This window comes from Lissotriton vulgaris, chromosome 11, assembly GCF_964263255.1.
Source record: "Lissotriton vulgaris chromosome 11, aLisVul1.2, whole genome shotgun sequence".
NCBI lineage: Eukaryota > Metazoa > Chordata > Amphibia > Caudata > Salamandridae > Lissotriton > Lissotriton vulgaris.
Window position 1 is genome coordinate 1,056,564,425 of NC_141699.1, and position 144,179 is coordinate 1,056,708,603.

Sequence of the window (144,179 nt, forward strand, 5' to 3'; positions counted from 1 at the left end):
CTAGCCAATCTGTGCGCAAAACTCACCAACAAGCTAATCAGGTTAAGCCACGTCATTACCTTGCTCAACCAATGAGAATCCTGTTTTCAGAAAGGACTAATCGGCTAACAGCTCATTTTGGTCATGTGGACCAATCAGCGCACTTGCTGTGACGTATATTAACCAATCACAGCGCGAACCCTGTGACGTATACTGCCGCTGCAGCAAAGCTGTACGTGTCAGTGTCACCCCTCCTTTACAAAATTTTTTCACAGCGCCATTTTAAAACAATCCTTTTTAATGATTTTCAGTTAATAACTACAGAAAAACAAACCATTTGTCCGATTCGCTAAGCAAAGTGATAGTTTTACCAGACATTCGAGATTTCACTCTCGTGAAATAGACGACGCTATTTTCAAAAAAAGACTTTTACGCATTCATACGGGAAAACCTATTCATGTATACATGAAATCTTTGGCAGGACTCTAACCAACCAATAGAAATCCACAAACGCCAGTAAGAATAGACGACGCTACCTCACCCTTCACACAAGCTCGGAAAAATCCTACTACTCTTTTCGCAACGAGTTTTAAAACCGGGCCCTTAGTCCCTATACTCAGAGCTACGATTTCATAGACAAACCTCACTATACATACGACCTGGCATACCTAAAAATCCCTAAACTTGTGTTGTACGTCCACAACACTTAGTGATATTTCAGTACCACTAATTTGAAACAGAACAAATGAACTGTGTAACTTCACCTGTCACACTACTCTGCCGGCACATAGGATTTTTCTCACTGCTGGAAAAACCCTTTCAACAACAAATAACAACTCGACAAAACTTAACATGTGTTAAACATGTATCCTATGTAATTACCATGTAACATGTCAGTTACCATAGTAACCGAACTCTGCTACCAGAGATTTGATCCAGCGGGCCAAAGGAAATTCAGTCCCATATGTACAACTCTACACCACAATACTCACCATTATTAATACATTTTACACTAGGCCCATAAATGACTGAGACATGAATTGACCAACTGAATCATATGACCTAATTAATCAAAACACTTTTGGAACATTTAATTAAGTCAATATCATAGGCAATGGATTAACTAATGGTAACATCGAACGAAACAAACAAGACCAGCTTGTCATTTCAAAATCTTTTTTATTAACTTTATTTGTCGAGCAAAGTGCATTTAAGAAATTAATTCTTTTATTTGCATTTTAATAAGCAGCATTATTTTATTAGAAAGGCACATTAGACTGTCAGCATGAGAATTGCTATAACATTTAAGAACTCATTCCCTAGTCCCTATTTCCCTAACTTAACTAAAGAAAACTCTAAGGGAAAATCATAAGTTCAGAAGGATCTTACGTGAGTCAAAAGTCCGACAGCATCTCCCGAGCACAGGAACAAGCCAACAGTGCTCTTTTCAAGGGGGCAATTTTTATACCTTTTCTCTATCTAGAACTAACTAAAAGAATACAAATAACCAGCCAACACGAAGCATGATTGGTCGAGAAATGTCACTCCACAATGTCATTCGCCTTTCACATTGTAAGAATCACGCTGTTTAAAAGCGGCATTGTCCTTTGACTACGTGTGTCACAGGCTCTTCCGAAGCTTGCAACATTTAATAAAAAACATTTGTTGCTTCCTCCGTCCAAGCTTTTCCGCCGCAACACATCCTGTCCTTGGCAATGAAAGTTTATATAATGATTATTTCAATGCTCTGCACAGCCTTGTTTCCACGTGTGTTTTTCAAAGAATTATGAAGAAAATATTTTCTTTTCATTCACTGCTGTGCAAGGCCCAACGCGACAGGACTTCGGACATCTATTTCAGAAATAGGCCACAGGCCTCTTTTAGCATGACTCTAGTATGCAAGGAAACACAAGACATCAATTAATTCAAGAAATTATAATTATTCTGTTACCCACTCCCTTGACTAATGTTAACCCATTAGTCTATGTTACCTAGCATAATGCACAAAAGACAAACAGAACACAGTCACATAAAATGACACAACATAAACAAAAGCACATTTAAAAGAATGCACATGATCATTTTAAACAGTCGCAGCTAATGTTTGACAAAACAAGAGACAAAGTAAATATATTATTTAAAACATAGTGACAAACATGACAAGAGCACATATAATCAGTTCCATATGTTTGTGTAGGTGCACATTATTCTAGGTTGAATCAGTACAAAAACATGCAACACTCGGTAATGAATTAAAAATTATGGGAGTTTAAATCAGCGTACTGAATCTAAACTTATCTCTAAAGTCCGCTTCATCAGCACTTTGAAAAAAAGGGTCAGTATTCACTGTAAAAATGTGGCGTGTCCATGTTGCGTTTTGGGCCGTCCTACCCATACAAGTGAGGTACCACGCAGATGCCGTCTCCACGCCCCTACACGCACTGATCGTGTGCGCTCCCTTATTCACGCTCAGCCATTTTCCAGGACGCCACTGGCCCTGCTACCCTTGCCTGACCCAGCAACTACTACTTGACGTTTTATCGCCTTATTGCACATGCGGACGGGGTCGTTTCTCCGCCGCTCCTTATCTACACGATTCCACCCACCTTGTAGCCTTACAGCCCTGATGAGTTACACCTCCTTCACGGTGTGATGAAACACGTGTCGGCTGGCTACTTCCTTACTGTACTGTCCACTGTTTGACTTATAAAAACTTTATTCACACGAATCTTGACATTTCACGCTTCTTTTTTCAAGCATTCACTCTTATTGAGTAGAAAACCTAGGACCCGATGTAGGTAATCTCGATTTACCTACTCTTAAATACCGAATCATACCGATTCGGTATTTAAGAGTAGGTAAATGTGATGTAGATAATTCCACTTATGAAATTACCCAATTGGAATGATTCGGTAATTACCCTATCGGTATTTACCGATTGGGTAATTGCCATTGATTCCTGTGGGCCTCAATGCCCATAGGACTCAATGCCAATTACCGAATCAGTAAATACCGATTCGGCAAAATTACCGAATTTGCAAGGGGGACAGGGTGTCACTTTGACACCCTGTTGCACCCTGCAATTGTGCATGGGTGCACATGTTGCTGACATACATGCCCTTAGGGCATGTATGTCTGCAACATGACACATTTTTTAAAGCAAAAAAATGCTTTTTGAAGGGTTTTCATTATTTACCACCAACTTCAGGGTGGTAAATAACAAATTCTTAAACCCTTGTAGCACTGTTTACAGTGCTACCTACATGTTAAATTACAGAATCTGTAATTTTACCGATTCAGTATTTTACCGAATCGGAAAAATTACAGATTCGGTAAAATTACCGATTCTGTAATTTAACATGCCCCTACATCTCATTTTCCAAATACCGGTCGGTAACGGCCGAAATTACCGAATTGTCGCCGTTTCTGACTGGTATTTGCCTACCTACACCGGACTCCTAGTCCCTATACTCGGACTATCAACCATACATGCGTGTGCACAGGATCTGCTCGCAAGTGAGGTACCATGCAGATTCCAGAACTTTCCATAACAGAAATTTGATGAAAATTTGTTTTTTTACCAAGTTTGAGGTTTGCAAGGGATTCTGGATAACATAACTTGGTGATAGCCACCCACGTCACCCCATCCTGGATTCCTCTGGGTGTCTAATTTTCAAATATGTATATGTTTGCTAAGTTTCCCTAGGTGCCAGCAAAGCTAGGGTTCAAAATTCACAACTAGGTACTTTGCAAAAAAAAAGGGACTGTGTTCACTATAAAAGTGAGGTATGTCCACGTACCCTTTTGGGGCGTTTCCTGTTGCGGGCACTAGGCCTACCCACACAAGTGAGGTACTATTTTTATCAGAAGACTTAAGGGAACACAGAATCTTAGAGCAACTGTTATCACCTATTGACTTTTGGTGCATTTCTGCCTTCCAACTGTAAGACAATGTGTAAAAAAGAGGTCACTTTGAAAAATGTCCTATACTTTTCATGCTAGTATGGGTACCCGCAATGTCAGAGATGTGCAAATAGCTACTGTTTCTAAACTCTATACTTTGGTCCCCTTTCAGAAATACCTAGGTGTCTTTTATACCTATTTTTCACTCTTTATATTTTACCAAATAAATTGCTATATACCTGGTACTGAATGATAAACCATTGCAAGACGCTGCATAGTTTTTGCCTCTGGCTTTCTCGGGTTCTTAATGAACCTACAAGTCCTATACATCTCCACAACCAGAAGGGTCCTGCAGATGTAAAAGTATATTGCTTTCAAACATCTGTCATACTGAGAAGAAGTTACAGATGAAAAAGTTTGCACAAATGGCTGTTTTTTTTAGACTCATTTTCAATTTTTCTTAAATTGAACTGTTAGTTTCTATTAGAAAAACCTTGAAGGGTATACACAAATGACCCCTTGCTGAATTTAGAATTGTGTCTACTTTTCAGAAACCTATAGTTTTCTGAGATCCAATGTTGCCTTCACACCCCTTTCTAACACTAACTGGAAGGAGGTTGAAAGCACAAAATGTAGCAAGCATAGGTCCCAGTAAAATACCAAAAGGTTGTTCAAAATGTTGGTTCTCTGACAAAAGTCTGCCTGTCTCTTAAAGCTGGGGTTATTGTGGTTTCAGCACTACAAATCCTTTCTTGATACCATGTGCAGGGAAAAAACAGATGCTTTCTTCTGCAGCACTTTTTCCCCCCAAAACTAAATTTTGCTGTATTTTGGCTAAATTCTGGGTCCCCTCCAGGGGAATCCACAAACCCTGGGTACCTTGGCGTGGATTCCTTATGTGGACGAAAAGCTACAGGGGCCTAACCGTGAACTACCTCAAATAGCCCCAAACAATTCTTAGCATGGGGGAAAAGGCCTAGCAGTGAAGTGGTTAATGAGATGGTTAATGAGATGACTTATTGTATATTTTAAATTATTTGAGATGAAAAAAACACATAATTCTTTGAGCAAGTAAGACAGTTCAGTCAGGACAGAAATAATAAAATAGTCATACCACTTGCCTGCTGCAATGTTTAATAACATGATTTTTCACAACATAAAGTTCCAAGGGCACTGTAGAAAGCCAAAACAATTACACTGGTACTGGCTGTAAGCATGAAGTAATTTTTTTTGTGTGAAAAACTATTTGTCAAGGGATGTATCTGAAAAACATGAGTAATTGCTGTGTCTTGAGGACGTGTTTTAACATGCTTTGCTGTTTTAGAAGACTCTATTGTTGCTTTTTTTTCTCAGGAGAAGGTAATAGAGCACTGGAGGTGTACATTGAAGAAATCGCCAATCTGCATAGGTAAAATGTGCCAAGATCATCAGCTTTGCTGCTGGGACTAGCCCTAGTGAGGTGGTTTGCAGGAAAGAAGTTTGCATTTCTACCTTCCATCAATGTATTGTTTCATTGTGATTGGATGGTTTGTATATGCATGTATTTAAAGCTGCACATGCTTGTGAGTGGAGGGGCTGCACTTGTGAGACACATGCCTAATTTAATTGTATTTAGCCAGTAGTGGGCATTATGGTGGCAGCGTTTCTAGTTCAGGAAGTACTTAGAGCCATATTTACTAAGATTTCACGCAACGCAGCGTAGCACAGTAAATCTCAGCAAGGCAAGCTGGTATTCTGTGCTGAGTAAAAGGGAGGGATCAGACCTGCATTATATTTACCAGATATGGTGCAGTCCGGCTCTCTCTGGCTCACTTGTGGCTCCCTATCGCCAAAACAGGCACCTTTCTAACATGTTGCATGTATATTTACAGTGTGATCAGGATAGTTCAATGCAAGAAGGGATACCTTCATGCACAAAAACCTTCCTTTGAGACTCTTTTCTATTTGTATATGTGTTGATGAATGCAGCACACATGCTAAGAGGAAAAAACTAGAATTGTAGTTATTTCCACTTTGTTACATCAGCCAAAAGTATGTGCAACCATTTTTTCTCGAACCCATGGGCCTCATTTATGAAAAGTGACGCATCGCTGCATGAAAACAGCGATGCATCACTTTTCACTGCGCACTCCTTGCGACACCAATGATGCGTCATATTTAATGTATGACGCATCAAGTCGCAAGGACTTACAGATACGTCAGTATTTCTGACGCATCTGTAAGCGCAAAAGTGACGCATTGCTGGAGTGTGTCACAAAAGTGACGCAACTCCAGCAATGCGTCCTTTCACATGGGGAAAGCCACATGTGAAAGGGCTTGCGTCAGTCTTACGCCTGCTGTGAGGCAGGCGCAAGATTTTGACGCAACAGCATCCTAAAAGTGACGCAGTGAAATCTCATAGATTTCACTGCGTCACTATTACGAGGCTTTTTGCGGGGGAACGCCCCCTTCTGCATACATTATACCTGACGCAGGTATAATCTGGCGCAGGGGTTTAAAAAGTGACACATCTACCTAGATGCGTCACTTTTTAAATATGCCGCAACAAGGCGCATTTTGTACGCCGCTGGTGCGTCACAAAAAGTGACGCACCGGCGTCGCAAAACTGACGCAAGGCCTCATAAATAAGGGCCCATGTTCTATGACTTTAGTAAATATGATTTTGTGTCAAAATACATGGGTGAATTCACGGGAAAGTCCATCCTCCAGCCATGTAACACCTCCCGGCAGCAAGGTAACGCAAGGCAGTGCAGCACTATGCCCCGCATTGTTTTTGCATTTTTGTTTTTTACCAAGCCAAGCTAATCAGGGTTTGCGTGGCTTAGTAAATAAGGAAATGCGTCGGCTGACCTTAAAAATGTGACGCAACCCTGGCACAAAATCTTAGTAAACTTGGGCCTGCATTTTTAGGGGTTGTATTTTGAGGTTGGTTAGGAAGTTGCAGAGAACATATTTAAATGTGACTGTAGCAGAGTTGTGTTAAGTCAGGATTTTGGTTTGGATTCTGCCTGGAGCCAGTTGTAACTCATAAAACAGCGCAATGTGATGACTGATGGGTGCACCGCTTTCCGCATATTCTCTATACGGCATGTCATTGTGCATGTTTATCACTTTTCTGTTTCTTATTGTGAGATTATGAGAGTATTTTGGGAGATTCTGCAGGTTTTGCACTGTTGTTTGTATGCCAAGGGGGTAGTCGCATACTGCATTTACACTCTGTGATTGTCAAATTCGTTAAGTCACACAACACTACCCGTTCACGCCCCACATTCCACCTAGGGTACCTATGTTTGCTCGATTTACTTTTTTTGCCACTCACACAGTGGCGGTGGGCATGACCACATTGCTACACCTGTTTGGCCTACTACATACATTTTTATGCCACTCTCTGTGGTCACCTGCTGCTTTTCATTCTGGGTGGCTACATGTTGATTGTGTTCATTGCATGCATGCTCAAGGTTGTTGCATGACCACACCTACACATGTAGGTTCTTAAATGTGTTACTCTTGCAACTGGCTTGCACCACATGATTAACACGTGCCTCATGAAATTTATGACATCTATGTGTTAATGATAATTGTTAAATTGTGTAGGACACCTACAGTCAGTGGTGGGCAGCGACAAGATGCAGTCCGAGCAGTTCTCTGCCACACATAGTTCAAGCATGCACCAGAAAAAGGTGGTGTTATGCTTGTGGTGGAGCCCTAAATATGTTGGGTGATCCATACTTCCGTTGGGTGGTGGTATTCATGTTGATTTGGTTGTTATGTTGGAGAACAGTAGGTTTTGCTTTTCTATTATTTTGATAATGCATCTTTATTTTGATGTATTTCCTCTAAACATGTTTATTTCTGTTTCCTATCTGTGTCATTGTTAGGCAGACTTGTGATATCCTTTCATTTGGGTCGTTTTGATGTTCATGTTATTTCCTTGCTCCTGCATGCAGTTTCCATCAAGTGTATCTAACTAGCATGCTGGTGGCTAACGATGTCCTTGTATGTTCAATAATGTACTTCCATTTGTGATTGTTATGGCGCAAATATTTTGTTTGCTTCTACAAATCATACATTATAAAAGATCAATAAACAAATGTATACATTTTGAACATTGCCCGTCAAATAACATTTAATGTATAAATAACACCAGTTTAAGACTGTAACTAATAGAAATAAAATTGTTATTCTAGTGTATATCCATGGTGGTCTTCCAGGCTGCCCAAAGATATGATACAGTGGTAGGAAATATTGTTGGTGAGTCTTTTCCATGGAAAAAGGCCATTCCATCTTTGCAGTTAAAACTGGAGTTCACTGTGAACAGGGAAAAGAGCCTCCTCTTCCTTATGTCTAGTGATCTTGCACAGAACAACATAAAATGACAAAACAGTCTCTGTTTCACCAGAAGCACAATCTCAAAACAATATTTCCTAGATTGATGGTGCCACTGTGTGATGTAGACTTTAGGTGAGAATGTACCAAGTCAGAACCTAATATACCACGCACGGATGGCCATGTCATCAAGGTAAAGATCGAATCCAAGCAGCAAGTTGTTGATTAGGTACACTGGGCCCGATTCACAAAAGTAATCTGAGACAAAAATCCTAACTTTACGACTTTCGGTACTCACAAAAGACATTTAGTAGTAGTAAAGTTAGAAATCCTGACTTTACTACTACTAAATGCCTTTTGTGAATACCGAAAGTCGTAAAGGTAGGATTTTGTCTCAGATTACTTTTATGAATCTGGCCCCCGATGTTAAGTTCCTTTTACTGGCACTGTTTAGGGCATGGTCCTGTTTATGTTACCCGTAACTTTCTATGATGGGACTACTTGCTGTATCGTTCAATTGTTGAAGATTAGTCCAAAATTCACTACATCCAGTCTTACGCAAAGTGACCTCCCCATGCCCAGGTCACTGCTATTATTTAACCTCTTGCATGCTCATGACGAGCTGAGCTCGTCATGAGCCACGGTGCTCCGGTGCTCATGACGAGCTCAGATCGTCATGGCCCATGGAACGCTCAGGTGCGAGGAGAATTCCCCCGCTGTGATGAACGTTCCACGGAGCCAACGCACCTGTGACGAGCTGAGCTCGTCATGAGCACAGGAGCGCCGTAGCTCATGACGAGCTCAGCTCGTCATGAGCATGCGGGCGCTGTGCGCACCCCCTCCCCCTCAGCACAGCGGGGGAATAACCCCTGCAGCGAAGGGGTTAAACTTGTCCACGGTATTGTTGTGTATTCTAGTCCAGTAGAAGAGTGGTGCAGTAATATTGTTTCCTAGATGCAGTTTACTCTCATTCCCATCCTTAATGGCAATTCCTAAAATATTTTTTGCAATTTTATGCAATTATTAACACCCCAAAACCCAGCTCCAGTGCAGTTTCGAAAGGATAATGAAGTTCGTATTGTAGGAACGTCTTCTATGATTGTCATTTAAGGTTATATTTCAAGTGTTTGTGTATCTAGTGTTTAATTTGTAAAAGATTCAATGTTGGGGCCCAAAGTTTTTCTTAGAAGTCCACAAATTAAATAATGGTCAGCCCCACCTGCAAATTCAACAATGTGGCCCTCCCGGATTCACAAACCTTTCATTAAACCCAGAGCAGAAAGTGAAATAGCTGCGCTGAGTGTGTGACCCGGAGAAAGCAAATCTATTGCGTATCTTCAAAAAAATGGTGCAGGTCTGCTCTCTCCATGCACTAGTGCACTTGTGGCTGCCTAACGCCTACGGAGGAAGCCTTGAGCCATAGTGCCAGGGTGTCTTCATTAACCACTTCGATGCTGATGATGGCCCCCGGCCGTCATGAGTTACGGTGGGCGTGTGCTGATGACGGCCGTGAGCCGCCATGATCACGCCCGCGATTGGAATGTGCCGCTCAGGTGCAGAATTCCGGCCGCAGTCAGGGGGTTAAGGCCAGAGCTTTGTGCGGGAAGGCTTTTCTATCCATTCAGAATACAGCACACAAGCAAAGAGGAAATAACAACGTAGGATGTTTATTTTTGTTACATCAGGCATGACACAAACTAGACCCATAGATATCTGGTATCAGAGCGCTTTACATTAGCATCAGTTTCGTTACACAAGGACACGTTAATTTTGCTTAGGTACAGGGAGATTAAGTGAGTTGCCCAGAATCACAGGATTTTGAGCGTCATTGCCGAGACTCGACCCACGTCCCCAGCTTCGATGTCGACCTCTCTAGCCGTAAGGCTACATCCTCTCCCCTGAGAGCATACAACTCTGAGTGAGAACAAACTAAACACAACTCCGAATCAATTTGCAAACTTAACATAAATCTCTATCACTTGGTTTTTCACTAACACTAGGTTTGAAATTAGACCCGACAGGTTCATATACTAAAGACAGAAATAGAAAACAATAAATGTCTTGTTTGTAAGCCCAAGGCAAATTTGACTGGAACAACTAGATCTACATATGATATGAGTCTCATGTATGTCTTCATGGGTAGAATTCCTCACTTCCTACAGATGAAGAGAACCTTCCAGAGAGCTTGCTTCAGTTTGGTGTTTCCCAAAATCAAGGTAAGAGATTGAGCAGGGAGGCAGAAGCCAGTGATTATGTCGAATATATAACAAAACCAACGACCATGGAAATAAAATCTGACAAGAACTGTGGGTATAAAGAAAAAATAGATCAGAAGAAGAAACCCCAAAGTTCTTGCTGCACCTAAATGAGCTTCCATTCGTGGTTGACTGAACCCTGATACATTCTCTTTAATTCTCCGGGTGTGTCTGCGGAGTGATATGAGAATGAGTGTGATGGAAGTAATGTCAAGTAGGACAGGCAAACAGTAGCCAAAAGCAATAGGAATCATTTCATACAGGTTTGGTGATTTTGTTTCACCATCTGAAAGAGCAGAAGCTGTGGTGAAATTAGTCATTGAATTGTGAGCTGGTTCTTCATATGAATCCCAGTATCCTGGGATACTGAGGGCCAAGGACCCCACCACAGACCCAGCGAGGAACCAGGGAACCACCTTAGATATCCTCAGTTTTATCCAGAAGATGAAGTGATGGTTACAATCCACAATCTTCACACAGTAAAAGAGACAAAGGCAAGAGGTGAACCAGTAACTGCAGCTTCCAGACCATAGCATAAGTTGAACCATGACAAAATGACCGTAATCCATATGTTGAGTCTCCTGTGCTTTTGGGGAGACGAAAGTATATCCGAGCACAGCAAGTTCTGAACAAATGCTAGAGATCCCCAAAACCATAAAGATGAGATCACATGTATTCAGGCCTTTCCTTTTAGCCCACTGGAGGACAATAGTAACCACAACAAATGCACTAATGAGTATTCCAATCACCTTTGAGATCACCATGAAATATACAATTATTAATGCATAATTCATTTTCTTTCTTTTGATTGTTCGTGTCCCTTAGATCACAAAGAGCTGCACTAGTCTCCAATAAACCACCTTTGGGAACCCTTTTCGCAGACTCTTGAAACCTGCAGCTGTCCCTGGTTTAAGTTACTGCTGACATCATGCTCACCATGGCAATTGCTTTGAATGGACGTAAATCCTACTGGTTTTATGTTCACCTCTCATCAATCCCAAAGCAAAGCAGTCAGTACCCAGTGGCACACATTTCCATTATAATATGAATTTTAAAAATGTTTCTCTGTGTTTATTAGAAGTATGTTATGGGGCGTTTACTCCTGCTCTGTAAGTTTTTAGTTAAGAATGTCCATAGAACGGACACTTTGTTTCCACTGGCCCTTATCATCTGCCTCTTTCCCACATTAAATGCCAATAATGCCAGAAAAGCAAACATAAATGTGCAGTAAATGGATTAGTAGACAGTTTTCCAACTTTGTAGCAATCACAAATTTGTCCTAATTACTAAGAAGTGTAACCTTTCCCCATTTGGTAATTACTGAAAAGGCCTCCTCCAGCTGAAGATTTGAGGGCATGAAGTAAGGACTGAGATTAGCAATGTTGTTGCAGGTAAATCCAGAGGTTTTTTTGTCCCCTATACACTGTTGCAATGGAAGCTGCTCTTGTTAGTAATATCACAACCATTATCACAGTATGTTCCTGCAGAATCCCTATTGGAAAAATGGAGATAAATGAAGTAAACAAATGAAGTTCTATAACTAAAGGGACCCAATAAACCCTTATTGATCACATAGGCACAGGACTAAGTTTAATTTTTCACACCTTCCTCATGTAGAAAAAATTAATTGGGCTTCCCAGAATGACAAACATTTCATCTTAATTATTCTTTAACAGCAGCAGCTCTGAACATAATAATTCAAATATGTCAGATATTACTCCTTTTAAAGATGCAATCAAATACATGATCATCAACATTCTACTCGCAGATTAGACTCCCTACAAGGGTAAGAGTATCCATATCCTGATCCTTTATCAGAAATGTGAAGAGGGACATTGAGGGATAGTTGGAGCCTTCCACAGTCCCACACACACTTTGCTACCTACTTCCACCTGCATACAAGTGCAAAAAGGACATGACTCCAGGTCCATTACAGATTGGTTCACTGCGACTCTGTTCTCTTTCACTAAACACGCAGAACTGTTTTAAGGACATTGGGGCACATGCATCATTGTAGGAATTTGCATTTCCTAAATTGCGAAAATTAAGGAATCGCAATTTAGGAATTGCAAAACCCTATGCATCAAGAAATCCTAATTTTTTTTAGGATTTCTTAATTTTCGGAATTTGCGATTCCTTAATTGCGAATGGCAATTAAGGAATGGCATTACATTGATTCCTATGGGCCTAGAGGCCCATAGGAATCAATGCCGTTTTGCATTTCTATTTTTTGGAATTCGCAATTTGTTGATGCATTGCAAGGGTGCAGAGGGGAGTCCAAAGGACCCCCCCTGCACCCCTGAAATGTATTTTAAAGTGTATGTTTCACACACACATGTCCTAAGGACATGTGTGTTTGTAACATGACACTTTCCAAAATGCATTTTTGTGCTTTTTTAAAGAATTTCGCAAATTAACACGAGGGTCAACCTCATGTTAATTTGCACTTCCTATTTCAAAATTCGCATTTTTAAAAAGATTGATGCATTGCATTTAAGGAATCGCACAAATGCGATTGCTTAAATGCATTCGCATTTTTAGGAAATGCAAAAAAAAGCGAATTTTGAAAAATTGTTTCATGCATCCCAAAAACGTATTTAGGAAGCGCAAACGGCCGAATTTACCGATTTGCACCGTTTGCACTTCCTAAATAGGTTGATGCATGTGCCCCTTTGTTTGTCTCTGTTCTCCAGGGGCATAAATGCTTCTCGAGGCACAGCCTGCCCCACGCTTGAGATTAGTTCAGACCCCTGGCAGTTCTCTCCCAGCTTAAAGATGTGTGTGCAAAACCCTTGCTAAATGAGGTGGATCTTGATGACTTCTCAAATAAATTGATCTTGATAATTTCTCAAATTATCAAGTTATTCTTCTCATGAATTTCCACCAGTCTGTTGTTAATGATATGGAAGACTAAGTTTGTTTCAATTAAATGGTGAGAAAACTCACATGGTAAAACATATATGAAAATATGTTGCCACTATGAATAAAACCTCAGCAGCAGCAACACCTGAAGATGGGCAAGAACCTCATATAAATTGTAGTGAGAATCCATGTGAGGCTCACCTAAGAGCTGAAGGCCAGACAGCACAGACAGCTAAATAAAAACATTACCAACACAATATGTATGAAATCGATAATATAGTAAACATTCTTGGACATCTCGAAAAATGTCCCTATGATTGAGAGATTTTTTTGTGCCGATTTTGTTTTATGCAGCAGACCCTTTTTTGATGCCAAGGGGTCATTGGGGCACATGCATCAACCTATTTAGGAAGTGCAAACGGTGCGAATCGGTAAATTCGGCCGTTTGCACTTCCTAAATATGTGTTTGGGATGCATCAAGCATTTTTGAGTAATTCGGTATTTTTACCGAATTCCAAAAATGCGATTGCTTTTAAGGAATTGCAAATTTGCGATTCCTTAAAAGCTATGCATCATTTAAAAAAAATTTGCGATTATTCAAATTGGAAGTGCAAATTACCACGAGGTTCAACCTCGTGGTAATTTGCGAAATTGTTTAAAAATGCTTAAAAATGCATTTTTTAAACTGTCCAGTTACAGACACACATGTCCTTAGGACATGTGTGTGTGAAACATGCACTTTCAAATGCATTTCAGGGGTGCAGGGGGGGGTCCTTTGGACCCCCCCCTGCACCCATGAAATTTTCTAAGTGCCACTCGCAATTTGCTACTGCCTTCCAATTGACTACATTGATTCCTATGGGCCTCTAGGCCCATAGGAATCAATGTAATGCCATTCCTTAATTGCACTTCGCAATTAAGGAATCGCAATTTCTGAAAATTAAGAAATCCTAAAAACTTTTAGGATTTCTTGATGCATAGCATTTTGCATTTCCTAAATAGTGATTCCTTAATTTTCGCTATTTAAGAAATGCAAAATCCTAGATTGATGCATGTGGGGGATTGTGCTGTTTAAGCCCAGCCACAGGCAGTAAGATCTTAATGCAATGCAATCATCCTAAAAATTAACTGCTCTATATAAAAATTCCTGGGATTTAGGTGCCAGCTAAAAAGCAGTAAACTCAGGGAGTCCTACTTAGGCAAAGGCAATCTGCAATAGCTGGCTAGCCTCCAAAAGAGGAATTCTCTACCTGTTCAATAATAATGTACATTATGTCACAATTATGCAAACCTCTGAATTTCTGGCCAACTGACAAAGACACACCAGTGTAGAAATATCAAATCATATCAAAGTTATTTTATTATTTTCAATTCATAAATAAGTGGAACATTTCAATAAGTGAAAATATGATAAAAATAAGGCACATACCGCACCGCACACACTCAATCATCCAAACATACAGTTGCATACCCACACATACTCATAGGTCCTGGAGCTCAAGGGTCCAGTAATGCATAATTAACAATTGGAAAAAGCAGGTGGACCAATTCACCTCATAGGCATAAATAACATCAATGTTTGTTACATATAAGGGTATTGAATATTTTCTGTGAAAAAGCAACATGAGCAGAATAAGCAGTAAATAGAATGTCCGCAATATGTCGTCAAATCACACATATACTTAAAATCAATGTGACAGAGATAAATCTCGAAAGAGATAGGGGGAAGAAAAAATAATGGGTAGAAGGGGTCCACAGATATCTTTAAACGCCGACACGCGTTTCGGTGTTCAAGCTAGGTTTGGGTCTCACCTTCCTCAAGGCGTAAATGTCTAAAGAACAATGGCCAAGGGACGTGCTTGAAATACACAAAAAACATAATGGTCAAAGGGAATTTTTAATTATAAAATCTGGAATAGACGTACAAAAGATCAATGTATCAGTCAGGGTGGTCCAAATGAATACCAGGTAAGGTAGAAAGTCTAAGGAACGAACTGTTTGACAAGAGAATGACATTGTAAAAGACAGACTTAAGACAGACTTAAGTTAGGATTTTGTCTTAAGTCCCTCTTAAGTCTGTTTTAAGACAAACTTAAGACAAAATCCTAACTTCTGTGGATACCAAAAGTAGTAAGTTTAGGATTTTGTCTTAAGTTAGCTCTGTGAATCGGGCCCCATGTCTTTAGGAGCTTTCTAAATGTCAAATGGTGAGGTATGGCTCTAAGATAAGAGGGTAGGCCTGAGTACCAGTTCATACTGTCATGTTACCAATCCGCACCTCACAGAACTGACTATACATCCATCCATCTGTCAGTCCTTCCATCTGTCTGTATGCTACCGCCAAGAAGGAAACATCCTTTACAGCACAGTCCCAGTAAGTGAATGCTCTCTACTGCCAACTCCACCATCTCTTGCTCCTTGGCCATGTTTGCAGATCCATGTCCATCCATCCAACCATTCATTTTTCAGTCCAGTCATTCAAGCACCCACACGCGCTGGTATACACCTGTTACAACGCAACTTTTACAACTACCTACTGTTACAACGCAACTATTACAACGCATACCATTACAACGCATTGCGCTGGGGGGCGCTCTAGGATAGGGAATAAGTATAATTTACTATCCAACACCTTCCCTAGTGTCCACGGGGACTGGAGTTAGAATAGTGAATTATACTTACCACTATCCAGCACCTCAAAGCGCTATGCGTTGTAATGGTATGCGTTGTAATGGTAGCGTTGTAACAGTAGGTAGTCGTAATGGTATGCGTTGTAACATGGTACATCCCACACCCATCCACCTTTCTTCACAATGTACACCTACCCCTCTTTCCATACACTCACCATCCAGCCATCGAACTGTTTATTCACAAATTCACTTTTCATTCATATATCCATTCATCAATTTGGTCAGATGCCACTCCATCTATTTGTCTATGCACACAACACCATCCATACGTCCATATATCTGTCCCTTCCCAAATCTACCTTCCAGACATTTTTCCATTTGTTCTTTCAACGTAGGACACTTAGCGGCATGAAGTAACGTACAGTATATTTAAGTACCTTACCTCTGTTGCTAAACATCACACTCAAAATCTTCAACGCTGTTTCTGATTGAGTTTAGGGTGAGTGATGCCTGTGTGCACTCAGGGTGAGTCTTGTGCCTTTTTACATGTGTGGTGAGTGTTATGCCTGTGTTTATGGAGTGTGGGTCCTTTGCCTGTGTGTGTGCAGAGTGTCATGTGCCTGACTTTAGAGTGAGCTGTGTTTGTGTGAGTGTATGCACCCTTGTTACTGCGAGGTAAGTATTTGTGAGTGGGGTGCCTGTGTGAGTGCAGGCTGAGAGGATTGCCTGCAGAGTGAGCAGTGTGCTTGTGTGGCTGCAGAGTGCAGCAAGCCATAAAAAACAGACCTGTTGGCATTGCCAATGGCTTTCTGAAAGAAGGGGTCAGCAGATAATCAGGTCCATGTTTTTCGTACAGGAAGCTGGGCCGGGCTACATACAGATCCTATTCTCCAAAAGTAGAGAAGGTGCTTCCTCTCTTGGAGGGTAGCATGGCTTTTACCACATATGTGTTATTTTTCTGAGTCTTATTTGTTGGCCCTCTCACCAGTCACTTTAGGGATTCCACACTCTGATGACCTTAGGCAGTGATATAATGATTCCCAGTTTGAGCCTGGGCGCCTGGACTTTACTCGAGAATTGAGGGAATGCAACCAGACTAACTTTCTTTCAAACATGTGTAAAGGAGATCCCTAAAACAACTATAATTTGATCATATTTATGCATATTTCACCATAGTCCAATGAAATCAGTGGTGCTACAACAATTTTCTGAATTTGGAGTGCTGCCATAAGTGTTGTCACTGAAGTCATAGTGAGTGTGAAAAATTCAAGCATCACCCAAAGAATAAGTGCAGGAAAGGAGTCACACCAATTGAGCAAGCGAGTGGTGTAGGTGTGTCATGTTGCTGGGGTGGGGGGGCACTATAGAGCATACTGTCGCAAAACATTACTACAGCATGGTGCGGTAGTACACCGTCATTTACAGACAGCGCCTTTTCCACTGCTATGACCCCTCAATTCTCACAAACTATGGGGTATATTTACAAGTAGTTAATGCCGCCAAAATGTCACTTTTTGTGACGTTCTAGTGGTATGAAGTCGTTCGCCTTATTTGCAAGGTGTCGTTAAGCCACTTAACATGACTTAATGCCGCCTTGTAAATAATGCCCCAATTCCTGCAGCACTTAGCGTGAAAGGGGCGTGCAATGTGTGTTGTAGTGGGTGTTCCGCCAGAACACCCATTGCTTTTTGAGGCTGCCCCATATTTACAAGGTATGGGGCAGTGCGAAAAATATATTCAGGGAATACCTGGTCTTAACCAGGCGATACGAAGAGAAATGTTTTATTTCTCCTTGGAGCACACATAGAAACAGCAAATCGCTTTTAAAGATTGTTTATGAGCAGGGAGGTATCCCTTCCTGTACATAAACAATCACCCCTGCAGCACAGGCACCCTTGCAACATGGCGTTCGGAGTGCCTGAGCTGCACTAGGCAGCTTCTTTAGTGCCAGCACTAAGGGAAACGCAGGGATGGGCCGTATTTTTGGGAAATATAGAGCATCCTTCAGTTTTGAAACTGAAGAAGAGCTGCGTTACCAATTTTGATGTATCACCATGCTCCGCTAGTTTCTTGTACATTTGCTTCTTAGTTTTACTGATAAAACTATACAGCACACAAACAATAATGCATTGAAATGAGATTTCAGCAAATATTTACCAGTTAAGTTTTGTTGTGTGTTTGAAAAAGATTAGCATCCTAAACCCTTTCCTTTCACACTAGCAAGATTGTTACATAGTTCACATGACAAAATCCTCTCACTCTGCAGTTAGAGAATAAAAAGTAAACACCTATTTTCCTGTAAAAAAATAATCAGCCATTGTCAGAAGACAGAAGCACACATTTGACATCAGAAACATAATAAAAAAAACAAAATGTAAAGGCATTATTCTTGCTCATTAACCTGAACCCCAGGATTGTTTTGTGGGGGGTGTTGCAGCACCCCCTGCTCCGGTACATTCAGCGCCCAAGAAAGAGTACATTAAAAGCCACAAGGAATACACAGGTGAGCACAGAAATCACAATCACTATTAAAGTCACACACATATGCACATTTATAAATTCAAGCTCCATTTTCTGTCAATAGATTTACTTGTGATTTGTACAGTTCACAATAAGTCAGGAGTCTCCCCGAAAGGTATTTTCTGAGTGTAAAAAGCAGGGCCACGTTCCACAGACACACGACCTCTGCAGCTAGGGCTGACATCAGCCTCACCATAGTAATCACTTTGAACTGATGCAAAGCAGGTCTTATGTTCCTCTGACATAAACAATCACAAAGCTAAGCTATCAATTTATCACCCAGTGGTACACATTTCCTTTCTGACACATGCTTTGATGCTCTGGGAACATTTATACCCCTTCTCTAAATTGTTGGTTAGAACCTCCACGTCACCTGTCAAATTACACCCTCAATAGAAGCTAGCATAATGCCACCAAAGGCACCATGCATGATAATAACATCACCACACATTTTTCCACTTTGCAATGTTTGTTTATTGCAGTCTCTGGGGATTGAACCTCCTCAGTGTTGTTAGACCCTGGAAGGGACCACCAGCTCCAGACACCTTTGCACCTGGTGTCAGGACTCACAATGGGCCCTGTCCTGTTTCTAGTGGGTCAGCACTGGTGGGTGAAGGTCTACATATCCCATGAACACCAGGGGTGGCAAGTCGCGCACGCAGGGCAAGGGAAGGTATTTGTGCACACTTCTGCCGCCGTGGCGCTGCTGAGTATGCTATGTTTGGAGTGAGTGGAGATTTGCTTGGCGTCTACTCACTACTATTGGTTTTGGTGCCCCAGCGCGGAGCTCAGCTATTGGCGCCCTGGTGTGGGGACACATTCTTGGAGTTCCGGTGAGGAGTTCAATTGTCGGAACCCCAGTGTTGGGCTCAGTCTGGGAACCCTTGTGCAGGAACAAGTCCGGTTCCGGTAAGGGTGCGGCTGCACCACCTCTGTTAATCATTTGAGTATTATAGTTCTATTTTGAAAGCGAGTACGTATTTAATTACATTGGTACTACTCTCGGGAAAAGCATCACATACGTACCTGTGTTAGATGTGAGTCTCTATTGACTTCGCCTACTGAACCCATTGTGCTAGGTGTTCCTCCTCATTGGTGAGACACATGTATGTAGTCTCTTGCGAATTGTAGGGATACCAGTTTTCGGTCTCTTACGTCCTCTGTGAAGCAAGGTTCGAAGGGAAAACCGTTATGTGCACATACCTTTATTGCTTCAAAGAGGGAGATGATGTTGCAATACTAATAGAGAGGTACACACATGCGTTATGTATGACATGTGCAATCTTCTTTTCTGTAGTGCCAAATATAGTACCTTTTTAACACTGGGTCTTACGCTTACCCGTCTTCTGTTCTTGGGAGGTACACGTTGAGCTGGATCAACTAGACGGAACACGTCATTATTTCCCTTTACAGGTAGTTCATTTGTTTGTGTTCCTGATTATTATACATTAGGGAGGAGAGTGGTCTGTTAGAAGATGTTTATTGATTTCTTTGTTTTCATGTCATTTCAGGTCTCCCTCCCGCTGTCCCCTCCCTTTACTTCCCTCGCTTGATTGCTTCACTGTTCTGCGCAATAAAAGCACTCAGACTTGGAGCTATCGAGAGGTGGACCATTTAAGAGCAATGTTCTGATCCTGAGGAGTTGAGGAGCCCGACACCTTGAGGCACTGCCAGCTCTGGAAGGGGGGGGGGGGGGGGTAGGGCGGGCACCCAGCCTGAAATGGGCTGAAAGGGCCTACTGGTACTCCCGCTACCCGGGTCTCTGTCTTTAGCCGCTGACACAGGAGATTGGACCTTCTGAGTGCTGCTTGTCCCTGGAAGGGACCACCAGCTCTATACACCTGTGTGCCTGGAGGCACTGCCAGCTCCAGAATGGGGCGGGCCTACCAACCCAAAACTCAATGAAAGTGCCCACTGTTACTCCCACAGTGCAGGATGCCCGCAGCCAGAGGAGGCTTGGCTGGGCCACACCCTTAGCATCATGTACACCCTCCTTTTTGCTAGCCCTCTCCTAACAATTGGGTCATGCTGCAGGGTTAGGCTCCCCACTGCTTGAAGGCTGGGACTTTGTTTTACTATAAGGAAGGGCCCATTGGCAAACTTTTACCCCTCCTATGACTGTTGGTGGCTGGTCTGGTCTCATCACTTCTAGGAGGCCTTTAGTCCACACAAGGTTTTGGAATTCTGTCCACTGTTGGCGGAAGAGAGTTAAAATTTATGGACAAGAAAAAAGTAACTGGTTGCCCTGCTCGCTCTCTGACCCTTTATACACAAGTGGCATGTGAACACGCATAGCAGCCCCGCCCGTTCGGCCCCGCACCACACACTAGCGGTATGAAACGTCTTCCCACCCTTTCCCCACTATGATGGACAGCTTCGTCCATCATAGTGGCATCTTCGTGGATAACTATGCAGGGCAGGATTCATTCTGGCACGAGGCTCCTGTCACAAAAATTAAACCTCAACAGGAACTACTTAGAGATATAGCAGGTGCCCTAGTTGAAGTTCAAATTCAGTAATGTTTTTAATCAGCCTAAAATATTAGTGAGCACGATCGAGGCTGGTCAAGTGTGCTTTAACCCCATATCTGCAGTCGAAAATTAGCTGTAATACTCGAGGGAGGCCTTTGAATCCATGAGTTTCTCGAGCGCAATCCCTGTGTAGTTCATGTGACCAGGAGGCTACTTTCTCCTCACCTGCTCCCTGCTCGCTCTCTGATCCTTTATACACAAGAGGCAAGTAGACACGCATAGAAGCCCCGCACCACACACTAGCAGTATCAAACGTCTTCCCGCCCTTTCCCGTGTTTGAAAGCTTTATTAAGAGCATAAAATGGCAAACAACAATAGACATTAGCATGAAGTAAATAATGCAAGATCAAAATTTGAAGCAATGGCATTGCAAATGTCATAACAGAAAACCAAAAGCATTTTATGGGATTTTAAGATTATAAGGGAGAAGGAGGGGACGAAAAAGGAGGGATTGTTACGGCAGAGTAGTAATATTATAAAGAATAGTGGCAATTCCAATTATGAGAGAAAACATTTGACCAGTTCACATATGCAAAAGGTGGTATAAAATGGAAATATTTCGATAAAACATCGATAAAACATCAATCAAACAAAGAAGGAGAGAGTATAAATCCTTCAAGGAGGTTTAAAATTCTCCCAGATGGTAGGGTTGGATAATGTATGAGCTAATTGATCTAAGTATGTAGTAAGGGGCAACCAATAAAGGTCCACATTACGTCATGGTGTACAAGAAGAAGCAAAGGCAACATCAAGTCTGTGAAAATTACATAAAGAGTTCCACCAGTGTTTTGAGAGGGATTTCCAGTTGGAAGAAATATGTTGGAATGCGATTGCCAGCATGAGATCATAAAGTCCATGTGAAGGTGGAGGAAGTTCTAAAGATTCTGATAAACTACCCAGAAAGAGATGAATGTTTGAACAAGGAAGAGAAAGTGAAAAGATGTGAGAAAGATAAGACCATATTTTATTCCAAAAGGAAGTAACAGGAGGACAGAGAAAAAATAGATGGAAGAGATCAGCATTTAAAGAACCACAGGTCCAGCATTTAGAGTCAGAAGAGGAGGCGAATCAAGATAAAGAGAGAGGAGAGAGATAAAGTCTGTGGTATAGAAAAAATAAAGATTGAGGGAGAGAAGGAGAACGAGAACTCTTCAAAGACCTAGACCAAAATTTGTCCCAAAGTGTGACAGACCAAGTACAATCCAAATCATGTTCCCAAGAGAGTTCCACTTTGGTTTTAGTACGTTCAGGGTTAGGAGAGAGAAAAAAGATATAGATTAAAGATGATTTGGGAAGGGTAGAAAGAATAACAACAAGAGGAGATTGAGGAGATAATGAAGCTATAGAAGGAAGGGAGTAATAACGATCAAGAATTATCTCCATAAGAATAGTACATTTATGTAAGAAAGAATTAGGACAATGAAATAAACGTTGAAATTGAGAGAAAGAACGGGGTGAGACACCATCAAAAAGATGGTTGACCCACATGATACCTTTCAATCTCCAAAATGTCCAACAAATGGGTCTATTGTGAAAGAGAATGAATGAATTATACCAAATTGGAGTATGTAGAAAGGATTCCCGTGAAATCTCATGCGAAAAAAGCAAAGGCTTTAAAAGAGAAGAAGTATGTTTAAACAGAGGGAGGGAGGTATAAGGCATTTTAGTAGAGAATCCCAATAGTTCATTAAAAGAAAAGGGTAGCAACAAAGTCTGTTCAATATCAAGCCAAAGAGGAGAAAAGGGGGAAATATCAGGAGAAAGCCAACGGGCAGCTTGTCGCATAGAAAAAGATTTGTGATAAAGACAAAAATCAGGAAAATTAACACCACCATTCAATTTGGATCTACGAAGTGACCAAAGAAATTCTAGATTTTTTACCTTTCCAGAGAAATTTGGACAGAGAAGAATCAATGCATTTAAAATAAAGAGCAGGAATATGAACAAGTAACATAGAAAAAATATAAATAAGAATAGGGGCAATCATCATTTTTATAGAGTCAAGTCGACCCCACCAGGAAAGGAAGAGGGGATTCCATGAGGAAAATAACTTCTCAATACGGGATAAAACTGCAGACATATTTAATGAGACAGAGGAAGAAATAGATTTGGAAAACAAAATTCCAAGATATTTGATCTTTGTACTATTCCAAGCAAAGGCAGTTAAGGAAAACATATGTGGAAGACAGGTATTGGTCAAGGGAAGGATTTCAGTTTTGTCGGAATTAATCTTATAACCTGAGACGGAGGAAAAGTCATCAAATTCGGATAGTAAGGGGGGAAGAGACGATTCTGGGTTGGAGATAAACAAAAGAATATCATCTGCGTATGCAGAAAGCTTTAGGTGATTATCATCATAGGAGAAACCAGTAATAGAGTTATTATTACGAATAGAAGTAAGAAACGGTTCAAGAGCTAGAATGAAAAGAAGCGGAGAGAGAGGACAACCCTGACGAACACCTCTCTGGAGAGTGAGGGAGGAGGAAAGCTGACCATTCACCAGGACCAAAGCTTTGGGAGCAGAATATAACAAAGAAATAAGAGAGATAAAATTGGGACCAAAACCATGCCAGCATAACAAAGCAAACAAAAAAGACCAATCTACTCTATCAAAAGCTTTCTCCGCATCAACAGAAATAACTGCTAATGGAGTGGAAAGGGAAGAGGCTTTATTCAAAACATGGAGAAAGAGCCGAGAATTGTTAGAGGTAAGTCTGCCCTTAACAAAACCACACTGTTCCTTACCAATAAGATGAGGCATGAGAGGATCTAAACGCAAGGCAAGTAATTTAGCAAAAAGTTTATAATCAACGTTAACTAATGAAATCGAACGATAATTCTTACAATATTTAGGAGACTCGGTTATCTTTAGGAATCAAGCAAATGGTGGCATCTTGAAAATAACCTTCAGCCTTGCCAGAAGAGTAAAAAGATTGAAAAAGCGACAATAGTTTGTGTAATAAAAGATCAGTAAAGTGTAAATAAAATTCAACAGGACAACCATCAGGTCATGGTGTTTTACCTTTAGTAAGAGAAGATAAAGCAGTAGAAAGTTCTTGTAGTGAGAGATCACGCTCAAGAGCAGGAAAATTAAGATGGGAGGTAATAGGTCTGGGGAGTTTCTCAAAGTAAGATTGAATAAGAAAGGAGGAAGGAGGAGATTCTGGAGTATAGAGCTGTTGATAAAACGATTGAAATTGGTCAAGTATGTCTTTATCTTTATGAAGAAGAATATTATCAGAAGAGTAAATGGAATCTATGAGAGTACGTTCTTTACGGGATTTAAGATAATTAGCCAAGAATTTACCAGATTTATTACGACCACCATAATAACGGGCGCTACTGCGAAGAAGAATAGAAGAAGCATTTTCAGTCGTGAGTTTATTAAAATCAATTTTAGCACGAAGAAGATCTGAAGACATACATGTCTCTGAAGAGGTGTAAAATTGATTCTCAAGTTGCTTAATATGTTATAAGGAAAGTTTACGTTTCTGAAGAAATGTTTTGTTTTCTTGGAAACAAAATCAATAATAAAACCCCTGCAGTAGCTTTATAGGAATCCCAAAGGATGTAGGTCGGTGTAGTAGGGCCAGAATTCAGATGAAAGAAATCAGTAGTAAAGGAACGAAATAAGGAGGAGAAGTTAGGTTCGGAGAGAAGAGCACAATTAAAACGCCAACGAGAGGATTTGGGATGAGGTGAGAGTAAATCCAGGTCTGTCACAATGGGAGCATGGTCAGAAGTAGCACTAGGTTCAATTGAAGAGGAAAGTAAATTCTGAGATAAGGGTTGAGAAAGAAAAATGTAGTCTAATCGAGAAAAGGATGTGTGAGTAGGAGAAAAGAAAGAATAGTCCAAAGTATCTGTATGCAAAAGTCTCCAAGATTTAATGAGATGTGTTTGCGAAATAGTGTCAAGAAATTGTTTATGAGACTTGTGAGGAGTAAATCGTACTGTGGACTTGCGGTAAAGAAATGGCTCCATAATTTCATTACAATCTTCACCTAACAGGAATAAATCATTTTTATGTTGAATACATTTACTGGGAACAGAAGGCCAAAAACTACAATCAGGTTGGGTAGGACCATAGACATTAAAAACAGTTAACGGAATTGAATTAATTAGGAGATTAGCAAGGATCCTTCTGCAATCACTGTCTTTTTCTTCTGACAAAACCTTACAGTTCAACTTATTATGTAAAAGAATTGCAACTCCATTCTTTTTGTTATTAGAGGGAGAGAAAAGAACTGAACCAACCCAACTGTGTTTTAATTTAAGGGATTCAATTTCATTAGGTGAGTCTCCTGTAGAAGGACAATATCAGGGGTATAGGAAGCTAAGTCAGAGAGGACTCTCTGCTGTTTAATGGGATTAACAAAACCTTTTACATTCCAAGAAATACCTCTAAATGATAAAAAAGAGGAAGACAATTATAACAAAGATGTCAAGCATAATTAACATAAAAGGGATATCAATAATAAATACATGAACATACTTATGTAAAGAACAGCCGAGAAACGAAAAAAGAAGAAGATAAAAATGAGTAAAATAAATACCTGCAATGAGAAGGACAAAGAGAAGGAAAGGAAGGTGAAAAAGATCTGCATAAATATAAGAGTAGAGAAAAAAAGATAAAGAAGACCAAAGACAGAAGATAACTGATGGAAGCAAAACAGTGAAAGGGAAGGACAGGGAGAGAAAGGGAAGGAAGAGAGAAAGCAGAAGTAAGAAGAGACATACAAATCCAAGGGGATGACTGAAGGTAACATACCTGAGGGGAATAAACAACAGGAAACTGGGGCAAGGACAACACTCAACAAGAAGGACTGCCTGAGAAGTGAAAGTCCAAACCACACCAGGATGGGAATGAGGAAAGGAAATCATGTAAGATGACGGGAAATACATCTATGAATCTACAAAGGAAGACAAAATAGGGTCATTAACCATAGGTAAGTACATTAGGATGCAAATAACAAAATAGCAGATTTGTGTAAAAACCAAGAACTAAAACACCAGACAATGATAAAACAGTGTAAAAGAGTACGTTAAAGCTTAATAAACATGAGAACCATGAATTAAAGAGAAAACAGAACATAGAACATTCACAGAAAGGCCTGAAGAATAAGAACACATTAGACATTCAATCAGCCACTAGAGGAAGAAGTGGAGGTATCCATGTCGCCGTTAGAGTGCATATGAATGAAGTTATTAGGTTCTCCAGGATCCTGAAACATCCGTGTACGGTTTTGGTGAGTAACTTTAAAAATATATGGATGGAATAAACTATAACGAGCTCTCAAAGCTCGTAAAGGGGCTCGGAGATTCAGACACTCCTTTCTTCTTGCTGCTGTTAAATTGGAGACATCCTGAGAGAGAAATTCTCTTTGACCCAACCAAGAGATCTGACGTTTGGCTCTGGCTGCAGAAAGGACTGATAAGAGATCTGTGAACCTCAAAAAAAGGATAATAACACCTCTTGACTTGGTTGAAGTGGTTGAACGGGGACCAATGCGGTGGGCTCTTTGAATACTGAGAGAAGTGGTAGGCGACGTGTCCAGAAGTTTTGGAAGAAAAGACGTAAAGAAGGTCACAGGATTGTCACCTTCCAGATTTTCCGGCAGGCCATAAATACGCAGGTTATTTCTTCTATTCCTGTTTTCTAAGTCCTCTGTATGCTGCTGGAGGGCGAGAACTGATTTCTCCAGAACGGTAATGTGTTGTGGATGATCTTGAAATGTTGAAACTTGTTGTTCTACAGAAGCAACTCTGTTCTCCATAGATAACCATTTCTCTTCGAGAATGTGCATTTTGTTATTAGTTGCCTCTACAAAAGGTTGCAAGGTGCGAATCTCTTCCAGAAGTAGTTCCATAGTTATGGAAGGCGATGCCTTTTCGGGAGAGGGAGGATCATGCTTCAAGCGCTTAGTAGAAGTTGTAGAAGGAGAAGACTTGCTTGGAGCAGGCTGCGTGGAGGAGGAGCGATTAGGGGGAGTACCAGCCATTTGAGACATAGTGGAAGAAGAGCCTGGAGGCGAGGAAGAAGAAGCCGCAGTATTGCTCTTGTTTGGAACAAAAACAAATTTAGGCTTACGCAAATTGCCCATGAAAACCAAGTGTCATGAAATGGAGATCTATGGCAGAACTCCTAGTACAGTACAGTCAGGCAGAAATCTGGGCTCCGTAATAAGGTACAGTTACAAAAATATGCAAGGTGCTCCTCATAGAAGTGTAGGAAACATGCAGCAATAGTAACGACCAAATAAATAAATAATAAGTCTGTAGGAGAAAAAGAGAATTGCCAACACGTTTAGTATCTTGATATAAATAAACACTAGGTTCTCTCAGCAAAATAGGAAGAAAAGAATATCATAAAAGCCTGGAAATCCTCCATGCACTGTCTTGTGATGAAATAATGCAGTCAATAGGAGTTCCTTCCTCATATATTCCAACAAAAAGGATATTCCAGGATGCTCATTTACATCCAAGTTAGGGGAAAGACTGCTGAAAAGGAAGGCAGGTGGGGGAAAATGCAGCAGAACTGAAGTAACATATTGCAAAAGTCACCTGAAGAGCAGCAGATGCTGTGAGGAAGACGCGCGCATTTAAGGTGATGGGCGTAATGAAGACAAATTCGGCGGCATCAATGCTTCTAGAAGACGTGGTGCTCCAGAGACAAAAAGCGTTTGCTCAAATAAGGGAACACTTCGGTGCATGTAGAAAGTATTCTGGCAAAAGTCACCTGAGGAGCAGTAGACGCAGTGAGGTAGGACATGCACATTTAAAATGGCGGGTGCGACGAAGACAAAGTCGGCGTCGCCATTACCTCCAGAAAGCGCTGTACTCCAGAGTCAGAAGGCGTTCGGTTAAATCAGGGGACACTCCGGTTCATGTAGCAGGCATTATGGCATTTCGTTAGAGCAGGAAACCGCAGATAATAGCTAACAGGAATCCCGATGTGGTGGAGCCGGCACACTAGGCGTCCATCTTGCACGGCGCCGTAGCTATGCCCCCATTCCCGCCCTTTCCCAACTATGATGGACAGCTCACTCAAGGGACCTCGCCGGCTTTTGGCACGGTGGCAAAGTTACAGACACACATGCTCAGTGGAGACAAATCTTCTGGCCCTTTACGCAGCTGCAGTGTAGGAAAAGCACTTTACATTTACCCAACGAGGTAGCACTTAATGGATTAGCCAGTAGAAAGTACTCCAGTTGAGAAGAGGTATTTCACAAAACGGTGGCTTCTTCGTGGATAACTATGAAGGGCAGGATTCATTCTGGCACAAGGCTCCCGACACAAAAATTAAACCTCAACAGGAAGCACTTACAGATATAGCAGGTGCCCGAGTTGAAGCTCAAATTCAGTAACGTTTTAATCAGCCCAAAACATTAGTGAGCATGGTCGAGGCTGGGCAAGTGTGCTTTAACCCCATATCTGCCGTCGAAAATTAGCTGTAATACTTGAAGGAGGCCTTTGAATCCATGAGTTCCTTGAGCGCAATCCCTGTGTAGTTCGTGTGACCAGGACGCTGCTTTCGCCTCACCTGCTGTCTCTGACCCTTTATACACAAGAGGCATGTTGACACGCATAGAAGCCCCGCACCACACACTAGCGGTATCAAACGTCTTCTCGCCCTTTCCCAACTATGATGGACAGCTCACTCAAGGGACCTCAGCGCCTTTTGTCGCGGTGGCAAAGTTACAGGCACACATGGTTAGTGGAGACAAATCTTCTGGCCCTTTACGCAGCTGCAGTGTAGAAAAAGCACTATACATTTACCCAATGAGGTAGCACTTACTGGATTAGCCAAAAGAAAGTACTCCAGTGCAAATCTCAAAAAAATCTGCGATTTTTGGAAAATCCGCAAATTTGCTGATTTTTTTGCAATTTCGCGCAAATTCGTGGACCGCAGATCCGCAAAATTCCCCCATACTTATTTGACACCCCGAGTACTATTAGTGCCCGGTCAGCCTCTGAACCAATTGCTAAGTGCTAGAGGACAAGCACACGAGCTCCCTGAGCTCTGAGTTCAACACCACTAACAAATAAACAGAAAGCAGGCAAGGGTCCAACCTCGACGTTAATGGTCTTACCAAACTTGGAGATTATGTGCAAATAATTATCCTCAGTCCTAAGGGAGTATTTAGATCCAATCATAGATCCAGGTTGTCAAGAAAGTTCATCTGGCAATTTTGATTAAGCCCCCTGTAACTGCTGCAGCCAGTTTATTCCGGGTGCCGGCGATGCAGTAAAGGCCTGTTGTTATGGTCCATATAAGGGTTTACCAAGGGATCCTTCACCTGCAGTAACATCCTATCAGAATGGGATTACACATGTACCCCTCTCATCCTCCCCTTCATTACAAAAGGATTTGAGCAGTTAGTCAGTCAATGTTTGTGCTAGGGTTTCAGAGGACCCTCGCCATCTTGGCAGCAGGGTTAGTGGAACTTCTCTTGAACTGACTGCGGGGACCATTAATAGGCTAGGGACACAAAAAAGAGGAGAGCAGTGTAGCAAGGGGGTGGCTAATTTCCCAGAATTCTTGTATAACAGAAACGTTTTATGCCCCTTCCTATTCCACTGTTTGGGAGTATAATTGGGGTATGGAGGATGGAAGCCCCTTGGGGTATCCCCCTGTTCATTCTTCTCCCCCTGTAGTGCTTCCCACCAATGGGAGACCTGCAGCAAAGATGGCCCCACAGTTTCAGCTACACAATATGCTTGCGTTTTAGTGAATTTTCCCTGTTTGAATAATGGTGATGAGGAGAACTTTAGTTGGTTGAAAAACACGTTTGTTCAATAACTTTCATGTCGCACGGGCTTCCCATATTCTCTGTTGTATAACAAGATTATTATGGTTCGAAGAGTGAATTGGGTTTGAGGACTAGAGAAAATGGAAATGGGTGATTGTATTGTCGTCAATTTTAAGGAACCTGAGGATGATATATGCGCTTAAAAATACATTTTTTTTTTTTATTTTTTATTTTTTTTATTTTACAAAGTTTTTTATTTGCATCAAAGGATCACAAAGGCAATAAACAATTTCGTTTTTACATAAAAAGAAAAAAATATAACAATACTCCACGGCTGCATTAGATAATTATTTGACATTACTTAAATCATGCCACACATATAGATAAGAACAGATAGACATATATTTTAAGAAAAGATTACTAAGACATAAATAAACCCCAAATTCTGTCAATTTTTCGTCTGGCCTGCAATCCCCTTGAGTCTGCAATAGCGGTTTCCATACTATAAATCTCCTTAACTAAACTCCACCATTCTAAAACTGTTGGTGGGTTCTTTTGGATCCATGCTCTAGCAATAATTAACCTTGCGCAAGTAATTAGGATATTCAAAAGATCTCTAAACCTTTCACCCCCATTGATGCCCACACAAACATCGGTATGTGAGAATGAGAAGGATTGCTCAAGCCTCTCAGAGATAACCTTCATTATTCCTTCCCAGTATTCATTAAGCTTAAAAATACAAATACAAATACAAACTCATGTCTTTGACTAAATAGGTTAGCATTTCTCATCCATTAAAAAGTGTTGTAAATCATTTTTTCAGGTAGGAACTTGTAAAGATAGATGCCAAATACCATCTACACTCCATCAGTGGTCACCCCTGGAATCCAGCTAAGTAATAGGTCTGTAGCCCTCTCCGCCATCATTGAGCAGGATTGACCTCTGGAGATATGAGGGTAGGGAGAGCCGAAAAATGTGAAATCCCATACCGACATGATCAGAGGCCAGTAGATTAGTAGGACGGATGCCTTATGCTATTTAGCTAGCCAGATAGATGCACAATTTACATAGGACACATGAATTCGGGCTCAGGCACAGTCTTTTAACAGAGTGACACATGGCATTGACGCTTTTGCAAGAAGGCTGGGATGTCCACATATCAAATCTATACTGGTTCTATGTAGAGCCAATTGATTTCCCACAGATCTTTTTGCCATGGAGATTTGGGGCTTTAAGACTTGCCACCCTGTGCAGGTGGCAGACAGCCAATGTCTCAGGAGGTTATTGAGGTTACAGCTGTCAGTACCCCCAGAAATCATCCATGAAGAACTTGGTGTAAGCTTTATTTCAGATTTTATTCACATCCGCCCAGTTCTTTTATGTTTTTCTGTCTGGTTAAAAAAGATCTGGAATTTAATAGAACTATCCTGAAAGACTGTTTGGAGTTGGAATATAGCCATTTAATTCCATGGATTCAGTACGTTAAAGATACGTTAAGGGCCCTAGCAAGCCAGAGCTGTGCTCTTGCCTGGAAACAATTCTGAAATTCGATGTGAGCTGGGTTAAAGAGACATATCAGCAGTATTGGCTTGAAAGAAGGGTATAAAGTTCTTTGTCTGAGCCAGTCTACCGGCATTATGCTACAGTCAAACTTTCAAGAGAGTGTGAATGGTATTGTACACTTGATATGGCGGTTTTCCAAATGCGCCTTTTATCGTATTTTTGCCTAAATTTGTTTCTCCAGCTACTGGTTGGATGGCAGAGAGCCTCAGAATCTGTTACTTGCATTTGTGATAATGTTTCTGTAATTCACACTCTAAACATTGTTTTTATTTGACCCATTTTTAAAAATCTCAGATCTAAATATATTCAACCTTTATTACCTTTACATTGGGTTTCACACAAGTAAGGCCAGTCCTACTGTATCTGCAAATTTTAGAGAGTCACACAGTTTGTTTTTATACCTCATGGTCTTTAGCTGGAGTCTTCCACTCCTCCCATTGATTGGAATGCAATTGATCTGTGTGGTTTTTAATGATTTATTGCGGATGTACGACGGTACAACGTGTGCCGTTACTACGCAACTTTTACAACGCAAGTCGTTACAACAACTTGCGTTGGGGGGTGCTGGATAGTAAATATTTTAATTTGCTATTCCAACTCCAGTCCCCGTGGATAGTAGGGAAGGAGTTGGATAGTAAATTAAACTATTTACTATCCTGGAGCGCCCCCCAGCGCAAGTCGTTGTAACGACTTGCGTTGTAAACGTTGCGTGGAAACAGTACCACGTTGTAAAACCTTCGTTGTAAAGGTTGTTCCCCGTTTATTGCATGTGTTTTTATGATTTATTATGATGAATCGAAGAAAGCAATATGAACTATTGCAGTCATTGCCAAAAGTTGCGAGTCCTCCCCTACTGGTAATCACAACATATAGCTGCGATACCTAAAGACTGCCGGAGTGAGGAATGAGGAGGATGCAGAAATGAATGGAAGTAACAATATTTCAGCCAATACTGCTGCAGTTAACAATGGGTTTCCTAGGAATAACATGCGGTAAAACATTATAATAATGTTTTGCAGTTTTCTATAGCCCTATATATATATCAAAAGACCACTAAAGCTGATCATGGAGTACAGGATGCAGTTAAATTATAGCTTTAAGTTTTCACTCACATACTTTATTTCGGTCAGAGGCCTTAAAAGCATAAAAAAAATATTAAAAAAAGATTACATCACCCATTTATCGACGTACAGTAGCAATTATGAGGACAATATTTGGATTTGTTAGATCTTAATCTAGTTTTAGAATTTCACATACAAACGTAAGTAAAATATGAAATAATATACATTCATAATTAAAAACATTACATTCATATAAGAAAGTGTGTCATATTTTATATTGAAATTGAATGTGGACAAAACGGCAGGACGCTTTAAAGATTATAACAATAATAATTCTCCCAGAGTAATGTCAGTGGAAGTGCAAATATGTGTGGCTAGCAGGTACTATTGCACTACCAAGATCACCAAACTATCGTTATTTTTGTCCAGCGAATTAATTCGATTTTAAGGGGCCGATTACGAAGGCGGTAAATCTGCGACCGCTGGGCTGGCGGTGAGAACCACCAGTCCGGCGGTCGTGGATTTACCGCCATCACCCTTAAAATTCCCACCGACAAATTAGGATGACGGTATGAAGGGAAAAGGCACCTCGGCGAACGGAAAGACCGTCTGCTGTGGTCCTGCAAGGCGGGCCTTTTCGGCCCACCTCGCGGGACCAGGTTCAATGGGGCAATGGAGGCGGTGAAGTGCAGGCACCGCTGTGGGTATTAGGATGCCTGTCTTTTGCGGCGGAGTTTCCGCCACAAAAAGTCAGGTGGAAAATGCCTTTGGGGTCCCGTTGTGGGCCCCCAGGGGAGTGGGGGGGGTGGGGTGCTGCACGTGGGGGGTACCTATAGTACCCCCCTACATTTACATGTACAAGGTGGCAGGCACTGCACGGTGCCTGCCATGTTGTACATTCAAATGTAAAACATGTATTTTTACATTATAGCGGGTGCTGCCACCCGCCACAATGCAAACATACAGGATGTGCCCACCAGTGTGGCGGGCGCATCCTAATTCGCTTTGCAGGACCGCCGCACCTATATCGGGCGGTCCCTTTTGCACCAACGATGGCCATCGTAATCGACCCTTAAGTGCGGTAAAACATTTCAATAATGTTTTGCAGTTTTCTGTAGCACTATATATATCAAAAGACCTCTAAAGCTGATCATGGAGTACAGGATGCAGTTAAATTATAACTTTAAGTTTTGATTTAAATACTTTATTTCGGTCAGAGACCTTAAAAGCATCAGATAAAATATTTAAAAAACTTCCCATTTATCAATTAACAGTAACAATTATGAGGACAAAATTTGGAAATATGCGTGGCTAGCAGGTACTATTGTACTACCAGATGATCAAACTATCATTATTTTTGTCCAGGGAGTTAATTAGATTTTAAGTGCAGTGTGAGTTGATGCTACTTGGACAACAACCTCAATGTGAATGGACCATATGAACTCAAGGAATGTCTGTTTTTATTACTAGGCAAGTTTTTAGTTTGCATACATTAACACTTGCAATGTAAGGGTATGCAAACTAAAAACGTGCGCAGTAATGGTATTTGCTAAGTAAGAACCTTCGTAGTAAAATGCTGCGAATTAATGGTATACGAAATAACGAGTCATATTCTTACCAGATATCGACAAAGGGACACAACCCAGTGTCTAAGCATGGGCGAATTTTGCGAATTCGCAATTCGCGAATTTTGCGAATTTGTGATCCGCAAAATCCGCGAATTTGCGGATTCCAAGATTTTGCGGATTGTGTGGGTAATGGCCGGGCGGGAAAACGGTGCACATCGCTAGTGTGTGTGTGGAGGGGCCAAACAGACGGGGCTTATATGCGAGTTCACATGCCTCTTGTGTGTATAAAAGGACAGGCACGGATCAGAGAAGCTCGTGGTCACAGGAACTGCACAGGGATTGAGCTCGTGAAAGTCAATTATGCAAAGGCCTCCATCAAGTATCATAGCTAATTTTCGACGATAGATATGGGGAGAGCGCACACCTACCCAGCCTCGACAAAACACACATTTTTAGGGGGGCTGATTAACTTTGCCATCACACCAAAGAGCGCCGGGGTCCCTCGAGTGAGCTGTCCATCAAGTGGGTAAAGGGCGCGAAGATGGTGCACACACCACTAGTGTGTGGGGAGGGGCCAAACGGACGGGGCTTATATGTGAGTTCACATGCCTCTTGTGTGTATAAAAGGACAGGCACGGATCAGAGAAGCTCGTGGTCACAGGAACTGCACAGGGATTGAGCTCGTGAAAGTCAATTATGCAAAGGCCTCCATCAAGCATCATAGCTAATTTTCGACGATAGATATGGGGAGAACTCACACCTACCCAGCCTCGACAACACACACATCATCCTGTAACTATTTTAGGATGGCGCCGGCAAGCTGCCAGCGCCATCCTAAAATAGTTACTAAATTAGCTTCATCAGGGCACTAATAGATAAAATAAAGCAGGTGCTCGAGCACCTGCTTTATTTTATCTATTAGTGCTTCCTGTTGAAGCTAACTTAGTAACTATTTTAGGATGGCGCTGGCAGCTTGCCGACGCCATCCTAAAATAGTTAAAAGTTCAACAGGCTTGAACTTTTGCCCGCCAAATCCGCCGCTCGCGGATCTCGCGGATTTTCAGTAAATTTGCGGGAGTTCGCGGATCGCGGATTTACCGAAAATGCACGAAATCCGCGAGCGGAACGGATTTCCCGCTCATACTTACCAGTGTCTCCATTGCTTCACATATACTGGGCAGAAAAAGAAAAGATGCTCATCTGTTTTTATCAGTTTCCCTGCAAGCTGGGCAGAGTGCACTGTCCTTAACCCAATTTGCGCTGATGTCAGCCGCTGAACGTTCAGAGCACTACCTGGCTGGTGCTGCAAACGTTCAACGGCCGACGCAGCCCCGCCCACTCTTTGGAACGCCCAGCACCGTGCCGAAATCAAGATTATAGGCCGATAATTAGCTGGATCAGATTTCAAGCCCTTCTTATGAATGGGGGCTAGCTCTGCTCCCCTCCAGGTATAGGGAATCAGTGTGCAAGCCAAAATGGTGTTGGTAATTCAATTTAGATATGGCACCCAGACATCTGGCTCCGATTAAATAGATCCCCAGGGATCTTGTCCGAGCCTGGGCCTTACCAGCTTTCAATTCACAAATAGCTCGGCATACCTCAAAAAGAAAGATGTTGTTACATCAACCATCCCTCTAGAGGACCCAGAGGGGTGATCTAGTGAGATAGTCAAATGGGTAAACAACATCTCCCCCTCAATTATTTAAGGATCAGCGTTAGTGGTGCTACCTGCACCATAGAGAGAAATGGACTGTGTGCCAGAACATTGCCTGGTTCCTATTCTAGATGGCATCCAAAATATCCCCTTATATGGAAGTGTCCCAAGGTATCTTGGACTGCTTAACCCCTTGCGTGCGGGGCGTATTCCCCGCCTGTGCTGACTCCGCCTTGCGCGGGCGGAGTCATGACGGAACGGTTCCGTCATCAGCACAGCTCAACCGATGCTGATGACGGAACCGTTCTGTCATCAGCACGCAAGGGGTTAAGGGGCTCCTTGTAGCTAGCCCTGGCAGCCTGAAGTTGGGATTGAGGGTTACATTTAATATTTTTTATCACATGGAGTTTTGCGTCTCTGCATTCCCTGTTGTACCAGGAAAGATTATCTTTTATGGGAGGCTGTATCAAGGTGTAGGTTTAATAAAACAAGAATTCTTCAGGACCTCAAAGCATATGTCCTAGATATTCATGACAGCAAATGGAGGGAAATCAAAATCACCTAATGCAGATAATATGGGGTTTAAACAATATGATCATTGCTCAAGAGTGGCGTCGTTGTTAAGAATACTGTACCATGTAATGTTCCTCCTGTTATTAATAATAGTCAGGTCCCCGCTGGACAGGCCGGAGCCGAAAACAACAGGATCCATCCTACCCTGAAGGATTAAAAACAGTGGGAAAGGGTCCCTTTCATATTTTAACTCGACCTCTATATCGATGAGGGCTGGCCACGAGTAGAGATCAAAGAGAACATATTATTACTCAAATACACTCCCCTTCTGAATGTTGGTCTCCTGGTTAGATTGGAAGGAGTATGGCCATTTCAAGCTCTCATATGACAAGACGGTGAAAAATCTATCATTTTGAGGTGGCCTTAGACGTATATGATATACAGGGGTCTAACTGTTGGGGAATACCCCACTGCTGATCTTCATCACATGATATGTCCCTCCTAAGGGCTGTAGGCTCAAAGCATGTGCTAAAGTCACCTCCAAACCCATAGCTGAGGTCCAGCTAGCCATTGGTATACTTTCCATCAGCTGTGATATGACCATAGATATCACAACCCTTTGGAGTTTTCCTATTATAAACATTATACAGGAAAAAAAAATCCATTCCAGGACAGGAATTCTAGCCCTAAAATTGTCATGGGAATTAATGTTTAATTGTTTCACCTGGCTCCCTATTGAGGAGCTAACCTATGTAAACCTAGTCAATCAATAGGAAACGTATATGAGGTAGCTCGCAATCTCTCTGCATTTTTTGGTGACGGGGTTTGGATTTTAAATCGAATTCAGGAATTTGCTGGGAGAAACATACAGACATCAAGAGATAAAAGGCCATCTATAAGGTGCGTGGACCTAAGTTTCAATCTAGCATGATCAAAATCAGCAGCTTCAGAGAATTGTCAAAATGCCCCAAGGGTATCTGAATGGATTAGGCTGTAACATTCTTGGACACCCCTGATCCAATGTGTAACCTGGTTAGTTAAAGATGCCTCATTCTCAACCAAATGTGAGTGTATTTTCAAAACACCTATCGTATACACAGTGCTATTTAAAGATGGACTTGAGTTATGCGATGCCCCATCATGGTGCTTTTTAGATTAGGGAGATACATGGGTAGGTTGAATTGGACACTTAGGTAGTTGTGAAAGTCTACGAGGTCTAGAAATAGTGGAATTGTAGGCCATGTGTGGTCTATAGGCAGTGGGAGTATTGGCCATAAGAGATCTAGGAAAATTAGATGTCATTTCTCAGCAATAAAGTCTCCTAATATCTCTATTATGTACTTCCTGAGGAAGGTCTGAAGAAGCATAGTGAGTGCCACAGTCTTAGGTGAGAAAATGTGGTCCAAGCTGGGCTTTGGGGTGTAAAAGGAGGCATACAATTGACTCCCTTAACTAAAGCAATATACGAAAATTGGTTCCCAAAGGCCTGTTGGAATGATGACTGTGATGATGTGATGATTCATGAGTTGTTAATGAGGAAAACCATTTGAGCAAGGAATCGTTGGTTCTAACAGAACATGAGGTTCTACATGAGTAGGAACCTCAGAAGCCTCGCCACCTCTAGGAATGGGTATCTACAATTTCAGAAGCAGGATTTTTATCATTATCCACAGATGGTTTAATTTTGGGGCCCTTTTTCACATATTTTGAGGGTACCTTTCGTTTGGTGTTGTATGATGAATCTTTGTCATTTTCCATAAAAAGTGTGCCCGTGATTTTTGTTGCACATGAAAAGTTTTGGGGTGATCTGTCAAGCAGGGGTAGACAAAAATGCGGAGACAAGTGCATTTCCTAAAATAATTACCACAGGAGATTTAAACAGGTCTACAGCCCAAACCGCTGGACGAAATTATACCAAATTTGTCAGAAAAGTAGATTTGGTTATGCAGATCACACTTTCAGTTCTTTGGTTTAAATATGTTCAGTAGTTGTTGGGAAATTAAAGGAAATCCAAATTTGTACATCTGTGGATGTGACAACATCGTGAATAATGACAAGCTTGTGCAGAGATCTGCAGAGCTATGATTGGCTGCCAACAGTTCACCCAGGAAGTGTTGGCAGCCATCTTGGGATTTAGCTTCAGCTTAGTCCCCAGAAAAGCACCAAAAAAAAGAAAAATGGGCAGGATAGGAATATATTAACTCCCTAACCTTGGTCCAGTTGTCCTACCAGGGCAAAAAAGCATTTAAGCATTTAAATTATAAATCATGAAAATCCACGAATTTGTGACGAGAATTGAAAAAAAAAAACAAGCGCTTGCTTTGAAACAAAAAAAAACTGGGTGCCATATTCACAGGGAGAGATATGTTTCCTGTTATTTCCGTTGCACTAAGTGTCTTTTGCTTTTTTTGTTGGTTCAGCCATTCATCTGCTGCTATTCCAGCTGGTGGTGTCAAATATCACAAGAAAAATACAGTGGGCCTCATTTATGAGGCTGTGCGTCACTTTTACGCCGCTGGTGCGTCACTTTTTGTGACGCACCAGTGGAGTAAAAAATGGGCCTTGTTGCACAATATTTACAAAGTGACGTATCTAGGTAGATGCGTCACTTTGTAAACCCTGTGCCACATTATACCTGCTCCAGGTATAATATATGCAAGGGGGGCGTATTGACGCAAGGAAGGGTCGTAGAAGTGACGCAGTGAAATCTATGAGATTTCACTGCGTCACTTTTAGGACGCCGTTGCGTCAAAATCTTGCGCCTGCCTCATAGCAGGCGTAAGACTGACGCAGGCCCAAGGTGAAAGGACGCATTGCTGGAGTTGCGTCACTTTTGTGACACACTCCAGCAATGTGTCACTTTTGCGCTTACAGATGCGTCAGAAATACTGATGTATCTGTAACTCCTTGCGACATGATGCGTCATATATTAAATATGACGCATCCGGAATGTCGCAAGGAGTGTGCACTGAGAAGTGACGCATCGCTGCTTTCACACAGCGATGCGTCATTTCTCATAAATGCGGCCCAGTGAGAGCTTCCACACACAGCCTGGCCGTGCGTGTGTATATTTAGTCACCCAAGATGTCATGTGGTTGATCAGACACTGTGCCGGTGGCTAGTGTAGAGCGGCTTGTGGCCTACATTCCCAAGGAGACTTGACACACATTATTTATCTATCGAAAGGCCTTGTTTCATATGCCACTGAGAGGGAAGAAAGCCTGTTTGACAGAAGGACAAAGGAAATCCACTTTGGGCTAGGGTTTTGTGCGTGTGTTTGTGTAAAACGGTGCATGCTTGCCTGTTTGCGTCTGTGCGGGTGTATGTTTGTGTGTGCGGCTGTGTAAGTGCCTCTGTGTTTGTGGGCTGAGTGATTGTAGTGTGTGTGGATGTACGTGTGACTCTGTGCTTGTGTGCTGAGCATGTTTGTGGCTATGCATGTGCCTGTGTCTTTGTGTGTTTTGGCAGCAGTTTCTTTTCATGCACCATTTTGTATAACCCTTTTACCGAATCACTGCTGGAGACAGTAAGTTATCTAATAACCCAATACAAAGAAATAGAACTAAGAAGATAACCGGGGGTGTGGCTAAGATGTCATGGGGTTCTGACCACCAGATTGGATACAGGACCTTGGCCACCTGCGGCGTCACTCTTTGATGCAGTGTGAGATTTTATCAGCTTTCAGAATTGGTGCGCTTTAAGAGGCTGTTCGACGGTGATGTACAAGGACTAGCATCCTTTGCCAAGCAACAAGCAAAGAAGGGATCCTGGCCCTGGAACAAAGGCTCGGTGCATCACGGTGAAGCTGCCTTGTCAGGGGTAGTAAGTGCTATATACACACAATTACAATTTCTTGCAAGTGTCTACTTGGATAAGAAGTTCTCTTGCAGGGCTCTGGAGCAATATTCAAATGGCAGGGGGGTGCTGGCATTATTAACCTTAAATGAGAAATGTAAACTAATATGTCAGTCCACAAGTATATCGGTGCTTGAGGGCTTTGCCCCCCCCCCCAAATCTAAGTTCTACCCCCTTCCTCCTGTTCATTTGCTTCACTTTTGCTTTGTGGAAAACCATACCTCTAATGACTCATTATGCTTTGTTCTAATGACTTAGTGGATGTAGAAGAAGAGGAGAGGTGTGTTAGTGCAGCAGCAGCACTGCCAGCTTCATGGCATTTGAGGGCTATGATGGTTGGTTCACATTTCTTGATTTAAAATTAATGATTTCAGCACCCCCTTATGGATATTGTTTCAGCCCCACAACTTACACTACATCAGACAGAATGTAAAACACTGCAGTCTAATGTTAACACCAATACCTTTCCTACATGCACTGATGCACTGCACCATGCTCCAAAATGTTTTAGAATGAATATTGCTAATATAATGCTGTGCAGCACAGAAGAAATAGCCATCTCCATGCATCTGATTCACTTGAGTCTTCCAAATGACACACATTTATGCAGCCTTACATGGCCTGCTGCAAGTGAAGCACTTTTGTGTGCCTGTCCCTCTTCCCCTCTCCTTCATCTTACCTCACACTTCATCTTACCTCACACTCCTTTACCTCCCTCCCACCTCATCCCTCTGTCTCTTACAAGCCAGTGCAGCTCTAACAAGAGGTTGCTTCTCTAATATAAAGCTGGCCTCCAGTTGTCCTATTACAAGGGAGCGATGGAGAAATAGGACTCAAATCACAGCTATTTTAGCACAGCAGGGGCTGCCGGGCTCATCACACATTGCTTTAAAATCAAGAAGCATCACTCGCACTTTCCTTGCGCCCCCAGCCCAGGCGCACACACCTTCCACTGGAAGGCAGCCCCACAGAAGGACTTTACAGATTAGTTACTAAAACTTCAAAAAAATGTAAAAAGATCAAATGTTGCAGGGATTTTCTATTTTAGAAGCAAAATTTAAAAAGCATTAGAAATTCATTGAAAAAAGCAAAGGTTAGAGGGATGTTATAGTTAGGAAATAAAATGTAAAAAACCTTAGAAATTCACTGACAAAAACAAAGGTTACAGGGACATTATAGTTAAATAGAATTTTAAAAAAAACCTTAGAAATTCTCTGAAAAAACCCCAAAGGTTACAGGGACATTATAATTAGGTTCAGATTTCGCTCATACAAAACCATGGAAATTCAGCAGTTATACGTATTTGAGCTAACTATAACTTACGCCCTACAATGCACTGCTTATGACTTCACATATTACATCACTCATGACATGGTCAGTGACATTACAGATGACATCAATTATGGCATCATCCACACACACACTCACACCCCCAAACAACCTCTCATATACCCACTCCCACACCCACAAAACCACTCACATTCCAATTCACAGACCTATACAAGTACTCACACACCCACTCACTGACCAATAGAGGCACTCATATATCCATTCGCTCATACAGCCCCTCACACAACCACTAACACACCTATACAGCCACTCATGCACCCGCTCATTCACCAATACATCTAGTCATACAGACAAACAGACACTAATACACCCACTCATAAACCCATACAGCCACTCATAGAGTCAGTGACCCATACAGTTACTCACACACCCACTCACTTATTCATTTAGATACTAACACATGTACTCACTCACCTATACAATCACTGACACAAGCACACACTCACCCATACAGCCATTCTCAAACTCACTCACCTATACAATCGCTTCACACACCCACTCACTCACACATACACCACTTATGCACCCACTCACTCACCCTAACATACACTCACACATCCATTAACTCACCTATGCAGACTCTCACATACCCACTCACTCACCCATATAACACTGACACACCCACTCACTCAACCACACACAGTCACCTACACATCCACACAGCCACTCACACAGCTACTCACACACCCATACCATCGCTCATACACCCATAGAGCCCCTCAGACACCTACTCACACATGGATGCACAAAGTCACACAGCCACTCACATAATATGAGTTACAAATAATATCACTCATGGTTGTACACAAACTATACACATTTAACGTTTGCAGTATCTTTGTATATATCCTTTACACTCAGAAACTTTTAGAAAACATTCAAAATCACTGGATAATGTCATCAGTGAAGTCATTGGTGTTGTCATTTGAGATGTCATTAGTGGTGTCACTGGCCATGGTTTGAGCGATGAAATATGTAAGGCCATTAGTAGCAGTGCATTGCAAGGGCATAAGTTGTTAGCTCAGGTAACTATAACTGATGAGTTTCTATGGTTTTTTGCAAGTGAAATCTGAGCCTAACTATAAATTCCCTGTTCGTTTTTTTCAATATTTATCCTCTGACCAAGGTTTGAGTAGAGAACTGAAACGTGTTGGGGCATGACTATGGCTGCAAACATGCAATAAAGCAATTTGAAAATCAAAAGATTTCGAGAGAGTGGATTTTTCATCAAACCTCTGATTTCAGGGTTACCTGCTGTGATAAATACCGGCTGCCCTGCCGGAGAAAAAAAAACACACCACACCAGAGGAGGAGCGCTGGCGTTCTAACCAAGGGCGTTGGAGTTGGATATATATAGGATATATATATATATATATATATATTATTTTTTTTTTTAAATTACCAGATTGTTAGTTAGGATTTCGTCATATGTTGTTCCTTTCTTCTCGCTCTGGTTTGAACATCTGTTGTACTTGGTTTTGGTGTCAGCAGGTTTGGTGGTCTGGTACGATTGTCTTGAACATTTCCTAGGCGTTGTCGTTGAACTTCCTCCCGAAAACTTACTTGTGGGCGAGTGTTACTAGTTGCAGGTAATTCCTCTATTGAGTCAGCTTCTGATGAGGTGGGAGTTTTATTCATGGTGCTAGCGTTGCTATTTGTTGTTGAGGTGTTGATGTTATCATATTTTTGTGCGAAGGTATAAACCCTTCCCTGTTGGTAATCATTCAGATCTCGTCTGAATTTATGGTTTTTCCTCTACAGGATTCAACCTTAAAATAATACTCATATAATAATGGAAAACATACTCTCTTCTTCCTAAAAACTGTATACTTTTAAAGCTCTAAGGGTCCAGAGTTTTGAGTATGTTTCCTTTGTCTTCATAAAATCCTGTGAAAACGGATATAGCACTGGAATCCTTGGACCTTTCTCTTACATTTGTTATGAACATATATATACATATACACACACACATATGTAGATACATATAGAAGCTTCTCTGTAATTATAGTTAGGGTTACTAGAGATAGGAATTTCTTGTTTTTTTTGTCCCTTAATATCTTTTCACCTGTTTCACAAATCTCTGCAAAACTTTGCAGATCTGTTGAACTCATTACATTTACAAAGGATTGATAGTTTCGCGGTGTTTAGTCAAGGGCGTGCAAGGAAAGTAGGGCTGTCCCAAAACACTCTTGAAATTAAAAGCATTGTACATAGACTTTTGTATTTAATGTAGCAGCAAACTGGCTGAATGGATTTTAATAAATGGACTACGTAGATGACTCTTTTTCCTTTGGCAAGTAATGTTATGGCTTATGAAGTTATATAGGGGCCAACAACTTAGGGGCCGATTCCGATTCGTGTCAGAAGGGGTCCGAACCATGTTCGGAGCCCTTCCGACCGAATCGGTACGTGTGGGACGGATTCCTTTCCGACGAGCCATTCCGATGGAATTCACTTCACCGTATAGTATTCCACTGAATGCTATTTCATGGTATGCTACTCCATTTTATGGTAACCCACTGTTTGTCCTCTATGCTGCTCCATTGTAAGGCACTCTCTTCCACTCTATATAACTCCACTTTATAAATTTCTACCACACTTCATGGCACTCTACAACATTCTACTCCACTCTATCCCTGTACACTCCACTGCCCAACTCAATACTCCACTCTATGCCTATGCAACACTCTATCCCACTATACAACACGTACTATATGACATAGCACTCCAATGTACTGTACAAGACCCCACTCATGTATAACAATTTACTACCTCTGTTACACCAGTACACTCCACTCCATGCAACTCTACTCTACAACACACCAATACACTCTATTGTACTTTACTCCACACTGTTATACCGCTCCACTAGGCTCTGCTTCATTGTACGAGACGTTACCTCACTCTAAGCTACTATATAACAACGCACTCTCTCAGCTCCACTGTTTAACACACTTTTGTACTCTATGCAACTCCACTCTACAACAATGTACTATACTGTATGCCACCCTCCAACACTTTACTCCTGTCTATACCTCTTCACTCCACTGTACAACACTGTACTATACTGTTTGCCTTAGTACTACGCTTTACTCCACTCTACTCTATGATACTCTAGTCCACTATACAACACTGTACACATCTCTTTGTATGCCACTGCATCCCACTTTACTCCACTCAACTCTGACACACTACTCTACTCTATCCACTACTCCACTGTATGCCACTCCACTCAATGTCATTGTATTCAATATACTGTATGCCAATCCACTCTACCACACTTCTCAACACTGTACTGCACTGTACACCACACCGTTCTACATAAAGTAGACTGTATGTCACTCTACCCTTCAGTAGTCACCATCACTTCCCATTCCAATACTGCACAACACTGAATTACACTCTACTGTATAACATGGCACTCCAATTTATAACAGGTCAGTCAACTGCATGCTAAGCGACTCCACTCTACTGCACTCCATGCCAGTATGGTCCACGACACGCCACTCCACTCTATGACACACTACTCTACTCTACACTACACCATGTCAGCCTACTACTCTCCACTATACTTCTCTCTACTACACTTTATCTCAGCCTACGCCACAGTACCATACTCTGCTCTGCCCCACTTCACTGTCCAACACTCTACTACACTGCATGCAGTTTCAGTCTACAACTTTGTACTGAACTCTATGCCACTCTATGACACACTACTTCACTCTATACCCATCCACTCTACACTGCTGTACTACACTGTATGACACTCAATAACAAGCTACACAACCTCTATCTATGATAGGCCAATACACTATATGACACAGGACTCTACCCTACAACACTCCACAAAACTCCAAAATGAGAATTCTCCACTCTATGGCAGTCTATTTCAACGTACTCCACTCTAAAACACTCTTCACCACTCTATGACAGTCTACAACACCTTACTCTACTCTTTGACTCACCATTTCACTGTACAACTCACTTCTCAAATCCATGATACTTCAACTCCACTATATGAGGTACCTTGCCAGTATACTGTATAACACTTTACTACTCTGTACGATACTCTACTACACTCTACTTTACTCCACTCTATTCTAATCTACAATAGTCCACTCTATAACAATAGACTGTAGAACACTCTCCTCCACTGCACTGTATGAAACTCCATATAACAACTCTCCACTTGTGAGACTGGAGTCTATGATTTGAAAGACATTTTTATTATTAAAGTTTTTAAAAACACATTGAAATTGAATTTAAAAAAATCAAATTTAAAGCTTAGTTATAGTTAGGAAAACATATTTTACCTTTACAAACCAAGTTTAAACTACACAAACTTTAAAAACTCAAAAAGGATAGTTATAACTTTCATTTACAATTAATTTGTTCAAATTCTTATAAATAGTGCACCTTGTTATACACTCCTTTCCACTCGCTAACTAGACAACATTAACTATAACTCGCCACTCTACCATGCATTTGTAGTATAGTTTAAACTAAGTTTGTAAAGGGATACTACATTTTTCCAACTACAACTAATCCTTAACATTTTGCTTTTTCATTAAATATATATGTATATGTGTATATATACCACCATATTGTTTCATTAACTTAAATAACAAAACACAGTGCATACCCAAAATGCAGTACGTAGGGGTAACAACGTTCTACAGTTCCATTCAATTTTAATGGGCGCCATCTTGTAAGGTGCAACTTGCGATGTTTCAATTATTATTCACAATGTTGACCATGCATAAATAATAACATTATCGCCCTGCTGGACCAAAAATGTAATTTTAGTTAATATCTAATGAATTTCATCTCGCACTGTACAGGCTATTTATATTAAAACCACTCATTAATTTGCTGAAATTCTCATAAGTGTTTAGCCAAAACAAATAATTCATTGATGCTGCATACATATAACACTGACTCGAACATAGTGGTGAACCTCACACATATGTACCTCATGGATCAAGACACAATCAACTTATCCCTATGACAGTCTTATTGCCAAGAAGAACATTTTAATTATTCACAAAAACAAATTGATCTATACACATTTTAGCATGCAATCCATAATGTCAATTTTTGACATGTAGACACATTTTGTGGTTAAAAAAATAGTGCAAAAAAACACAAATGGCCAAGAACCAGCCACTCACATTCTTCCCATTTGCGTTATTCCTGAGCATTCTCATGAAAACGTTGGTGCTGACAGCGCATAATTAAGCATCATGGAGTGATGTAGTATTTTCTGGAGTTTCGCTCATCAAGCCTCACATGAAGTTCTCTAAATTATGCTGTTGGTGTTTGATTTCATATAATGCAGTGGTTTAGAGACACATATTTCACAGGGAACTGGTCACTGTGAAATACAAGGTTTATCGTCCTAACACTAGCCAACATACCACTCTGTAGACCTTTACCAGCCTCAGGGCTATTAGAATGTAAGAATATGCAACATGCACCAAGTTATGTGGGAAGGTTGTCCTAATGTTGCATCAAGCTATGCAGCATGTTCTCTGGCAGTATTGCTTTCATGCAATTGAGATATAAATAACATTTTATTGTGAAGTCTCTAAATTATGCAAATGATTTAGAAAGTGTGGAAATCAATATTTATTCATCAAATGCTGCAGCCACAGAATTGCTTAAATCCACTGGCATTCACCATTGCCCATGGACTTATCAAAAATGTGTTAATGAAAGGTAAAAACAACCTTATTACAATTAGAACTCACTGTTAGCTGTACTTTGAAATTTTCAAATGATTTATTCAAAATAACCATTCTAAAATGAACATACAACTTAATAAATACATCAGGGGTTGTGTGTAATATGTTACTATATTGTCCTTTAAACATTATGGCTTATGTAGTCACAAGAGACACTCAACGGCAATGTTGGTACATATTACATGGTTACCCATTATATAAAAACAACAACAACAACAAAAATAAGTATAATAATATTAATAATAATAATAACTTATATGTAGTGCCTAATGACACAGACCTGTAACCTGAAAACACACTCAATAGGTAGTTGTTACACCAGTACACTATGATATAATAAACATCTAGGGTGGCAGGCATATGCGATAGCTGACTTTTTGACCTGTGACATACATGCTACATCTGGAGCTCACTTGCAGTTGAATGACCAAATCCACTATTGAATAATATCTGAGGGCAAAAGGGAATTTATAAAATGCTGAAATTTGAAACTTAATAGAACATTACCTAATTTAAAATGCTAAGTGTTTTTCCTATCCAAAGCTCTAAAAGCGTCTAAATTCCAAATTGTCATCATGCATCTTTATTCATGGGCTTAATCATTTTTCTGGCACTCCTTCATTTAATTGAAAACAACATACATTTTGTTTATGAATCATGAGAATGAAGTATTTTATTGTAGTTCATGGAAATGGTGGTAGGATAAAAAATACCCAGGACCTCATGGTTTCCTGGACTCAAGCATGTCCTCAGTGGGTCAGCGCTTTACTTCCTCCAAACTGAGATCATCTTCCACAATGCTTGCCTCATTTTGGTATTTCCTACAATCATGATGATGTATAATGCGGGCATAGTGGAGGCAAGTGTGACCTCGAAAATTGCCTTCAACAAAGAGTCCGTTGAGTGTAGTGAGACAGCCTCTGACAGTACATATAATATATTAGCCAGAAGGAGAGAAACCACCATTTTGATTGCTCCAACATGAACATCTATGCGGGGTTGACAGAATTCTAATGTGTTCTCTTTCATCCGTCGGGTATGCCTGCAAAGTGACATAATGATGAGTGTGATGGACAACATGTCAAGCAGAGCAGGCAAGTAGAAACCAAGACTACTGGATACCACATTGTAGCTGTGTGAGACTTTCAATGTTTCTTTATAACATCTGAGAGAGCAATTAGCTGTTAGATTAGTTGATGGATTCTGAAGGATTTCTCTATATACACTCCAGTAAGAGGGGATACTGAGGAGCAAAGACCCCACAACAGACAAGAGGAGCATTGGAGGCACCAATTTAGAGATCCTTCGCTTTAGCCAGAAGAGTAAAAGGTTGTTCAGTTCCACGATCTTCACACAGTAATAGGCACACAGGCAGGCTTTGAGCCAAAAATTAGAGCTACCAGTCCACAGATGAAGCTGAACAATTACTGAAGTATTAAAATATTCCTCCATCAATAATAAACTCTCTGCCATCCTGACTGATTGAAATACAACACCGGATATCCCAACAGTCAGCAAGATGTAATCGCAGGTTTTCAGATTTCCGCCATTTGCCCAGGTCAACACATGGAAAGATGCAATGAATGCACTGGGAAATATTCCAATTACATCTACTGTGCATCTAATAATCAATAGTGTTGGAGTAAAAAAATGCTCCATTTTGTATCCTTCCCCTTGCAGATCACTTGATGAATTCACAAACAGATGGTTTTGTGTGAGCTGTGAGCAGGGATACCTTCCAGACTCATGAAACCCGCGACTGTGTAGGGATTAAATGAGTACTGCAGAGTTCCTTCCCTTCAGTGTGGATTTGGCTCTGAATGGATGCAAATAGAGTATTGATGCTCCTCTTTATTGAAATGCTCATGACACCTGGCCAAGGCAACCCTGTCTGCTTCTGACAGAAGGATCTCTGAAACCAGGAAACAGAACTACATTTCACAAGTACTAATCTAACTGAAATGGCTGCCTTTGGAGGCACGCCCAAGCTTCAAATTAGCATGCAAAGCATGAATACACCATCAAGGAACTCCTGTTACATTAAATCCTGCAATTTGTTTCAATCAGTCTCAGGATCTGCACTAGAACATGAAACAACATTCTCAGTGGACTCTGATAAGACCCTGCTTCCTAATCCAATTATAACAGGTTAATAAAACAAGTGCCTTTCTCCACCCTTTGCCAGTGAAGCCCATGAAGTAGAGGTGTAACCTATGCATGTTTAGGCAGTTTATGAATCCGCCTGGTGGCTGCATTCTGCATACCATTCATGGATGCTTTATCAACCCCCAGGTAAAAAATGTTGCCATAATCCATTTGGGACAAAGTAAGTGCCTTGGTGACAGTTCTTTGGTCAGATATGGGAAGAATACAGATACATTTTCAGATACCTCTGCCACCTGAGGCTTCAGGGAGAGCTGAGTGTCCATTAAAAAGTCAAGATTCTTTACTTTGGGGGCTGGGATAGGAGTTTCACCCAGAGCTTTCCACCAGGTTTGTAGTTCCACGGGGAGGGGTTTTACCAATCACCAGCACCTCTGTTTTCCCTCTATTCAGTTTTGAGTTATTGTTCATCCATGAGGTTACATGAGCCAGACAGGAGTTAAGCGATCCAGAGTTGTGGTCCTTAGCAGACAATAGAGAAAAGATGATTTGAATATCATCCGCATTGGAGAATAGTGTGCAGCCACATTGTTCCACCAGACCGGTCAGGGGGCGAATATAGATGTTGAAGGGCTTATAGCAGATATTTACAGGACCCAAGGTCAAAGCATGACACATGAAGGAGGTGCTGCCCGAGGATAACTGGAATGTTCAGTCAATAAGAAGGAAGACAGCCAGGCAAGTGCCGTTCCCTGGAGCCCAAGTTGTGCCAGACTCAAAATGATCATATCATGGGACACAGTGTAGAAGGCAGTGCTCAGAGAGCAAGTAAGATCAGTGCTGCTGTCTCGCCCTCATCTGAGATGTTCTGAGACCCGAGGAGGGCAGACTTGGTGCTGTGCCCTGCTCTAAACCCTGACTGGGAATCATGTAGATAGCTTTGTGATGTGACTACACAAAAAGGAAGAGTTGTTTGCAAACATGTTTTTATATGATTTTAGACAGGATAATGAGCAAAGAAATGAGTCTGTAATTGGACCAAATGGAGGGATACAAATTGAGTTTCTTCAATTGTGGAAGGACTGTGACATGCTTCTAAGCCTGAGGGATGACCTCCTCCTGTAACAAACAGTTGAGGAGTCTTACTAAAGGAAGCATGATGGCACAATTCAAGAGGCAGAGCTTGGCTGAGGGGCAGAGGGTCGTGGGGAGAGCCTGATCTTATGGCTTGAGCCAGGGACAAAAAAGGAGGCAGGTCCATGGTATCCCATGTGTCCAGTACCTGGTGGACAGGAGGGGTGTATTTAGTAGTAGAGACCTCAGTAGCCAATGGCTCTAAAAGGAGAGCGCCAATTTCTCACATTGAACTTGTGTTAATGTAGTTGCTGGGACAATCCTGCTAGGGTCAAATAGCTCACTAACTATTTTGAAGAGCATCCTGGTGCAGGTTTGGGAAGCCATGATCTGATTTGAGTACAAGACGACTCGAGCTATTCTACATAGGCTATGATAATGTTTCAGGGTTGTTTCAAGTTTAAGTTTGGAGAAGTCGGCCTTGTCATGCCTCTAGGCCCTTTCCAGTTGCTTATTGCCAGAAATTGGGTTGCTGGTTGACTGGGGTAGGAACCACAATCCTAGTCAAAGTAAGTGTTGCTTCGAGTCAAATCCACGCAGCAGTGGCAATATGTTGATTCAGCAAAGGATGCATCAGTTCTGCTGGAGCAAACACTTTCAGCTCTCTTCCTAGTGTCCAGGACTGGGGTGGCGCCACTTGGCAGAACAAACTCACAGATTGCAGATTCCAGGTGCAGACACAGATATGTTGGATGTCTTTTGTGTCCCTGAGACTTCAGATCAGGAGGCCTGCCAGCTAGCCCTTGAAGTCACTAGGTTCAAGTGATACATGTTGAGTCTCATCAACCAGGCAAGAGAAAAGCACAACAGGCAGCAGGGCAACAAAGTAAAGCAGGAGTTCACCAAAACAGCAGCCCAGCAGGGTGGCAGTTGTTTTAGCAGTGCAGCAGTTCTTCTTCTTGGCACTTTTCACAGGTACTAAAGTGGTGGTGTCAGAGGTCCTGTTTTTCTACGAAATGTGGCCTCCAAGTGGAGGAGACTTCAAAGACATGCAGTTGAAGTAAACAGTGTTCCTGCCTTTCCTGCCCTCGCTCCAGACTCACTACAGGGGGTATGAAGCCCTTTTTGTGTGGACAAGACAGAGCCTATTCTGGTGTAAGTGAGGCTGGGTCCAGCTCCTCCCTCCTATCCTGCAAGGATGGTCCATCAAGTCACACCTATGCTCTCATTGTGTATGGCTGCCTAAGAGGGAGTAAAACACAAAGCCCAGCTGTCACCCACCCCAGACATGTGATCTGAGACATGCAGCAGGGACACAATGGCTTAAGTAAGCAAATGCCAACTTTCTAAAAGTGGCATCTTCAGAATTGTAATTTAAAATCTGACTTCATCATAAGTTAGGATCTTAAATTAGAATGCCAGAGACACCAGACTTGGAGGTTTTAGCTCTTTCCAATTGAAAATTACATGTATAAAAGGTAATAAAGTAATCCTAATGTTATTGTATGGGAGGGATAGGCTTTGCTGTTATGAAAAATGACTTGGGAAGTTTTTCACTACCACAACAGGTAAAACTTAAAAGTACATGTTCTGCCTTTTGATTTCATGGCACCCTGCCCTCTGGGCATACCTTAGTGGTGACATTTGTATAAAAAGGGAAAGTATAAGCCTGACATAAGGTTTATTTTGCCAGGTCAACATGGTAATGTAAACTGCACACACAGGCTCTGCAAAGGCAAGCCTTAGACATGGTTTAGGGCTATGTAAGTGGGTGGCCACAATTAGCATTTAATGTACAGACCCTGGGTACAAGGAGTACCACTTTACTAGGGACTTATAAGTAATTTAAATATGCCAATTGAGGACAAACCAATATTACCATGTTTAGGGGAGAGAGCAAATGCACTTTAGCACCGGATAACAGTGGTAAAGAATCCTAATAATAGCAAAATGGATGTCAGAAAAATGGAAAGAGTTAGGCAAAGAGGTTGTGGGAAGAACACCCTAAGACTGTCAGGTCTAACAATTATTACCAATATCCTGTCTCCGATTATTTAACTTTCAGTACAAAGATGGAGAGAACATCTGCTCCAGTGTTTTGGTGCGTAAATCATTCTATGCACTGGTAACTAAACGATGAACATCAAAAACTGACTGCACTTTAACATTTGAGAGAGGTGAGTAAAAGTGTAATTCAGTACCCATCAATAGATACTTGTTCATGGACAACCTTTGTCAGATGTCAGTGAAGAGATGCAGGACCTGATTTACTAACAGAAAACAACAGGAGCGGGCGGTGCAGGTAAAAGCAGTGGGGCGTGGTGGGGGTGAGTGTGAGTGACTCAACGCAGACGGAAAATTAATTATTTATTTAATTTTTCCTCGTCTTCTGTTGAGTTCCCCCTCCTTTAGCCACCTCACCGCTCTTACCTGCACGAGCCACTCCTGGAAAGCCACAGTAAAGTTTTGTTCTAGGATTTAATTTCCCACAGAACTCATGATGATTGCCTTGGAATCTTCACTAAAATAACATAAAGTAGCTCTATTCAGTACTGTGTTCTACTTTGCGTTAAGGGGGTGTATCATGGGCGCTACTTGGGTGTTCCCATGAAACCACCCAGGGTTTTCGTCGCAAATCCTTATGTACCAACAATGGTTGACAGGGATTTGTGCTAAATTATTACACATACAAAGCCCATGCTTGACAGAACGCACACATCCTTACACTGTTGTGTCAGTTTGTGTGTGTCGACGTGTAGCAGCATAGAGAACGCCAACACTGGGGCAGAGAAAAATAGCGCCATTTCGTAGTATATAAGGCTCTGTTTTTCTCGCACCATTTGAAGCAAAGTAGAGCAAAAATGTTTGTTGCTGCACTGCACTGCATTGTGCCCACATTTAGTAAATGTGATAAGGCTTGTTTTTTTACAACCTTCATTATCCCATCAGTAAATGTAAACATCACCGAGATGTTCTGGCATGGACACCTTTTCCAGCCAGAAGAAATGCTATGTTACTGGAACTTTGAGATGAAAACTTATCAAATTTCTAGACAGAATTATTCTGTTGAATTCACAAATATACTGCTCCTACCGAGCTCCTACTGTCTTTTTATCCCTTTTTAATGATATCCTACCACTACGCTGAATAATGAATTATAAACACCGTAGTATCTTTCTGAGATATATAGAATCCATGAATTTCTAATACTTCCTTGCGATATGCCCTTACATGTGAGAGAGCTCATGTATCCCTTCTCTATGGTACTAGCTAAAAGCGACTGCCCAAAGGAGCAAACAACCTCCCCAAACCTGCTTCTCGTTCTTTCAGTTCTGCCTGCTGGCTAACACAGTAGCCCTTAACTGCACAACAATCAAAACATATGGGCTTATGTCCAAGCCCCTTCCTCCACTGGTGCGTCACTTTTAATATTGGAAAATGTGATGCACCGGCAGTGCATGGGGCTTGTAAATAAGTCCCTCAGATTGCAAGAACCACATAATTAGCATCCACTTCAAAGCAAATGTAGACAGACAGTTAGTGGCGTAGCTAGCCATTTGGCCGCCTGTGATGGTCCCTGTGCTTACTGCCCACGGCAGCTGCACTGAAGAGCAGGGGAGCCCTGCCCCCAAAACTTGTGCTTCCTGGAGTGGACCGCCCCCGCTCCACTTGCTACGCCACAGCAGACAGTTGAAGGCTGTATGAACCACATATTGCATGACTTAACCTTACAAATTGTACAAAATTCAATAAAAAAATAATAATTGCGCAAGATTAAGAATGAAATATTTTATTAGTTTGAAAATCAATTGGTAACTAATTTAAATAATATTTTTTAAACGTTTAATAAAACCTAAAATGTAATTTACATTATTGCTCCAAAAGTTTAATTTACTAAATATCAATTACAAAAAGAATTACTAGTCATTTTGTTTTTATATTATTGAAAAATGATTTATTAATAAATCAATAATTTAAATTAGTTAATTAATTAATAAACACATTATTTTAAAGAATTAATGTGCTCTAACATTTTATTATTATTATATAATAATATAATCTCTATTTCAGCAAAAATCCATAAAACATACATACATACATACAGAATAAAAGACAAAGATAAAATTACACAAAGACCATTATATCGATTGAGATAAGACTCATTACAACCAGCACAATCAATCACAGTTGGGATGTCAACAATAAAAAACTAAAAAATATAAAATCAATACGACTGTAATCATCAGTAACACGTTAAAACAAAAGTTATGTACGGGTATAGGCTTTCATGCCCAGCACAATAAAATATAGTTGCTACCTTAAAATTCATAACAAACAAAGAAATCATTAAACAGTTGATTGCCTTCAGTAAATTTTGGTTAAACAAACAACAAGATCTTACAGTATAAACATTAAAGAAACGTAAGGTATACAATTATTGGCTTTCTACCACACGAGTATAAAGTGGAAACATTACTTATCTAGACAGAATTAGCTAGGCCACTGAGCCTCCAAGCAAACAGAAGCAGTGTTTGAAAGGCACATATTTCACCTGATCCTCATCATGAATCGCAAATATTGTGAAGTGGCAAATACGATATTTTGCCTTGTATCGTATTTAAATAGTCGGAGTGCCTCAATGAGTTTCCAAATTCCCAAGTTCCGACTATCCATCTTCTTATCCCCTTCTTGTAGGCTGAATAGAAGAACAGAATATTCTCTTCTGTTTCCTTGCTATACCCAACTAGTAGGGTTACCCAACCTCTCCCACTTGTTTGTAAAAGAGAAAAGTGGGAGTGTGCCATAGCGGAATTGAAGATAGAACTTCCAGGCAGCTGCATTTTCAATGTCATGCAAAAACCACTCTTCCCAGAAGTCATCCTTCACCTGAAGGAAAGCATCGGTCAGGAACCCAAGTGATGTCTGTGCCCACATTAAACTCTGTCTAAATTGACCATTATTTCCCGTAATAGACAGCTTATTAGTAGACATGAGAGAGGATTATTCCTCCCACAACATCTCGTTGCCTGACTTCTTGAGGGTTTCTTTGACATACTTAAGCCACAGTCTTCCACTGGAGCCGAAAAGGCCCAAGATCTCTTTCAGCCCCTGGCAATACGAAAACAGGTCAGGAGTGAGATCAACGCCTTACTCAAGAAACCAAAGGCGGGGACCTCGAGAACTTCTGGCCCATCTCCCTGCTCCCTTTCCAGGCGAAAGTTATCGAGAAGATTTCAACAGACAACTGACCCGCTTCCTCATGGAGAACAATGCTCTGGACTCGCTCCAATCCGGATTCCACAGCAACTGCAGCACCGAAACTGCCCTCATCGCCGCCACCAACGACATCAGGACCCTGCTGGACAATGGCAAAACCGAGGCCCTCATCCTCTTGGACCTTTCGTCTGCCTTTGACACCATCTGCCACCACACCCTACACACATGCCTCCACAACACAGCGATCGGCGACAAAGCCCTGGATTGGACCACCTCCTTCCTCACTGGCAGAACCCAGAGTGTCCGCCTCCCTCCATTCCGATCTGAAGCCACTAAGATCATGTGCGGCATAACCCAAGGATCATCCCTCAGCCCGTCCCATTTCAATGCTACATGGCACCGCTCACCAATATTATCCGATTTTATGATCTCAACATCATCTCATACGCCGATGACACTTAGCTGATCCTCTCCCTCACCAAGGCCCCCACCACCGCCAAAGCCAAACTCCACGAAGGAATGAAGGACGTCGCTGAAAGGATAAAGAACAGCCGCCTGAAACTGAACTCAGACAAGACGGAGATCGTCATCCTCCACTTCACCCCCTCCACCTGGGATGACTCCTAGTGGCCGGCCACACTGGGAGCTGCACCGACACCCACCGACCATGCACGCAACCTGGGGTTCATCCTAGACTCATTGTTATCAATGACCCAGCAAGTCAACGCCATCTCCTCCTCCTGCTTCAACACACTCCGCATGCTCCGCAAGATCTACAGATGGATCCCTACCGGAACCAGAAGGACTGTCACTCAGGCCCTCGTCAGCAGCAGACTGGATTACGGCAACGCCCTCTATGCGGGAACCATGGCCAAATTCCAGAAATTACTACAACGCATACAGAACCCGTCTGCGCGCCTCATCCTCGACATCGCCCGCCACAGCCACATCAAAGCCTACCTGAGAGACCTGCACTGGCTCCCCGTCAACAATAGGATCACCTTCAAGCTCCTCACCCACGCTCACAAGACACTCCACAACACCGGACCAGAATACCTCAACAAATGACTCACCTTCTACACTCCAAACCAAAAGCTTTGCTCCGCTGACCTGGCCCTCGCCACCGTTCCACGCATTCACAGAACAACCGCCAGCAGCAGATCATTCTCCCATCTTGCCCCCAAGACATGGAACACCCTCCCCACCCACCTGCGGCAGACCCAGGACCTGCTGACCTTCAGAAGAAATCTCAAGACCTGGCTATTCAAGCAGTAGCAGCAAAAAAAAAAACACCCCAGTGCCTTGAGACCCTCATGGGTCAGTAGTGCGCTCTACAAATGTTTGATTGATTGATTGATTGGAGCAAATCCTCCTCCAGTGGAGAATCAGTCTCAAGTCTGTCCCTTCAGGAATTGCCCTCAACCCCAGATCAATTTTAAGTGGTAAATGGGGGGGTATTGACAGAAAGACTCCACAGTTGAAGCTAAATGCGGTTTTCCACAACTACAGGGTCCTTGTCACCTCAGAGCTCAACACCATATAAGGCAGCGCCCAGGACCTGCTCTTTATACATTTTTATTACAGGGAGAATTCGGCAGAATTGAGATCTACAATGCAATTTAATGACCACCAAGTGTGTAGCTCTAATTTGAGCTTACAATTGTCCCTATGGTGAAGCCAGTCCAACTGCTCTGACAAGTTCAGCCCAAGATACTCGAGGGTGCTAACGCACTCCAGTGGCACACCCCTACGCCTTGGATTTAATCTGATAGAATGGCATGGATTGGAAACCATATATTTGGTTTATGTAACATTAATTTCTAACCCCTGCTGTCTACAAAAAGTTTCAAAACTGTCTAGGATCCTCTGCATCCCAATGCATATAGCTGTATCATGTTAGCCAATAAGTAAGCTGGGACACCTATGTCTGCCAGCACTTGCCAAAGCAAAGTTCTGGGGACCAGGTCAAAAGCAGACTGTAGGTCCACAAATACTGCATAGAGCCAACCACCCCCCCCCCCTAGAGTGAGTGTTTTCCAAAAGAGGACGTGGAGGCGGAAAGCCTGGTCCCCATTATTGGTACATTCACGAAACCCTGCCTGTAATGGAGTAAGAACATTTTCCCCAGCTGCCAGTCGTGGAACCTTTCCAAGAGTACTCTGCTAAACAGCTTCTGAGAGCTGCCCAACAGAATTATTGGTCTGTAATTTGACGGCAAGGTAGTAGGGCCCTTTTTATGTAGGGGAATAATTTCAGCCCCCTGCAAGGTTGAGGAAATGGACACCCCCATTAGAATGGCGTTGAATAAAAAGGAAAAATATGAACTCCAAGTAGCTACTTCATTTAAAATCAAATCACTAAGGATTTGATTAGGCCCTGTGGCATTGTTGGGAATGGTTTTAAGGATCACTGATCTCATCTTTTAGCTTGTAATGAATGGGTTTTTTTCCCATTTCCTGGCTTATTCCCAAATATTAAAGCCAGCTCCAGTAGGAGCAATCAAGGGAACATTGTCTTGAGAGATGGTACAGACAAGATTCAAGAAAAAATGCTGGTTGTCTTGGTGTAGAGTCTCCAACAGACCTTTCCAATTCTCAGTCTCAACTCCCTTTTTACTTGAATAATAACTTTATTATAAGCATGCCGATCTTTTATCATACTCCTATTTTGTTACCTAATGGCAAACATCAGGCTGCGATAGATTCCTTGCAATTAAGATTATACCATCAAGTGGGGGGGGGGGCATACCTTGCACCATTCCTTTTAGTTTTGACATAAAAAAGCTTCCCAAGTCTCTCCATCATAGAGCTATGAATGGTACTGAGCTTATCCCTGGTCTCACTGAGGACCATGGAGGGCTGTAAAACTTTTCCAAACTTGACATTTTGAATTTGTAGATTTCCTCACTGTCTCCAGAGAATTGACAATCTTACTCCATTTTACTCTACGCATATCATTTGCGGGCCTCATTCTTCGATCAAAATGGTCATTAGAGCTGGTTATTTTAAAGCAAGATTAAAAAGTTACATCAAGAACTAAACCATTATGATGTAAATGTAAATTGATACTTGTATAGCGCACTACTCACCCCCAAGGGTCTCATGGCGCTTGTACGAATACCTCTGTGGAACCCATCCTGGCTTTCCCTGTGAGGCGTCCACTCCTGGGCACCCCCAAGGTGGAGGCCAGGCATCCTTAGCGTTGTGGGGTCCATTGTGGAAGTTAAGCAAGATATTGCCCAGAGTTGCAGAGTGGGACTCCATGATTGGAATAGGCACCAAAGCGAGAACTATCAGGTCCGTGGAATTTCGAGCCCAAGACCCGCCAAGGCAGGGAATTGAACCCTAGTCCCGGGCTAGACCTCTGCATCAGGGTCTGCCGCTCTAATCATTGAGCCACACTTCTCCCCTATCTCCATGATCACTATCCACTCTCGTAATTACTACCATATTCACAAGATGTGGCTATGTCCTCACATCCACCAGAATATAATCAATGAGGGTTGTACTCAAGAAGCAACTAAAAGTATGCTTGCCTTCCCTATCGGAAGTGGTCCTACCATTTCCAGCACACAAGCCCTGACTCAGGGTAAGCATATTAATTTGCTATTCAAGGGGAATAGTTAGCTGGGGCATGGGCCAAATTCTACCTTCTTCCTGGGTGACTGACTCCATATTGCTGTCCAGAGGTTCAAATTGACAGTTTAGATCCCCTCCTACAATTTCCCTGACACCAACTGGGTTGGATTGCTAAATGTTTACCAAGTAGTTCTAAAGTTTGGGAATCTCTGTTATGCGCCCCTGGCCGGTGATAGAGGTTATAAACTTGGAAAGTGATTTGGGGAAATGACAAAGAGGCACAGAACATCTACCTCCCAGATAAGAACTGCACTAACCCAGGTAGGTATCCACTCCGATGGCCTACTCTTTCCCATAGTTGTACCTGCCTTGTGTAATTGGTATAACCCATGCAAAGGTTTGACTTGGTGGACCAGGTCTACTGAAGGAGGCAAAGGTCATGAGTATCAATGAAATGTGCCCACTTGGGAGAATCTAATTTGGAGGTGCCCAGCAATATTCCAAAAAAGGAATTTGAGAGAAGGTTTAGGGCTGTTCGTAATTTACTCACTTAGGGAACTAAGCCCAAAATTCCCACCCCCAACTAGAGGTGGAGAAGCCTGGCTCAATGGTTAGAGTGGCAGGCCCTGATGCAGAGGTCTGGCCTGGGACCATGGTTGAATTCCTCCCACGGCAGCTCTTGGACTCAATCTCTCCGGACCTGATAATTCTTGCCTTGGTGCCTAGTCTAATCATGGGTCCCACTCTGTGACTCTGGGCAATAGCTTGCTTAATCTCCACAAGGGCCCCAGCAGCGCTTGGATGCCTGGCTTTACCTGGTGGGTGCCCAAGAGTGGACATTTCACAGGAAAGCCAGGAAGGGTTCCACAGCGGTATGAATACAGCGCTATGAGACCTCAGGGTAGAAGTGCGTTATATAAATACAAACACATTTACATTTAACTGCATGATTATTGAAACCGGGCAGTTCCATAGAAGGACAGACCCTTTCCTGAGTGTGTGGGGCTGAGCTAGATAGGTAAAACACACTACAGGCTCACAAATCAAAATGGTTTGACACCATTTTGCTAGACAAATGATCAGATTGTTGGGGGGCATTAAAGTAAAACTTCCCCATAGCCCAAATGGAACGTTTTGAGAAGCATCCCCATAGTCTACATTGACCAGCAATCCTGTTTGCAGTGGGCTATGGGACCTGCATCCTAAAGTGGTGTTAACATTAATTGTAAACCTTGTAAAAACTCGAGACAGCATCCGCCCTCCCCCATTGTAAGTAATCAAAGAAACATTTATAGAAATGGGCACCTGGGTGGGAGGGAGTCAATCAACCCCATTGAGGGCTTCAGAGCGGTTTGAAGTGGGGATCCAAAGCACCCTGCAAGCCGCCAGATGTAGAAGGGTAAATAGCCCAGCCAGAGTGTAGGGGTGAACTTTGTTATTGAAAGTGAGCAGGATCACTGAGTCTCCCTAAATAGTGTGATTTATAAAAGCATCCCAGCTGTAATATTTCAACACAGGGAGAGCTACCCTCTGATTTGAACGGCCTAGAACCAATCTCTCCACCAACTGAGGCAACATGAAGTTGATAACAATGCAATACACAGAACAGTCCACCTGCTCAGGGCCTATCCATCCTACTCTATGGGTTAGTAGAATATTGTTAGCATGGCAAAGGTCCCTGATATAGGCCAACCAATTAAAAACTTTGTTGGTAAGTTCACTCGCGTCTCTCACTGGTCTTGATGCAACTGTGGAACCCCTGCGAGAACCAACACATCTGGACATATGACAGATGGAAGACTAATCACACAATGCCTCTTGTAGAGATTTTGGATTATTGACTTGGGAGGTGAATTCCCTACCGCCCTGCACGTTTTGCCATGACTAACGCATTTGATTAACACTCAATCTGGCTATGTGTTGTTGTACAGTAGTCTAGTTAACATGTGAAGAAGGAGTGGCAGGATGGTTGGTAATCAGTCGTGTTCGATGGCAAGACAAGATCTACTGAAGACTGTAGGGGAGGCTGGCTGGATACAGATGACAGACCTGCCCTTTGTGCTTCTAAAGTAGCCATGGGAACATCTAACTGAGCTGTTGTGATATCCCTTAACCACTGTTCAAAAGCATGCAAACAGGAGAAAATTGTTGAAAGTTCCGCAAATATTATGTTTCTAAATTCAGATAGACAGTCCTCCATAAACTTTGAGGCCCAAGAAGGATCTGGTGAAGACTATTCCACTTTGATTGCAGAGTTGCATGGGTCCGGGTGGACGGAGGCTCCAACAGGGATGGAAGCAGCTGCAGATGGGCAAGCACACAGGCCAAAAAACATCAACCATTTGAAACCTTAAACTGTAATTTGCAGTGGAGAGGAAGCTGTAAACAGTTGCAGCCTGTACGATACACACATGGGCACATCATAGACCTCCTAAACATATATGTGAGGGCTTTAGATCTGATGTGACTTCTTGTCATGCCACTTCCTGTAAGGTCGTGGCTTGTGATGCCACATTCTATGATGTCAATTCCTGTGATGCCATGTGTGATGTTTGCACCATGATGTTGTGCATCGTGATGTCTTATGCCCAGATGTCTTGCGACCGGATGTCACGCGCCGTGATATCGCACGCCGTTATGTCACTTGCATACTGCCTAACAAGGGGCCGATTATGAAAGCGGTTAATCCGCATCCTCCGGGCCGGCGGAAGCCACCGCCGGCCCTGTGCTGACATAGTTTTTGGCTCTATTTATGAGTGATGGTGACTTTAAGCTTGCTAACATCTTGAATCTCTATTCTTGCTTTGTGTTGGTCCTTTTAAGGCCTTTTTCCAGACCTAGAAGAATAAACTAGAGGATAGCTGCTTCATATGATGATAGATCCCTTATTCTTGACTCTAATCCATCTATTGCCTATTGGCTTTGACATAATTATGTGTCCTTTCATCATCCTACCTATAGTAGAGGGTGGATCCTGTAGTCCTGACTTTATATTACATATTGGTATGGTTTGTGTATGTACTCTGACAGAGCTAAGTGTTATTTCATCCTTCTTAGGCCTACAAGGCCCAGAACTAGAGAGACTCCATTTTGCTTTCTGTCCCTGCAGAACTGAGATGCTTGCAGGGTAAAGGTAATGTTTTAGTTATGAGCTGTTGTTCGCTAGGGGAAAACCAGCCGGGACTGGTTCTTATCGGAAGAATGTGTTTGTCTCTTGGGCCCAGACGTAGCATGCAGATGCGCACTGCGGTTGCGCGGGGAGCTCTGGAGCTAGCACAGGAATTCGGTGGGAGGCAGCCCTCTGTTAGAAATTTCCATGAGGGGAGAGGATTCCATATTAGCGAAGTGCAGGAGAGGAGGTGTGTCAGTTTGGTTCTTGGAGAGAGAGAAGTAAGATGGTTGCTGGAGCTGAAGAGAACAGCTCAGTTCAATTGGTTTTCTGGAATGGAGAGAGAAGGCAGATAATTGCTGAAGCTGGAGAGAGCAGTCATATGAACAAAGTTGGAACTGTCAGCTGGAGCTGCCAGTTTATCAGGATGCATTAAAGCAGTTACCAGTCAGATGGAGGAGTTGAAGTTGCCAGCTGGAGCAGTTGAGCCAGAGGAGTGAAGCTGTGGTGACGGAGGGAGAGAGAGAGCCCTGATTCAACCAGAGAGAGAAGGAAACATTCCTTCTAATAGGGTGAGGTATTCTAAACTAGTTTGCTTTACACTTACACCTTAATTTTGTCTTTTATTTCCTAGGCAAGAACCCCCTATTATATTGCTAATCCTTTTTCTTTCAGCGGTGTGCAGTCTATTTACAGTCCCTGTTAGTTACATGTGGATGTGGTATAGTAATAGAGCTTTACAGAGACCCCGCAGATCTGTGTATGTGTCTATTCCCATTTTACTTTTCAGGCTATGTGTTATAGTATAGTGTTATATTGTAATAAAGATACCCCAGTTCTTAGTGAACCAGTGTGCATGTGTTGTTCTTATGATAGAGCTAACCTTTCTTCTAAGCAGATGATGTATAGTAACTGATGGATCAAAAGGAAATAGGAGCGCTTAAATCAGGGAATAACTTTTGAATACAGTGTGTGCCTCTTGTTCTTATAGTGCAGGTAACCTTTTCTTCTAGTCAGGTGTTACAGCAGGTAAGTAACAGCTGAATAATTAGGGAGAGAGGAGCCCTTGAGCTAGGAGAATAAGTTATACACTAAGTAATTCGGCCATTCCATAATATTATTGTAGTAGTGAACCTCTAGTGAATAGTGAGAGAAACTTCCCAACATAGAGAGAGAGAGAGCTGAAGGTATTCATAGGAAAGTGATCGTCGTTGGGATGCGGCGTTATACCCACCGGATTGTGGCTTGTAAGTAAGTGAGCACCAGGGTGGATACTGGTGTGTAATGAGATTGTCTCTAGAGAAAGAGGCGTTTTTGAGAGCACTGACTGAGGTTAGTGTGTATACCCACAGGATTGTGGCTTGTGTTTGTATGAAATAGTGAGAGCACTGGGGGGATACAGTGCCTATCTTGAGCGAGCACTGGGTGTAACCAGTGTGTAATGGTAAATAATCAGAACTGCCCCAGGGTAGATTAGTCTGGGCCCATGTGGTCGCGAGACTATGAGGTATGAGTGTGGTGTAGGGCATGGACGTCCTTAGTAATCAGTGAGTATTCCTAGTAATCCCTATAGATTTAGTGGTGTTTCTGATGATATGAGCTTGTATATTGCGAGTACCCCATACTCAGGTAGGTACCCAGGTGCCTGGATAGATGGGTCCTGAGGAGGGAGGTGGTTGCGTTTCGGCTGGGTTGGTGGTGCTCTGGTGAACTGATTCTATCTGGTCTGAGAATCCGGTCGTTACAGGCCCGAGGATGCGGATTATCCACTGCGGACTGAGAAAAGACCCCCCGCCAGATTAGGATGGCTGGGGCATCTTTTTTAAGTCCGCTGCTTTTCCGCCGCAGTCGCCTTCCGACCGCGGCGGAAAAGCTCTAACATGGCTGGTGGTGTCTATCAGACACCGCCAGCCATATTAGGATGGCGGCGCTCCTATGCCTTTCCACGGTGGCATTTCCGCCGTGGAAAGGCATACAGTGTTTTGTTCGGGGGCCCGTTGAGGGCCCCCGGGGGTGAAGGTGGGGTGGGGGGTGCACATGGGGGGTACCTATGGTACCCCCCTGCCTTTGCGTGCACTAAGCGGCAGGCACCACGCGGTGCCTGCAGCTTCGTGCATGCAAAGGTAAACATGCTTTTTTTAACATTGCGGCGTGTGCTGCTTCAAGCAGCACCCGCCCCAATGTTAAAAATACAGGATGTGACTGCCAGGGTGGCGGTCACATCCTAATTAGCATGGAGGGACCGCCGCTGCCACTGCGGACGGACCCTCCTCCTCTGGGGTGGCGGACAGTGTGCGGCTTGTGCACGTCATGCACCATGAGAGAGCTGAAGGCGCTTTATAGCACTGGCAGAGGCTGTGGGAAACTGCAGGCGGCCCCTCCTCCCCCTGGAGGGCATGGTGTTGTGGGACAGCGAGTCCCGTTAATGGCCCTGCACAGAGCCAGGAAGCGGTGTGTCCCGCTCCGCTGTAAAACTGAAGGCGCTTTATATCGCTGGTGGAGGCTGCTGGAGACTGAAGGTGGCCCCTCCTCCTCCTGGAGGATATGGCATTATGGAACAGGGAGCCTCAAAGTTGGCCCAGCACAAAGGCAGCACGTGACATGTCCATAAATTGTGTGAATCAACAGGTAACTACTTTTAATATTCTTTTAAAACGTTCATCAAAAAGTTTAATTACATTTACTAAATGTGAATTACAAATAGAAATGCTACTCATTGTGTTTTTATTTTATTTAAAAATTATTCATAAAATAAATCAATAATTTAAATCATTTAATTAATTAATAAACACATTTTACAGAGTTAATGTGCTCTAACATTTATTTTATTGCTTCCTTGGTAAAACTGTTTTTGTATTTTATTTTACGATTGATTTTTACTGTAAACATTTTTTTTTAAATGTTAGGTATTTTGCCTATTCTTTTCATGAAGCGATTTACAATGTGCTTGTTGAGATCTTCTCCAAGATGCTGGAGATCTCCATTTAGATGACGGAAGTCCCTGCCTCAGTGAGAAAAATCGCAAGTAGTAACTTTTTACACTTGTAAATTTGGCTCCACCCGCTGGTTTCAGAAGTGGGAGACATGTAAGTTTACGCATTGGATTAAAATGTACACAGAAATAAAGTGCATAGCCACAAGAAGTAAAATTACTCCACAGTGAAAGAGTACATTTGCTTTAAAAAAAAAAAAATATTCAAGCTTGAAAAAGATCAGCATATAGACAAGCAACATAAATCATGGCAACACATTTTACAGTTACAGACTTTTGAAAGGTAGAATTCAGACCAACAAAGGAGAGGGGGGGGATAGGGCCCGATTCACAGAATGAACTTAAGACTCAATCCTAAACTTACTACTATTTTGGTATTCACAGAATGCCCTTACTACTTTTCACATTCACAGAATGAACTTACTACTTTTGGTATTCACAGAAGTTAGGATTTTGTCTTAAGTTTGTCTTAAGACAAACTTAAGACAGACTTAAAACAGACTTAAGACAAAATCCTAACTTCTGTGAATACCAAAAGTAGTAAATTCATTCTGTGAATGCCAAAAGTAGTAAGTGCGTTCTGTGAATACCAAAATAATAGTAAATTTAGGATTGAGTCTTAAGTTCATTCTGTGAATCGGGCCCGAAGAGAGGAGCATATGGGACACCATAACAAATCCAAGAAATACACAGAAATAAAATATCCTAAAACAACGCAATCCCTTATCTAGTCTCTGAGCCACTCCTCCAGGGGAGCCCAGATCTTCTGACCCAGCTCCCGCCTCCTTCTACCCCACCTCTGAAAAACGGCTGACTCAAAATTATAAAGAGCCAAAATCCTCGCTCTCCAATTTACAAACGTAGGGGCGTCAGGGCTGATCCATTCTGAAGTTATGCAAAGCCGCACTAGAGACATGGCAATAAACAGAAGGGCGGAGGCATGTCCTGTTCTCTCCAGCAGACAATTACTCCCACAACCAAATAAGATAAGCTCAGATGATAGGAAAACTGGGATATTGAACCTAGAGTTAATAAATTATTCTACATCCTGGAGAAATGTCCGAAGTTTGGGGCAGGCAAAAAACATATGTACATCGTTGGCAGCTACCAGACCACATTTTGGGCAGCAATGCCCCCCTCTGCCTCCCCATTTAGAAATTTTAGCCGGGGTATAATAAAGATCAAATAATGCCATGTAGCATTGAGAAAATTACAAAAAACAATTTGATGGACAGAATGTAGATCAATGTCTTACATTCACCCCAGTACAAGGATCTGGGCCTAAATCCATCGTTTTTTGCACTCCACACCACCCTGGGTCAGATAATGGCTTTATGCAAATCAGCTCTGACCCTGTGCCCCATGGGAACAGTCCAGTCCGAACTACAAAAGCCATATCTTTCCCAGACCGGAATCAAGCATCTGAGGACCGGACCAGTTTCGAGGTAACACCTCTCATCAGCCCGGCTAGCTTGACTCCAGTGGTGTGGAGGCTCTGGGACCCACGTCTGAGCTACCCCAGTACACTCAGGGAGAAAATTACAAAAAGCAATTTGATGGACAGAATGTAGATCAATTTCTTACATTCACCCCAGTACAAGGATCTGGGCCTAAATCCATCGTTTTTTGCACTCCACACCACCCTGGGTCAGATAATGGCTTTATGCAAATCAGCTCTGACCCTGTGCCCCATGGGAACAGTCCAGTCCGAACTACAACAGCCATATCTTTCCCAGACCAGAATCAAGCATCCGAGGACCGGACCGGTTTCGAGGTAACACCTCTCATCAGCCCGGCTAGCTTGACTCCAGTGGTGTGGAGGCTCTGGGACCCACGTGTGAGCTACCCCAGTACACTCAGGGAGAAAATTACAAAAAACAATTTGATGGACAGAATGTAGATCAATGTCTTACATTCACCCCAGTACAAGGATCTGGGCCTAAATCCATCGTTTTCTGCACTCCACACCACCCTGGGTCAGATAATGGCTTTATGCAAATCAGCTCTGACCTTGTGCCCCATGGGAACAGTCCAGTCCGAACTACAACAGCCATATCTTTCCCAGACCGGAATCAAGCATCCGAAGACCGGACCGGTTTCGAGGTAACACCTCTCATCAGCCCGGCTAGCTTGACTCCAGTGGTGTGGAGGCTCTGGGACCCACGTCTGAGCTACCCCAGTACACTCAGGGAGAAAATTACAAAAAACAATTTGATGGACAGAATGTAGATCAATGTCTTACATTCACCCCAGTACAAGGATCTGGGCCTAAATCTATCGTTTTGGGCCCAGATCTTTGGACTGGGGTGAGTGTGTGACATTGATCCACATTCGGTCCATCACCTGTTGTGTTTGCATATTCCGCCCTAAGTGCGCTGGGGATGCCCAGACGTGGGTCCCAGGCACTCCACACCACTGGAGTCAAGCTAGCCGGGCTGATGAGAGGTGTTACCTCAAAACCGGTCCGGTCCTCGGATGCTTGATTCCGTTCTGGGAAGGACATGGCTTTTGTAGTTCGGACTGGACTGTTCACATGGGGCACAGGGTCAGAGCTGATTTGCATATCGCCATTGTCTAACCCAGGGTCCAAAAGACCACAGCGCCCCCACAGCAGCAATTTAGGACTATTCATGAGGACGTACTTCAAGCGCCCGCACAGAATGATATGTTAGACCTTGATGGAGACACAGATGGTGATACATTTTACACCTTATCAGACCATACTGGGTCTTCTGAGGACGATGGCGGCCTGGACAAAGATTGGACTAATGACGATTATAGTGAGATAGGCGATTGGCGAATTAATGAGGTATTAAATTCAGAAGCTATATCTAATGGACTTTGCACAGTTCGGAAGGCACCTAAGGATCAGAGGCCTTTGGCCCCTTGCTCAAATACTGGTTCTCTAGTTTGGGATTATTCATTCTCCACGCAACCTGGCCCGGAAGGTAATGCTCCTAATCAAGGTACCAACGGTTTCAATCCACCTCCAGGCGAGATGACACTTGCGATAATCTATCAGACAATTATGGCACACCGGGAAGAGACCTGGCAGGAGAGTGCTCAAACTCAGGGAGCATGCCATAGGGTTCAAAACTCCATTTGTAGAGTAGCTCAAACTTGCTCAGATATTGCTTCTAGAATTGGGGAGGTGGAGGAGAGGATTAACACTTTAAAGATGACATGGCCACTCAAAGTGGCATTACAGACCTTAATAAATCTCAACGGGATAATATTCAGTGTAAACTTGTTGAAAGAGTTCATTTGCACATGTAGATTTACCCAGATGTAAATTTTTCTCTGTGAATAGATTCCTTTCTCATGTCTTTTGATGAGGACCATGCAGCAGGAGATTTATGCTGTAAAAAACAAAATCACAGCAAAAAAATGCTACGTGGTCGGATTCAGAGAAGATTTTGCAGAAACATGCTTTTGCAGTTTTTCCTGCTTATTTGTAATTACGGGAGTAAACAAATGTTAGGACAGGAGTACTCTTGGCTTACTAATGGAATTCAAGAGTAAGTGAAGCATACTTCAAGAATAAGCCTGAGCTACTCATAGGAATATTTAGCTAATTGTGCCAAAATTGATTTCATGTCAAAGAAGTGCAGTAATAAAGTAATCAACAGGTCTTGAGTCAATATTAGAAGTTCACCGATATAGCAACTTGCTAGTTAATTTGACATATAGAAAATAATCAAAATGTTACAATTTTCAAATATAGCACAATGTGGCGCCCTTTCTTAAATTACGGTGATGAAAATCATGGAAAGTTTTTTTTAAAATGGCCAAGATGCATACTTCTAAAGGCATTGCAAGAAGTGTCTCTCGCCGTAAAATCTCAATTGTTTAATCATGGGAAATGCTAACCTGAACACCACTAAACAGAATCGCACCATCTTTATTATTCTACCATCCACTAATGAGTATCTGTAAGCTTTAATCCCAATATTGGGTGTATGGGTTTTTGAAAAATTTCCCACAACTCTAAATTCATACCATAGATCTGTTTTGCCAGTTGACCTTAAGTAACCAAATATCCAGGATCTTGCTAAAAATGTAATCTCTTCTTCAGGGCCTTTATTAAAGTTTGGCACATGAGATACTCCATCACGAATGTGGAGGAATTCCTGCCACCAAAGTGCATTTAAGTCTATGAAACTTGTAATATGGTGGCTGGGAAATCTGTCACGTTTTGCTCAAGAATCCCATTTGACAAACTCTAAATAAAGTCTTCAGTATTTAGTAGTGAGCTCCATATACAATTTTTGGAACTTCCATTTTGAATTAATAGATCTCAGTAAATACCTAAACGTTAAGTATGTTTGGCACAAAGTTTGCATTTTTAAGCATAAGGTGGTGTCAAATCATGCAGTGAAAGAGGCATGATGTTTGGACCACTTGTGAATCAACAAAGAAATGCCAGTACTGCACGTAAGTTCAATATTTACAAAGAATTGAGTACCACTCCTCAATTCTAAAGACCACTCTTTCAGTTTCTGTGAACATTAAGTGCTATATTGGCCAGGTGAATCAAAGATTCACTGTTGCTATGTGAAAATGTTCTGCAGCATTCTTTATTCTTCAATAATTTAGGGTATGCCTCTGTTTAGTGCACCATAATTCAAAGAGCATATTTTGTTTAATGATGAAGAGCACCATTGTTCAATTTTGCAAAAGGAAGTCTTTCCATATCAGAATGCATTATGTTATTTAATCAGTTGAAGTTTGCATGGGAAATATAGGATGTTCGTCTGCAAACCAATGTTGTTTCATGGATCACTGTGATTGTCTTTGTGGTCCACTGTAGCATGTGAAGGGTAAAATATGTATCAATCAACTAAGTGGGTCTGGTCTTAATGAGGCAGAGTGGCTTGAAATGTATAGTCTATGCTGAATGTGCACTTCCTTTTAACAGTAGTGGTCATTTGTGTTGAAATTTCATGATTTCATCAAAATATTTACTCCTTTTTGTGGTTGGATTGATGAAAACCCTGGAGGCAATAGGTGCTGGTCCTGGTAAATCTAGGGATTTACCAGGCCAGCCAAGAATAGAAGGATTAAGAAGAACCAGAGTTGGTTATTCAGTTAAAGTTGAAATTACATTTTGATAACTTTAACCAGCAAGTAAGCAACAAATTAACTAAGCATCCACAGCCTTGGGCCTACCCCCATCAGTTGGTCTAAATGCATTTGCAGCAGTTTTATGTTTATTATGCAAGACTCTCTCAATAACTGATACATAAATATTATAGACACTGCCTCATTTCAACTGAGTCTTGGACTACTCTTGAAGAGAGATGACAAAGAACTACTGTCTTTTGATTCCAGTCATTTACAAACGCGTATAAAACTTACTCTTAATAGCCCCAATATCACAAATGGATTATCCAGGAAACTTATTTGAATCATCACACATCCAAAAAAGAATATTTAAGATTCAGACATTTTTCATTTACGTAATTCAAGCCGTCGAAGGGGATTAAGGCTATTATGCCCGCACCGGTGACCAAGTTCCTGATGTATACATAAGTGTGGGTGCAGACGGTCTGGGATACAATCCCCTAGATCCCAAAATTTGAAAACAAAAAATTCTTTTGTTTTACAAATCAAATTGCACAAGATGACCCTGCACACCCCAACAATTAGTAATACAGTATAAATGCTTATTATGCATATATTCACAAAAGATCCAATTGTTCTCCCAAGAATATCCAAAGTCAGATTTCTTCTTTAAGCAATCCTTTTATTCACAGTTGAAGATTAAAACCAATAGCCAACGCGTTTAGTCCGTGACCGGACTTCTTCAGGGCTTAAATTAAATATTTCTGTATGGCACAGCCTCAGATTGGTCTGCACACTTGTGTTTCAAAAATAGTTTTCAATAAAAAAGGCGATCATGTGTTAAAGATGTGCCAAAGGTCCAAATTTTCAATGAGAGTAAAGTGATGCAGTAAATGCCGTACGTAGGATACCGGCGTCTCGTAGTTCGTGCGGTCGTCTGGTGTGACGCCTACGTACATCTGAGGCTGTGCCATACAGAAATATTTAATTTAAGCCCTGAAGAAGTCCGGTCACGGACGAAACGCGTTGGCTATTGGTTTTAATCTTCAACTGTGAATAAAAGGATTGCTTAAAGAAGAAATCTGACTTTGGATATTCTTGGGAGAACAATTGGATCTTTTGTGAATATATGCATAATAAGCATTTATACTGTATTACTAATTGTTGGGGTGTGCAGGGTCATCTTGTGCAATTTTTCATTTATGTGCCTGCTTTGCATTTGTAATGTTCTAGGTAGAAAGAGTATGCTAGTAAAAAATATTATATTTATTAGGTTAAATAGGATCAAATGCTAGGCAGACAATTTGGTGGCACAATAAATGTGGGCAGGCGAAATAATTGTTTACACCTAATCTGTAAAAAAAAATGGCTATTATTCAAGAGGAGTAACGACTGACCGTGAGTAATAATTAAAATCCTTTTCAGGGTGAACCCTAAAAAATACTAAATTAATCTGATTTTCGGGTACTTTTTAATTTAATTGAGTGCTATTGAGATAATGGAGAAGAACATTGAATGACTATATAATATTGCATTCAATACTATCAGTGTCAACATAGCCTAAAGGGAAGTATTTGCTGGTGCCTGGAATTAAGCTGGGTCTGGAAAACGTGCTTCTTTCAACTGCTAGTGTTGCTCTAGAGCATAGTTTGCATTAGAACATGCCCCACAAAACCTTGATGTATAATGTCGGAGAGATCCTTGCATGACGAGTGTTGCCTTAATGCCAAATGCCAAAACACAGCCATCATCAGCAGGTATAAATGTGCCATGAATTCCACTCAGCCGTTCATTCGATTGCTTTATCATATTTCCCCTAGTGATTCAAATGAGATCTTTATTATTGCCAGATAACCGTTGAATTGTGCCTGTGGCTCCACCTGAATGTCTCCCACCGTTAATATCTACAATGACTTTCTAACTTCTTTTTTAACAAAATCAGTTTTCCTTGATCACCATGTATTTCTCTCAGCAAGTCATATGATCATTCTAAGAATATAGACACTCTTCTTTAGGATTAAAGAAATGCCTCGTCTTTGCACACATCCTTTCTGGAAGGATACACTCAGGCAATTATTCTCCCTCTCTATAAATCAGATTTTTGCACCATCAACAGTGGTGTTCCCCAGGTCTGTCCTCAGAGCCACTCTTTTAAAATATATGTTGTATTTTTGCCAAACTTAAGGACTAAGGGTCATCCCTTTCATCATCCTCGGCTGACATGACACAGCAAGGTAGAACCCCTGAGGGTATCATTGGGGTATATATACAGCATATTTTTGCTGGGGCGGGCAGAGGAGAAAGTCTTCCATGCATTGCTGACACTCTGACTCGAGGTTCCTGCATGTTGACACTCCAGCATTCAGTGGTCTGACATCCCTTGCGGGTGTCTATCTCAAGTCCTTCATTCTCTCACACTTGGTAATAGGGTTGGCTTTATCCTAGGGGGATTCTTGGCTCTACACCTACATACATGCTCGGTACTCTTAGCTACATCTAGTTAGGGTTGCATCGCAGGAGTATGCATTAATATTGACATGTATTTATATACCTGCCTATATTAATTGTTTTAGCACTATGGTAGAAATCTACCATCCATTTACTCTGTTGCTGCTTACAATCGTTTATATCTGTTTCTGTCTTATGCTTGTGCAGGTACCAAATGGTGCCTGCCGCACTTGGCATGGTCTGAAAGAAGGCTCCCTTGGGTACCCCCACAGTACTGATGTGGATGCCCTGGCTGAAGGGGGGCCTTCTATGTGCCCCTAAAGACAGATTCTGGCAGCTAATTTATTCCGGAGAAAGGATTCGGAAAGGCTGTCCGAATCGATCATCGTAATCACTCACTCAGAAACTGAGACCATAGAGCTGTACGATTCGGCTCCGAAAGACGCAACATGTCCGAATGCCTTTCGGAACCGATTGGGACATCCCTAACGGTTTACTGGCCTCGTCATTGGTCATTGGGAAGTGTGTACGATTCGGTCAGAAACAAGGGTTCCGAATCAGATTCGGCATACCCGAATCCTATTCGGAGCCCTTGGAAATGGCATTATAATCGATCTCTAAGTAGTGCAATGCACTTCCTAGGTCACTATTCTGGCACACTACTGTTATGAAGCACCATAGATTCGTTGGTGGATCTAGGGAACTTTCCTCAGTGATGAGGCGTTTGAAATTGCAAACCACAGGAGCATTGGTTAGATGGAAGTATTTTAAGTGAGGGTCCCCTCCCGGTTCCTCCCACTGCATGTTTCATCTCCTCTGAGCAGGTGGACATTGGCAAAATGTTTCGTTATTCCCAATTTCAGGGAGACAAGTTGTGATGCCAGAATTTAGGGCAGGAATACTGATCAGAATTAAAGGTACCCCTACATAAATCTGGTACACTCATAATGAAGGCCATAGCTATATTTAGCGCGATGGGTTTAATAACCCACACAAAATCTAACCAGTAATGTGAATGTAGCACACATACCTCAGATGGAAGTGTTTAAGGTAACTGCAAACATTTGCAAGGCACATTTCAGCTCCGGCCACGGAGGGAGTGCCACTGCCGTAAAGAGCAACGATTAAGGTCAATTCAGGTTGTATTAGAGGTTTAGGGTAAGAAGCTGCTCTTTTAGAAAGAAATCAGTTAGCAACTGCCAATTCACTTTTTCAAGGCATTTAACTTTGAGCAAATGCACAGAATGTACATCTAGATGTATAATTGTTTGTCAATGTGAGCATTCCTTTTTATGTAAATTCCAAAATAATCTTACATTTGCCAAATAGTGAACAAATGTGGGGGATTGATACTTTTTGTTAGTGAATCGTGAAAAAATATTTGTTTCCTAGCAGAAGGTGACAATTGCAGCAAAATAAAATTCAAACCATCAGGTGTGGCTTTGATGGATGCAAATACAGCAGGTTTTTATTTTCCACGTCCCTCTCTCGTAAGGCAAATCTATTTAAATGAGTCCTCATGCTCTACATGCTTCAGGTTTCATTTTCCTGTGATCACAAACATATTAAGAGTGTACACATGTTTGCAGGAGGACACAGAGGAGAATATAGGCTCCATTCAGTTCCTGATTTCACCTTACTATTTAGAATGTATAATGACTTTCAAAACAGGAAAAATAGTTACTCATTCTAACAGTATTGCTCCATCATCATCCACCACCTCCAAAAGTGCCCACTGGTAGTTGCACAGATATCCAGGAAGTAAAGTGGAACAGCATAGAGTAGAATAGCTCAGAGTTTAGTGGTGTACAATGGAATGGTATACACTGGAGTGGGGTGTAGTGAAATAGCATATAGTGGAGTGGCGCAGAGTGGAGTGGTGCAGAAGGGAGTGGCGTATAGGGGAGTGGCATACAGTTGAATAGCGTACAGTGGAGTGGTGTACAGGAGAGATGCATAGACTGGAATACCTTATAATCGAGTAGATTACAGTGCAGTGGCATACAGAAAGTGGTGTAGCAGGGAGTGGTGTACACTGGAATGTGGTACAGTGTACTGGCATGCAAGGGACTGGTGTTCAATGGAATAGCCCAGAATGGAGTGGGGTAAAGTGGACTGGCATACTGTGGAGTGGTGTAGAGTGGAGAGGCATACAGTCGAATGGAGTAGACTGAAATAGCATATACTGGAGTGGCATATAGGGGACAGGTGCACACTGATGAGGCATAGAGTGGAGTTGCATACAGTGTAATAGCATACAGTGGACTGGTGTAGAGTGGAGTTGTGGAAAGCCTAATAGCGTAAAGTGGAGTGGCATAGAGCAGAGTGTTAACAGTGGAGTGGCGTAGAGTGTAATAGTGTATAGTGGAGTAGTGTACAATGGAGTGCCATCTAATTGTGTTGTGCGCACTGGAGTGGCATACCATGGCAAGGGGTAGAGTGAAATAGCAGAGAGTGGAGTGGCGTACATTGTAGTGGGGTGCAATCAATTAGCGCAGAATGAAGTAGTGTAGAATTGAATTCCAGCAGAGTGGCATACAATGGAGTGATGTAGGCTGGAGTGACGTAGATTGGAAGTGTGTACAGTGTAAGAGCATTGAGTGGAGTGGTGTTTAATGGTGTGGCGTAAATGTTATAGAACATAGTGGAATGCCATATGGTGGAGTCTCTTTCAGTGGAGATTCATAGAGTGGAGTATTGTGGAGTGGCTACAGTGGCCTGGCATATGGATGTTTGTGAATGTTAGCAGCAAAGTAGATTATGGTGTGATAGTAATGCAAAACAGCTTATTGTGCTGCCTTGTATTTCTCCAGATTTACCAATGAAAGCAGTGCCGCGGATGGTGGCCTTGTGTTGCTTTTTAAATTGGACATATGCATTGCATTGCCCATGCGACACTATCGGGCATATGTACAAGCCCCTATTACCACGACGTCACTTTTACTGATGCTGTGGTTGCGATAGAGGCTTAGCCTTATTTACAAGGCAGCGTTAAGCCATTGAACGTGGCTTAACGCTGCCTTGAATATAAGGCTCCCTTTCATGCTATGGTTAGAGGGAAAGGGGTGGGTAGAGGATGTTGTGGTGGGCGTTCCACTGCAACACCTATTGTTTTTTACTCTACCCCCTATGTACAAGGGGTTGTACATAGGAGCCAGCACCAAAACTAAGACCAGGGAAAACCTGGTCTTAAGTTGGCGAAATGAGGAGAAATGCATTCCTTCTCCTCCTTTTTGGTTTTTCCATATGTGCTGCCTTGTGCATGTGACCATAAATGGTCTTTCAGTTTCTCATGTATTAAATCTGAAACTTCACATGTGCAGTCTAGTTTATCTATTGGCCTTCCTTACTACTTTATTAGGATGGTGCTACATATGAACATCTAAGTGAATGAAAGGCAATCATTGTTATTGGTTTTTTTGGGGGGGACTTACTTACCATTTCTTGCTGCCAGTAACGCCTGCACTTTCCAGGGGCACTTTTCGGAGCCCGTTCTCACTGCCACCAAGCCCGTACTGCTGTTCACGGTCTCCCCCTGCCGCCGCAGCTCCAAAGCATCGGAGCGCGGCCGCTGTGGGGGGAGACCGAGGGGACCACAACGACCAGCAGCCGGCTCGGCCGGAAGCCACCAATCACCTTCGTCAGGAGGCGCTTAAAGTTACTCACATTACCCGCGTCGCGGGAGTGTCCCGGGAGATGCCCGGGACAAGGGCGGGACTGTCCTAGGCCGTCACAGCCTGAACCAGGCCGGGCTGGGCCATCCAATTTCCATCTGCGCCCTGGACTCTAGTGTAAGACTTTATTTCCTTCACTGCCCCATCTTAATGTTTTTGTTTATTCTGGACATTTGATTTAGACGTGCAGTTAACCCTATATTGTATTGAAAGTATCTGCTAACTATACTCAGGGTTAAAATGTCACGTGATGGGGGGATGGTTACTGGCACCCTGGACCATTTCTTAACCAGGGCCAAATCTGCTTTGGAAAAAGAAATAGCTATTGCTGAGCACCGCCTTTCCATGGAACCCCTTTTTAACAAACGCTCTTCCTTAGGCCTCATAGCAACAGCCACCTCCCCAAAAATCCAATGACGGGACCAGTGGGGGAATTTGAACAGATCGTTCTATTGAGGCATCTCCAAACTTAAATATCATCAGGTAGAATAGCAATACTGACCCAAGCCTGGATTTAGTCCTGGATATCACTAATGTTCCTTCCAACAAAATCCAAAGCAAATGCAATATTAGCGGTAACAGCCCAAGGGCAGGGATCTGTAAATAAAAGGAAACGCGGTGGGACTAGACAGAGGGGAAGATGCCCAAAAACCGCAAAAAACAGATAAAACCCCCATAACACCCAAAAACGGTCATAAACAGCCAGAAGATCCTTTACCCTCGATCTTCACACCGACTAGTACCCCCTCACTTAATGTCCTAATAGTAGAAAAACCTGTTCCCCTTTTATCATTTTCCCTACACAATGAGGGGCTCATGGATAAAATCGAACACCTCATGACATCCCTAATGGCCCCACTTTTTGAAAGGGTAAAGCGGATTTGTGAAAAGATCGATAACTTAGAGCAAGTAACGATATCTAGCTCTAATACCCTAAGGCAACTTGTGGATGGCTCACAAAACAAGGCCCTGGAACCCCAAACGCGTCCTCCCAAAGCCCAAAATAGTGTTTCCAATAATATAACCCACTCACCAACTGCCCCCAGACCCATAGCTGCCCAACAAACGATTCACACTGGGAAGAATGGTAGGATTCCTCTGAGGGACTTGTGGGAGATTGATGGCGAGGCTAAGCAAAAAAGTGAGGGTGGTTCGCATAAGGCCACACAACACGTAGGACAGGAGAATAAAAACACCCATGTAGGCAAGGACTTATCGATAGCTCCCAAAGCAAAGAGGATTTTTCCTCACATTGACCTACCTCCATAATCAGCTCCATACACTGTAGTGTTAGCTGGTGTCCCGGAGTTAGGCCAAGAAAAATCTGAAACGTACCCCGAGCTAAGAAACAAAGTCGCCTACTGGCTAAATAACAACAGGCCACTCCCGTTAAATGTCAGTGGGGAAATCCTATTTGCCAGGAGATTAAGTTGGGTGGGTCACAGAAGAAAAGATCTCCCAGGAGACTGCATTGTCATCAATTTTAGGGACAGACGGGTGGTCCCCCACATATGCAACTGGCCCATTCACTTTGTTGAAAGTGGAATTCACACTAAAGACCTGAGTTTTTTCTATCCCCAATGTCCCCCTCCGTCATCAACAGCCGTGTGTCATAGGGGTGTATTGAATATGGAACTGTTGGAGGGGACTAGACCTAGATATAGCATCCCTACTTTCAACTACTTTGACAAGCTCTCCGCCTGGAGGAGGGTGGACTGACTTGAGTCATGATTACTAATCCAAAGTCTAACACTTATACTTCTACTGAACATCTAGCCAACTTGGAGCAAGGCATCATTGACAGTGAAGAGACTTTGCCCATTATGACCCAGTTCTGTCACCATGAAGAAAGTATGGGCCTAGACTCTGAAAATGCAATCAATCAGGAAAAACCCTCCCTGAAAATATTATATTGGAACGTTGGTGGCAGGCGTGCTAAGGCAGTGAATGACATCTGGCTTGGTTTTGTCCATCATTTCAGTATTTTGTGCCTGCAAGAAACATGGGCGACATCTGAAATTACATATAGAGGGTTATAAAACGTACTTTTCTCCCGCCCGACCATCACCCTCTGGCAGAGCAAAAGGTGGACTGACCATCTTTGTGTCCAACACTTTGCAGATCACGAAAATAACTCCCATTAAAATGGAAATACATTTCCAAATACTCATCTTACATCAGAGTGAAACTAATGCTCTTTTAATGGTGAATTACTACAATATTCTTCCTACAGATGATCTTATAAAAACCATAAAAGACATATCTTTCATCCTCCATGATCTAATAACCCCTTCGATGCTGGTGACAAAGCCAGCTCGTCATGGGCGTTACCTGCGCAGCGCATATGACGAGCTGGCTTTGTCACGTAACCCGCGATTTTCAAATTTCAGCGCACAGCGGGAAAACCCGCTAGCGCGCATGCGGTTAAACAAAGCCACTAAGGAAGTGGTAATAATCTGGGGAGGGGATTTTAACCAAATCCTATGTAAACATAGTGTAAATACACTTTGTGGCGTCGTGGATGAACACGACAATCCAGTAACCCATTTCCCTCACACTCCAGCTGGGGACTGTTTGAACCAAACTTTCTGTGGCTTAGAACTTGCTCTTGTTAATGATATGGTAAATCATACTGTACCTCTTATTCCGACCTTTAATGGTAGAGGAAGGCTAAGTATTATTGATTTTATTTTTATGTCCTCCAAAGCAGGATTTCATATATTGAACTGTAAGACCCATGACATTACCATTAGCGACCATTACCCCAATAGTATCACATAAAAAATTCCACAGAAATGTCTCAGACATGATATCATGAGGATTCTTGGTCAAAACAATCTGATACTAGATCAAATAAATGGTTACTCACTCAAGTGGGAAAAAGTGGACCCATTGGATGTCACTGTGAGATTGGTCAGAAATTCTAGATCAGTGATCGATAAATGTCTAGATCCTGCTACCACCAATGAGGGCGTTATGTCTAATTTTGCAACACTATTAAAATCAATAAAGGAAATCCTATTTGTTAAACTGAAAACGAATAAGTTCAGATCTAACGGATGGTTTGATAGTACTTGCACAAATGCTTATCAGAATCTGAAAGTAGCCTTACACAAAAAAGACAGAGACTCAAAGGAAATCGGTACTCTCAGGAAGACTTATAACCAGGCCTTAAAATGTAGGAAGGAGAATTTGAAAAAGGATCTCTGGATCAATTGCGCAAATCTTGCACCCTGAGGGATAGTGCCTCCTTCTGGAAGGTCGTTAAGTCGCCATTTCTATTAGACTCAAAGGCTAACCCCAGTCTTGACGTTGCGATTGATGAGCACCTGTGGGTGGAATATTTTGAGCGGATATTCAGCCTCCCACTAATCGCAACGCAAACTACCCCAGTTTTGGCTATCCCCAGCCCAAAGCTGAATCCCTACCCGTTAGCCATACATATATCCCTTGAGGAGGTCGAGCTCGCAATGTTGGCTAGCAGGAATGGAAAGGCACCAGGCCCCGATGGGGTTCCAATTGATCTTTTTAAATTTAAAATGGATCTATGGTCCCCAATTTTAACTAGGGTTCTTCAAGCATCATGTGCCCTGGCCCTTTTTGACTCTTGGTCCTAATCAATTCTGGTCACCATTTTAAAAAAAGGGAACCGCCAACTACCCTTGTGTTACCAGCCTATTTCACTGCTGGACTCGCTCGGGAAAGTGGCTGTTCATGTTATCCTAGAGCGTCTTCAGCAGTTGGCGTCCGATAACAAAGTTCTATCTGATCTGCAATTTGGGTATCGAGAGGGTTTGGGTACAACAGAGCAAGCCCTTAATCTGTCTCTTTTAATGGGCAAATACGTAAATGCGAAAGGGGGGGCTCTATACATGGCGTACGCCGATCTTTCGGCAGCTTTAGACTGCGTCAGCCACACTAAGTTGTGGGCTATTTAAGCGGAAATGGGAGTAGAGAAGTCCCTCATAAATTTCCTACGCAAGCTATATTCAGACACTACAGCTAGAGTCAGGTACGGCGTGGGAGGGGAACTAACAAAGCCATTCAGAGTAGAGAGGGGAGTAAGGCAGGGCTGTGTCCTAGCCCTGTTTTTATTTAACCTCTATACAAATCGTCTGGAACAAGCAATGGTTACAGGGTGCCAGGACCTCCCCATCATTAACAAACGCCCAATTCCGGGTTTACTCTATGATAATGACGCCGTGAACCTAGCCCGTACCCCCTCTCGTGAGATACTGTACCTTTATGGCCAACCTGGACCTGAAGATCAATATTAAAAAAACTTTTGTTATGTCCGTTGGTTCTAAGATTAAGAACATAAAGGCAATTTACATTGATAAGAAAAACTCTAGAGCACTACTACCTATCCGTTTTTGGGCATTGCTTTTGACCATAAATCCACCTAGAAGTACGCTATTGAGTCAAGGAAGCTGTCCTTTATGAGGGCGACAGTTGCTTTGGTCAATTTTGCCAAAAAATTGGGTAGACGGCCCACGGCCGAGCTTATAGAGATCTATAGGCAAAATGCTTAACTACTGTAAATTACGGGGCTGGCGTGTGGGGATATGGGAAGGTTGAAGCGGTTCAAAGGGTAGAAAACAGTTTTGTAAGATTTCTACTCGCAGTCCCGCGGGGCACATCAACATATGCATGCCATCTGGAAGTGGGCCTGTCTTATTTAACAGATTTAATTAAAATCCAACGCCCTCTTTTATGGCACCGCATTTGGTCTAGTAGTGAAACTACTCTTTGTCAAAGGATCTTACAGGATTGCATCTCCTTAGACATTGCCCATAAGATTGGTTGGATTGCATACATTAAGGAATTCTTTGACGACATGGGTATGCTACAATACTATCATTCCCCCGCTTCAATTGCTGTTTTGCCGAGAAAACTGTTCAAAAAAGCTTGTTTAGCTCATCTAAAATCCCTGAGGCTGTCTAGTGAGGTAACTAAAGTGACAGTTCAACACTCACTCCTAATTCAAACAACTATGACGGTCCAGCCATGCCTAACTTTTAACTTTTCAGGTTATCAAAGATTCTTATTAACTAGGTTTAGGCTAGATATTTTTCATCAATTGGTCAGTTTTCCTACAATTAATAACTGGGCAAAGTTCTTACAACCCTGTCCCTGCGAGGATACCTCCCCTCAATCAACGATTCATACAATACTGTTTTGTAAATTCTATAATGAATCAAGGAGACGCTGGCTCACACCGATTTTATAAATCATTGGTAACGAAGGTGCCGTCCCGCCTTTCTTGCCCTGCAATTTTTGGATGCGGAGTGTTTTGCTAAATCGATATTCCTGAGATTAGTCGTTAGGCATAGACAAGACTTGGCTTGACATGGGGTGCTTATTTTTTACTATGACCTGTCCTTATTATTAAAGTTTGAAATGATTTTATTACATTTTATTAGTATTTAACATGTTGAAGCAAATTATTGCTGTTTTTTAAATTGTTTAATCGCTGATCTTAAAATTAACAAAATGTCTTTTTATCTAAGCACCAGGCACTTTATATACAGCCATGTTGAAGTGTTGTCCTTCACAGCCCTAACTAAAAAATCACTATAAAGACTTTTTCCCTGTCATTAAGAGAACTGCCGAAATTGCATGACACCACAATGAACTTGTTATCCATACAACACTTTACCCTGAAGATCACATTTTCAAACTGTGTTTTATGTATTTGCAAGTATACTATGCTTTTATGGCTGTTTGATACAACCGAATAAAGTAAACTTTGAGTTTGTTATTGTTATAAATATTGTTATTATTATGTTTTCCTGGTGGCCAATTATCATGTCCTCCAAATAGTAGTTTGTGCAGCTAAGTAAATTTTGTTGCACAGGGGTGCATAAGAAAGATGGGTTTTGTTTGGGTTGTTGGGCCTGTTTTATTTTGTGAGCCAGAGAGCATGCAAAGAAAACGTATGTAGCTTAAGATGTATTCTATTTGTTATGGATTTGTTTATCGGTTTCCATTAGCATGTTACCATACATGTTTTTTTGTCTTGTTCTTGTAGTAAGTCGGAAACTTTACATATACAGTGTAGTTTATTTTTTGGGCTTCCTTGATACTTTTAGTAGCATTATGCTACAAGATATCACTAAGTCCTTGACCATTATAACTTCATAACACTTTCATAACATCACATGCATGAGCAATAAGAATCATCTACATAGTCTAATTTACATTGCTGTGACATTTCATCACAATCCATTCAGTCATTTTGTCGCTAAATAAAATAAAAAAGTCTATGTAAAATTCATGGTTTTCAAGCGTGTTTTGGACTTCCCTTTTTTCTTTGCACCCCCTTGACCAAACACCCAAAAACTTTAAATCCTCCAACAATATACTGTCCAATAGATCTTCAAAGTTTTGCAGAGATTCGTCAAATGGGTGCAAAGTTATTATTATTAAGGGATGAAAATCCAAGATATCCCTATCTCTGGTAACGCTAACCGCCACTCTGTACTAGATATATAAATGTGTGTGTTTAATATTACACAGAACAATAACCAACAAAATAATATTTCTATGAAAATTAACTTTCCTCCCTACTCACTTTCAAACCAAACAACCTACCAAGAAATAACCAATTTAAATAAATGTAAAAATATAAGAAATTATTGTATTTGTTTAAATTTTAAATACAAATTAAATTCCAGTTTAAAAAGTAAAACCAAAATAAAAATATAAATGTAGACTATTTCAGAACTACCCATAAATTAAAACATTTGAACAAAATCCCAATTTACAACAATTATAAAATGAAAAATTAATAGGAAACGTTAAGCCTAAAAAATATGTCCACATTAAAAATATAGATAATTAAAACAATGTATAATTAAAAAAATATAAATTAATTATTTAAATAACACTGATACACAAATATGTAATAATTAACAAAAACGAAATTAATTACATTACATATATATCATAAAACACTTTCCACTCAAATCCCCTACAAACCCAACAACCCACATACAATTATTTAACTTGCACAGATATTATTAAATCCCATAAATATAAAAATAATTAAATATTACAAAAAACAAGAATATTTGGATACATAAAATGACAGTATGAAATACAAGATATTATAGTTAAATCAACAAAATAAATCAGCATGACTTACATTGATAGTTACTACTAAATATAAAAATGTTTTCATCTTGAATATTTTTCACACCATATTCCTGACATCTCTAAAGTTTACCCACAATACTCTTGGAACATGATATTGGTAAGTAAAGATTAACATGGAACATCCTGCCACCACAACTGCCACGATGCCATTATCATGACAATCACCACCATTATCATCTCCATCACCATTTTATACCCAGAGACATGCCGAGATGTGATTTGTATATCTCCCGATCTTAACCTGGATCGCTCGTTTCTTCACCACTACCCTATTGGAATAATTTTCACCAATTTATTGCCGCATGCACACAACATACAGCCCTGAAGAGTCACAATTGTAACATGTTGTGATGAAACACGTGTCGGCTGGTTTAGTGTACTCTGTACTGATCTAGATTGACTTATAAATCCATCTGCTGAAACTTCTCGAGATATCGACCTTCATTATTTCTACAAGATCATTGTGTTAAAATGTGGTTTTTACACTAAAGCCCATTACACACAAACGTGTGCACAGGACTCTTGTTCATTTGTGCGTGTGGGCTCAAATCCACACTTGTGTAAGGGTTGTTTTGGAAAGGGAAGACCACTCGGTCCCCCCGAACGTATGGATGGGTGCCCCGATCCCCCCGGGAAACCAGTTAGGGCGGGGGGCGTGGTTCGGCTGGTATGCCCAAAGCGGCGTAGCCGGAGCACGCCCTTCCCGCCCAGAAGGGGTTGTCCTATACACCCACCCGGAAGACCGCGCCCCGTGGGCGTACCTGAGGAGGGTCCCCGCCCTCCCGCAGACGGATAAAAGAGCGGGAATCCAAAGAAGTGTCCTCTTGTTCCAGTGCTCTGAAGGCTGCACCACTCGTTGCTCGTGAGCCCTCGACGGAACAAGCAGCAATTTTGAGAACTTGTAATCTTGTTTTTTCTCTTTCAGTTATCGAGAGTTCGAAGGATCTGGGACCTCGTTGATCGACTTGAGCGGAGTAAACGAAGCTATGGCCGGCAAAAAAGCGGGAAAGAGCTCCGAGCTGGAGAAGGTACTGCGCACCTTGTCGAACCGAATGGCAATCATGGACCGAAAACTCAGTAAAGTTGATTCGATCGGTCGAAGTTTGGCCGAAGTTAAAAAGCAGTTAGCGGCCCAGAACAACCCCTCAGGCCACCCTAAGAAGGTAATAGGCCCGGCCTTGCCGGGAGTCGTCCCTGAGGGTAGGGGGAAGCGTATTAAGAGGAGGGCGGTTTCCGGGGAGGATCCGGTTCCTGAGGTGCCCCCATCCGCCCCCATCACAGCGGCGTACAGCCCGGTACCAAGTCCAGATATAGGTCTACCGATCCCGGTTGTAATTACCCCTGTTAATGATGATCAGATGCCCCCGGAACTGGCTCTTCAGTTAGCGGCAGTGTTGCCCTGGCTTAAAAAGAAAGCAGGGGGGGCAGTGGCTGTGGGGAATCCGGCCAAGGAGGCAATCTTAATAATCGAGCAGTTACGGCAGTCGAGGGAAGCCGGGACGGCAAATGTTCCTTCTATTTCCCCACAGGTGGCGCCAGGAGCAACCACGGTTGGCCGGGAAAAGACAACAGACACGGCAGTTGAACCTGGTAAGAACCCATTGCCAATGGTGGGGAAAAGTTCAGTGCCTTCGTGGCGTGAGAGGGTGGCCCAGCACATCCCAGCGGCCACCAAGGAAATGATATGGGGGGACAAGTATGTGAATATGTTTTCTTTATTGACCGACCATCGTGAGATGGAATACGCAAAGACCCAGAGAGATCTATGGCACCCCAGCGTATGGCGGGCCAAGATGGCGGAATTTAGGGTCGACGAGACCGTAACGAACTGGGTGAAGGCCTTCTCGATATTTACGGCAGTAATGGGGGAGCGTAAGCCTGAAGTGTTGCCCGAGCTATCCTGTTACCAGAATAGGATCATGGATTTTCATAACATGTACGGGGGGAATGAGTGGAAAGGATATGACATGCAATTCCGAAAGTCTAAAGAGTTTGATGTAACTTTGACATGGGACTGCCTCAACACGATATCGTGGCACAGGCAGCTCTTGCCTGGATCGGCAGGTACGTCCTCGCCGGGCGGGAGCGGGCCTGGGACAGTTCAGCAAAGGCCAGCACAGCCCTTTCGAACAAGCGCTGGTGGGGAATCACAGCCCAAGACCGGCGGAAATGGGGGCAAGCGTGGGGTCTGTTGGGGCTTCAACAGAGGAAACTGTAACAGACCCCAGGGAACGTGTAGGTTCCGGCATGCTTGTGCGGGCTGTGAGAACTCCTCACACCCGGAGAGTAGCTGTAGATCCAAGAACGGTGGTGCGGGAGGAAAGGGGGGGTCCAAGCAAGAGTGAGGTGATGCTAGGTAAACAATCCCCTTCACCCGTTGACATCATGGCTTTGACTCCCTGGTTGAACAAATACCCTGATCATATATCCGCCGGGATGTTGAGGAATGGCTTCTTATATGGCTTCAACATCCCGGCGGGAAATTTTCAGGGGACCCCCGTTTGTAAAAATCAGCTATCCGTCCAACACAACCCTGCAGTGGCAGCCAGAAAAATTACCAAAGAAGTCAGCCAGGGGCGGGTAGCAGGACCCTTCCCATGCCCACCGGTGGCGGATTTCGTGTGTTCACCTCTGGGAGTAGTCCCGAAGAAAGACCCAGGGGAGTATAGACTCATTCACAACCTGTCGGCCCCGAAGGGCGCTTCGGTGAAGGAAGCCATTGATCCGGATATCTGTTCGGTCCGGTACGCATCGTTTGACGATGCTGTGACCCTGCTGAATCGCCTGGGCCCTGGGGCTCTGATGGCGAAATCGGACATCCAATCAGCATTCAGGTTGCTCCCGGTACACCCACGGGACCAGCGCTTGCTAGGATTTACGTTCCAAGGGAAATATTACATGGATAAATGCATGCCCATGGGTTGCTCAATTTCTTGTGCTTATTTTGAGATGTTCAGCTGTTTTTTAGAATGGGCATTCACTAAGGCCACAGGACATGGAGGAGTGATGCACTATTTAGATGACTTCCTGTTCTTGGGGCCGGCAGGCAATGCGAACTGTGCACAGGCACTGCAGGATTTCTGCATTCTCATGCAGGAGTTTGGCGTCCCATTGGCACCAGGTAAGACAATGGGGCCATCTACTTCACTCGAGTTTCTGGGAATTGAGCTTGACTCAGTGGAGGGATGCTTCCGTTTGCCAATGGAGAAGGTGGCCAGGTTCAGGGCATCCTTAACGCAATGCCTGGGCAAAGAGAAAGTGACCCTGCACCAGTTACAACAAACAGTGGGTCAGCTTAACTTTGCCTTGAGAGTAATAACGATGGCTCGCCCATTCTCCCGCTCCATTGCACAAGCTATGGTCGGCCTCAAGGAGGGACACCACTGCACGAGACTGTCGGCAGAGGTTCGCCAGGATATGCTCATTTGGTTGGCATTTCTGGCAGACTTCAAAGGTCGAGTAGTGTGGAACAAACCCTCAGCTTCATCGGATGAACTGGGTTTGTGGACCGATTCAGCCGGGAGCGTGGGATTCGGCGCCATCTTTGGTAACCGATGGTCGGCACAAGTATGGCCGACGTGGTGGCACTCCAGTGGCCTAACAGGTAACTTTGGGTTCTTGGAGCTGTTCCCCATTTGGGTGGCTCTGTTGGCATGGCCAGACGATTTCAGGGACCGATCAGTAGTGTTTTGGTCGGACAATATGACTGTGGTAGAGTGCATCAATCAGCAAGCGGCCCGCTGCAAGTGGATTTTGAGACTTTTGAAAGAGATTGTGTTACATTGCTTGAGATTGAATGTACAGTTCAGGGCAAAACATGTGCCGGGTGTACTGAATAATGCAGCTGATGCACTCTCTTGTTCACACATGCAGGCTTTCAGGGGCCATCTACCCACAGCGGACCTAGTGGCGGCACCGTTCCCCGAAGCACTGTGGCTGATCGGTGCCCCGGATTACAAGACCTCGTGGCAGCCTGTTTAGCGCCCAGGACGAGGAAGGCTTATGAGGGAGCGTTTCGTTCTTACTGCGCCTTTTTGGGCTCGACAGGGAGACTAAGCTGGGGGCAGGAGGAATCCTTCCTGGGGTTCCTAGTAGCACTGCACAGAGAAGGCCGATCAGCCGCGACTGCCAACAGACATAGGGCGGCCATATCATTCATGGCACAGCTCCACGGTATAAGGGATCCAAAAGCTCAAACCAGTGTCTGTCTCCTCCGCTTGGGGAATTGGTGTTGGGAGGGGGTGGCGGGCATCCCGGCCATATGGAAAGGGAAGACCACTCGGTCCCCCCGAACGTATGGATGGGTGCCCCGATCCCCCCGGGAAACCAGTTTGGGCGGGGGGCGTGGTTCGGCTGTCCTAGACACCCACCCGGAAGACCGCGCCCCGTGGGCATACGTGAGGAGGGTCCCCGCCCTCCGGCAGACGGATAAAAGAGCGGGAATCCGAAGAAGCGTCCTCTTGTTCCAGTGCTTTGAAGGCTGCACCACTCGTTGCTCGTGAGCCCTCGACGGAAAAAGCGGCAATTTTGACCCACCCACCAGCCCCTATTGCAATGTTTTCGAATAAAGTGATTTGTTGATGATATCAGATTGTATTAAAGAGATACAGTTAAGTTGTTTCAGCATTGAATAAATGTGTATAGGCCTTTCTTCCTTTGTAGAAAAGTAAAGGAATGTATCAAGTAAGGTAATTGTCTTGTGCTTTAGGACCTTTTTTCCCTTTGTAGAAATGAAAAGTTGATGAATCATCAAGCTGTTTCACGTTAGGTGAATTTTCTTCCCTTAGTAGGTAAAACAACTGTCGTATTTATTTTTTGATCGGTGAGCAGTAATTTCAAGGTCCCTAGGGGGGGCGCCACCCAGAATGGATGGGAGCGCCCGGGGGGAGGCGGCCATTGGCCCCTCCCACGGGTAGGCGGCACCCACTACGGATGGGTCGCCTAGGGGGAGACGGCCATAGGCCCCTCCCAGGGGTGGCGGGCATCCCGGCCATATGACTTGGGTTTGTTTTTCCCTGACCTGTTTGCACCATGTACTTATTAGCTACAGTTATAACTCATACACGCACAAGCGAGAGCGCCATCACTTCCTGTGAATAATCTAAACCCATCACCAATATAGTATCTCTACCTCTGCCTGCAACATCACTACTATCATTACTATTACAATAACCACTGCAACCATTGCTACCAGCATGACCATTACCACCACCACCATTAGCATCACTGCCACTAATTTCCCATCTCTATTACTACCACCATTATTAACATGTGTAATTGTAAACTTAATTTTCTCCCCTTGGGCCATTTTGGAACTGATAACTAAAATGTATTGTTACTGGTACTCATTCTATTACCCTCAGATGGATGCCTTTGGGTAATGGGGAAGAAAGCAACATAAACTACTGGTAATCTATCTTGCTGTTTTGTTGATTTTCACTCTGCATTTGACATAGTAAACTGACATAGAAAGCAGTTGAAGCTAAAAATTGATAAAACGGAAAGTGTCATGCTGAATAACAGGACTAACATCTGGAGTGCACTTTTTGGCCTTTGGATCTTGGCCTTGCATCTTTTCCAGTTCCCTCTGTTAAGATTCTCGGGATAGTGATTGATATCAATCTATCATTAAAACCTTATATAGGAGGTGTGGTGTCAAAATGTTCCTTTTTTGTTAAAAGCAATGAGGAAGATTGCCCATCTGCTGCCTTTTGAAGCCAGGAAATAATGGTAACCCCAGTTATCAATTCTAGACTTGATTACGCTTACTCTGTTTATGTGTGTCTTTCCCGTACGGCTTTGCATAAGCTTCAAGTGATTCAGAATGAAGTAGCCCACCTGATTTTCTTCCTTCCAGCTACTCACAAGCTCCATCATTGCATAAAGATCTGAACTGGCTCCCAAAATAGGGGGGTATCTGCTTCAAGATATGCTGCATGGTGTTCAAGTGTCTAAATCATATGGACCCTGGTTTCTTGCAAACAGTGTGGAATGGTATATACCTGCCTGTAATCTGAGATCCAGCGAAGCAAATCGGCTAGTAATTCCAAGATTTCAGAAACTTAGGCCAGGAGTTCGAAGCTTTTCTCTAGTTGATCATTTTACATGGAATATCTTGCCAAATAGACTCCAGTCTGAAAAGGACCTTGGGATATTTAGCAAATTGCTTAAACCACCATTATTTATACAGGCAGTAATTGATTACTGGCTCTACTCGCTCTAGCTCTAATAGCACCAAGAAGCCGCTGGTGAACATGCCCTCTAGAAATATGAATAACATTTCATAACATAAACTGCACTATCATGTGGGATAAACTAAGAAACCTAAGAAACATGGACATACATAGTTGTCTGCTAGCAACACTGAAAACTTTTCATGGGCTTTATTAGAATTAGATAGGCATGGTTAATTTTTAGCCAAAATCCCAATAGGAAATGGTCTTCATCAAGGATGCATTTTAGCTCCCACCTTGTTTGCTACATACCTTGCCGATCTTTCAGATGTTCAATGGGAGATGCATGCCATCACCCCAAGAATGGAGAAGCAGCACATACCATGTTTACCATATGCTGGTGACCTGGCAATTTTAGATGTGAGGCAAGTAGGCCTCAAAAGGATATCTGAAGTCTTACATAATTATTGTGTGAAAACTTCACTGTCTATAAATATGTAGAAAACTAAAATAGTGGCATTGGGAGAAAGAGCTAACCCTTGATATGGTCCTTTGGGGGAAACGATAGGGGAACAAACTATTTCAAGTACCTAGGTAAGACTTTCAACAACGAATTACACCGGAAATGGCACCTGTCTCCATAAATCATGCACTATGGCGACAATAGGAGAATTAAGGAAGATTTAAAGGGATTTTGGTGGACCCTCTTTGGAGCCAGTGTGCATAGACTATAAAGAGCTGGTCCACCCACACATTTCTAAATGGGCTGAAATGGTATGCTTGGTTCTAGATAACATTGGGAAAAGATTGAAGGACAATGTCTAAAAAATTTATTATTTCTTCTACTATGTCCAATGGTCCAGGTAGTAAGAGATGAAACCAATATGAAATCCTGGAATTATATAGCTATGAATGATAGCATTCCTATTATAAGGAACTATCCACTCCCAGGGTGAAAATAATAACTTTTTCATTAAGGAAAGCTTTTATAGTGAATTGCAGTGGTTTCTAAAGTAAGGGCACAACTCACTGGTATTGTCAATAATTTAAACATTGTGGATTTTAAAGGATAAGGTCATGAAGTTTTGCAAATCCGTTATTTCATAAGATGCAATTCTTTGATGTAACTTGTGCTTTGGAAAGGATTTAAAGTCTGTTTTGGCATAAGAAATTCTTATATGCATTTTCTGGGGGGTAGGTTATTTCAATGTTGTTTTATGTATGTATGCTGTTTATTTGAATATGGTCTTATTAAACATAAACTTACTACTACTAAAGCTGAATAGATCCACTGGTATTTGTACACAGATTCCTAAACCACTAGAGTATCATTACTATCACCACCATCACAACCACCATTACCACATTATCATCATCCCCATTACAACTACCATTATCACCCTCACGAATACCAGCGCCAAAATCATTGCCACCACCATCATTAGTACCACCATCCTTTTCACAACAGACACTATTAGGTTCACCATTACCAGCATCAGTACCACATTACTACCACCATTAACAACACTAATATCATAACACTATTACCATCCTCGCTACCATTACCATCATTGCTGTTACGACCACCACCCACCATCATGCACCTATACACCCACCATCATATATCCACACAACCAACATCATGTAGCAACTTATCCATCATTTTATGGCAACAGACAGCCCATCATAAACCAAAACATCCACACATCCATCAACGTCACACCCAAACACAGACAACATTATATACCAACACACCTACTTCATAATAGCACACACAAATGCCATATACCAAAGAACCATTCTGCATATGCCAACACACCCACCATCAAATGCCCCCACATTCACTGCCAATGATCTATACAAGTACTATGACACAAATGCACTCCCCCGAATTATATGCCAACACGTCCACCAAATATATCCACTCAACCAACTTAATAAAGCCCCAGAATCCACCATCATATATCAACACACCCACTAATGTACATCCTCAAAACCAATATTATATGCTAATATGCCCACCATCACCAACCAATACACCCGCCATCATACACCAATGTACATCAAATCTCCATACAACTAACATATTGTGCAAACACAGAAAACAATACAGGGGTTTACTAATATTTTAATGGTTTTACAGTAAAAAACTAAAAAGTCATGAAATTCAAAAGTTGAATTGTCTGCCAACTCTATTGTAAGTAATCCTCCCTACATCCTTAGAAAGGCATGGAGGTAAAGACTTATAATGTCCTACTGAAAGAAACGCAGGTATTAATTGAGTGGGTAAGAACTCACCTGAAATATTAATCCCAATCCTTATCAGGGTGCACTTCTAAAGGTCACTAAAGAAACTTGTCTTTAACACTCTGGTAGCTTGGTAAAAAGCATTCAACCTACATGCAATGTGTAAAGTAGTTGTGCAGCACTCAAACAGTAATAAAGTGAGTAAGTTTAGAAAATTAGAGTTCATTTGAATAAATAAAATGGCATAAAACCAACACAGATCCAATAAGTTGAACCAAAGATATGAATTTTAAAATTTATATAAAATATAGTGCCAAGCTAAAATATCTGGCCGGGTCAAAATCAAAACGAAAGGCCAAATGCGATGGAGCATGAGCCAGGTGAAAGGATCAGGGTTGTCCCGTAAAAAGTTAACCTTCGGCCTTAAACAACTGTATGGACAAAGAGTGGTTGTTGACGAGCCGTCAGTGGGGCATGCTGGTTCCAAAGCAGGGCTCAACAATTTGGGATTTTACACTCTTAAGAACAACACCCTAATTTAGAAAAATAGACAACACCTTATTTAAAATTTCGTCATGAGTCTTCCTATCATAGGCATGAATAGGAATGTCATCCTGAAATATTGCAACATTATTCACCCCTTTCATTAAGTTAACCTTAAGGCGCTGAAAGAGAGATGCCGCCAAAGCTAGCCCATACAGCATGGGACAGAATTGAAAATACCTGAAGGGGGCACAAATGCTGTAAGATGACATAACTCTGAGTCGAATTCCACCTGGTGGTGCGCAGACACCAGATCAAGTTTCATAAACAAATTTGCTCCTGCAACCATAGTAAACATTACAGTAACATTGGGTGGGGCATGGGAATCCAGCCAAATTTCTTGGTTAAGACTGCGTAAGCCAAAGCACACTCTAAGGGGCATATGTATGAGGAAGTGGCAGAATGATGCATTACCCGTCATGGCTTAACCCTCACTCTGCCACTTCTGAAATGCAAGGCTGCACCATATTTACAAGGATATGGTGCGGCTTTGCGTTTCCCCCTGCTATGGTGCTACACATAGCAGTGTAGCGCCAACGCAGGTACCATTGCACCATAGTGCAAGGGAGTCTGAATCCAGGGGAAGATTGTTTATGTGTAGGAAGGTGTCCCTTCCTGCACTCAAACAATCCTAAAATGCCGTTTTGTCACTATTATGTGTTCTGCTTCATGCAGCACGCATGTAAGTCACAAAATGGCATTTTATTTTAACAGCTTGTTTATGTACAGGAAGTGGGACCTTCCTGTACATAAACAATCCATGGCAGTTTGCTTTTTCCATGTGTGCTGCACAAGGCATCACACATGGAAAAAGCAAAAATGAGACGAAATAATGCATTTCTCCTTGATTCGCCAACTTAAGACCTTGTTTTCTCTGGTCTTAATTTTGGCTCTGCCTCCTATGTACACTGCCCTTGTACATAGGGAGGGTAGTTGTTCAAAGAAATATTTTGCAGAAAGAAGACTGTTATGTCTAACCTCGAGACAATAGAGAGCAATGAAGCAAAAAATCAAAAAACAGCAACACAGGGAACCTTTTTTATCAGAAAATATTTCTTTTATCTATATTAATATTCAAAATTCTAACAGGGTGCATATCAACCATTAAAATTTATCAAAATGCATTCAAATGAACAAGGAACTAGTACAATTTAACTTACCTTCCTTGACTTTGACAATCCTTGGATACGTATTCCTTTTTCTATGTGTTGCAGAATGCTCCATTCATGGATAGAAGACGTAAGAAGTAATAATAAATGATGATATAAGCTGAGGGTGAATGATTCACTGAGTTATGCTCTGAATTTAAAATTCATAAAGGAAACTGGAACATACTGGAATTAAAGTTAATATTAGAGGGCACATTTATAGTGACAAAATCTGATTCAAAATCAGCTTTCCCAGTGCTCCAAAGTGTTCTCAATTATCATTCAAACACCAGTTTAACATAGGACCATGTTTGAGCACAAAAGTTCAGTTAACTCAAATATTATACAACAGATGAGAGCAGAAAGATATCCAAGACATCAAATCATATTTGTTTCACAGATATTTTCACTGGGCAGGAGTGTAGCTATCATTACTGCGGCAAATGCAGTGGCCCAGGAGTCCAAGGCTTGTGTACCCATTAAAAGCCAAGTTCCTCCTATCTACCAGACTGGGGGCCGGTGGACATTTTCCTTGCATGCATTAGGGTCCATGACTCTCTATCTATGTCACAGGCTCATCTCTTCATTTCTTCCAAGGTCTGACAAACTTCCAGAATGCTTGCCTCAGTCTGGTGTTTCCCAGAACCAGAATGATGGTTTGTGCAGGAATGCAGAACACAATGATGACCTCAGAAACAAAAAGGAAATAATATGCTTGTAAATATAACAAAGCACACTGTGCAAGGACTTGTAAACTGCAGGTCAGTAGGAGTGACCCCACCATCCTGGCTGCCCCAAAATGAGCTTCCAGTCGGGGCCGACTGAACCCGGATGCGTTCTCTTTCATTCGTCGGGTGTGTCTGCAGAGCGACACAAGGATGAGTATGATGGAAACTATGTCAAGCAGAAGGGGCAAGATGAAGCCAAGGAAACCACCTACATACAGATGTTTCAATTCATCACTCGGTGCTGAAGAGTTAGCTGTGAGATTATTTGTTGATTTCTGTGGATGTTCTCCTCCTGAAATCAAGTACCAGGGCACACTGATGATGAAGGATCCAACCACAGATCCCAGGAGCAGCCAGGGCACCACCTTGGAGATCCTGGGCTTTAAGAAGAAGAAAAAGCGATTGCTGAAGTCTACGATTTTCACACAGTAGAAGACACAGAGCCAGGTGATGAACCAGGAAGTACAACAACCAGACCATGCTTTCAGTGTATGTGGGACTTGTGCTACCTGAGCACTGGGATAAACTTGGGACAATGTCATAGTAGCATACCTAAGTGCTAATGTTGCACATTGATACCATGTGCAGGAGATGCCCAGACTCAATAGGATAAGGTAGCATGTGTTCAGTTTTCTTCCTTTAGCCCTGTCCTGGAGAATGATAGTCATAATGAAAGAGCTGAAGAAAATTCCAATCCCATATGTTACTGAAACGATAATCAAATATTCTTTCATCAATTCATCTTCCGTTATCTTCATTTTTTGATCCTCTTGCAGATAAAGTGACAAACAGCTGCTCTGTTCTGTTCTTAGGAGAGGTGGTGAGTGAGTGCCACAGGCAGGGGTTCTTTCCATAGATTCCAAACTCCCAGCAGCTGCACCAGGTTTAAGTTACCAACAGAAGCCTCCCCTCAGCAAGTCTAAATATGACTTTGAATTGATGCAAATCAGGTTGGTTGCATTTTCTACTACCATCAATCACAAGGCCAAACCATTTAATTTACCACCTAGTCCTACGAATGTCATTTTCCAAATGCATGCAGTAGGTTTAATTTTCCTAAGAACACAAACACAATAAGCACATAAGAGTACATGTAAACAGAAGATCCTCTTGGTTGTATTTTGTTTAGCATGGTCCCTCAACATTTTAGGGTTTTGAAAATTGAAAATAAAAACTGAAAAATTATTAGTGATTTCACATCATCATTAACTGAGTAAAATACTCATCCTTGCAAATGCATTTTTATTTTTTAATTAGTAAGGCACAAAGTGCACACATTAATAGCCTCTGTGCACTTGAGAGCAAATGCAGTAATCAAATCCTGCACACACTACAGCAATGCAGGACTGGTCTAGCCTCCTTATCGAAAGATACCCATTATAATAAAACTAACCCATGATTAGGTATAGAAGTACTTAATGCATGATTAGTCATGGCCAAAAGCCTGACTGCCTCCCAGATCAATTGAGTTATCAGCTTTTTCTGTCAAGTAGGGCCTATTACATGTATGCTAATGTTTATATTGGCAACTACATTTATATTGTTGATCCACAACAATGCAGAACAAAATCTTATGTGCCAATGAAGCGTCTGCCAACTCCTCCAGTGTAGAAACATTGGAGACGGCTTGTCCACCTCAGAGCAGCTATCAGTGCTTCGGGAGACCACCTTCATTTAGGGTTGTGTGGCATGGCACTCTGGGGCAGGTAATATTAGCAGTGGCCCTGATGCACAGTGAGTTTTCTCTCTGTGCAATAGGGCCATTGAATATTAAGTTTCTCAGAAGAAAACCGGTTTTATGGTGATATTTCTAAGTGAGAAAAAATGTGCATGTAGTTCTAAAATAATCTAGGAAACCAAAAAACGTCCCACAGGTTTACCCCAAAATGGGTAAGAAATGGAGTAGTAATACGTTTTTGCAATGTTTAGCAATACCAATGCTGTACTCCTAATGGTTACCAAAGTGTGAAATGTAAATCATAAACACAATGTTATACTCAAAAGACCACCAACAATTATCGATATAGCACCATTAAAGCACACAGTACGTCAAATGTAAAAATCAATCAGAAAATAGTGTTTTAGGAAAATATATATATTTTTGTCTATTTATTCAAACAAACATTTAATCCACACAATTACAAATCATTAAAAAACACACAATAGTATGTTGTAACATTTCATAAAAAGTTTTTAAAAAACATCACATAAGCATCAGGTTAAAAAGTTCGAAGGAACAGGGGTCGACGCGGCGTTTCGGTTACAGGTAAATAGACAACCTTCTTCAGGACCAAGTTCTAGAAGGAAACATATAATTACTTTTCTTTACAAACCCGAATCTTCATACAGAGTCATTTTCCAAAACAACATTTTTACTTAAACTATGGCATTTGACAATCGGTGCTGTTCTTACACTTAAAAAGGTTGAAAAACTGGTTGCTTATTTAGGTATTGCTAAAGTGCGTCGCGCATTTCTACTGATACCATTTCGTGGGTCACTATGTTGACTGTCATAGTGATAAAGGAAATCACTTATGTGGGTAGGTTTTACTCATATTCACCACTATAAGGTTACCTGGCATAATTGATATTACTGAGAGTGCCTCAATTCGTATATATGGCACTTGTTAGTGAGGCGCAGTTTGTATATTTGCGAAAGTGGATCGCTTTTGTTACTGTTAGATCCACTCAGGGAATTACCTTAATGGTTTTAGTATCCTTATTTGGAGGATACTAAAACCATTAAGGTAATTCCCTGAGTGGATCTAACAGTAACAAAAGCGATCCACTTTCGCAAATATACAAACTGCGCCTCACTAACAAGTGCCATATATACGAATTGAGGCACTCTCAGTAATATCAATTATGCCAGGTAACCTTATAGTGGTGAATATGAGTAAAACCTACCCACATAAGTGATTTCCTTTATCACTATGACAGTCAACATAGTGACCCACGAAATGGTATCAGTAGAAATGCGCGACGCACTTTAGCAATACCTAAATAAGCAACCACTTTTTCAACCTTTTTAAGTGTAAGAACAGCACCGATTGTCAAATGCCATAGTTTAAGTAAAAATGTTGTTTTGGAAAATGACTCTGTATGAAGATTCGGGTTTGTAAAGAAAAGTAATTATATGTTTCCTTCTAGAACTTGGTCCTGAAGAAGGTTGTCTATTTACCTGTAACCGAAACGCCGCGTCGACCCCTGTTCCTTCGAACTTTTTAACCTGATGCTTATGTGATGTTTTTTAAAAACTTTTTATGAAATGTTACAACATACTATTGTGTGTTTTTTAATGATTTGTAATTGTGTGGATTAAATGTTTGTTTGAATAAATAGACAAAAATATATATATTTTCCTAAAACACTATTTTCTGATTGATTTTTACATTTGACGTACTGTGTGCTTTAATGGTGCTATATCGATAATTGTTGGTGGTCTTTTGAGTATAACATTGTGTTTATGATTTACATTTCACACTTTGGTAACCATTAGGAGTACAGCATTGGTATTGCTAAACATTGCAAAAACGTATTACTACTCCATTTCTTACCCATTTTGGGGTAAACCTGTGGGACGTTTTTTGGTTTCCTAATCTATCTCCCCTGTCCCAAAGTTGACAGTTAAGGGGGCCTCCTTTAACTTTATTGAGTTCTAAAATAATCTGCCAATCTCACTGGCATTCAACTTTGCTGAAAGTGGATGTACTTTTGGCAAAAGTACACCCTCTTACATAAGAGAAATCTTTGTATAGAGCAATCCGCTGCTGTGATGGTGGAACTTCCTTTTTTTAGGCGGGGGGGCTTTAGCGTGCAAGATGGGGGCCACATGTTTTTATAAGAACTGCCTCCATCTGAATTCTTCATTAAATTGCTGGTGTGGCACACTGTTTGCTACCTGTTCTTTGGCAGGTGCGCTTTTGCATCAGATGCCTGTCACCTGTCCTTTGCTTTCCAGGTCTACAGCCTAAGTTGCACCATGCAACAGTCTGTTTGCTCAAGAAACAAAGGCCTCTCTGTCTCTGGCCTGAGGTGCATCATTTCAGTATAATCAAAACAAGAGTTGGTCTGCTGCAGGTTTAAAACAGCTTATTGCTGTATTCCATTGAGGGGCCTCACTTCAGCTTCACATTATATTATATACATTTTCTTTTTTTATTCCTGTTAGACCTGGCATTCTTTGTGGGATTTCCCCCTAACGTTTTGCCTTCAGACCTCTTGTTTTTGCTAACTTCGTTTTTGCTGGCCTTTAGGACTCTGCACACGTTAGCACTGCTAAACAGTGCTGAGGTGCCTATGCTCTATCCATAAAACATGGTAACATTGGCTTACCCCCTATTGGCACTGGTACCGTGGCACGACATGTGCCCAGAGCCTGTAAATTAAATGCTACAAGTGGGCCTGAAGCACTGATTGTGCCATCCTCTTAAGTAGCCCTTTATACATGTCTCAAGCCTGCCATTGAAGAGACTCTGAGGGCAGTTTTAAACTGCCATTTCGACCTGACAAAATAAACCTTTTGCCAGGCCCAAACCTTCATTTTTAGTACACTTTTGTACGTTGTTTTACTCATTGTATTATATTTTTTTAATTTATTTACTTTGTTGGGTTATTATTGCTGATATCTTTTGAATTTTATTTTAATAGTTACTTTTATTTGTGTTGTTTAAAGTATGTATTTGAATTGTAATGTTTATTTACTTATATATAATTTCAATCAATCGATTCTCATTATCTATCTGATAAAGAGATCATAAAAGCACAAGATAAAAACAATACAATAAAATGTACATACAAATATTCTTCCTCACAGCATTACAATCACATCATAGTCGGATAAATAGTTCAAAACAATCGCTACAATTCATAATCCAAAAAAAACTTTGGGTGGCCATCATAGAAAGCAACAGACATTACAACAGATTTCAGGACAATTTAACAATTAGTGATAAGTTAATGCCACTCTACATAGTTGAAAAGAAAGCTTAGGGCCTGATTGTGATGGCTGTCAGACAAGCATCCGACCGGCATCCTGTCGGGAACGGGACCGGCCAACAGGGAGTCGCCAGAACAAATTACGATCAAAGCAACGTGGAGGCAGTCAGAAACATGCCTGTTAGTATTGATGCTTGTGCTGAGCCAGAAAAAGGCCTGCACCACAGGCCTCACTGCTTAGAGACATGTTTGTAAACATACCTGCACCTTGTGATAAGCACCATTCTGTGTCTGCCACACGGTTCAGGCATGTTTAAGGGGCACTCCGTCACCATAGGGGAGGGCCAAGGGGGAATGGGGGACCGCTAGGGACCCCCAATGTCACTTTCTGCCTGCCTTTTCATGACAAGCGGACATTGTACTTTGTATGGCAGTGCCTGAGCAGGCACCGCCCCTATTGTATGGATTGCAGTCCCTCCAAAAATCAGTCGGGCTTCTTGAGCCCGTTGGATACGAGGTGGACGGTCCCTCCACCTGCCGCATTCTAATGCGGCAGGAGGACCTGCAGGGGCGGATGGCCGTGGGACAGCTGACGATGGCCTGACAGTGGCAGTCCCACCGCCATCATAATCAGTCCCTTAATTAATAAAGGTCAAAGATACGATTGAAAGAACTTACAGCAAAATTACCAAAAGAATATAAAGTGCCATAAAGACTGTTCCAACTTATCATGTCAGGGACAGGGAAGGAGTATTGTACTTCACGCACCTTCTGTTCAATAAAAACATGCTAGGTGCCAGGCCATCCCTGAGCTAAGTCTAAATAAAAGGGACCTCACCCATCTGGTAAGCTCTTATGTTAAATACAAGGCTGTGTCACATGTTACAAACATGGTATAGTAGTGGCAGATAGTAAGTATGCTTACTAGCAGCCTCCTGAATCATCCACGTAGTAACGTACTCTAAAAATCTATGCTTGACCAATTTTTTAGTCAGTCAGTCAGTCAGTCAAAAAAGCTTTATTTCGGCTATACGGCCATAAAAGCACATACAATTATAGCATTACATGTATTATAAAAACGTATGGTACACACAAGATTCACAATTAAAAATGGTTCAAAGTATCCTTAAAATGGAAATGCTATAATACAAATTTATGCAATGTTTTTCGAGTTGACTACTGCTCATCACCCAGTTGTTTGACATCCTTAGGTGGCATTCACTACTTACTATGAGCATGTGTTTTTAAAAAGACAATTGCAATATATACATGATAAAAAGGATAAAATAGCTCAGGGAGGAAATGTTTCAAGCAATTTTTCTCGTTTGGGGGAATGTGCAAACTTAGTTTAGCAGCATCATTAGTGGGTAAGCAATTTGCAAACTTAGCTTATCAGCATAATTAATGAATGGGCACAGTTAAAGTGTTTCCAAACACTTTGTTCTTTATAATACCCCTACATGTACACCACATCGTAAATAGAAACCTGGAAGTAGCAAAAACAAATAGTGGGTCTGTGTCATACTTTAGTAACCTAAAGGCCTCAGTGTGGTGTCTAATCCTCACATTTCTGCAGAGCTGGAGGACCCACTTGGACATTGGTCTACTATAGGCAGGGCAAAAGAGAAGAACATGAAGTTCTATTTCTTCGGTCGAGAAGCATCCTGGACAGTCTAGTTTAATGGCTCCCTTCCATTTATTTGTGAGCGCTCGGAGCAGGAGCACCCCATGTCTAAATTGTAAATACAGTTTCTTTGCCATAAAAGGTTGAATACTATCCAAGACAAGCTCTAGCTTGTATTCCTTTTTAATGTCCAGAAACCTGAAGGTCAAGCTGCACTGCAATAGTTGGGCAAATTTGTATTCTTTATTAGCAAGGAATAGGGACTTTTGGGGAATTGAGGGACAGGTCTCTTCTGGTGTCAACCACATGTTCGCCCTCCCCAGTGCTTGGCATGTATTACTGATGTGGGACAGCCATGGAATCTTCCCTGCTCCCAAGATGGTAATAACGTCCTTCAATTCCTCCCTATAATTTACTAGCTCAGGCGTGCACCGAAGACGGTGCCAAAACATAAGTGGTCGGGTAACAATTATATCCGCGATGGGGCCAATACCCAAGTCAATCCTTAATGGTGTAAGGGGGTACTCTTGGAAATGCCCAACAGCTGCCTAAGGAAGGTGTTTTAGTTAAGGTGTTAGATGGGCAGTGGCCCCAAAGCTCTGCTCCATAAAGTGACGCTCCCCTTGCCTGTATTTTATATATTTCTGCAGGTGGGCCTACAACTTTCTGGGTGCAGTTTCTATGTACTTTCAAGATACCCCCTATGGACTGTGTACATTTTAGGTTTGCTTTCTTTATTTGGTTCCCCTAGTGCATCTTATCAATGTGTGTAAGACCCAAATAATCGAAGACGGACACCCTCCCTAGGGCCCTACCTTCCATTTGGGGGTGAGGGCAGTTGGTGGTATTAGCATTGAAAAACATATATTTAGTTTTTTTGAGATTTATCTCCAAATCCCTCTTCCTGCAAAATGAGCAGAATTCTTCCAGTACCCGCTGCATACCCATGGAGGACTTGGACAGTAGCAGCGTATCGTCCGCAAACATTAAGGCTGCGATTTTGCGGTTTGCTAGCTTCGGTGAATCTAAAATCTTTTACTGCCAGTAGAGTTTCAATTAAACCCTTTAAAAAGAGGGAAAACAGGGTCGGGGCTAGGACACATCCCTGTCTCACCCCTTTCTTATTTTCTATTTTATTTAAGAAGTTTTATTTAGCGCTAGCCTGACCGGAAGGTATCGGAGCGCTTCACAACAGATACAGAGCAGTGCAAAGGAAAGCAAACATAACACAATAAAGCAAGACATTCAGGGTACGAATCGTAGTAAAGAGGATGCTGACGAGTTTCAAATACAAGGTCTTGACAAACCGCATCGGCGAGAGGAGCAATGTCACTTTAAACACTCCGAGCTGCTCCTATCTGTTCAATAGGGAGCGGTCGAGGAAAAGGATTTTGAGCTGGCTTTTGAATTTAGGGAAGGAAGGAATAGTTCTGATGTGGGGGGGGATAGAGTTCCATATTTTGGGCGCATTTCCGGCAAAGGACCTGTCCGCGTTTTTTGGTTTTCGAGCTTTTAGCGGGATAAGAAGTAGGGTATTAGAGCTTCTGAGAGTCCTGTTCTGACCTGCTTTTCTGAGTTTGAACGCTAGATATTCGGGTTTGCCTGTGTGAGGGCTTTGTGTGTGAGGCAGGCTGTTCTAAAGTTCGCCCGCATTTCTATTGGTAGCCACTTGAGTTCTTTTAGTGCCGGAGAGATGTGATCAAATTTCTTTATTCCAGTGACCATTCTGGCGGCCGCATTGAGGGTTGTTATCAGAGGAGCAAGATGAGTTTTGGCTATTCCCGAAAGGATTGCATTTCCATAGTCCAGTCGTGACAGCACCAGTGCTTGGGTATATTGTTTGAGATCTTTGGATGGAATGAAAGGTTTACTTTTGTTTAGTAGCTTCAAGTTAAGGAAAGCGCTCTTTGCCGAGATCTTAATGTGTTTGGTCAAGTCTAGTTTGGAGTCTAGCGTGATGCCTAGTGATTTAACGGAGTCCGCCAAGGTGAGGTTCCATTTGAGCGCATCGATATCTTTTAACCACTTAACCATTTGTGGGTTCTCTTCTTTGTTCGAGATGAGGAGTAGTTCGGTTTTGTCCGGGTACAGCTTTAAATGGTTGCTTGACAGCCAACGTTGCACTTCCTTTAGTGATTCATTGAGCCTATGAATGTCGTTAGAAGAGGAGATTTCCAAGTAGAGTTGGGTATCATCAGCGTAGAGGTGAAAGGGGATGTTAGCTTCTCTATGTTACAGTGTAGATGCAGTCCATCGTTAGTTTTGTTTAAAAGAACGCGAGGAGCGCGAAAGACTGTCAGCGGTAATGGCTGCAGTCTAGTTTGAGAGGACGGGTTGCGATAGAAGACCAGGAAGTGCTACGTTGTGCAAAGACGAGCAGGAAGGTTGAGGTAAGATGAGCGTGTTTATTGAGAGGTGGAGGAGGAATAGCGAGAATCAGCATTTAGTTTGTGGTTGCCTTTCGGCACTGAGCATAGTAAACATATTGTTTCCCTTCCACCGTTTCAGGTGGCAGTGCGAACACGAGGTTGCGTGTTGTGAAGCTTAGAATCTTTGGACAGTGAGACGCAGTGAAATCTGGAAGGAGGTAAGAAATGCCCGGAGGCTGGTCTCCGTAGTATCTCATTGAATACATTTGGAATAGCTGATTGAACCCGTTTTTGTATTCAGGTCCCTCGAAAGAGTACAGCATTTTGTTTGTGAGTATAGAGAGCGATTCATCTATTCATTTTTTACACAGTGGTGTGGAGTAGGGAACATTTTTTCTTTTTCACCCTATTATAGCATCTCTACATAAGTCTTGCGCATTGTGAATTTTATGTCCTGAACATTGATATCATCATGAGTAATAGTAATTTATATGCTTGTTTAGATTACAGGCCCCTGAAGAAGAGCTCTCAGAGCTCGAAATGCATCGGGAAAAACAAAACATCTTTTTGGACCCAAAAAAGATTATGTATTCTTCATAATTGTATATACGTGTAACTCTTGTTAAATCAATTACAAATAGGAATGTTTGTTTTTTCATATGTTTATTGCTTATTCTGAGAAAATATAATCAAAATACAAGCAGAAATCAATGTATTAAGTGAATTATTTTGTGAAATATGTTAAACTTGATTGTGTTGTTCTAAACAGAATCACACTTGCAACAGTGCACAGAGGTTGAGTGTTTTGTTCACTCAAGATAGGATGTTCAAGTAGTGGCACGGTTAGGATAAACGTGCTACCTCTGCAACACGCTTTCTGTAAAAACGATCTAAATATCAATATAAAAAAAAATTCTAGTTTTCTTTTGAGTAAAACGAGGAGTGCTTCTCCATTTTTCAAAAACACTGTATCAGAACTGTGCCATTTGCGTAGATGGTCACTGATATATTACCTTTTCTAGTTGCCTGGTTGGGGAGAGAGGTCGTCAGTTTACAGCTATGTGAGGTGGTCATCGTTTTAGACATATGAAGTTGCATTCTTAGTGTAGTGTTCCAGCTCTATCTGTGTGGAAGATGAGATCCATCTTTACCTGCCCTTTGGAGGAGCAGTGGTACGTGTCTACAAATAGCGTTTCTGGGTGTTGTCTAATTAGATTATGTTTGTGATTACTTCTCGCTTTTGGAGAGAGGTTAGGGGGGAAGCTAATAGCGAAGGCATTCATGCCGTGCGGTTTCATGTGGATCGAAATGGGTGGTTTGACGGAAACTGGCATGCCTGGTGAAATATTTTTGTATTATGTAGGCAAGATGGGATGAGCTATTGATGGGGGGCAGGACTCCCTTGGTCTGGTAGTATCGACTGTGGGAGACTGCCCATGACGAATGTTTGGTGGGCACTTAAGTTTCCTCATGTGGTTGCTGAAGGGGGTAGAAAGCGTCATGGAGCAGGTAGTGTGGGGGCACAGAGCGGGCTAGGGTATAAGAGTGGTTGCTGCAGGGGGCTTGGAGCAGGTCTGGTACCTTATAGTGGGCCAGGAGTCGCTAGCGTCGTGGGAGCAGGTGGAGGGTAGTCCGTGTTGCTCGCCATAGGAGGGTCCGGCAATCTCTAGGCTTCGGGAGGCTGGCCTGATTTGTCATCAAGACGGGAAATGTGGAGATCGGGTCACGCTTGGTTAGGTGTCCTGGGTATGCCCTTAGGCTGCATAGGCCTTTGGCTTGGCAATCTGAGTGTAGTCTTAAACCTGGCGGTGAATTAAATGACACTTTCTGAATGCCGAGGTGGAATGGCTTCGGCCATTTTCAGACCAGGCATCATCCGGAGCGTGAACAAGCTCATTTTTTTGCTTTCCATTGGGCGGATCTCAGGAGGGGGTGAGCTTTCATCTGTTTGAGTGTCCCAGTGCGCGGGGGTCACTTCTTCTTATTTATAAGTGAGTCAAAAGGGGGCAGGGACAGCTTCAAGTGATCTCCAATGATCACTCAAGGTTCCAAGCGGCGGCCATTTTAGGGCCAGGCATGCCCATCCGAGCCGATCCTGAGAGGGATTCCAGCTCTTTAAAAAGCTTCTGTCCGGGTAAAGCAGGGCCTCACTGTGAAGGGCAAGGGGGTGGAGCCGCACTCCAGTTTCAGATGGAGCAGCCTGGTGTGCTCTTTATTCAGTCATTCAGGTCCCAGGTGGCAGCCGCCATCTTAGGGCCAGGCATCGCCATTTGAGCTGATCCAGGCTCCCCTCAGTCTTTGATAAGCTAGACACAATATTCTAACTGTCCTGGGTCCCACCGTGTATAGCAGGGTTTGGAGTCGCGTCCCAGCCCGTTGAGCGTTCCAGTGTGAGGGGGCAGCAGAGCCGAGCCTCACATCACCAGCAGCCAGCGCGATCTCGCCGTTCCACGCGCCCACCGGGATGAGGTATCGGTGTTGGAGCAATGAGGTGCCAGGAGTCTCTGCTGCACTTCCAGTCTCCCGCAGGGCAGATCGGACGAACCTGGGGCAAATCTGTGCCTGGCTGCTTCGTCGTCGCGTCCCCGCATCGGGAGTCACCGATGCAGCTCTAAGGACCTGCGAGGCAGATCAGCCAGGGGGCAGAGGGCAGAGGATGTTCTCCTAGAGTCGATGGACGCCCAGATCAATAAGTCCTGGGAGAGAGAGTGATGGTTATGGTAGGGTGAACGGGACGGTTGGAATTTACACTTTGTGATCCCAAGCCCGAGAGCCCGATTTCCCGATCCTACCTTTATTCTCACATACATGTCATGGTGCAATCACTTTAACTGATGGCATAAATTCGCTGGTACTCCCATGTCATGGAGTAGGCCCCATAGTTGGTCCCACTGCACCATGTCGAATGCGGATTTGAGATCCACGAAGGTTAGGTAAAGACTGCCACCCTCCATGATTACAGTTATCCAAAGGATCAATTGCAATCTGAATATCTGCTTGATGGTTGAGGTTTTAGTCCTAAACCCAGCTTTTAAAGGTGTTAGTACATTCTTTTCTTCCATCCATGACTGCAATCGACCGAGGAGAACACAGGCAAATGTCTTCTGAGTAACGTCAATGAGATTTATTGGACGATATTTTGCCGGAATGAGCGGGGTACTTTTTTTGTAAATGGGAATAATTTCTGCCCGTGCCCAGGTCGGGGGCTTCACCATTACTTGAAGGATAGCACTAAATAGTGTCCTTGGTAGGGTGTCCACACTGTTTGTTCATTTCTAAATAGATGACCAGGAATTCTATCAAGCCCGGTGACTTGGCTGGAAGCAATTTGCCCAGTACCACGGTAACCTTTTTCCTTGTGCAAGGGGGCACTGCTATTTAGGGGGATTTTGTCTATTACCGTTTCCCTGTCAGCTACAACACTATCTAAGGTCCTTGTATATAAGGTTTTAAAATGGGATCTCCAAACTTCTTCCCCCAAGTTTGGCTTGATTGCTGAGTTGCCTTCGGATTTGCCGGTTTTCACTATGTTCCAAAAGCCTCTCATATCTCGATTGTTTAAAGCTTTTCTAATAGCTTCCCATTTATCTAGCTCCCAGGTTGCTTTTGCTTCAGCTATGATTTTTTTATATTCTGCCCTGTTTTCTTTAGTGCTTAGGTTGTCTTTTACCTTGATCCCCAGTAGTATGGCCTGTTTAGCATCCCTACACATTTTGTTGTACCGGGGTGTTTAGATTTGGAGCTAGAGCTGTTGTTGTGGTCATTATAAAAATGCTCTGCCAGTTTTGAAAACATGCCCTGGGGATGTTTGCTTAATAACAAGGGAGACTTAGAGCCTAAACTATTTTCATATGCTTGGAATGCAGTTTCTAAAAAGGGATTATTTGCTTGTATAGAGTGCCACTTTTTCCGGTGACTGTACAAATGTTCCCCAACGTATTCTTCTGCCCCCTTCAATTGCAACTAGATTTGGGACTGCTTGTGAAGATGTACTCTGCTGATCCTTAGGCTGGGAAAAAACTATTTTGAGCGCCAGCTGATTATGGTCACTTTCACAACGAGATTTGACCATGAAATTTACGGTTTTGTGCCATAATTCAACATCTACCAAGATATAATCAATTGTAGATGTCTGTCCCAGTTTGTTAAAAGTAAAATTACCCGGGCTATCAGAAGGAAATCAGCCATTACATGCCCTGAGTGAGTGGCTAAGTGTTAGTGAATTCATCTGCACGACTAGGGAGGTCCAGCCCCTTATTGGGTAGATGTTGCAATCAGGAATTAACCAGGCCGAATCTTCCTCACTTGTAAGGGTGTTAACAATACCATTTAGGGGTTCAAAGTGACAATTAAAATCCCCACCAATGATTACGTGGGTAAACTCTGGTAGAGTGTAAAGAAAGGTATCCAGACAATCTATGGTCTGCGAGGTTTGCCCCTGCCTCACTGGGCAAGAATAGATATTAATAATAGCTATCTTCAAGGTATTATGAAAAGAGAGGAGGATACGCAAAATATAATTTTAATGTTGCAACCCAGATGTATGCTGACCCAGGTGCATAGGCCCTCTGACGGTCTACCCCTAGGCCCCTGGATGGCTGGAATACAATAAGCAACGTATTCCATGTTTCCTGGAAGAGGCATAGCTCATGCGTGTCTATGTACTTTCCTCAATCTGGGAGATCTATTTTTGAGCTAAGGCCTGCTATATTCCAAGATAGAATCTTGGGGTTCTGAAATACGTCTATGCTTGCAGTCTGTGTGTGCAGCGGGCTCCCTTCCTGTTGCGTTAATTGACGCACAATTTGACCTGATCATGTGTCCCTGTCTCGATCTGTGGGATACAGTCGGAGTGCCAGAGCATCTTAACAAAACCACTGGGAGTACTGGCTACTATTGTGGCCTCGTAGGTTTTCTCAGGGAAACAATCCCACTCTTGAGTCTTTCACGGTTTTGAAGCCCGACTGACTGGTTTATTTATTTATTTATTAGTTGAGTTTGGAAGGCGCTCAGCTACCCAAAAAGGGTTTCCCGGCGCCAGGACGGACATAGGCAGTAAGCAGGTCCTTCAGTGGACGTTACTGGTCAAACAACCAGGTTTTGAGGTTTTTTGGAAAACGCATGTATAGTAAAGGTCGAACTTTTGGGAATAGGGTTTAGTCAATCAACCAAATCCAGGGGGCTAAATCTATTACTCACAGGAATGTTGAATGACATGGTGTTTTCACATCCCCGACCCATATTCAACAGATTACCACACTGGGCTCTCAATTCCCACTTTTTATACACACTTCCCACTCTGTCTCTTAGCGGGCTAGGAGGATAGAAGTAGCCCAAGGGGAGTGGTTGAATGCTGTAGTGTAGTTCCTATATTCCCAATAGGCTCTGCACATTGGACTAACATAAACGATAGCTTAGACGTAGGACTGAGGTCGACTAGGTCTTTATTGAATATATGTTAGACTTAATTGTGTGTGCCAGCTAGCTCAGAGGTCACTAGAAACTTTCTCGAGTAAACAAGAAGGCGTTTAGCTTTCCTGAATAGACAAGAAGGGATTAGCTTCTGACAACCATATCACATGACAACTTTGTTCCGGGTGCAATAAGGAATATATCTCTAGAGTCGCGGAAACAATAGATAGCTATTTTACTCAGTCAATCGTGCATGCTTCGTTTCACCAGAAATGCAGAGAAATAGAGAGACGGGCGTTTTCAATAAAAGGGTTATTTATTGAGCAGTCTTCTTTCTCATGCAAGAGAAATGAATTGCCACAATTGCAATACTTATCATAAAGTAAAGTGCGTACAGTAAAAGGAGTATTATGAAATAATACTGTAAAAGCATTTATATGGTTTCTAAGCCATAACATACTTAAAATGGATAAAATACATACAATGATAAAATAATGACTAAACGTACTCAACTGGTGTTTCTAAGATACGCCTACCCCAGTGTACCTAACCTAAGCCTAGTACAGGGAAGGAGTAGATGAGTTACAGTTTTTGCCAAGAATCTGAATCAAGAATTCTCTATGGGTCTAATCAGTTCCGTACCTTGGGTATAGAATGAAGGAGGTCTTGTACCTCTCTCTCAGGACTCGATCTCCCAGAAACCTGCGAGAGTGTCAGGGAAACACTGGAGCTGGATTTTCTCGGCAGGAGAAAAGACAGCGTCTCTCTCAGTGCGTCAGCAGGGAGGGTCGGCTTCCTTCGGCACTCGCATCAGTTGGGCGTCGGGCAAGTAGATAGCCGATCTGCTCCAAACCACCGTGTGTTTGCTTAAGGCAGATGCTGGTATATTTATACCTGGAAGGTGCCGAGTTTGACGTAAGGTTGGACATAAGACGTCACTAAGAACTGGCAGTTCTTTCAGGACTCTCAGGAGTTCTAGGACAAATCAAAACAGAAGCAGGGGAAATTACCGGGGTGCTGGAGGCTTGGTTTGTTTAAGAACGCGTTGTACTTTCTAGTAGTCTATGGGACTGTATTGGCTATGACTTAATATGGATAGGATTCTTATGCCTTTATAGGGATATGATTTATTATAACCACATAAGGGCATACATCGGAAATATCTAAGTAGGGTCCTAGATACATTCACAACAATGCCTCCTGTCTCCTTGGAGGGACCCCATTCAAGAATATGCTGTCCAACCCCAGTATCTCTCAAATTGATCAGAACACAGTCTTCAGAGATTTACTTTCGCCTCTGCCCCAACCAACTAACCCTACGTGTAAATAGGATTTCACTTTGTATTAGGAAGGGGAGTGGGCTATATTTATTTAGCCAATAAGTGATTTTATTTTTCAATTCTGGATAAGACTCCCCGTGTTTTTTCCCCAGCTCTGATACTTCAGCTAGTATGACAACATAGGGAGTAGAAGCGGGGGGCAAATCTATACGAGCAAATTTAAGGTTTGTTTCCCTCGTCTTGGGATGGAGTGTATTCCTAGTGTCCACTGCATAGGTTCTTTGCGCCTGTTGTTGTATTAGCAGACCTGAGATAGTTGTCATAGGCCTAGAATCATGGGCATTATCTGAAAGGTGAGGTGCCCTCTGCTGGGGAATGGATAGTCCCTGATTTTGTTGGGCTAGGGGATTAATCCCAGTAGGCGGATATGTTTGAACAGTTTGTTCAAGCCCTTCAGGGAGGGGCGGTGCTAAGCTAGGAGATGGGGTTTCCTGGTTTCGTTGTGGGGCAATTATCGAATTCGAAGATTTAATAAATTCAATGGTATTCAAAATGACATCGACTTTACTCCCCCAAGAGTCCATCAAAATGGTTAACTTATCAAAACATCTCATTACCACTTCGAGTTCAGATTTTATGTGTTGCTCGAGATGTACCTTGAGTTCTGTTACCAGATATGATACCCATGCTGGGGGCTCTGAGGTTTTATGTCTACTTTCGTTAGTAACTTGATCCCCTGAGGGCAGGTTTAGTGCCACCACGGGGGTATGTTTCGTTTGTTTCCCTCCCTTATTGGCATTTTGCTTCCTGGATCCTCCTTTCCTTTTTGGCCCCCCACCCATGCCATTATTTCTGTTGTTTTCAGAGACTGTGGGATCTTGAGTGCACAACAGTTCTAGGATAGTTGGAACAGCCAATGGTTGTTGTGGGTCATATGGCTCTAAGTCCATAGTCGGCAAAATGCTTGGAATCATTGGTGTTAGTGAGAGACGTCTCTCGGTCTGTTCTATCTCGTTGTAGACAGCTCCTATTGCCTGCTGCAGCATTTTGTCAACGGCAGTCGGTTGGGCAGTAGGGTTTGGCATAGAAACTTTTGGCCTGGTGGTTGGCCTAATGGGCGGGGGAGTGCGTTTTCCCACTGTTGTTTACTAAGTAGGCCTACACAGTCCACAATAGTTCTTGGTAATATTTATCAATGAATTAGAACAAGTATAACCCCCCCCCCCCCAAAAAAAAAATATTGCAAGGTACTGAACCTAGCTCACGTGGATACTATGGAAAATTATGCACAAACATTAGAGCCAACTGAGAGCAACTTGAAAGGGGGTGGCCGAGCCCAGACGGGCCCGCCCATAGCCCGGGCTTTGCCCAGGCGTGACCCGCGCCGCGGGGGTCGAGGCAGCGTTTTGTAGCGTGGTCACCACACCTCCCCCAGCGGCAGCTGCAATCAATGTGGGTGATGACCAGTGAAACACTCTGGGACAGCGAGTCCCACCAGGGCACGGCATCCGCAACCCTCGGGCAGCAGGGGCGTCAGCAGCAGCCCAGCGCCCAACAAGAGAAGGCAGGCGATGGCAGGGTAGAATTTTTTAGTGTTCAGCTAAACAATCAGGGAGGCCAATATCATCCAAAGTTATGCAAACATAGCTCAACTGAGGTATAGCAGAGCACCTATCCATCTTCCTGCAGACTTCAATAACTGCTCTATTAAAACTATCCTCCTTATTACTCCATACACTGAACCAGGGGAGCTAATTTTATGTAATCTATTATATACTCTAGATTTAGCTCAGAATGCACAATAAAATTGGCAGTTGAAGGTGGGCAATTTAGCAATTTTCTACAGATGCTATTCTCTTCCACCTTAATAGGAGCAGCAAAATAGAAACCTCCAAACCTTGGCTCCACATTGCAGTTGATACATTTTAAGGAAAGAAGTAATAGGAGACCTACCATCCCTCTTGGGTAGATTAAAAAAGGAACCCTCACCCCTTCTAAGTTTCCATCAAGCAGTGTTTACTTGCATCTGCCAGCCCTTGCATAAAAATCAAGCCCTAGATTACATAAATTAGTAACTGCACTTAGCTGCTTATCACCCAGGTTTAGTACTGGCACAACATTCCTACCCGGGCTGCATGACATAATATGTCACTTCTCAAAATTGGTTTTCATATCTCGGGTTTTCATAAAAAGAAAACAGCATTGTCGACATATAATGAATTAGAAATTGTTGGTACATCCTCAGTCATGTCCAATAAGGATATAACAAGTAATGGGGCTAACAACACACCCCTGGCACACTCCACTGGCCGGGGAAAAGGTTTCGGAGAGTTCGCCTGATTGACCATACCGAACCCTTGCACTCAAATTTTCATGGAGGCCATTTAAAAAATTCACCAACGCAATATATACCCGCAAATGAATTAACATTAGCCATAATTTGGTTCTATTTACGCAATTGAATATGGTGGAAAGGTCCATGAAGGCTAGGTACAGTGGACAGAGCCTGGTGACAGTATACTTACTTACTATCAGATGTAAATTCAAGCATTGATCTACTTTACCTAACCCAGGGCGTAAACCATACTGACAATTTGATAAAATACTATTATCTACAGCCCAAGTCTGCAGGCAAATAAAAATAACCCTCCCCAATATCTTTATAGAACTATCCACCAAACAAAAAAATAGGCACAATTATAGATAAGGACCAGGACTCTGGGATAGTGAAACATAAAGAGTTAATAAAAAAGGTTTGATGAGAGGAGGAGCCACGTGCCGGTCCAAGATGGCCGCATAAGAGCTTGGCTCCGTCGACCCCTTCCACCACCAGCCCCACTATCCTGGTACTAATCCTGGCATTCAGCCCTAGCCTGACTGTGGAACAGGAGTGACGCTCCCCGCTGCGCTCCCGGGCTCTCCACGAAGTCGGGGGCCAAAGATGCGCCGACCGGTACCTGGCGGCCTACTCGCCTCCTGAGCCGGGGGCTCGAGTGTGTGCTGTGCCGGACGCCGAAGTTCACAACACCGGGGCCGAAAACCGGAAGTTGCCAGTCCGGCGGCGGAATTGGTTTGTCAGCAGCCGGCAGCCAAGGAAAGTGAAGCGGTGGAGCAGAGAGGAGCCGGGGCTCGCTTGGGGGACCCCCTGCCTCGAATTGGAAGCCCGATCTGCCTGAACTTTGTGGAATGCTGGGGGGTGAAGGCCCGACTATGCGACCTGCATGGACCATGGAAGCCGCAATGGGGGTGCCTTGGACCGGGCACTCGAAGTGGAGAGTGGCTGCGATCTGTGGTGGGGGCAAGGACCCCGTTACATCCTCAGCACCTCACAAATCTGGCAAGACAGCCCCTGAAGTTAGTGTGGTCGGGCCACGCTGTCCCGCCTACGTGGGGGGGCCCGCGCTACTGAGGAGTTGGGACTGTGCTGGCATGGTGCGGGAGAGGCCCTGAACGCATCGAGGTGGGTCCTGAACACGAGCGGCTGGGTGCGGCAGGGTGCAGGCGGTGCCGCCGTTGTGCCCTGGTGCTGCTGTGAGACTGGTGGTGAGCTCGGGCAGCGGGCCCTGTGATGGATCTGTCCCAGTGAGGTTGGTCTCTGGAGCGTTGGTGGAGTTGTGGCGCCCCTACCGCGGCGGGACTCTTTAGGCTGTGACGGCCGCAGTGGAGCATACATACGCCCTTGACACTTCTTAGCCAGTGGGCATTTCTCTTGTCGCATCGCGTGCTGAGCCTCAGACTTTGATGACAGGATGCCACGCACGCCTCTCAACATCCTGATGACCACTGAGGAGCTCCCAAGGTATGTGGCCTCTGCGTATGCTGCCAACTCAGCCCTCCGCATCGCAGGCTGTTGACATGGGACTCTGATGTGCCCTAGAGTCTGGAATAGCTGGTTATATGTTTGGCAGGCCTGCCGCCACCTGGTCGAAGAACCTTCATCGGCGCCGGGGACACCGGGTATACCACCCGCATCCTTGCTCGCTGACTGTGGTGTGCAGACGTTCTGCTGGCCTTGAGTTACTGGGTTGCGGTGGGGTTGCCAATGGGCGCGTTGCCACCATAGCATGTGCCGGGGGCCCTGGGAACCTGGGACCCCAAATATCTTAGTGGAGTCTGTGTGCTGGAACAGCGAGTGGCCGGCGCCCTGATGGCGACCAAACTTGGCACAGACAAGCACTTGCCCTGGTTCCCTAAGGGGTCAAAACAAATCCCGTCTAAGAAAGTGGACAGCTACACGATGCCCAAGGGTTCCCCTATAGACTTAAAACAGGCCCAGTCGGCGGGGGAGGGGACTCTTCGGGCTCGCCCATGGAACCGACGCTAACCGACATCATGGCAGCCATCAATGGGGTCTATTCATTGCTGGGACAGAAAATGGAGTTGTTGGATAATAAATTGGAAACTGTCACAATAGAGGTCAACTTGATACGGGTAGACCTTACGAAGGTGAATGAAAAAGTCAAATCGCTCGATATAAAGTCTGCTAGCCAAATCAACGATATGGCGTTGCTACAACAGGAGGTGCTTGATCTCAAGACCTCTAGTGATCTGACGGATTGGAAACTCGACGAATACGAGGGGAGGGCCAGATGCAACAACATACGCATCCTCGGGTACCTGAGAAATCAGAGGGCCCAGCCCCGGACCTGTTAGTTGAAGATATTATCCTCAATCACCTCAAGCCCAAGGGACTGGGTAACTTCTTTACAATCGAGCGTGCCCATAAGGTGTCGGGGGGAGACCCAGGCCTTGGGCTCCCGCCACCTGATGATTGCAAGGGTTTTGAACTTACGGGACAGGGATGCGATCCACTAGGCACCTCACACGGGGGCCCCCCTGCGGTATGAGAATGCCACGCTCTCCTTTTTCCCTGACTTCACCCCGATTGTGCAAAAACAACGGCAGAGCTTTGTCCCGGTGAAGAAGAAGCTCAGGGACAGGGGACTGAAGTATGCCATGATGTTCCCGGCTCACTTACGTGTGGAAATCAAACGGAAGGCCTGTTTTTGATAAGCCAGAGGTGGCATTGTACTGGATAGACATCAGACGCCCCGGGCAGGCCGGAGGCGCAAAATCGTGGAGGAGGAGGCGGACTGCAGGAGCAGAAATGAAGGAGGCCATAAGAGTTATCATACTTGTACTATTGTGAACTGGCAGGTAGTGCGGTAGACCTGCAGCCAGTTTCTTAGCTGGAAGTTGTTGACTATAAGATTACTGTGGGTTGCCCTGGGTTCAAGGGATGTGTTCTCCGGGGGTTGGGGGGGGCGGGGCATTGGCCATCCTCCTCATTACTACCTTTAGTTAGTCATTAGGTTAGAGTGTTGGGCGACAGGCACACTGACAATTTGGGATGGGGTTTGGGGTTGATGGGGCTCTTAGGCCTCGAGATCTTGCTGTTTGAGGGACTGTTTGCAATGTGTTTGGTTTTTCTTAGATCAGGAGACAATGCTGACACTGTACCTCTTCCATACCAGTTCAATGTCAAATGCTAGACAAGGATCGGGGATAAATCTGCTTAGTTGGAATGTAAACTGCCTTGGGGACAAAATTAAGAGGGGAATGCTCAGCCTATTCATTGGACGGCACTCCCCAGACGTCGTGCTCTTACAGGAGACACATCTCATTGTGAATAGTTGCATGGCCCTGCACAAAGGGGGTTATAAGTTGGTAGCACACGCCAGGTTTACCACGGGGTCGAGGGGGGTTGGTGTCTTGGTGAAAAACTCCTTTCCCCTGACTATTCAGGCTAATTGTCTGACCAGCAAGGTAGATACATTTGCATATCAGGGCAGTGGGAGGGGAGGACAGTCACCTTTGTTTCCATCAATGTCCCGCCCGGCTTCCAATCTGACACGTTCCACGACCTGCGCTCTATCTTCCTAACTTTGCCATTGGGCCTCCTTGTGATGGGAGGTGACTTTAATGCGGTGGTGGACGGGGAGGATGACCGGCATCCTGCCCGAGCAATGAGACCAGCACAGCTGTAGCTACCTGATTTCCTAGAAACGACGGGGCTTGTGGATGGTTGGAGGATGCGCAATCCAAGTGGTGTGCAATATACACATGTATCCGCCGCACACCGTAGCCTGTCTAAGATAGATTATGTGCTGGTGACAGCCGCTCAGCGTACACGGTCAGATTTGTACAGTTAAAGATTCTTCACAGGTCATATGTCACGGGCCTTGTCTGGTCCGTATGGGTCGCTTGGAGGGTGGGGAAATGCAGGAGGGGGTGCGGGTAACTTGGAACGTTCATACATATATTGTGGCACTGTACCGGGGTGCAGACATATTGGGGGAAGATCCACAATACGCTACGGGACGTTCTGGTGGGTTGAGATATGGCCGGAGGCCCGCAGGTGTATTTTGAACATTTGGGAGCCCACGGATCTAAATGCGTATAGAAAGCAATGGGCAACGTTGGCATGGATGTATGACATAATATCGACAGACATAATATAGACATACAAAAATATCGACACAAAAATATCGACTTCAAAAATATCGAAGTTATATCTACATAAAGGTAAGTACAAAAATACAGAAAAAAAATATCGCAGTACAAAAATATCGAAGTAACAAATATAGGTTTTTAAAAATGTATTAATAATAATGTAAAAATAATTTTAAAATACATATAATTGAAAAAAATATAGATATGAACATTAAAACATATTTAAAAAATAATAACTAATACAAATACATTTAAAATAAATTAAAAACTCTACATGTAAATTAATATATATACTTACTCCACATATTGCATCAGTAGAGAAAGCGTTGTATAGCCTAGGGGTAAAAATTACTATTCCCACTACAGAGGGTGCAACAGAAGGGAAAGCGCTGGATAGCGTAGGGGTAAAAATTACTATTGCCACTCCAGAGGGTGCAACAGTAGGGAAAGCTTCGGATAGCGTAGGGGTAAAAATTACTATTCCCACTCCAGAGAGTGCAACAGTAGGGAAAGCTTCGGATAGCGTAGGGGTAAAAATTAAGATTCCCACCCCAGAGGGTGCAACAGTAGGGAAAGCGTTGGATAGCGTAGGGGTAAAAATTACTATTCTCACTCCAGAGGGTAAAACAGTAGGGAAAGCGTTGGATAGCGTGGGGGTAAAAATGACTATTTCCACTCCAGAGGGTGCAACAGTAGGGAAAGCGTTGGATATCGTGGGGGTAAAAATTACTATTCCCACTCCAGAGGGTGCAACAGTAAGGAAAGCGTTGGATAGCGTAGGGGTAAAAATTACTATTCCGACTCCAGAGGGTGCAACAGTAGGGCAAGTGTTGGATAGCGTAGGGGTAAAAATTACTAATCCCACTACAGAGGGTGCAACTGTAGGGAAAGTGTTGGATAGCGTAGGGATAAAATTACTATTCCCACTCCAGAGGGTGCAACAGTAGGGATAGCGTTGGATAGCGTGGGGATAAAAACTACTATTCCCACTCCAGTGGGTGCAACAGTAGGGAAAGCACAGGATAGCGTAGGCATTATATTAACATACTTATCAATTACATATTTAAAAAAATAAAAACTTTGTAATATTTTATTTACAAAAATATATTACTCAATACCATATATTTATAAATAATATTTACTTAAATAACAACACATTATTTCCCATGCTGCTCCCCCTTTAACACACCACACTACACATACAAACGCAATTAACCAAAATATCAATTAATCAATTAATAACAATTAATATTATTAAATGTATGTAATTATAAATTAAGTAATTAACAAATATTAATTACCAAATAATAATTAATGACCAAATGATAATTATTTAACAAGAAGCTTACAATAAGAATAAACAATATTTATTAATAAATTATTTATAATTATTATTATAAAATAATTTAAAAATACTCATTACCAATAATTAATTAACAATTAAATAATAATAAATATCAATAAATAAATACAATCTCTTTAATTTAATTTAATTTTGTCATACCCTATTCCCCTATAAACACACAACCCACTACACATAAATAAATCACATATAAAATGTAATTGACATATAATCACTTAATAACAATTAATTACCAATTAATTATTGATTAACAATAACAAAAATAAAAAATATGAATACATTAAATCTAATTAATTTAATTAACTTAATAATAATAATTTGTAATCAATAATATTTAAAAAAACAATTATTTAATTAATTATAATTAAATTACTTCCCACCCTATTCCCCTATAAACCCACAACCCACTACACATAAATAAATCACATCAAAATGTTAATTATCATTTAATCACTTAATAATAATTAATTAGCAATTATTTATTGATTAACAATAACAAAAAATGTAAAATAATAATACATTAAATCGAATTAATTTAATTAACTAATTAATAATAATTAATTACCAATTAATTGTTAATTAACAATTAAAATTAATCAATAATATTAAAAACATAATTAATTATAATTACTTCCCACCCTATTCCCCTGTAAACCCGCAACCCGCTCTGATACTAAAATGCAAAATGTAAACAAAATTACTATTTTCTAAAAAACAAACATATAAAATACATATAAAAATACATAACACTAAACAAAATTTCGATATTAGTAACATCGATATATTTGATATCGATACTACTAACTTCGATATTACTCACCTTAAAGTCGCTATTCTGTCCATCAATATTACTGCACGTCGATATTCTGTGCCATCGAAATTAAAACATCGATATTGTTGTATACCGATATTTTAAACTCGATATTTTGGCTACTCACCCGTTGGCATGCATGATAGCTAAGCGTAATATTGCCCAGTTGTGGAGAGCCAGCCAGCTGCCCTGGATCAAGAAGTGGGTAGAGGACTTGGATTGCTGCATGTTCAGGGAAAGATCAGTTTACGTGGCTAGGGGGTGTCCTGAGAAGTGGGGGAAGGTCTGGGAGGCTTGGACTCATTACCGTGGAGATGTTTGTGTGCTCCTGATACGTCTAGAGGAAGTGGAGGCACATGCGTCCCCTTGATACATTTTCTGTGTTTTGTATCTATTATTTTGAATGTATGGAATGTCATTATGGAAATTTGCAAGAGCTGCTAATGTCACCTGAGGTTTTTCTTTGTTGTTTTGTTAATAAAAAGAATTTAAAAAAAGGTTTGCGAGTTAGGGTCCCCGGTGATCGGGGTAACATTTGTAAAGACCCATAGGGATCCCATTGGGGCCCGGTGCCTTGCTGCCAACATTTGACGTATAGCATCTTCAACTTCCCTGGCAGTAAACTGTGATAGAATAGGTGAAGTAGAAGAGATAAAAAGCTTTTGCAATGCAATCTCTCATTCATGATCCCTTACTGAATGCTCAACCCATTCGTGTCCTGAGATATTACAAATTAAAAGGGGGTTTGAAGTGGCATTGCAAAATAGAACCTGCTTACTGTTTCCCAAAAATCTTACACCCAGTTCTAACATCCCCCAATCCTTACGAAACAATATATGTTTCCTTTCTTTAATAGTAGATCTATAAGACTTCCTCACCTCCCGGATCACCACGGCATCCCTAGGAGATCCGGCTAACATTTTTCTCAAATGGCGATTAGCATCAGAGCATTTCCGTCAAACCACTATGAGTTTCCAGACTCAGACACTGATAGAGGGTTTTCAAAAAATATATAATATATTTGTAATAAATAGATTGTTTTTAATTAATTATGTTTTCATATTGCTTTTTTACAAAAATATTTTTCATGATTTATTACAACTTCTTTTAGTTTTTGGTTAATAAGGTGTGTAAAAATGTAAATGTAATGTTAATTAAATACATTGAAAATTGTACTGAGAAAATATTAGCATGTTCTTAATTAAATAAAGCATTTTCATATTTGTAGATTGTTGTGTGGTGTTTTTTTAGTTCTGTTTTGTTTCATTAGAAAATGTAAAGATTGTTGTTTAGTGTTAATAGTTTATTTGAATGTCTTTATATTGGAGGGAGAAAACCTATTTTTATATGTTTAATGTCTAGCATTTTACAGGAATTGTTTTATGTTTGGTGTGGGTACAGTATGTTAATTAAGTTTAGTTTTCGCTGCGTTTTTTTTGTTACGTTGTATTGAAGTGGGTATTGTAAATTATGTATGTTTAATGTCCAGCACCTTCCCAGACTTAAGTCATATTGTAGTGGGTATAGTAAATGATGTATGTTTACTGTCTAGCACCTTACCAGACTTAAGCTGTATTGGAGTGGGAATAGTACATTTTGTATGTTTAGTGTCCAGCACCTTCCCAAACCTAAATCATATTGGAGTGGGAATAGAAAATTATGTATGTTTAGTGTTCAGAACTTTCCCAGACTTAAATTATATTGGAGTGGAAATAGCAAATTGTGTATGTTTAGTGTCTAGTACCTTCCCTGACTCAAGTCACATTGGAGTGGCAATAGTAAATTATGTATGTTTAGTGTCCAGCACTTTCCCTGACTTAAGTTATATTGGAATGGGAATCGTAAATTAGGTATGTTTATTGCCCAGCATTTTCCCAGACGTAAGTTATATTGGAGTGGGAATAGTACATTATGGGCCGATTCCGTTTCGGGAAAAAACGCTCCGAATAGCCGTTCGGAGCGTTTTTCCCGTACGAATCGTACCCTACAACGTCCCCCGTACGTACGACGAAGTACGATTTGTACCAGGAGCCGTACTCTGTACGAGTCGTACAGAGTCTGTACGACTCTAATCTCCGTACGATTCTCCCTCGGAACCTGCTGTACGCGACATCTGTACGGTTAGCGGCTGGTTTTTTACGACCGAGCAAGTACGATACGTGTCGGGTACGCACCGTACAACCCTTTTTCTACGGGAGCTGAAAACAGCCATACGAAACAGGTACGGAACGGCCCCCCCGGGTATGGTGCATACCCCCCATGATCGCAGGGGTATGCACCGTCATTTAAAAAAATTCCCACACAATGTGCTCCTTTGGCTTGTATGGGGTAGTATCTTCGGGCAGGTAGCGCCGCCTCTCCTCCTCCTCCTCCTCTTCTTCTTCATCTCCACCACTGTGGTGTTGTGGTGGTCCTCTTGGTGGTGGTGGTGGTGGTGGTGGTGGCTGAGATGCTCCTGCTGCTGCTGTAGCCATTTCTGAGTACAAATAGGTACTAATAGCTCTGGAAACAGGTCTTCCTCACTGAAAGTACAAAGTGAGAATGAGGAAAAAAGGTGGGGGCTTTCATCATTAGGAAAACAAAACTGTCCTGTCACTGACCATGTCATGAGTGATGTAATATGTGACGTCATCAGCAGTGCATTGCAGGCGCGCAAGTTATAGTGAGTCCAACTAACTATAACGTGGGAATTTCAATGGTTTTATGTCAGTAAAATTTCCAGGTAACTATAACTGGTGTAAAACCTATGGTTTTTTCAGTGAATTTAATAAGTTTTTTAAATGCTAATTCCTACCTATAACTGGTGTGAAACCTATGGTTTTTCCAGTGAATTTAATAGGTTTATTAAATGCTAATTCCTAACTATAACTGTTGTGAAACCTATGGTTTTTTCAGTGAATATATATATATATATATTCTCGTACTTCACCCAGACCTTTCTTGTACAAGTAGAAAAAGAATGAACACGCGGACCCAGAGTTCTTTGTGCCGTTTATTTCAAAACACCCTGCATCAAAGCCGCCATGACGCGTTTTGGTCCCACCTGGACCTTGATCACATGACACGTTACATGCAATTGAAAGCCTTTTTAAAGTGCTTGTGCTGCTTGAATTACATTCAGCTGTACAATGCCAAGATTTGTAATAGAATAAAGACTATACATATGCAATATCGGCATGAATGCTCCATAATATCACATTTGATTTTATGTATACAAATAAATATAACAGAGTTAATAAATATTTGTTAAGAATGCAGTATATCCGGCAAACAACCATGGTAGATAAATCTAAAACAGGAATATATGTCTGTGTTTAAAATTATAAATACTAATAAGACCATTTATAAAATTATTAAATAAACACGCTTTTCCACCGTTAAAATATATAGGCGGTAAAACTAGGCGAAGTTCAATATGAAAATTCTCAAACCTGCATACATAATTACATGAGAAATATCAATGGTTAAGGTGCCTAAAATTAAAGACACCACCCGACATTTCGCCAGTTATTCACATTACACCACGATTATAATTTTGCCAAGGATTCATTTATAATTGCTGTCTTTCAAAGATTGGGATTCACCACATCCTTTCAAGAACTCTCAATAATGCCCAAGTGGGCAAGCACAGCGTGCCAAGTCTAGCTTATCAAAAGGCACTGGCCGAACTATTAGCAAAAACAACCCTTAACCGAAGGCAAGGGAAGAATTTGCTAAAGATAAGTAAAGTTAAATTAAAGTAAATCAAGGTGACACCCAAGTGAAAAGGAAAAACAAATCATCAAGTTAAAATCTTGTAAGTTCATAGTGCACAGCTTAATCAAATTTCGTAAATGAAGAACAGTTATTGAGCGGTCAACAAATTCATCAGAGCAAATATTACCAATCATCATTAAAGAAATTAATTCATAAACATGTGTATAAATCCTCAGTTGCATTCAATCCAAAAGGGGATTTAGTGTTTAGCTCTAATATATACTTGGTCTCAAGTGTGCGGAGCGCGCTCTCCCGATTTCCCCCTCTACGGGACAATGGTATGCAGTCAATAGCAAAATAGCTTAAATGAGTCGGATCACTGTTATGGACTGTCTCGAAATGCCTTGCAACTGGATATGCTTGGTCTTTATCGACAATTGCGCGTATATGTTGAAGGACTTTTCTGTGCACGGGCAGTTTTGTACTGCCCACATATCTTAGTGCACATGGGCATTCTAAAACATATACTACATATTCTGTTTTACAGGTAATTCTTTTCTTCATTTTTACTAATCGAGGTAAAAATGGAGTGCTGTACATTTTTACGTTTTTTGCATGTTTACATGCTTTGCAAATAAGGCATTTGAAAAACCCCTTTTGTTTACACAACCAATTAGAAGGCAATTTAATCTCAGGATTGCTTCTCACAAGACAATTCCCCATAGACCTAGCTTTTCTAAAGGTCAATTGTGGCAACCGATTGTGCTGTGTTAGGTCCTCACCGATTATTGGGTCGCTTAGGAGCAAATCCCAATGTCGTTTAAAGATGTTTCTAATAGCCCCATGTTGTTTATTAAAGTTCAGGATGACTCTAACTTTGGATGACTCTAGTTCAACCTTGTCCGGATTTGCTTCCTTTGCGATTAACGCCTGTTCTCTAGTAAGGGATCTAGTTTTGTTAATAGCCTTATCAATAACTGATGCTTTGTAAACCCTCAGAAGGAATCTCTTTTTACAAGCTTCCTGAGCTAGTTTACATTCATTGTCACTGCTGCAGATGCGCTTTATCCTTAGCATCTCCACATAGGGGATGCTCTGGATCAGGTGTTGTGGGTGGTGACTAAGTGCATGCAACAATGAATTCCCAGCAGTGGGCTTACGATAAAGTCTAGTAGATAGGGCGCCATTAGATATAAAGACCTCCGTATCTACAAAGACAACTGATTCCTTGCTCATATTAGCAGTAAATTCAAGATTTAAATGGTTAACATTTAATTTCTCGATAAACTGTTTGGCTAGTTCTTCCGACCCCCTCCAAATAACGAAAAGGCCATCTATATATCTTAGCTATAGGGGAACATGCCTGTTTAAGATGTCCTCATGTTGCCGTTTGAAGACCTGCTCTTCCCACAACCCCATATGCAAACAAGCATAGCTGGGGGAAAAGCAGGCCCCCTTAGCAACTCCCCTTATCTGTTGGTAAATAGTATTATCGAAGTTACAATAATTGTGTTCTAAACACATTTTAACCATGTCAATAAGCATCCTATTGTGCAAAGAAAAACATGCTGGTCTACGATTTAGGTAGTGTTCAACTGGTTTGACCCCGTCAATATGTCCAATGGAAGTATAAAGGGAGGTAACATCCATGGTGATAAGGATTAAATCACTCCCCCACGATATGTCCTGGATTTTACGTAAAAAATCTGTGGTATCCCTTATATAGGACGGTAGAGATGTAACCCATTCCTGCAGAAAGTAATCCACATATTTGGATGTGTTTTCTGTGATACTACCTATTGCAGAAATGATCGGCCGTCCGGGTGGCTTCTGATTATTTTTATGGACTTTTGGCAGAAAGTAAAGGGATGGAATTGTTGGATGGTCATTTCTTAAAAAAAGATATTCATCATTACTAAGTAACCCACCACTCTTTCATGCCACCAATCTGTCATAGTAATTCAACCAAGAGACTTTTACAATTTGTAAGTTGCTTTGTTTATAACATGAGACATTATTCAATTGTAAATAGGCCTCTTCCATATATATTGATCATGGCCACAAGACAATATTCCCCCCCTTATCAGATTGTTTTATAATAAGGTTTTCATTGTCCTGTAATTTTTTCATCAGTTCCATGTAACAACGCTGATGCCGATTCAGTTGGACACTTTCAAGGTGTGTTGATTTGTATAGTTCCTTCAAGTCAGAGGTCACTTGTTCATGGAAAAGATCGATATTATCATAAGGCAATATAGGTTGAAATATTGATTTTTGTTTGAAAGGCGTTCTGATTGTTCCACCTAAATCCACGCCCTCCAGCCCCAAATCACTCACACTAGCACTCTGTTCATTTTGCAGATGTTGTAAATCCTGAAAAAGATACACATCCCCAGCTGATAGTAAAGGAGGACTTGATATAATGTTAGGAACGTTCATAGGTACCTTTTTTGCCTTGAGTTTATGAAATGTTTGCAGTTTTAGTTTTCGAATAAATCTGTAGACATCCATCTGGGTCTCAGAATAATTAAAGCTGCTCTCAAGGCTAAATGATAAACCAAGTGCAAGGATTTGTGTCTCTGCCTTATTTAAGGTTACATCTGACAAGTTGATCACCGTATTGGCTGTCGTGTCAAGATCTATTTGCGATTCCACCTCCCTCTCATCGCTTTTTTCGGAGGCTTGTTCATGCCTGCGCCGGTTGCTGCACCTTCTCCTGGCGCTGCGTTTTGCGTTTGCCCGCTTGTTTTTCCCGTACGAATCGTACCCTATAACGTCCCCGTACGTACGGCGAAGTACGATTCGTACCAGGAGCCGTACTCCGTACGAGTCGTACAGAGACCGTACGACTCTAATCTCCATACGATTCTCCCTCGGAACCCGCTGTACGCGACATCTGTATGGTTCGCGGCTGGTTTTTACGTCCCAGCAAGTACGATACGTGTCGGGTACTACGGGAGCTAAAAACAGCCGTAAAAGCAGAGTTTGCGCCGAAACAGGTACGGATACGGTGCATACCCCCCATGATCGCAGGGGTATGCACCGTACCCCTGCGATCGGTGGGTTGGGTGTACGAGCCGTACCCAATGTACGATGTACGATGTACAATGGGTACACCCATCGTATATGGGGTACAGCTCATACACCCATCGTTCATGGGGTACGGCTTGTACACACATCGTACATGGGGTACAGCTCGTACACCCCATGATCGCAGGGGTACGCACCGTACTCCTGCGATCATGGGGGGTACGGACTGTACGGTGTGTATGTGTTTGTGTGATTTTCAGTACGACTCGCCCTTACCTGACGTGGACCGTACGAATCGCGTCCTCATACCCCGGTCTGGATCGTACTCGTCGGGTCGTACGGCATGTGTACGAGTCGTACGGCATGTGTACGAGTCGTACGGTTCACGGTTTCAGCCTTGCAATATGTACGGATCGCGACGATTCGGACGGATTCACAGAATACGGATCGTACTACGCGACTCGGACAGACGGGTACGATTCGTACGGAGAGGGCTCTGGATACAAATCGTACGGACGGTTTTTTTCCCGAATCGGAATCAACCCCTAAGTATGCTTAGGGGCTCATTAGGATGGCGGGCGGACTTTGTCCGCCCGCCATCCTAACGGAGAACGGGACCGCCCGCGATAAGGGCCGGGGTCGCGTAGGGGGAATTAGGATGTGCCCGCCTCTGTGGCGGGCACATCCTCCATGTTTTGCATTGTGGGGGGCGGTGGACTCTGCACCATCTGCCACAATGCAAAACACTTGTGAAAGCATTTGCATGTGCAAAGCGGCAGGCACCGCGCGGTGCCTGCCACTTTGCAAATGCAAATGTGGGGGGTACCATAGGTACCCCCCTGTCCTCCCCCTGAACCGGCACCACCTGGGGGCCCCACAGGGGGCAGCCACAGGAAACACCGCCTGCCTTTCGGTGGCGGCATTGCCGCCGCGGAAATGCACCTATATGTGACCATTGTAATATGGCTGGTGGTGTCCATTGGACACCGCCACCATATTATTCCATTACCATTACCATATTATTCCATTACCGCCGCGGTCCAAAGGCGACCGCGGTGGTAAAGCGGCGGACGGTCTTTCCGTCCGCCGTGCTCCCCCCGCCATCCTAATACGGCGGTGGGGGGATCCAGGCATATCCGGCCGACATCATAATGGACCCCTTAGTGTCTAGCACCCTCCCTGACTTAAGTTATATTAGAGTAGGAATAGTAAATTATGTATGCTGAGTGTCCAGTATATTACCTTAATTAAAATACATGTATAATTGTGAACATTTTAATTGTAAATATTTAACACCCACTACACATTTAGATTAAAAAAATGAAATGAAAAAACTTTTTTTTATTTGTTAAGACATAGAAGATATTTTTGAATTTTTTGAATGGATTTATTTTTTAATTATTTTAACATTTTGAACAGAATATAGTTTTGTATATTTTTAATACATAGTACATACAAGTCGAGTTTTTTTTAAAACAACATTTACATATATTTATTAAAAAAATGTAACACCATGTATTATAAAATGTTTTATATATTATTGAATTTCAGTTCTTTAGTTACACTGTTTATTTGTATACATAGACATATATATTTTGTATATTATGTAGAAAAATGTTTTTGTAGATAAAGCATTTCACATTTGTAAAATGTTTTGGAATGAATATTTTGTACTGTTGAATAAGTTGCATTATATATATATATATATATATATATATATATATATATATATATATATATATATATACATATAAAATCAATTTAGAGAACATATAATAATATGTAATATATATTTAACAAACATTTAAACATATACTGTATGTGGAATATTTTTTCATACATTATACATAAGATGATATATTTTTATGATTTTATTTATTATTTTATTACATTTTGTACATAATGTATTATTTGTAAAATGTTCTTTACAATTGAACACATATTTGTACTTGTAATTAACAATGTAAATTATGATATATAGTAAATAATAATAAATATAGTGTAATATTTACAAAATATTTTATAATTTTTGTAATATATTTTCAAATAATATTGTACATCTTTACATTTTTTGTAAAATGATCACTAAACATTTTTGCTATAATAACTTTTTACATTGAGTTGAAAGGGGAAATAGTATTTTTTTCAGTTTAATTAGGCACCCATTTTTTTCGACTAAGGGCTCGGTTTTGAAATCGATTTGGTACTAGGACCGACCGACCGACCTCCAACCCAGCAATTAGGATGCGACCGTAGACTGTCCAGTCGCACTCCTACTCTTCATAAAGTAAGCATGCATTCCAACAGGAATGCATGCTCTCATTGTAAAAAGAAAAGGTACAGTTCATCCCTGCACCCCATGGCAGGCACCTTGAGTTGCCTACCACGAGGATTCAGGGATCTTTCAACCAATCAATCAAGACACTTATAAAGTGCACTACATACCTGTGAGGATCTCAAGGCACGGGGGGGTGCTGCTACTGATTGAAGAGCCAGGTCTTGAGAAGTCTTCGAAGGCCAGTAGGCCTTGGGTCTGCTGTAGGTTGGTGGGGAGTGTGTTCCAGGTCTTGGCGGTGAGGTGGGAGAAGGATCTGCTGCCGGTGGTCGTTCTTTGGATGCAGGGGACTGTGGCTAGGGCGTCGCCAACAGAGCAAAGCTGGTGGGTGGGGGTGTAGAAGCTGAGTTGTCTGTTGAGGTATGCTGGGCCGGTGTTGTGGCGAGCTTTGTGTGCATGGATGAGGAGCTTGAAGGTTATCCTCTTGTTAACGGGGAGCCAGTGTAGGCCTCTCAGGTGGGGCGCGATGAGGCTGTGGCGGGGGATGTCAGGGATCAGACGTGCCTAGGCGTTCTGGATGCATTCTAGTCGTATCAGTAGCTTGGCCGACGTTGATGCGTAGAGGGTGTTTCCATAGTCCAATCTGCTGGTGACGAAGGCCTGGGTGACTGTTCTTCTAGTTTCGTGGGGATCTACTTGAAGATCCTGTGGAGCATTCGGATGGTGTTGAAGCAGGATGAGGAGACAGCGTTTACCTGTTTAGTCATGGAGAGGGTGGAGTCGAGGATGACCCCTCGGTAGCGTGCGTGGTCCGTGGCTGTCGGGGCTGTTTCTAGTGTGGTCAACCACCAGGGGTCGTCCCAGGCTGAAGGGGTGGAGCCGAGGTGAGGTTCCGTGACAATTATAGTGGTGTTTTTAACTCGTTCGAATATGGACGAGTTTGGTATCTATGAACCGCAAATGACGAGTGTAGTGGGTGTACGCGTTTTTGCTACACTGGCCTGAACCGTTCGTCTTATTCGTGGGTTTCTTCATCTGAACCCACGGGTTCCATTTTAGATATAGCATCCATTTTGTTTCTTGCCCTCAAGTAGCCAGCGAACGGACACTGTCCGCTTCGCAACCCTGGGATTCCCAAGCTCTTGCGGAAGACACGTGTTCCTTTGAGGGTGTCTTTATGATGAGGGGGATGACACTGCAAAGGCAGATGGCCCCGCTCGAGGCTCATCTCGCCGTGTTGGTCTATTGTTTCAGCCGTGCATGCATTAGGCACGAATCCTTTGATCCTGCAATTGTGTTTCCGATATTGCCCCTACACTCTTTCGTTAGCTGTTTCTGTCTTCCTTACACCTGTTTCTGTCTTTTCTTTAAACTCGTTTACAGCCGGAATGGAATGTACTTAATGGTGGGATAACGTACTTTTACTGTTGGGAACCGGCGATGTTTCTGCAATTATGTTCCGGGCTCCTGAATACATGAAAGCAACCCTTTTGAAGTCTACTGTGGGAACTGAAATGTAACCTTTTGTTCGCCATGTTGTGCAATGACTAAAAACTGTATAAAAGGAGTGATCCACTTTAGCAATTTGAAGCAGTCTCCTAGAACCTACACACGTTGTACTTCTCGTGACTTCTGTATTCCCTGCAGTAAATAAACGCTGATCTTTGACGCCGAAGGAAGTGTCCCGTGTCTCTGTCATTTGTACGCCGGAACAGGTAACCCACAAAGGTTTCAGGTGTTGTCCCCTGTCACCGCTGGGCCTTAGAATAGCCCAGTCCTTCAGAGGATGAGGACTTCCATCTTGTCTGAGTTCAGCTTCAGTCGGCTGTTCCTCATCCATTCGGCGACGGCCTTCATTCCTTTGTGGAGGTTGGTTTTGTCGGTGTGAGGGTCTTTGGTGAGGGAGAGGATCAGCTGGGTGTCGTTGGTGAGGGAGAGGATCAGGTGGGGGGCACCATAGGTGCTGCCTCAGCCTCCAATGGGAGGCAGTGCATCCATGGGGGTCCTGCTGGGGCCCCCCAAAGTTGACTTCCAGCAGCCTTTCTGTGTCAGAACGGAAATGCTGTCGGAATTCGACATCGTAATCTCTTGGATGGAAAGAGCCACCCTTGGTAAAGTGTGGCTCACCGGTTAGAGTAGGCAGACCCGGACGTAGAGGTCAGACCTGGGACCAGGGTTCAATCCCCGACGCGGCAGGGTCTTGAGCTCAAAATGTCCACAGACTCGATAATTCTTGCCTCGGTGCCTACTCGAGTCACGGGTTCACACTCTGAAACTCTGGGCAATAGCTTGCTTAATCTCCACTACGGCCCCACCGCGATGGGATGCCTGGCTTTCACCTTGGGGATGCCCAGTAGGGGTTTTCTTGCAGGGAAAAGCCAGGACGGGTTCCCAAAGAAAGTGCCTTGAGACCTTACGGTGAAGGGCGCTATATAGGAACGTATGATTTACGATTTATTTACGATTGGGGTTACTTGAGGCTTTCTGAATGCTGGACGGGCTCTCCGAGCCCGTCGGAAGCCATTCGGAAATCCAGTTTGGGTTCCTGTACTACTGACTCCATACAAATGGGTTGGTTGGAAATTAATCCAAACAGCTAATTACAATACCATTTACCATGGCATTGTAAATGGGTCCTAAGTGTATTTTGTATTCTATCAGTTTTGTTGCGTGGTCAGTTTTGGAGAAGGAAGCTTGCAGTTAGGTGCAGCATCTGAACCATTAAGGTAAGTTTGCTTATTTCTAAAGTAATTTAGTTAGGTACTGTATAGTCTTTCCTTATCCAATGTCAAAACGAGCAATGCTGTACTCTATTATGAAACACACAGGGCCCACTGCTATACCACTCAATAATCGAGGTGAGGGTCACACCTAAGATGTTGATGGGAAGTGTGGTTGAATGCTCAAAAAAGTTATTTTTGGATGTTGTAAGTCCATTATTCACACAATATATTCTGTAAATCCCCAATGCAAATATATACAATTCTAAAGTCTTCTGTTGTTTTACCAAATGGAAACTTATTTTTAGAACACATTGATAAATAATTTTAAGAAGCTGAATGAGAAAACGGAATCAGGTATTCGATTGAAGATAATATCTTCCCATGCCTAAGTCCTGAGTCATTACCACTTACATTGACAATGCCTTTACAACCAAATTAGAAATATTTACAGTTTTGAACTAAGTAATTGTATTAGTTCTAAAACAATCATAAATTCCTTCCTATTACATCCAAACCGCTACTTTGTTTTCATCTACAGCCATGATGGGTCAAGAAATGTTCACATTTAACAATGCATTCATAGCGGGTTTTGTGCTTATAGAGAGTGGAAGCAAAGCAACATTTTGTCCCATTACCTAATAATCCTACTGTGGAATTATGCATTTGGAAGGACTTCCTGACTCAGGAAGTATTTTTGCAAGGCTAGATCAGGGAGCGAGAATGTCACTTCCTCAACAATACAGATAGCAACACCCCTGTGGTACATACACATCAGAACTTACAGAAGAGTGTACTTTAATACGCATGATTCCAAGTGTCAATACATTCTTCAACAGTGGCAAAATGTGTTGCTTTTTTCAGTAGACCTTTTCTCCCCAAAAACATGACCCGGTATATGGGATCCTAGGGCAAGGATTAACTTACTTGAAAGCCACCCTTTCAGACCAGGCGTTTGTTTGTTTATTGAATTATATTGTCCTGCCTGGTCCCGTAGGACAAGACCCCTCTTGTATATAAAGTTTGTCAGAGCGGGCTCTTCCTGCGAGGGTACTGCAACCAAAATAGCCCCCAGCATAAATAGAATAAATCTCTACACACAGGCTATCGAATATAGCCTGTAAATCAAGTCCGAGGTCGAAACACTATCTTTCACTGAAGATCACATTAAGAATTTAATTTCAGGACCTTCTCCGTTTTTTTCCATTAAACTGAGTACGAATGCCCAACAGCAAAACGAAACTGAAAAGTTAGTAAGGTTAAACAAAAAACACATCCGTACTGAATTGCATGGGTACTTTCTATTTGAGCATCTAAAAGCAGGCACCATACCGTCGGGCCTACAAGTAAAAAACGTGCCAGTGGTCTTTACAGAGGACCCAGTGTAAAAAAAAAAGGTTTCAGTTATATAGCAACCAAGTGTAGCAGGGACCTTATGATCCACACAGGGGGAACTGCAAAGAGATTATGTTTGAAAGAACAGGAGGAAATTGAGGCTCTTATAAAAGCGATTGAAGATAACCATAGCGTAAATGAAGCAAAGGCTCTTCTAGATAAAATCAAGAAGGAGATACAAACATTCAGAGACAACACCATTAGCTTCAGGTCCAACAAATTTAACAAAGACGTAAAGTTATTTAAGATTGAAACAGTCTATCCATATCTAAAAGACGACTATTATACACAAATTGAATCCCGACTGGCTTTATCACAGTACCAAGGGCACTCAAAAAGTCGGTTTTAACTTTCTCAGACAGCTCTTTATCAGAGTCAACGGAAGATACAGATTCAGGAGAAGGCCCCTCTAAACGCAACAACTCTTTTTTAGAGAAAGGCGAGGCCAGAGGCAGAGTAAGGTTCAAACCGCAGCCACAGTCATGGGAAATGAGAACACACAAGATCTTTTACGAAAGCTAGATGAAACATCTATAGTCAATCTCTCAGATAAACAATTGACCATTCACGAAAAATCAGTCCTGGAGTTAGGCCTTAAATTTATGCCAGTAGTTAATACGGACCTGACGAATTTAAAAATTGAAGCATTGGAATTCTGTAGAAAATTCGGGATACAAGGCGTTCTTCCATAACAAGGAGAACCGCCGAAAACCAGAGCCTTCTAGCATCTCTAACAAATTTATATTCATTCCCCCGACACACACCGCCCCAAAGAAATAATTGCTTATGAGCAGACGATTCTTTCATCCATTCCGCAGTTGGGCAATCAAAAATCTTTTACAAAAGAAATTTAACAAGAGAACAACAGGCTACTATCAGCGAATTAAGAAATGATGACACAATAGTAGTGAAACCTGATGATAAGGGGGGCGCCCTGGTGGTTTGGGCAAGAGATAAGTACATTGCAGAAGCAAACAACTAAATACAAAAAGTGGAACGGTATAGGTAAATTAATGAGTGAGGATCCAACAATGCAAATACAAAAAGAAATACAAAACAAACTAACAGAGGGATTTGACACAGGCATCTTAGGCCCAAAAGAATTCGACTATTTGATAAAAAAGAAACCACGCACTCCGGTAATATTTTTTTTACCAAAAATACATAAAAACCTTACGGAGCCACCCAGAAGACCCATCGTCTCCGGGTGTGACTCGATACTGGAGCCAATAGCAAAATATGTCGATGTGTTTTTGAAACCCTTCATGAATCAGGTAATATCGTACTTGAAAGACACTACAGACTTTATTAATAAAATTGAAGGTTCAGCCTTTGAAGCAAGTCATGACCTAATGGTGTCGTTCGATGTCACCTCCCTCTAAACCCAAATCCCTCAAGAAGGAGGATTGGAAGCAATGGAATTTTTCCTTGAAACCTGACCTAAGGCACAAAGAGTCCCTACAGAATTTATAATGGATCTGGCCTCTTGCGCTCAGGAGAAATTACTTCCGGTTCATGGATGCGTTCTACATGCAGGTGAAGGAGACCTCCATGGGGTGTCCTTATGCCCCAGAGAAGGCGGTTCTCTTCATGGTCCTGTATGAGGAGTGCTTCGTGTACCACAACAACCCTTACCGACAGCAAATAACATCATGGTATCGCTACATTGACGATATCGGGTGTCAGTAGAACGGCTCGAAAGAAATGCTTATCCGCTTCCACGAGTGGCTCAACACCAGACATCCAGACATAAAATTCACCCTAACCTACAGTTCAACACGTTTAACCTTTTTGGACGTGGAAGTTTTCCCACAAGATCAAAAATGATCTACCACCTTGTATCGAAAAACAACTGACAAAAATACAATACTCCATTATCAGAGTTATCATCCCCAAAGTCTGAAAGCCAACCGCCCCTACAGTCAAATGCTAAGGATTAGGAGGAATTGCTCCAGAAAAGAGGACTTTATGGCACATTCTGAGATTTTGTGTAACCAGCTGAAAGCAAGAGGTTACCCAAGTAAAATGTTAAAACACTCCACTAAACGAGCTTGGTTTACACCAAGGGAGGAACTATTGAGCAAAAAAGAAAAGAAACCACTAGAGAGGCTAGTCTGTGTAACCACATATGGCCCATATACTAACAAATTCAAAGCAATAATCCTAAAAAATTGGCACTTAATTTCCAACTTAGAGGTCCCAATGGAAAAACCTTTATTTGCACTAAAGAAGAACAAAAGCATAGGCCAACAGATTGTTCAGGCAGACATAGGGATCAGCAAGGCCAAAACAGATCTACACACTCTCTGGAAGCTGAAACCAGTTGAAGGCCACCATAAATGTGGCACTTGTGTTTCATGTGTCAACAAAATAAAAGGGGTGTCATTTGAGTTCAACTCAATCAAATGGGCACACAAATAATTCACTAATTGTAAAAGTCGAAATGTGGTATGTGCAATATTTTGCACATGCCCAAAACTATACATATGGAAAACCAACCAGCAAATAAACCAAAGGCTGGCACAACACAGATCTAGAAATAAGCTAAAAGTGCTGACCGCTCCAATGGTCCAACACTTTCTAGAGAGTAATCACACAGAGAAAGATTTCAAGTGGACAGTACTGTCAGGTATAAAAATTCCACCACGTGGGGGTAACCTAGATACCATGTACTGAGAAAAGAAGTGTACCTAATTTTAAAGTTCAACTGTGTTTTGGATGGAATGAATGAAATGTCAGAACTACAAAGAGCAATTCACAGAGTCCTCTGTCTCGATCAACTGCTACTTTAAACAGTCACCATATATTGTGTAACACAATGATGTCAAACCAGTTTATTAATACAACACAAAAATCCAGCAATACCCTTACTTGAATAAGCATTTAACATGCTTCACATTCACAATTTTGTCTTAACGAATGGTGATTCACTACAACTGTCACAATCCATGGGAAAGACTAGAACCATGTGACCCGGCAATTCACTTCCGGTTATTCGCGCACGTAAACAGGAGTGTAGTGGCCTTCAGAACGCCAACACGAGCGACTGAAGACGAGGGATTGAATCGCCGATCCCTTAAAAAGAAGAATCCAAACGGCTCAGTTCAATGCCCAGTGAAATAATTATGCCACAAACTGCAACTCGGATTTCAATCTTTCAGACAAAACGCGTTCGCGGACCCAATACGGGGACGCGTCCACGCAGTAAGAACTAAAAGCTTGGAATCGAGATGACACCTCACCTTTTGCGCAAGTAAGATCGAGTAAAAGAACCATTAACCACATAATACTCACCCAGATATTCAATAAACTAAATCCCCTACTTAATGAGTTTAAACAGATAAAGTGGTGAACACTTGTGAAGCGAAAAGCGCTTAACGAAATTGCGAACTTACGCGCATCCACAACACCTCTTTTAAAGTAAGTGTATTGCTAGATCGCTTTAATCACAAAATGCTGCTTTTTAATATAAAAAAAAACAGGAGACAACAGGCAGTCTCTTTCTTTTCATCCAGGCACAACAAAGTTTTCTAAAAAGATACCGCAAAAGAGTACAGACGAAAAAGTCGCCTTGGAATGAGAAAGGTAACTCTTGTCTTTTTCAGCCCAAATGCGAAAACAATAAAACTGGAAGCAGGAGAAGCAATTAAAAAATGTTTTGTTTTGTAATTGTTAGGTACCCAGTTTTGCCGTGAGGAAAAACCCGAGAACTTGGAACGGGTTTGGAAATGCGTTGGCTTTTCCCATGAGACTTATCCCATAAACTTACTAAAGGCAACTAATCAAGAAGTGTCCATTTCGATTGGACACATTAGAACCACAACAACAAAGGCCCATTGTGAGAACAGTCCCGAAACACGAGAGGAAACTAGTAGACAGGACTGTCATGTAAAAAACTTCTGGTGTACCAATGTTATGTTCATTGACCAAATGCATTCAATTGAATAATTTGTTGCTTATTTGTTTATGTATGAATTGTGTATGTTTTATTGTTTATGTTCACATTTTTGATAATTGTGTTTTGGTGTGTCGATCTCAGACCTGTTAGAAAAGATGAAATTTCTAAAAAATTAGATAGTGAGCACATGAATATCACATAGGTGCTTCTGAATTAACTAATCGAAGCCCACAGTCTGTTTTAAATAAAGAGCATCCTGCTTTAATTTCGAGACCAGGAGTTTGTTTGTTTATTGAATTATATTGTCCTGCCTGTTCCCGTAGGACAAGACCCCTCTTGTGTATGAAAACCCTTTCAGTGGTGGCAGGCATCAATCAAAAGGTGATGGGAGGGGGGGGGGGGTGCGAGCATCTACGTAGATCATTTGAAGAGCCAGGTCTTGGGGTCCTTTCTCAATTGGTGCAGTGTCGGGCTTCAGCGGATGCGGAGGGGGAGTTTGTTCTACGTCTTGGCTAACTGGTAGGAGAAGTATCTGCAAGCTGTTCTGGCCCTGTGGAGGTGTTGGTAGATGTGGTATTGTCGAGGGACATCAAGGATAAGCCTGGCTGCGGCGTTCTGGGCGGTCTGGATTTTGCAAAGGAGATTTCTGTTGATTCCGGCGTAGAGGGCATTTCAGTAGTCCAGTCTGCTGGTGATGAGTGCATGAGTGACGGTCTTCCTGGTATCAGAGGGGGTCCATTGGAAGGTTTTGTGAAGGATCTGGAGGGTGTTAAAGCAAGTGGAGGACACGGCGTTGATCTGGTCGTTCATGGCGAATCAAGAGTTGAGTATGATGCTGAGGTTGCATGCATGGTCGGTTGTGGTGGGTAGGTTTATGAGGTCGGGGGCCACAAGGTGTTGTCCCATGCAGAGGGGGTAGTGCAGACGATGAGGACTTCTTTTTTCTCCGAGTTGAGCTTCAGGCAGCTGCTGCTCATCCAGGTTGCAACGTCTTTCATCCCTTCTTGGAAACTGCACCTGGTTATGCCGGGTTCCTTTATGAAGAAGACGATGAGCTGGGTGTCGTCGGTGTATGAGACTATGTTGAGTCCATGAAGACATTGAAGAGCGTGGGGATGAGGGAGGATCCCTGGGTACTCTGCATCTGATCTCTGTAGGTTCGGAGAGGAAGGGCGGGAGTTTTTCTTTGTGTTCTGCCTGACGGAAAATAACAAATCCAGTCTAGGGCTGTTCCTTGGATGCCGGCGTCTTGGAGTCTGGTGGCTAGTGTGTGGTAGGAGACAGTGTTGAAGGCTGCTGAAAGGTCCAAGAGGATGAGCGCTGCATTGTGGTCTTGGTTGAGGAGGGTGCAGATATTGTCAGTGGCGACTATGAAGCGTGCTCGGTGCTGTGGTTGCTGCAGAAGCCGGATTGAGAGGTTTCCAGGATATTGTTGGATTCTATGAAGTGAGCTAGCTGGGTGTTGATGGCTTTCTCAATGACTTTGGTGGCAAAAGGGAGTAGTGAGAAGGGCCTGAAGTTCTTGAGATCCGTCGGGTCTGCAGAGGGTTCTTCTAAAGGGGTTTGACTTCAGCGCGTTTCCAGTCGTCGGGGAATGTGGTGGTCTCGAGGGAGCAGTTGATACTTCAGCGTAGTTCGGCTGGGATGGTGGTGACGGCCCTGTGGAAGATGTGTGGCTGGCAGGGGTCAGAAGGTACTCGGGAGTGGCTCGTGTAGTAATTATGGAAAGGCAGTATGCAAGTATTCCAAACTAAAGTACCTCTAGATCTTGAACAGTAATTTGATACACAGCTTCAACGTCATAGTTTGTCACAAAATGTATTGCAATTGGTTCTTGTACTGCATTAGGAAAGAAATGTTTTTTCCTATTCAAAGCAAGTAAACCAAAGGGTTATTTTTTGCCCCATACTTACCAAATGTGGGTTTATCCAGGATCCACAAATCTAGAATCAATGTCAATCCTAATTAATTTCTAATGTGCATAAAACAATGGAAAATATGTATTGACAATTTTTTGTTTCATTGGATTAGTTCCCTTACCAGACTGAAATAATTCCAAGTGGTGTTGAGCAACAAAGCAATATTCCAATACAATTAAGCAATGTAATAATTTACTCTGAATTATATCATAAACCCATTGAACATTATTCAGACACCATCTTCAGGATTTCGAAGACAACAACCATTTAACCACTTTCTTCAATTACATTGATATCCAGACCTCTATTGACTCAAGGACAGAATTACACATGCCTTTTATACCACAAGATACTTCTAAATTAGAAAGTAACTCAACCCAGTAACAGTTACTGGCGCTGGTCAAAAAAAAGTATTGGTTGTCAAACACCCATGCCAACCAAACATTTCCGCTCTCAATGCCGCCAAATTTGGAATAATACTTGCTTGGCTTCACGAGAATTTTTTTGTGCATTGGCTGGACATGAAAGAAGATGTTGCATGATTGGAATCAGAATTTGGACTGACATTGAATTGAGTTAATTTAAATTTAGATAAAACAATCCTTTGGACTTCCTAAGCACTTCTTTTTTACATATATTTTCAGGCCACTTTCTATTCACATTTTGTATCCTCATGTCTGATTAATTTCTGGCAGCGGTTCATTCTCTGATCACCTATTAAGTACTTAAGCTTGAATTCAATTCACAAATTTGCTGAATTGGTGACCCGGGATTAATGTTGATTTTGGACCACAATACTTCTCTTAAATAATTTGTGATACTGATACTATATTTCTCATTTATTGTTACCTGTAGGAACATAAAGTATCAGGGATGTTTAGCCATACTTGCGCCGCACATGATCCCAGTCTTTAGTTGTAGGGGACTGAAACATCGACATTAGGAAGCTGAATGTTGATTTACAAATTAGGCTGTTTTATAATCTGACCGGAAATTCTCGAATGATGTTGCTGTATTATTGTGCACAGTTTGGTATTCATATTTGTAATAGCTCACACACTGTTGAAATGGTATTTCCATAATTGGGGCTGGGCACTCTTATGCTGCTCATTTCTACTCGATTTCTTCTGAAGTGCCCTAATCTATGTAGAGAGTTTTGTGATTTAAATTTGAATAGGACGTTTGTATTTTTTCAATTACTGGGCCTAAGTGACATGAGAAGCTGCATCTCAATACAAGGGAAGACCCTTTCTTGAAATCATCTCTTTGGCAGGAAATATTCATTCCCTGAAGTTGGACATATGCTATGAATGATTCTCCTCCTCACTTTATAACTAGATCCCCTGTTGCTGCATTCTGGAACTATTAAAAACCCATCTCTTTATGCCTATATCTTGACAAGTCAAATTCCCCCTACCCCCTTCCTCTGACATTCTAGATCTTTTTTCGGTCCAGCTACTGTATATATGTGTGTTGTTTTGCACATTAAAGCATTTACTTTAACTTTCCCATCTCATTTTTATTGTATCTTTAACCCTTTTTATTGTAAGATATTTCTATACTGCTTTTAGCTCAGGTACCCTACATAACACTTTTAAATTAAATAAATTGTGAATACTGAGATGGCTATGATGGCTTACATGCACGAGGCCATTGCGAAGAATATGATGGCTTGCATTTTACAAGATGGGTAGAATATTGGCTAAGCAACTTTATATATACCAAGAAGCTATTACTAGCCTCGATTCAAAGGCAAATTAAGTGGATCTCAGTAAATATTCCAATGTACCCTGGTCTGCCACAGTACCTAGGATCAAAACTTCCCAATATTACTGCCACAGTTCATAAAGTTTGTTTCCATGCGTCAGTACGTATTACACCTGGAAATTCAGGAGTCAAACAAAGCTACATGAAAAGTAAGTAAGAACATCTGACAGAAAAAAGAAAGTTTTTGAGGATCGGCCATAAATATGTCTAATAATAAATGAGTACCCACCATGTTATATAGGCGGAGGTATGTTAGCACCATATTTATATGAAGGATTGAGCCAAATACAGACATCATTAAACACTATGGGGGCACTTAGAAAAGGCATTTACAAGTATGTGTATCAGTACTCCTGTAGTACTACTCCATACACTCATAACTCCAATTCTAGAAGTTACTAGCGTAGACTTGCACCTCCACCAGTTTCACCTGTTATGTGCAGAGTTTTCTAATGAGAGTTTGTAGAACTACACACAAGCACTTTTAGGTCCAAATGTGTCAAGAGGAAGAAGCCATGAGCAATCTATACTACAGAGTGGAAGGAGAAAAGGGAAAATTAAGAAGAGATGTTGGATTTGGCCCTTGCTGCAGGGTTCTTCCCAATCGTTTTGCCTTCACCATCCTGTTTTCTGACCTTGTTTTGTTGCCTTTAGCACTCTGTGCACTTTACCACTGCTATCCAGTGCTTGTGCTCTCTCCTCAAGCATGGTAAAATTAGATTGGACTCAATTGGAACATGTAATGTCCGTATAAGTTCCTAGTGAAGTGGTACTACATTTACCAAGGGCATGAAAAATAATTGTGACTAATGGACCTGCAGCACACATTATGCCACTGGCTTAATTAGCACTTTTATATCTTGTCTCAGGCCTGCCATTGTGTCAAAACCTAAAACAATAAACCTCTTGCCAGGCCATAACCTACCTTTTAATATATATAAGTAACCCCTGGTGTAGGCCGTACACAGCCCAGATGGTGAGGACATGTACTTTTAGGTTTTGTACATCCTGGTAGTGAAAAACTCCTAAATTAAATTTTTTACTACTGCGAGTCCTATATTTTCCAAAGGATAACATTGAGTTACCTTATTACATTTAATTGTATTACACTTATTAAATGTAATGTCATTGATTAAATGTTCTTTCTCCTCAATTGGGAGTATATAAGAATATCAAATTTGGTGTCTAATGAATTGTACTTTAAAGCCCTCTTTAATGGTAAAATCGGATTTTAAGTCACACATTTAAGAATGCCACTTTTAGAAAGTTATTAAGTCAACAGTGGTCCCTTACAAATAATAATGCTTAATCAATAAATATAGTCGAAGTTGTTGCTATATTTGAAAACGACATGCCCAGAAGGGCAGAGGTCTGTGCGATTAACAAGTTTACAGAACGTTAAGCTCTTGCCTAAGCCCTTTTGTTCGTTCCCTTTAATTGTTCCCTGTCCTGATATTTCTTGTGTGATTGACTGGGTACAGGCTTGTGCCCTGTCTTGTATATTGTGTGTTATTCATGTTTTACATTGACTAGAAAGTAAATACCAAGCCGTCTGCCCGGCTGGGCATGTCGTTTTCAAATATAGCAACAACTTCATCTATATTTATTGATTAAGCATTATTATTTGTAAGGGACCACTGTTGCCTTAATAATATTGACTGCCAAGGTCCCTTGCCCACTTCTTTGGGTTCCCTTGTTGTTTTCAAAAAGTACTTTTAGAAAGTTAGCATTTTCTTGTTCCATTTATTTGGGGCCTGTATTGTAGGTCACATGCCTAGGTGTAGCTGGCTGTTGGTCTTTCTGTAGAGCTCCCAGACAGTGAGACAAAGTGCAATAGATGTTGGCAAGATGGGGCATCGCTGACTTGATGAGGGGGAGGAGCAGTCGCCTAGTCCACCTGCACAGAACAAAAGCTTTGCCTTAGCACACTCAAAAAGGGTTTAACACTAGTCATTTGTGACCCTAGAAAAGCTGTAGCCAGGCAGGGAGGCAGGGAATTACAAGTACATCTGGGGTATGGAATCCTCTAGAAGCTTCTCCTACAGGACTCGAAAAATCCACTCGCTATGGTGGGCTAGATTTAATCAGGATGAGCTATTTTAAGGGCCTACTCGCCCTTTCTGGCGAGTCGGCACAGGTGTTCTGCTTTCTCACAAAGTGAATGAGCAAATAAGATGCTTTAAAATCTTGTTATCTTGTCACATTTGCTAGCTTTCAGAGGCAGAGATAAGAAGTCAGTTTGTCTTCCTAGATTTACTTTTCTTTCTGTGACTAAAATTAGAGGATTTTGTAACGTGAACTGTGTGACAATCGTGTTGAGACCAGTTCACGGGTCAAGTAGATTACTATTAGGTCGAGTATATTATTCAAGTTACTAGACCTGCAGGTCTAGTAACATTTTTAGGATTTTTTAAAACTTGTCCTACTTCAAAGCAAGCACCAAGTATAAATAGTGGGCCCTCAGACCAAATTCTTCAGTACATCTGAAGACCCCAAAGGACTGCTGTGCTGCTCTGCAAGTAGGCCTACTAATCTGTTGCCCTGCTGCCATGCTGCATGCTGCCCTGCTACCTCAGTGAAGGATTGGACCATCTTCTTGAACCAAGGACCACTCGATCTGATAACGATTGCAGGGATCTGTTAGCATGAGCTGAAACCCATTTTAGTTAGCCATGTGCTCGCCATGTGCTGTTTCCCTCTTCCAGAGCCTTGCACATGCTCAGAGGGTCCTATCTAGTAGAATGCACCTGCTCTTATGTTATAACTGTCAGGGTATTCTTGCTGATGTAAGGAAAAATAACTCTCCTCCCACTTTGTTAAGCAACCAAATTGTGTATGCCAATGTTAGTCATTTTGCATGCTGGTATGAGCCAGGACCTCCCCTTGGTTTTATACTGACTAATGTAACCTAAGCATATATAAGGCTCCTGTTTTCTGTACTCCTTAGACTGCCTCATAGAGTTGCCTGAGGGTACTGTGTGACGTAGTTTCCCTCATCTGAGGTTATTAAAGATGTTATTATTATATTACAGCTTCTTTGCCAATCTCTTCTTTGTTGGTTTAAAAGCACCAGGTGTATCAGTGAGACCCCTGAGAGGGTTTCTATTTTCATCAAATGGCGCCTCAACGTGTACCTCATCAGAGAAGCGGCTATCCAAGGGAGTGATCTTGACAGGAGACAGGAATCTACTGTATTCTAAAAATGACCATTAGGTCATTCAGAACTTGACAGTGAGAGAAATGCGCCAGCTGCAAAGGTAGAGTTTAAAGTGATATAAAGTGAGTTTTAAAGTGATATAAAGTGAGATAAATGATATAAAGTGAGATTTAAAGTGATATAAAGTGAGATAAGTGATATAAAGTGAGATAAAGTGATACAAAGTGATACGGTAATATATAGTGATATGGAAATGGAAATGGGCCAATATTATGGAATATGGAAATATATGAATTGCAATTTGTGTAGGCAGGTAATGAAGAGACTTTTATCTACTTTTTATAAAATTTGAACGGCACACTATAACTCAAGTGCTACTTTGCATATGATATAGTATATTTTGCAATATTTTTGGCATGCCTGTTTCATGAGCACCTCGAAGAATGTGTTGCTTTTTGGAGGTACCATAATGGGATTTGAATAGACTCAGCCGGATCCCCTAGAGGGAATACCTAAATAGGTTTAGGTATAAAAAACGTATTTCTTCCTTGGTGACAAAGTACCCCATGGAATTAAAATATGTACACGGATCCTGCTCTGCGCACTTAGTAATGTTGCAGTGTGATTTTTTTGGTGTTCTGCCAGCCAAAACAAGTGAATTTGGTGTATTTTAACTTCTTAAAATGGAACAGTCTTTTGGGCTGTTTTTGTGCAGTCTTTTGGGCTACTATTGAGAAGCTCCTCTTGTAAATATGACTTACACCTAGTATTTACAAATGGTTTGGTTTGAGTACAGTCTGTGGGCTGTCTTTTGTTTTTGTCCTAAGTGTTGATATGTCAGTTAAATGTGTGTTTAAATGTCTATGCAGTTTGTGGTCTGATATTGGTGGTACTTGTGTAAGTAAATAGCGATTGCGCTCTTTGTGTAAGAATGGCTAGCCTTAAGCGCGTTGTATTATGTGTTCTGAGTATATGACCCCCTTCTGTAAATGTCTGGAATGAGCTTATTTTTTAGTTGTTATCATTCTGTTATGCAAAATGTTATTTAATTAATAATAAATAAAATATTTAGAAATGAATTATATAACATATGCTAAATGGCTGCATGTTACTATTAAATTGATAGAGTAAGACACTATACTTGTGTGCAAATTGCCACAATGCTAAAGATAAAATTAGAATTCACATTCAATAGGAATAAAATAGGCCTCAAAAACGAAATTGTGAAGGGGGCGTGGCTTGCTGTCGGGCAAGATGGCCGCAACTTAGCAAAGCTCAGAGAAGGACACAGACTCCCCTGCAGATCCGTTCATTCAGCCGCACGTTAATCTTACCCCAAAGGCACCAGTAAACAGCTAAAAGTGAGTTCTGTACACTGGTCCGACTCCGGTGTTTATCTGATGTTCAGAATGCCGAAAAGAGTGTGGGGGCAGACGCAGCCAGTGGCAATGGCTCACGCCGGGGACTAAACTGGGATACACATCCGTCATCAGAGGGCCATGATAGGCGCGTTCCGCCCGACGTGCAAGGCGGCCTGGAGATCCTGCGAGCCGCGGATGCATGGGAGCTGGTGGCGACCTGGGCTGATCGAGATCTGCTCCAGCCCGTGAGTTGGACCCAGGGTGAGACCCCCCTGCAGATAGTAGAATACCGTATGATGACTGGGATCGGCGGAGGACACGCACGAGTGCAGACGGCAGTGCGGCCGATCTGAAAATGTGGCCGGGCCTCACCTGGAATCATCCTGAG